Genomic DNA, 136666 nt, shown 5'->3' on the forward strand with positions numbered 1-136666 from the left:
TCGGCAGTGCATTTCTGAGGGGTCACGCCTATTTAGCACGGCCCAGGGAGGATTATGGCGGCGCCCAAAGAGCCGCGTGTGAAAAGGTTCATAGCGCAGCCTCCCTGCTATGGATGGGATTGACGTAAGGCCTCCAGGTGGCGTGGGATTTTTGACCGATCATCCGAATAGTGGGTGCTATCTATCGACGGGGAACAACAGCTAGCGCGACATCGCCGCGTCGCTTTGACGCGCACACCGAGGCATGCTGCTTTTGCGGCGGCTGCTTGCGTCACGCGCCCATGCGTCCCTTCTCTGGTCGCCGGCGTCGTGGGCGGCCGGCCGCCGCCACTGTCACGGACGCGAGCTGACGCACAAGCAATGGCGCGGCCCCCGTTCGCGCATCATAGGCGCCGAGTACAGGGAGGCCTACCAGTCGGCGAGCGAGGAGCCCGACGCCTTCTGGCCCGACGTGGCTAAGAACCTCGTGTGGGATCGCAAGTGGATACGTGTCATCGACGACTACAACAGGCCGTTCACCAAGTGGTGAGATGGCTACAGGACGCCCTATAGACGATTTTACGTAAGGCATATGCGGGCCGCCCCCTTGGGCTGTTAAACGAATGTTTTATTATTTTAAGTGCATGGCACTTTAGGGGCCCGGCTTGTCGTCCATCCAGTGTCTCCTGTCGCATGGTCACGCAGTTGTCAATAGAGGCCTAAAACAAGGCTAACAACGATCAAAACCTGTGCAAAATAAACTAACAAGGTCTAAAATAATATAAAATACAGAAATAACCAAGAATCAATCGCAATAATTTACTTCATATCGCGAAAAACGCTTCTCAAACACCTGGCTGATACCCGCGCCGCACAAGAGAATGCGCCACCGCCTCAGCAAGGGCGCGATTGCCGAGGGAATCGCTGGGTTGCCCGTGCTAAGCACTTCCTCGGGTTTAACGGTAGCGGATGTGCACTAAGCGTGGGATTCAGAACTACACCGAGACCTACAGAAGAACTACATTAGCGCTACATTAACCGCAGAATTAGCGCTCGATTTTTTTTTTGCATATTGCGACGTGAATAACGTCATGAAACGTCGAATGCACCAACCCGACCGTTTTCATGCGTGTGCTTCTACCGTATAGCACTGTTCGTTTAGTTGTTAAAAATACAAAACGACAAGGTTAACAGCTTAATATGGCGACACCAAAGCCCACCCGTAAATATCCTATATCAGGGACCTCAAACTTACCTCAGCTAGCGGGCCACAGTCACGAAATTTAGACCCGCAAGGGCCGGAAGGTGAAAAGGGTCGGAACGAGGGGTGGGGAGGTGGGGGTTTTGGACCAAACCTCATTCTAGCGCTGCCATTGTAAAAGGCATTTCCCATATCTCATATATGGATCATTTGTGAAGGGCATTTGGCATCAGGCTTCAAGCACATATCGATACCGATATCCAGAAGGACTGAAACCTGGACGCCGATAGCAAAGTCACAAAACTTTATTCCTTGTGAAGCACGAAATAACTGCTAGAGCTCTAGACATGCTGGTTTGATGCCTGGCCCGCTTAGGTGCGACGAGAGAAGAAATGCCCGCATTAACTTCTTGTGTGGAGACAATCCTCATGGTCGGTCCCAGGAGTTAGTCAGTCAGTCTCGACCACAGAACTGACTTGATCACCTTTAGCAAGGACAACAGGTGTTCGCACAGGCAGGTACTTCCAAATATGGCGTTGACCCTAGCGGCCTGTTGACGTAGTGCCGGGAAGCATGCATCGTCAAGGAACTCGTAGAAGTGTGGCACACCCATACAAGTCCTGTGCGGGGCGGGCCGCTAGCGAAGAGTTCGCAGGCCGCGTGTTTGAGATCCCTAGTCTATACTGTCCGCCTCTCTGTCTGTCTACATGCTGTCTGACTTATGGGAACGAGAGCCAAAACTCTATGTTCATGATGACGATAGCGCAACTAGACCGGACACTAAGGAAGAACACAGGACGGACCGCCTTAACTGACAATTTTTATTGGCAAAAAAAAAGTTATTAAATGAATGTACGGGCTTTGCAGGCAAAGAGAGAAAAATCCAGCGAATTGACAATTATGTACAAAACTGTAATAGATACCACGTTTATTTTCAGCACGCATGTCACAACTTTGCAATTTATAAACATAGGTTACATAAAAACAAAAACAAACCTCTTTCAACGCGACTTTTGGTGTGGAACATTCTTAGCCAACTCACGAACATCTAGTGAGGAAATTATCGCAGGTCAAAAAAGAACCAACTGCTTCGTTTGAGATGAACAAAAGAACTAAATTTATTTCGACAGGGATGCTCGTTGCCAAGCGATGATGATGATGATGATGATGTCTGCTGCCTCTTCCCTTTGGAGCGGGAGATCAACAGTCTATGCCGGATCGGGCAAGGGGGAAAAAGACAAAGCGAAGGTCAAGTTAAGAAGAAAATTTTAAAGGTGGGAGGAGAAAGGGGAGTTCGCGATAGTACAAGGTTGCCAGTTGGCGAAAAGAAAGAGGCTGAACTTGGCAGTTTCTTCATCTAGACCAAGGCTGTTCACCAGATGCGGAAATTCGTGGAGGTGTTCAACAGGCAGTTGAGAACGCAAGTTTGATTTGGTGAACTTCATTCTCGAGAAAGTCTGTTCGCAGACATATGTTCTGCCGAACACTGTCATCATGGCTGCTGCTAGTTTTTTCGAACTCGAAAACTTTGAGTCTGTGAGGTGGGCGTAAAACCTCACGGTGTCTTTCGCACCAAATGCGTATTTGAGCTCATCGTCTGTGTACAAACCAGCCAGTTCAAACTGGTATATATTCCCACCTTAAAAGGATTCTGAAAGAATCGGCTGCTACTCCAATGTTATTGAAAATTAGAGAATTTAACTACGAACTCCCTCTTTAAGGTTGTGTCACGAAAAAAAAAAAGAGCCCTCAAAATCCCCTTCCTTCACTCTTTAAATCCCGTAATATTTGACAGAGTTTTGCTGTGGGAAGCGGGGTGCTCTTATCTCCCACAAAACTTTTGCAGCAGGGGAAGTGACAAAGATTAGACTCACTAACCTGGGGTTGGAAAAGGTTGAGCTTCAGCTCAAAAGCACTAACGTCTGCGAGCATGCCGCACGCGAGTTTTCCTTTTCCTTGGATGATGGTCTTTCCCTGACCTATAGTATTTCCACAAATAACCTTTCTTCCACCTTTTGTGGACCTGCGCAAAGAAAAGAAGTGAAGACGTTAGCTGGCTAAGTGTGGGGACGGGGGACAATGCCAACTGGAAGCGATCTTTCTTTGTTCCTGGCTAACTCCATTTGAGGCCGAACTGCCATGTCGGCCCCATCAAATATGAAGTGAGAAGTGGATGGGGGGGGGGGGGGGGGTGTTCTGACGTCGTGCTGGGGGCCGCATAATCCGCAGTGTAGATGATAACATAGAAATGCATACTCGCTCAACCCCCTCTATCCCTTCTATAACTTTAGGATAGAGAAGTGACCACCTCGATGGGCAGCACCACATGGTATTGAGGTCTCCAGATGTAGGGAGAGCTCAAGGTGTCTTGGGGTGAAAACTCTCCCCCATAGCTCTTTCGCAATAACATGCTCGCTCCCTCGCTCGCTCATTCATTCATTCATTCATTCATTCATTCATTCATTCATTCATTCATTCATTCATTCATTCATTCATTCATTCGGTCAATCATTCAATAATTAATTAATTAATTCATTCATTCATTCATTCATTCATTCATTCATTCATTCATTCATTCATTCATGCCACACTCTCTTATTCTCACTAGATTACACGCGTAGTCAGCTAACGTTCCTTTTCGCCGCCCGCTGCGGTCAGATTCCTTCTTGTACACCATTTGTTTAATTTCAGGGTCGTGGTAGTGAGGTAGAAACATGATGTGGCAACTATAGGTTGGCCGCGGTGACTACAATGAATTAACAGGTACGATTGCACAGCCACCCAGCGACGTAGCGCTGAGACCATGTGTCTTCATTAGCTCACTGGCGCAGACAACTGATCAGCCCGGTTGTGATCGCATGACGTCACAGACCGGTTTCGACGCCCTCTCTGCAGGTTCCCAGGTGGTGAGATTAGCGTCTGCTACAACGCCGTCGACCGTCACGTGGAGGCCGGGAAAGGAGACAACGTAGCCATAATATACGACAGCCCCGTGACCAACGTGATAGCCAAGATCACCTACAAGGAGCTCAAGGATCAGGTGCGCATGAACTCGGTAACTGATCGCAGTGAATGCACGTGTCATCCCCACTGTCAGCGACGCCGACAATTGCAAGGAACCCATTGCAAAAATGCCGTAGCTTAACGCGGTTTAAACCAAGCTTGTCGAGCGATAGCAGCAACTACCGTGGAAAGCACGCGCCGGCGCCCCCGCTCGGCAAACAGGGGCACGCGTATTCTCGGCGCGGTAGTCACATGACACAGAGAGAGAGAGAGAATAAACATTTTATTATTATTGAATTTACAGAAGACCATCGTTGGGTGGGGCCCTCAGTCCAGGGCTCCATTGCCTTGCGTGACCCTGCGAGCCCGCTGGACCAGCTGCTGCTGTTCCTGCCGGCGAAAGCTGAGCAGTGAAGACTCCCAAGAGGAAGGGGTGGGATTGGGGATGGGATTAACGCCCCGTGGGCCAGGGCATTCCCACGTGGAGTGGTACAGTGTTGGTACGGATCCACAGAAGGGGCAGTAGGAGGGGTATTGGGTTGGATGAAAGAGATTTAGCATGTAGAGGCAAGGAAATGAGTTAGTCTGCAGTTGCCGCCAAGCGACAGCATCTGCTCTGTTAAGTGAACGATGAGGAGGAGGATATGTGTAACGGCTCTGTCGGTAGTACTCCAGCGTCGCGTTGTAGTTTAGTGGTTCTGTCGGTGCGTCGTCTGGGTTGGACAGCTCTTCCGATGGTGCCCGGCCAGTCAAACGTCGGGCAACCGCATGAACGCGTTCATTACCATGGAGAGAGGCATGTCCAGGAGTCCAGACGATAGGCACCGGAGGTAGTGCGGACGGCGAGACAGAAGACAGGATATTGTGTGTATGTGCAGTTACAAGTCCTTGAGTGAAGGCACGGCAAGCAGCCTGCGAGTCTGTCACTATGGTGACAGGGGCGTCATGTGACAATGTCGTGGCGTGGACAATGGCCAGTGCGAGAGCACTCTCCTCAGCCGAACCACTGTCCGTAGTGCGAAGTGTGGCAGACGCCACAAGGGCGTCTGTGTCGTCTATCACGGCTAAACACATGGCGGGTTTTTCTAGGTAGCGTGCCGCATCAGTGTAGAGGACCTGTAAATCTGTGGTGCTATCACCAAAGACGCGTGTCATGGCCTGAACTCGGGCACATCGACGACCGGCGTGGTGGCGGGGATGCATGTTGCGAGGAATCGGAGCCACTTTAATTAGAGCGCGAAGAGTAGGAACGAGCTTATGTTGCGGTACCTGCGTGGGTTTTCCAGGAATGGGGTACCCAAGACGAGAAAGAATGGCGCAGCCCTGACGGGTCTGCGTTAGCCATTGAAGCTGACTGTTGTGGTGTAGGGATGGTAAAATCGATGAACGATTAATCGATTAAATGTCTACAATTAATCGATTAATGGTCATCGATTTCCACCTTTCGATTAATCGAATTAATCGATTAAAACTATTCGATTAATCGATTACGGCACCCCCCACTCCCGTCCCCCAACCTCGCCCCTTGGCCGGAGCGCATGACTGCGAGGCGCGCTATCCTGAGACGCAGATGCCGTGCACCATGCCGTGCACATAGCCTCTCTTTCACTGCTTTCACTGCAGCGCATAGTTCTGCGCTAGCAAAACGAGCCCGGAGCTGACGAAGGATATGAACTCGCCCTGATCTCCGTCGCGTGAGGCGTCCAATTTCAAGCACTCCCCAATGCTTCAAGCCCTGGCAGGTGGCGGCTCCACCCCATAGAGGCAGAAATGAACTTGCCCGATTCTCTCCGGCTCACAGTGTACTGCTGCTACCAGAGAACACTGCCTTCACCTCCTCTCCCTTAAGCTGGTTGAGCGTCGCCTGAGTATATGCGGGGCTTGCGTTGCTTGCGTGTTATATTGTGTAATTATTACACATTGGTGGTTACACTGCTACCTTTGCGATGTCGTAATGCCTGGCAATCGGAAGAGGAGCGCAGCGTGGTCGTTGTTCGCTGAAGATGAGAAAACGAAGGCTGCAAGGTGTAATAAATGTGGCAAGCACTTCTCGAAGCCAGCACTTGAAGCACGAAAGTTGCTGCCATTAGTTGAGCGAAAATGTAGCGCAGGAATGCGCACTCGCAAATTGTGAAAAGGGTCTTATAGACCCTTTATGTAATCCGCAACTTTACGCGTCAGGTTACCGTACATCTATAGCATCCAGTGCATTACTATTGTAGAAGTGACCTTGTAGCATTTAGTAATACTGTATGGTCGCATATTTAGGGAGAAATAGAGCTTTCAGCTAGAGGCCCCCGTCTTCTCCTGTGACAAGAAAGGACAGCCGCGAAATTTATGTTGTAATGTCTGACACACTAGATAGCGCTCACAGTTCAGGCTGCACGCACGATTGAAAAGGTGCGAGTGGTGCCGTGTTATGGCAACGATCAGTTGAAACCTGCGGAGTATACTGGCGCAGCTGCTGTTTATTCTAGCCGGGAGGCAGAAACTCATGTCACTCTATTTCCCTCAGTTGCCTGTACAGATGGTCTGCTTGAGGCCGGTATGTTTCTGTGTAATCTCTGCATGGGTGACCTCAAGGAAAAGATCGCGTCAGTCCGCAATTATAGTATTATGTAGGGCTTCCACAATATCTAACCGACAAACCGAGAAAAGATGCCGTGCTTACGAGAGCGAGCGTCTTATTTAATTCCTCTTCCTCCTCGTCTCTCTTTTACCTTTCTCGGGATCTCCTCACCCTCTGCCACACTGCATGTTTCAGCTGCGACTTTCCAATCAGTGTGGTCCCCGAACGCGCCTCCGGTTTTGATGAGCTCGAGTAGGCAGGCTTTGAGAAAATATGACCTGCTGCCGAATAGTCCAGGGATGTGGCTACAGATGCTTGAAACCGCGACATCAACCAACGACGACGGGCCCCTTGTGTCCAGTGTGCGAAAGTGGGAATTTTCGCAAAGTGGACACAAGGGGCCCGTCGTCGACACTTTCGAACGTCGGAATTTTCGATCGTCAGCGCGTCTGATAAAAAAATTTGGGTCCATATCAAACACGAACGATGCCTCTCAAACGAAGAGATATCGGTTTTAAGGCACCCATAAAAAATGTCGATTAATCGATTAAAACATTCCACTGAAATCAATTAATCGATTAAAGGCCAAGTAGATTAAAGATTAACGATTAATCGATTAAAAATTTTAATCGACCATCCCTATTGCGGTGGGCCTCAAGCTGTTCGGTTACGGTTGTGGACACCGAGTTGAAGGAGGCGTTGTGTAGATGCGTGTGGAGGCAAGCCGAGGGCCGCCTTCACCGCCGTTCGTATAAAGACGTCCATCTTTTTGGTTTGAGCAAGTGTGAGATTATGATAGGGAATGTGATAGGTGTGCCGACTAACTATGAGTGCTTGTTCTAAGTGGAGGACATCCTTCTCACAGAGGCCTCTCCTGCGATTGGTGATGCGGCGGATCATGTGTGTAATTCTGTGTTATCTGCTGAGTCATAAGGTGTGTAGTGTGCAAGTCCTTGCCATCAGACTGAATGTGGAGGCCTAAAATACGGAGTAGAGGTACCTGAGGGATAGGACGGCCATCCAGAAACAGTAAAATATTAGGAGAATCGTCGGTTTTGCGGCGCCGCTTGTGTACCAATAACAACTCCGACTTTTCCACTGAGCATGTAAGGCTGCCGGTAGCAGCATAATCTTGTACAACAGACACAGCTTCCTGGAGAGCGTCCTGAATGGTTCCGTCTGATCCTTTGGTTGCCCAAATGGTAATATCATCTGCACAGATGGCATGCTGGATGTTGGAAATTTGTTGTAATAATGGAGGGAGTTTAGCCATAGCCACGTTGAACAAGGTGGGCGAAAGGACTGAGCCCTGTGGTGTTCCTCTGCCCGAGAGACTAATGACGTCCGACCGGAGGTCTCCAATCCCAATAGTGGCCGTGCGGTCAGAAAGAAAGGCCCTAACATAATTGTAGATACGAGCGCCGCACTGAGAGGAAGCGAGATTGTCAAGAATCAGGTCGTGGGAGACGTTGTCAAAAGCGCCCTTGAGATCCAGGGCCAGAACTGTGCGGACCTGGTTTGAACTGGGGCTATTCAACACGTCCTCCTCAAGCTGCAGTAAAACGTCCTGTGTAGAAATACCAGGACGGTAGCCGAAGAGCGTATCCGGAAAAAAGTGGGTGTCTTCGAGAAAAGGCTGGAGTCAGGAGAGGACAACGCGTTCAAAGAGTTTAGCTACACATGAAGTTAAGGATATAGGTCGAAGATTCTGGAGGGATGGCGGCTTGCCAGGCTTTGGAATAAGTATGATTTCTGCGTGTCGCCAGTCCTGTGGTAGCGTGCCGTCATTCCAATGTTCGTTGTAAAAGGTGGTTAAATGCTCGATGGCCTGGTCATCTAAATTACGCAGAAGTGTGTACGTAATCCCGTCAGCCCCGGGTGCTGTGTTACGCTTAATGCTTAGCAAGGCTGCCCTAACTTCTGCTTCTGTAATGTTGTCATCCACATGACAGGAGTTGAGGTCTCGAGATGCGCGCGCCCGCCGGCTCTCGCCGACCTGCGGAGAAGGGTGCGTGTGAGAGAACGAACAGGCACTGCGCATGTCCATTGCTATGACGACGCATGTGCTAGGAGGATGAAAAGGAAATTGACCTTGGCTGAGCTTGAATGTCAAACGCACGCACAAGGACGTTTTCTGGGTTCGTACCGGGAGGCAGTGGCGTAGCCAGGGGGTGGTACACCGGGCACGTGCCCCTCCCGAAATTTTTTTCGGCCATAGGCCTCCCAAGCTCGGCCAGGGGGCGCTGCGGCGCACGCGTTTCGCCGCCTTTCTAGCGAAAACCGGTCGCTCCCCTCTCCGCGCCTGCCTTTTGACTGCGCTGTCTCCGCACGTTCAGGCACCCTGCACGCGCTGTTCTCTGCTCGCCGTGCACGTGCAGCTTCACGTGTCGCTTGCTCTGAAGGTTTAGAAAGATCCCAGAGATGGAAAAAAACGTTTTAACGGTGGGAATCTTACCAGAGGAGGACGGTTGATCGACCACCTTTTCGGGACCGAGCAGGTCGTCAAGGGCGATGCTGTTTGTGCGAGCGCTACGTGCGTGCAGATGCTGAACGGGCACATTTCTTTGACATGAGTAGGGAGGTGACTGCGCGAGTTCTGTAATTATGTTACCGGTAAAACGCACATTCGTTGCGGCAGTCGTGTATACTCGGAGCTGTCGGCAACCAACCAGCACGCTTTCGAGTGCGTTTTCTATTGATAACTTTTCAATTGCTTAGATGCCAAGTTTGTCGTGCGGCTTTAAATTTATTATGAGCTCAGTGTGAAGAGCATAAATTTACATCTGCCCTGTTGAGTCACTGGCTGCATCGCAATGCGCAGTGTTCAGTTTCGTGGGAGTTTCACTTTTGCCGAGGTTTGCATCGAATGATAACAACGTCGGATCGCAAGTTTAATGTCGCCTTGGATTTTTTTAGAGCTCCCTTTGACAGCATAATGATATACGCAAACAAAAAATAAATAAATATTTCATGCCCACTTCGACGATGCATGTTTCTTGCAGAGGCGTGTTTCATTTCGAATAATATCGACGCCTCATCACGCACCGTGTTCGCTTATTCGAATGTCGCTTTGGTTGTTTCGACAGCTCGCTTGGTCAGCATCATATTATACAGGGGCGTAGCCAGGGGGGGGGGGGGTTCAAACCCTCCCCGAAAATTTTCAATTTTGCTTGCGTATATGTACACGCACACATACAAACGCACGCACAAACATACATAAAGTATGGTTGGACCCCCCCCCCCCCCGAAAAAATTTCTGGCTACGCCCCTGATACTATACAATACCCACTGGGATCGCGCATGTGTATGATTATGCCGAGATTTGTGCCCAATAATAAGCGCATCTGAATTCGCGAAGCCATCGAAAATTTAATTGCCACCTTGGTTCTTTTTTCAGCTCGTTTCCAAAGCGGCATGCAAGGCTTTTTATTACGTGGCGAACGCATGACATTAATACGAGGCACGCCGTGGTGGATTAATTCGGATTAATTTCGGCCACCTGGGTTTCTTTAACGTGTACGTAAATCTAAGTACGCCGGTGTTAGTGCATTTCGCTCCCATCGAAATGCAGCTGCTGTATGCGTGAATCGAACCCATGACCACGATTTTAGCAGCGCAACACTTCAGCCTTCTAAGCAATCGCGGCGTGTCGCATGCAAGGCCAATATAAACGCTCAGTGCAAACATACAGCTTAATTCTGTTTACAGGGAGCCGCGACGGGAAATGTACCGCAATCAGCTGAATTAAACACTTAGTACTCACGGTACGTTATTTAAACTGTGGTGTAATAAGCCCAAATGCTCCGCTGCTGTAACATTACAAATGGTTGACTCGGAAAGCCAGCGCGCAATCTCGAAACGTACAGCGGCTGTCTATTTGTTGTAACTTCGGTTCACAAACGCACTTCCCTTTCAAATGAGCACGATCATCGCGTTTCTCCCCGTTAATAGTTCGTAATACTGTGTACGACAAAAACTGCTTCAAGGTGACAAGACCGCGAAAGCATCGCGGCGAACTGCCATAATCCACTCTTGACGCCTCTGCTCCTCGGACTGCTTGCATTGGAAACGGTAGAACATGACAGGAAGTTTTCGGCTCTTCGACATTTTTAAACTTTTGTGACAGTTCACAATGCAGCAGGACTGCGTGCCTGCTTTCGAGTACGACGAAGGAACGGCACCCATAGCGTGAAAAATGCGTGATAAAAGCCCCGGGGAGCACGTTCTCCGCGCGCGCGATGGGAAAACCAAGCAAGAGCGACCCGTCCCAGCTACCGGAGTTTTCCCCTCTCTCCGCTGGGGCGGCGGACGGCGCTGCGCAAACTTGAGCGTTGGAGGCCTATGGGACACGGAGCACAAAATGACGCTCGACCACACTTGCCTGCCCGGTCCCCACGTCAGATCAAGGACGTGCCCCCACCGAAACAAATTCATGCCTACGCTACAGCTGGGAGGAGTAGAGCTATCGGTCTAAAACACCACAAGAAGGTTAACACACACAGCAAGGTAAGGACTCGAACAAGCACTGCTCGTGTCCTTGCTCTCAGCGCTTGTTCGTGACTTTACTTTCCTGTGTATTTGCACCTCCGTTTTTGCGTTTGTATATGGAATGAATCTGTAATAACTGGCCCAGCTTACGGAAATTCCGCAAAGAACATTGGTTCCTGTTGTTGACTTTCGCCAGCTGAAATCTTTAGCACTCGAATGGGCCGAAGATGGCGGAACGTTTCTGCGAAAAGCCCGGATTCTCAATGCTTGTCCCTGAGTAGCAATACTACTCTGCTGCTTATATTTGCTGTATATACATGCGGAGGGTCATATCAACCTGTGAGATTAGGATTTGTTTCTAGACTTGTTATTTACTTATCTTTCACTTCATGCATACGAGCTTAACAAGACGGCATCTCACATGGAAGGAGACAGAACGAAAGCGATCACTTAAACCATGTCAGTTGTCAGGCGGTATTCTGATGTTGGTATATAGAAGAAAGAACAAAACAAAAACAAGTGCCTGGTGTTCGGTAAAACATAGGAACAATGTGTCGATCATACTGAGAAATGTATCAATGATTACACCCTTGTCTCTTTTACTTCAAAAAACGCCAGGCCTGCGCGGAAAGCGCAGCACAGTCACAGCGAAAGCTCGAAGAGCGGCATTTCTATAGAGCTTGTTATAAACTCTCTTGTGGCTACTAATACACGTACACTGGCAACGTACCCACTACGCCACAAATAATTTTTGTGAAATTGGGAAGCACCCACCACGACATTGCTCGTCATTCTGCGGAGAAGCAAGGTACCATCTGTAAGGCGTTATGAGCAGTTTCTTGATACGACGGCTGATGACGATGAAGAATTATGACTGAGCCTTTTGTAATGGGTTGGAAGCTTTAAAGGACCCACTAGTTACTTAATGTTAGCGACGCCCGGTCGTGATATCACTCTCTCACCACGTTTTATAACATAAGCTAACGTGAGAAAGAGATAGAGAGAGGGAATTAACTTTACGAGACCCCGAGGAAATGGATCGTGGGAGCCTTATGGTCTTCCTTGGCAACCAATGGAAGTGCACTTGCGAGGAACCCACTACGCTATATATCATAATTTTTGTGAAGTAGGGAAGCAGCCACTATGCAATTTTTCGTCATTCTGCGGAGAACCCTGGTACCTGCTACACACATGTCAGGCATTATGTGCTCTTTGTTGATGCTGTGGCTGATGACGATGAAGAATTATGGCATAGCCTTTTGTAATGGGTTCGAAGCATTCAACAACCCACTCGTTGCGCAATTCGCATTGTGTGACGCCTGGTTAAAGAATTCGCGTTTTGTGACATTTGGTGGTTATTTTACTCTTCTACCACGCTACATTACATATGTTAATGTGGTTCCTTCCCTACATGAAGCCTGTATAGGGTCTTTTTGCAAACCTGAGGAAGGATACTCTGAGGAAGGATACTGGGCTCCCACGCAGAGGGCCCAATTTTCGAACCTCGTTCCATCCTGGAAATTTTTTCTTATTTCGTTTTTTTTTCCTATTTCGAGCGATAGTGGTTACGGACACCGGCGGCGGCGGACAGCTACGGCGCCAAAAACGGCCCTTGCTGTGATCTCATAACAGCTTTCGCTGTAAAAAAGAAGCCCACCGACAGCTACATTACCATTCTATTAACAAATAAATCAGTTGAAGATAGCGCCTGTCCTTTCTTCTTCCTATTGTCAACTGCTGATGCACGAATCCTGAGATCAGGCATGCTCTAGGCTTCCTCGGGGGGGGGGGGGGGGGGGGATACTTAGCGAATCAAGCGAATCAAGCGAATAAAGGCGCTTCCGTTCCGGCAGGTTTCCCGCCTGGCGGGCGTTTTGAAGAAATGGGGAATCCGCAAGGGCGACCGCGTGATCATCTACATGCCCATGATCCCGGAGACCATCTACGCCATGCTGGCCTGCTCGCGCATCGGTGCCATACACTCGCTCGTCTTCGGAGGGTTCGCCGCCAAGGAGCTCGCCGTTCGCATCAACCATGCGCAGGCAAGTGCCGTGTGTATACTGTATACACGAATTACATCGCATACGCTAAAGCCCATGAATGGCGTTATACAATGCCGAAAGCACATGGTACGAAAGCGGTATTCCTAAAAATTCATGAGCCATTCCACCCTGTGAAGGTAGGTGACCAGCGAAGCTGTGTAGCCCACGGCTCATATGTATCCATTTCTTAACTCACGCATCGAAACATGAAACAGGGACAACAACGTGGTAAACCGGCTATGCAGGATGCACGCAGGGTCGCAGATGTACTGATCAATTTTCTTTAATTATTCACATTCAATTTTACAGTTATGACATACCGTGTCGAGAGATATTTGAGCTCCAATAGGTACTAGAAAAAAGCATTGTGACGTCGACTACAGCCAGCACCGTTCAGTACTCGAAGGCGTTGCAGAAGTAAGTAGGTAGCAACACGCAAAAAAAGCAATAACCAAACAAAAGAATGTAAAGCGACTGCTGAGAGTGTAAATAACATTAAACTGCAGCGTTAGGTAAAAGTATATCAGTCAGTAGGGCAACAGAGAAGGGTAGGTATTTTTATTCATTCGATGTATTTGGAATAAAAAAAATCGTCGCTATACATTTTGAAGTCGGGTTAACTTCTGTTTTGTCCTGTTTGCGTAGGCAGACGCCTGCTTGTCGGCCAACTTCGGCATCGAGCCGAAAAGAACGGTGCCCTACAAGTCGATCCTGGACGAAGCCATCAACTTGTCCGCCTACAAGCCGAAGAAGTGTCTCATCTTCCTACGGCCGGGACAGGCAAGGCGCGCAATATGCGATCGCGCAAATAATTTAGCAAAGCGTTTAGTTTAGCAGCGGAGCTGTTTAACCCTCTGTAGGTTCGCTTACATTTTTGACACGATGATATAAAAGCCGGCTGTGGTATATTCATATAAACTACAAAGAAACAGTATAAAACAAACTTCATGAAAATCAAGCCAGTATTTTACTGAAAAAAAAAAAGTGTGACACATTTATCCCGCTGACTCATGAGAGCGTTTTCAAAAGTGGGAAAACATTGTCCCACTGATTCATGAAGGCACCATCTTGCGATTGCATAACCGGGTATTTGGGATGAAACGGCCGAAACAAGTGGCGCATAGGAGCACTTTTTAAGTTGTCCAGAGGAACGTTGTATGCACCTCATTTCCAGCAGTAGAACACCGCCTGCACTGCGCCTCTTGTGAGCCTTCATAGAGATGTATAGTGTGCTTCTGTAAAGCTCACTTTACCGCATACACCAGCAATTTTTTGTCCATTTCCCTGTCATTTAATTAGCTGTTGAAATTGTCGAGTATTGCTGTTGTCCCTGAATATCTGCCAACTTTTCAAGAGATTATGATATCTAGGAAGAAATGTTTACGCACCATTATGCTCACTTACGCTTAACGATGAACGTGGCAGTTTCGCAGGGGATTGTGTTTCGACGCATTTATAGGTCGAGTTACTGCACAGATTTACACGAACACATGATGAGTGGGAGCTAAAATCGCCTCCCTGAAAAACCAAGGAAAGACAAGAATTATCCGGCATTTTGAATGGTAAGTCCCTTCTATATGAACGAGAGGAAGATTCAGAAGCTTCCGGAAAAAAAAAAAAAAAAACGTTGAAGAAATTCCAACGGCATCGTAGCACTACTGCCACCCTTCAAATGATGAAATTGTGTCTCTTCCTATTAAGATTCGATCGTGCGCCTTAAACGCGAGAACGTTAGCTATTAGCCCCGAGAAGTTGGGCTGGCGCCGCCTGGCGGGAGGCCCGGTTGACGTCACGGCACGGACTCTTCGACGCCCGCTGTGGCGCGCCTACAAAAGGTGCGCTCGCTTCGTACCCTGTTGCGCCGTTTGCGGTTAAGTCTCAAGCTTCTGATGAATGACGAAAACAGCATCGATAATACTCGCAGGAAAACAACAAAAAGTTATACTTTTTTTTTTTGCAGTACAATCGCCAACGGTGCCCACGCTCCGTCGTACACACTTTGATCAGGTTTGTTGTTGTGTCGCGCTGCTAACCTCGAGGATGGGATCGATTCTCGGCCACGGCAGCCGCATTCCGACGGTGGTGAACGGCAAGAAGATGCATGTACTTAGATATAGCAGCACGCTAAGGAATGCCAGGCGGCTAGAATTATTACACAGTGCGCCTTGCCGCCGTAGCTCAGTGTTATAGAGCATCGGACGCGTTATTCGAGGGTCGCAGGTTCGGTCCCTGTGGGCAGCAAGTTATTATTTTTTCGTCCACTTCACTTTCTTCACATTTATATCCTAATTACTACAAATAACATCCCCTGTACTTTCCTTGGCATTATTGTCTGTTAGTTCCCATTATTATTGTGTCTAACAAAGAAAAAACGAGCCCTTTCCTTCATTCGTAATCAAGTCGTGGTTTTGACACGTACGACACCATAGTTACATTATTAGCTTGCGCTGTTCATGGGAGATTCCTTTCCGAGGTATGATGGTTTCACCTCCACAAGTGTTATTTGCATCGAACACATGCGCGTATCTGCAAACAGCGTGTTTGCCGGTGTACCAAGCCCGGCGCACATGTTGCAAAAACACATGCAGTATATCCAGGCTCGTAGAATACCTCGAAAGCGCTTGCCCGAGAATATCGCCGCAGTGGTGTTTGTTTTTCTTGTGTACTCGCTCACTCGTTATGTTGTTTAGTTTCACGTCTTCCTCGAAATAATTTCGGGGCTTCATTTCACTACAAAAACGAGTTGAGGTTAAGTGCGGACACTTCTTATTGCTGTCAAGTTGTGTCTTCGTGCAGCATCGTATCAACGGCGCTGCTACACTCGTAAGCACCAGTTTAGGTAGCCAGCTCGTTAATTATTTTCTTTCCATTTGATCACCCCTGACCATCATCAACCTGTATGTGGACATGACGTGCGAGACCAGTCATCGACGTTTTAATTATTACGTGAGCCACGTCACTGGGAACGCCATAGAAACAGTTCAGAACGCTGGTTTCGACTTTCAGGAGTTTGTTTTGCAAGCGAATGCTATCAACAGTGCTCCCACGTGAATTTAACTTTACCGCTCGTGACACGGCGGTTGATCGGACCAGCAGTTCATGCAAATCAGGGTATACGGCCACATAATTCCAGACGACTGTGGAGAAGAAATGATTGCATAATCCAAGTGTACTAACATCTCAGCATTTATTTCCGAAACCGTTTTGTGTGTGACAGACAGTATTATTTTGTTTATTGTTGTGGATATGTTATGTGATTCTTTATGATAAACAGATTCATCTAAAGTCTCCTGTAGCAGAAAGCGCTACTTTGTCAAATCACCTAGATAATGTGCCGAGGCAGACGTAACTTGTACGACAAACCGCAATGCAGTTAGAGAATTGAAAACGTCCAAATTTTATTTGTAATTCTTCGGGACACGCGTTCTAACCGTGGAGTGTACGCCAAGTTGTAATGAAGTTAGAACCATCAGCGTAAATGTTTCTTTAGCATCGATTTCTTGGAGTACGCGGTGAAAACAACGAATGACTTGCTTCTTACAACGAATATATTCCGTTCGGACGGGAGTTTGCCCATTATAAGCTATATATTACTCAAACTTTCTGCAGCTTACTTAACTTTCGCTAGTAGTGAAAACAACCACCTTCTACCTTGGAATAATTGCATCGCAAGAAAGCAGTAACCACCACCGTATTGAGAAAGCGCGGATGCACGGCGGGCACAGAAAAAGGCGATTCTCGACCGGGAAGCCAGCGATAATCCTTGCCGTGACGTCACACCACCGCGACTGCCGCGCCGCCAGTGTTCGTTCTCGGGGCTAATGGGGGCAACAAAACAACGTTTATTTATTTATTTTATTAGCAAGACAGGGGGAGTACACTATATCGTATTAAAAGAGAAAAAAAAATACAGAAAGTGAGAACATATTTAAAGCGCACACTCATTGTCAATCGCAATTTCTTTCTTTGTCAAACGACGGGTCGTACCGGGCAGAACGTTCCAAGATTCGATAGTCAATAGCCCATAAACATGTCAACTTTTTTTATTATTATTATTTCGCGGTCACTTGCTGTCCAATTTCGAGAGAAACGTCCAGAGGGAAAGGGGATCCACCAGCGTCCCGATGCAAGATATACGTGACAGGAAGTGATTTCTCATGAGTTGACGGCAGTTCACATAGACACTTTCGCGAACACAAAAAATTGACAAGCGCGGAAATCCGGCCTTCAACTACAGCATTCAACTGGCTTTCCGCTTCGCAGACTGCGCTGGCCAATTGAGGTGTAAATTTTAGAAGGGATACAAATCGATTAGTTGAACAACGCGCGTGTCAACGTTCTCCTTTGGTGGTGTTTTTTCTAAAAGGAAGATATCTTTTTGCGCATCTGATTTTCGCCAAGTCAAGAATCGTCAATCACTTGGTGCAGACCATAGGGTTTCTCACAATAATGGTGCAGACTTTTTTTCCTTCCGCTCTCTCTCTATATATATATCTTTCTATCTTTCGTGGTTTAGTGGTTTAAGTTGCGGCTTTGAAGCCTCATTTATTTGATGAGTTCTGTGATGTTCTCTACAAGCGACGCACTGCCGCTCCCGGCAAATAGGCGTGCTCCCTCTCCGGGACTCGCAAGCTCCGGCTTCCGGTCACTCAGCCGCGCGGCCAGAGCGACAAGGCATATTGGGTTACGTTTTCCCCTTCACGAAGGACGCAGCGCACGGACTGCGCCTTCGCGAACAGGCGCCGTTTTGGAAATAACAGCAGTTTGTACCCAGCAGCCGAGCGGTGCGGTTCTTCCCAAGGAATGCCATACAAACCCCGCAACGTAACAAGTTCCTTCGATGTTTTTCAGGTGTGCATGACTTGTATATTTGCGAGAATATGAATGTCCTGTCTCGCAGCGATAAACGCTTAGTTTTGTGTTGCCGATTTCAGAGGCAATGTAATCTGTCTACCAACTATGGGTCTTGTGGCAGAGTGGGTCGAGTGAAAGCTGATACAAGTGGGCATGGACAGGTCTCGTCATGAAAAGGACAGAGAATCGATGGTCACTTAGAGCACCGGAATGGACACGAAGGGATGTGAAGAGCGGCAGAGGACGGCAAAGGGTTCGGAGTGGTGACGAAATTAGGAAATTAGCAGGCATAAATTGGAATCAGCTGGCGGGTGGGTTGGAAATCATTGGGATAGGCCTTCGTCCTTCAGTGGACATAATATAGGATGATGATGATGAAATATATCTTGCGTTGCGACTCCTCGTATCTCGAAGAGACTCTCTTAGAATTGACACATTTGCCCATTGGCACCGGTGGCCCACCCAAGCAAAGGCATATGACGCCCGATTTCGAGAAAGTACGGTGATTTCAGCGCGTAACCCGCCCCGAGCTGTACGCTATTTCATGGCTGCCTGTGCACGAAACGGGACGAATCTTCGCAGGACGACATTTCCATGACTCCCGGTCGTGACGAAGTGTGGCAAGAGGCCGTGGATTTGGCGGAACCCGCCGACTGCGTGCCCATCGAGGCCATGGAACCTCTGTACATTCTCTACACCTCCGGAACCACAGGTCTACCCAAGGTACGCACCATGGGGTATTGTCATCCGAATATGCTATACGGCAGCGTCTCTACATGTAATTAATTAATTATATAAATCAACACACAACCAAATGTGAATAAAGATATGGTTACCTCGTACAACCAATGTTGACACCCTGAAGTGCGACATCAAGGACAAAGAAAAATAAAGGTCATGACCATTTACAAGGGGTCCACTATTTAGTGCATTACAGAGAAACAGGAGGGATGTAATCGATGGAACAATCAAATTATAAATCACTCGGAAAAATATGAACACTGTTATTGGTAGATACGCTTCGCCAGTTTGTTAGTTGTAGACGGTTTTGGTGCAGTACGATAGTTTTGGCTTGCAATAACAGTATATGATGAACAAGCTGGTAAGCGTTGAAAATAGATTTTTGTCTGTGTGTTCGTTTGAATATTTGTTTGTTCGGTCCGCACTCTAAGAAGTGCGCGCCCACGTTCAAGAAAGCGCATGACCACACAGAGCCATCACGTTTCTTTTTTATTGCGATAGCAATTATATGGACAGACTCAGCTGGAAAATGTCCGTCCCCGTCGCCGTCATTCACCGTATATGTATAAGTATGTATATATATAGAAAGGCCACAAAGAAAAATAATTAAGAAATTCTTTCCGACGCGCGGAATCGAACGGGCGACCTCTCGCTTTCCAGCCCGCCGCGTTAGACGTTAGGCCACGACAGCACCGTCTCTCAGCCTGCTAACGGCGAGCTATTTATATACACCACGTAATTCAGCATGCTTTCTTAGTGGCCACATAGATGGCGCGACGTGCGCGCGTATTGGGCGCTTTAAAGATCGTCGCCCCGCCCCTGCGAACGCCGTTGCTGTTCGCTCTACAGGGCGTCGTCGCTTTCGTGCGCTTATCGCTTATCTCAAGGAAAGAAGGGGCGGCCGGTGGGGTGCTTCGCTTCGCTCGCTGCAGCGGCCGCGTTTGCGAAAGGAGCGCGCTGTTCAGCGCTTGTGTTGTCTAGTCTTTCTGTGTCCTCGTCTTTTGCGCTGTTTCAATGTGAACAACTGTGACAATTAGTTCGCGCTCGTCTTGTGTGTGCCTGTTCGTTTGTTTCGTGCGTCCTGCTTTATGTTTGAGCAGTGCGCTTCAAGTGTCGAGCTGTGACGCATTAGTTCGCGCTCGTCCTGTGTGCGTTCTTTTCGTGCGTCCTTTGGGCTCGAGCGATGCGCTGGCAATTTCGAGCTGCTTTCCGTTCTTCGCGTTACATTACAATTTATTGCTATCGCAATCATTGCTTCGCCGTTGCGGCGAAACTGTGACTTTTTTTCGTTTTTCGACGAGACCCATTGTATATTTCAAGAACAGTTTGACGTATCTTCAGCAAAAGCAATATTTATATGAACGATCGAAATGATACTGGACACGTGCTCGTCTTAAAAAAGTGTCGCTATTGAATATAGATCGATAAGAATTTGCCAAACCTTCAATCTTAGTGCAGGTTTTGCATTACGTGAGAAGATAAACCGTAGCGCAAAAGGAACAAGGACGGCACGAGAAAACCGGACTGGCGCTGTAAACACAGAAATGGCGTTTTCATGTCGACCTTGTTCCTCACGTGCTACGGTTTTTATTCTCAAGTCATAAACAAACTCGTCCAATAAAACGTTTTAATTCGCACTACAAGTTGGTGGTGTGTATACATCGACGACCAACAGGTGACTCTCATTCATCTGACCAGTGTATGAGATGATGACGTCCGCGTTGCACGCAGGCCGTGGTCCGTCCAGCGGGCGGCCATGCGGTCAACTTGCTGTACACGCTGGAGAAAGTGTACGGCGTCAAGGACGACGACGTGTGGTGGGCCGCCTCGGACCTCGGCTGGGTGGTCGGACACTCGTACATCTGCTACGCGCCCCTCCTCAAGGGAATCACTACAGTCCTCTACGAGGTAGGAATATGACTCACATTACGCGCTTATCCCGCAGTAACGCTTATGCATGAGCGCACAGTAACACACTGCAGTCGCCGGCATTAACTTTCCGTACTATACTCGCGGAACTGATGTTAGCATATAAACTCTTACCATTACAATTTCATCCTTGAGAACTGTGCACGATGGACAAGTGAACGTGTACCCTTCCCCCAGCCCGAGATGTCAACTCGTCCTGCTATATCTGACCAAACAAATTTAAGTAGTCTGCCAACTTAACCTTTCACCATCGAGTCGACACACTGTCGCACACAGATATCGGGGCCCAAGTCGCTCGTTGCAAATGGACGTTTCGGACGAAGAGAGAGTGTTTAACGGTAAATCGCTCACTGCCTGATTTTTCAAGCACGCGCGACTGCCGTTGCAATCCCATACTGAACCAGTCGCGGCGCAGAAGCAGGGCGTCCGTACGTGCGTACGTATACTGCGTGCATGTATGTATGTACGTACAGTCGGCGTCAAAAGTTTAAAGACCATGACTAGGTCGGAGAAAACTTTGAATTTCTCGACAATTTGTGAATGTGCTCGGTTGAACTGCACTGTACACGTTGTTAGTGACTTTTAGAATAGGCCGGAAATCCAAATTCAAGGCTGCCTGCCGAAGCAGCGGAAATATTCGGCTTTTTCTTGTGTCTCGTGCTCTCTAAACTTTTGACTATGTATGTATGTATGTATGTATGTATGTATGTATGTGTGTATGTATGTATGTATGTATGTATGTATGTATGTATGTATGTATGTATGTATGTATGTATGTATGTATGTATGTATGTATGTATGTATGTATGTATGTATGTATGTATGTATGTATGTATGTATGTATGTGTGTGTGTATGTATGTATGTGTGTGTGTGTGTGTGTATGTATGTATGTAATGTTTGGGTGCAGGGCAAGCCCGTGGGCACTCCGGATGCGAGCAGCTTCTTCCGTGTGGTCAGCGAGCACGGCGTGTGCGGCATGTTCACCGCGCCCACGGCCATGAGGGTCATCCGCAAGGAGGTGCGCGCGCGACGCTCGTTCAGTCGTGACCGCTTCAATCTGTGCCCTTCATTGCTTGCACGCAGGACCCTGAAGGACAGCTGGGAAAGAAGTTTCCTGGAAAAAAGTACGTATATGCGTGCACTGCCGATTTTCTCTTTCTCTTTCACTTTCTACCGTCGTATAGTGCTCAGAGAACAGCTCAGCTGCTATGCATAATAAGCGCTACAATTGCGGATTGCCCTGTAGGTATCCATAACCGAATAATGAATTAACCATACGTGTTAAATTAAAATTAACAAGATGGTCATCACCATGTACACGCAATCAGGAATTGTAGCTAGCGAGACTAGAAGTTTCCAAAAGGTTGTGTTTAAGACAGAAAAAAAAGGCGTTGAAGATAAAAACCAGATGCTTGAGAAATGAAAGTGTTAATAATTGCTGGGTTTGCGCGCCGTAATGAACAGCTCCCGATGAATGTTTGCCATCCGGGGCTCTTTATAACGCGCATCCAAATCTCAGCACGTGAGCGTTTGCGCACTTCTTCTCCATCGAAATTCGAACATTGTGGCCGTGACTCGAACCCTCGGCATTCGTCGCAGATTGCCATAGCAACGCACTGGACCACCCTAACTGGTGGGAAGTGGTGCTAAAACTGCATTCATACTCACGTATGGTATCCAAGGTTTTTTTTTTTGTTTTTTTTTAACGACAAAGACCCCACGAAGAAGACGGCAGGTCACTTTAAGTTCTATTTGTCGTGAGCGGCGTCTTTAGTTTTCGATATTACACAATGAAAGAGGAAATTGCCATACGCTTGTTTGTAGAACAAAACTGCGGGAAAGGGTATACGAATTTCGCGGAAAGCGAACCTTAGGTTGTCAAAAGATTCGTCCTTGTCCGGTATTCGAGCCAGGGACCAAGGCCTTCTTGGGGCGGTCGCTCTACCAATTGAGCTAACCAGGAGGTAAGCAGTTGGCAGCGCGAGGGTGAATTAGTTGACAACTCATAAGAATTGTTGGGGTTTTACGTCCCTAAACCACGATATGATCATGAGGGACGCCGTAGTGGAGGGCTTCGGAAATTTTGACCATCTGGTGTAGAGCACTGCACGGGCCTGATTTTCCGGCCCTGGCCCGCTTTATGAAGCCCGGACCCAGCCCGGGCCCGTGGTACCAAGCCCGGGCATACATGGCCGAACCCAGCCCGAGCCCGGCCCGGGCCCGTGGTTCCAAGCCCAGGCCCAGCCCGGGCCCAGGCGTTCATTACTAAACTTATCCAGGTCGCGCGTGTTCACGACCAGGCCCGGGCCCGCCAGAGGATGTTAGTTGTTGATGATGATTATTAATGATGCCTTGCGCTTTGTAGCGGGCGACTGGATGGAAAATCTGGTGTGTACATGCATTGAAATGTTGCTTTGCCCACGGCGATAGCTCAGCGTTTGAGCTGTTTCGCAGTCAAGTCCTAGGACGCGGGTGCGATTCCCGCAGCCACGGCGGCCGCATTTTGATGAGGGCGAAATGCATACAGCGTAAAATAAACGCACCAGTATAGATATATACCCTTAGCATTAGCATTATAATAATGTAATAGTATCGAGCGTAATCGCAATAATGGTAACGGGGAAATTGCTTGTATATCGGTTTTTTGTATAATTCATTTTTCCTCACGCGGAAGCCATGTTCGTTTTTGTGGTTTTCCTATTTTCTTTGCTAAGCTTTACTAAGAGCCTGCTCTTTTCACGTGTCACTTCAGCTTGGCACAGAATGCCTTAGACCATGCAATGTATAACCTTCGCGTGTGCTCGAAGGTCCGACTTAGGCCTTTTAATGAGCGGACCCTAGTCCGGCCCGGCCCGCAACCTCAAGCCCGGGCCCGGCCCAGGCCCACACTTTCAAGCCCGAGCCCAGCCCGGGCCCGCCGGAAAACGCTTCGGACGGCCGGGCCGGGCCCGTGCAGTGCTCTAATGTGGTGTTCTTTAATGTGCACCTAAATCTAAGTACACGGGCCTCCCGCATTTCGCTTCCATCGAAATGCGGCCTCCGCGGCCTGGATTCGATCCAGCGACCTTCGGGTCCGCAGTCGAGCACCATAATCACTAGACCACAGTGGCGGGCACAGTTGACAACTCGAAGCAAATTCACAATGAATCGGTTATGACAAATGCTGCAGGACGGATTTACAGTATTCCATCATGTTGCATGCGCGCAAGACAGGCTTCCACCAAATCTTGGACTTTCCAGCGTAGTTTCTTACTTCTACGTGCTAGCAATGTTATCGCGTTCCTATATAGAGAGATTAATGAGAACTAACAGACAATAACGCCAAGGAAAGTATAGGGGGTGTTATCTGTAGTATTTAGAATATAAATGTGAAGAAAGTAAAGTGGACGAAAAGATGACATGCCGCCGGCAGGGACCGGACTTGCCGCCCTGCCGGCGGCAAGTCATCTTTTCGTCCACTTTACTTTCTTCACATTTATATTCTAAATACTACAGATAACACCCCCTGTACTTTCCTTCGCGTTATTGTCTGTTAGTTCTCATTAATATTGTGTCTAACAAAAGATAAACGAGCCCTTGAAAAATCTTCTACTTTCCTTCATTCATAGCGAGGGTCTCGTCCTGGCAGACTTAATGCCTTCAGGTGGTATGCGAGGGATTATTGGTCAGCTGCCAGCTCGTAAAAAGATCACGTGCTACGTGACGCCAACAGGCAAAAAAGAGTGTTCCACACTCGCCGCCATGGCTGCGATTGGCGCTGACTAACACTCCTTAGTTTAAAACAACATATATACCCCATAAAGTGGACGGGAGGATGACCGCCGCCGTAGCTCAGTGGTAGAGCATCGGACGCGTTATTCGAAGGTCGCAGGTTCGGTCCCTGCCGGCGGCAAGTCATCTTTTCGTCCACTTTACTTTCTTCACATTTATATTATAAATACTACAGATAACACCCCCTATACTTTCCTTGGCGTTATTGTCTGTTAGTTCTCATTAATATTGTGTCTAACAAAAGATAAACGAGCCCTTGAAAAATCTTCTACTTTCCTTCATATATAGAGAGATGTCATGGCTGCGGTGCCACGATCGTTGGGCAGGCGTAGTTGGTAGTGGTGTGCGGAGGTCGGTTTTTTGGATGTGGGAAGGGTGCTGGTGGTTTTGCGTCAAACAAGCTGGGACACTCGATCAGGCTGAGACACCTGTTCCTGGCCGGCGAGCGGTGCGACCAGGAGACCCTCCGGTGGGCCGAGCATGCTTTCGGAGTCCCCACGCTCGACAACTGGTGGCAGACCGGTGAGTGTACACAAGCACAGCATACCATTCGTTACCTGTTTCAACACGAGTGATGGGAAAAATCATAATCACGCTATGACGTCATCATATAGAGTCACATGATAACGCCATCACATGAGATCGTCGCTTGGCCAAAGGTGGGCCTATCCAACACCTCCTAGACAGGTTTGGCCTATCACGGAGGCAGCGCCGAATCAGGTGACGTGCTGAAAGCTTGCACTTCCTCCGATCCCGGGGGCAGTGCAAAACCACGTTAGGCGCAGAAAGCTTTCGGAGGGTGGGGGGGGGGGATCAGTACATTCGCTGAGAAGCAAAAGATGGCTTTCGCCTTCGAGTAGTCTTAGGCGATTGCATAGTAGACCCTGTGAGTTTTTTGTTCAGTCGGATATATTGCATTGTGAACGCGGTAAAATGGTGCACATTATGCCCGTTTATGCGATACAGAATAACTCGAGAGGCATGATCAATGACAGCAGCATTGCTGGCGACGACATCTCGAGGTGCCTCTTTTTACTTTTTTTTCCTTTTTTTTTCAACCAGGGAACATCGTAAACGCATCTGTGCTTTGCGAAGCTCTCGTAGCAGGAAATGAAATCGTCTCAGAGCTACTTGGCGTTGGTACCCTAACGACCAATAAAAGAAACAAGTTGTAGCCGAGATTTTAGATTATTGAGTTGCTGTGTCGGGAGGCCAAAGTTGATGTCTTCGTGTGACATGTAACCATTTTAGATATTATTTATTTTTTGCATGTGATATATATTCTGCGGGACAGCAGCAGCACCCGTGGTTAGCCAAGTCCTGAAGGGTTTGCCACTAAGCTTCCCTTCAAAATGTGCCCATTTATAAAAGTTGCCATCTCAGAGCATAGCACAAGGAAGGAAGGAGAGAGGGGAAAGACTAGGAGGTTAACCAATTCTGCATTAAGGTTACGCTTACCTACGCTGGAGAAAGATCGGGGAGTTCGAAAGAGTTTAATGAGTGAGACAAGGAGCACATACGCAACTTCAAAAGTCGCTCACTTTTGTACGGTACGCGACATAACTAGTCAATCGCGATAAACACAATAGAGCTGTGCACGGGCCGTATTTCCGAGCCCGAGCCCGGCCCGGGCCCGCTGACTTTGTCGAAGGCCCGCCCGAGCCCGACGGCAAAGGGCTGGGAGCCCGCCCGGCCCGGCCCGGCTTTTTGAACGACATTTGAACGAGCAGGTAATGCATTTCTATATAGAGCGATTTTTTCACAGAATGAAGGCAATTTTTTTTATTGTCCTTTTACCGGGCTTGGCTGGCAGAGGAAAAACGGAACGCGAGACAGCCGGCGAGTCACATCCACTCATCTTGCGTGCTGCCAGAGTTCGCGTAGGCACGCGAAAGCGACGAGCGACGAAACGGGCCGTTCGCGCGATGTATCGCGTGCTCGAAATCGCGCGATCGCTCGGTTTTTTCACATTTGGAAACCATCGCTCATCACCCGTAAGGCACAAAACACCCGAACTGGATGTACTACATCAGCGACGTACTAAGCAATGTACTAAGCACATCAGCTGTACACCAACAAATAACGTAATAATTATCCACGTGCATATAAAAAGTACTGCGAGACAACGGTAAACGTTTTACGTACCAACATACAACAAATATTTTATTTGCATTACATACCTGCGACAGCGCGGCACTTAGACGGCCTCATGCCAGCAACAATGGAGTTCGCTCGCCAAAGCCGTCACGAGTATGGGGTATGCCCATGCAAGCGTCAGCTTGCACGAAGGCGATCTACATCGGGTCGCTCGTCGCTGTCGCATGCATTTTCACTCATATCGGATTTGGCCTTAAAGCTATCGCGAACAGTCGGGTGGCGCCGTCACTAGCTCAGGTGGTGTTACTTCCCTGTTTGTCGGAGTGCAACAGAGGCAGTGCTTTACCTGCTCCCCTTTTGTTTAAAGCAGCGAATGGAAAGGAAAAGCGGTAAAGGGCGGTCGCGGAAAAGGCGCTGCATGCGTGCTGGAAAACAATTCCCGCTCATTCTCTATATTTCGGGCTTGAGTCGGACTTTGCGCCGGGCCCGAGCCCAGCCCGATAAAACTCCAAGTAGCCCGAGCCCGGCCCAAACCCGAGGTGAAAATACGTCGGCCCGCCCGAGCCCGACCCGCGGCGGGTCGGGCTCGGGCTTTCGGGCTACCCGGAGCCCGTGCACACCTCTAAAACACAATCAGTCGATAGCCCCTTGCAGGAGCCTGTCGTCTTCAAAAATTCGTCGCTCTCAATTGCGATTACTTCTGAGGAGGACTTCTGAAGTGGTTTCTACTGACATCGCTCTATGGTCAAGGCGAGCTCGGGCAATTGCTAGTGACTGTCCCTGGGCATGATAGCGATGACAGTCGCATACATGATGTGTTGTAGTGCAGTAAAAGCACACAGCTGTGCAGAGTTCACTAGGCAAGACGCGCACGAGACCTTACAAATCTGCTCGTATCTGCTGCTTGAAGAGGGTCTCTAAAGGCCCGAACCCACGTACGTGTTGCAGCGCGTCAACGCGTACGTGTGTTCGGGTCTTAAAGCTCCCAGTGCAGAGTGCTGAACCGTTCGTGAGAGCTAGCTTCGCCACAATGGTAGTCTTTATAAGGTGAAGCCTGCTTCGAAAATTGGCTCCGCTTTACGGGAGCTGGTTTGTTATGTTAGAAAGGCATATCAGTCTCAGTACATGCGTTTATACTCGAAAATAAAACTCCTCGCTTCATTTCTTCGTCCTTTTCTGATGCGGTATTCGCGGTCTGAGAGCAATACGTTGCTCTTCAAGTTAAAGCAATAGAGGATGGACGCGTGTAGCATGAACACTATTTATGCGAAGACATATGCTGCGAGATGGCAAGAATTTCTTTATTTCTTTCGTTTATTCTCCCCCATAACCACTATGCAGAAACTGGTTCTCCTGTGACTGCTACGTGCGTGGGACTGGGCAACACAACGCAAGTTCCAGACGAAGCGACGGGTCTACCCGTTCCCGGATGGAACGGTGCGGCTCAAAAATGCATTCCGCTCATATTTTGCAGTTCCAGACTCTGCAGAAAAAGCTACAAGCTACATAAAGTATAGTCATGAGTCATGATCACGAGAACAGCTCCTTTATCTTACACTGATAATTATTCTAGGCTTGTGGAATGGAGAGATAACGTATGAGAATCAGCGGCGCACAGCCGGCTTTCGGGGAGAGTGGAGATTGGGGGAGGGGCAGGGTGGAGGGAGGAAGGCAGGGAGGTTAACTAGATGCTAGTCCGATCTAGGGACCGTAATGCTGGTATGTGCTACAGTGTACTTGGGTGGGGAAATAGGCGTGCCAAAATGCTTTCTTGACGTAAAACGGGGCGAACGCGACAATGACACAGAATACGAACCACAGGACGACTTGCTTCCTTGTCTTCTTTTTCGCGCCTTTTTATGACGTGACTCAAGAGTGGCGCAAGGATTTTTTTACTGGGGGGGGGGGGGGGGGGGGGGGGGGGGGATTACTGCTTTGTGTTTTGGCTAAAACACGGCGGGCTAGTTGGTTTGCATCCATGAAGAGTGAGGAAGCACAACTATAGACAGGGATGTAAAAAAAAAAAAAACAAGGACACAGCGCTTAGACTATATATTTGCTCATGGGGGGCAAGGGCGGAGTATTCGAAAATTTTTTGGGGGCCCGTGCCTCCCTCGCCCCTCCCCCCCCCCCCTCATTCCCCCCTGGCGCAACTCCTGCCACAATTCAAAACCAATTCTCACCCAACTTTCCATAGTACTGACTCTGCTTTCAATTGGCTGTCCACGTGCACAAGGCGGAAAGCTGATGTGGCAAGCTGAATTTCCATAGCGTTCGTATGTCGTCTCGTTTCTTCTGTTCGCGTCTTTCTTTTTTTTTCTGCGCTATACGATTCATCATAATTATTTCAAGCTGCAGAGCCGTGCGCGACGTCTGCCCCCCCCCCCCCCCCCTACTTCCCCCACCCCACAAAAAAAAAAAAAAAATCATGCTGCCGTCACGCTTGCCGTGCCTGAGTTCTCGTGATGACATGACTGGCTCGGCCACCTCCACATAAATGGGTGAATGCGGACGAGTAAGCCATCCATTAACACGAGACCGGCCTACTGATGCGTCACGACCACGCACAGCAGGAGCATCCAAAGGAACCACGTTCACGGAAATACCGGTGTACCTGCAGGGCGAACATATACGATACGTGCGGCGCGCCATCATTAGGCTAGCTTCATGCACACGATCTCACCCTTAGGCCACAGCCTAGTCACGTGACGATTCGCGACGATAGAGGAAGAACGTGAGCTTGGGCATGATGGCATTCCATATTAACACCTATCGAGCACGGAAGGGACAAGACACAGAGGTACGACGCGGAGACGGGGAGGAAGGAACTGCTTGTAACATGCAACCAAAATGAAACGGTGGTGCATGTCATATTTGCTGAAAACGTTTTCGGTGCTGGTCTGTGTACACTTTCGTCAACAACAACGTGACGCGTCCTGTTGTACTGACGAACCGAAGCTTCTTTATCCGAAAACAGGAAGGGCAGTGTTCTCATACGCTTGACCTTTTCCTTGATGACGTTGTTCGCCTCCATAATTTCTCTGTCTGCATACGTAAGGTGAAAAACGCCGAAAATGTTGTTTTCAATCACTTGCTGGAGAGCTCCCCGCTTGTTATTCTGTCTACCTCACTTTGATCCCATCTTATAAAGAAAGCGCCCCGTAAAGAAAGCAATTCATGTAATTCTGTATCGCAACCAAGACGCCGCGCTCACGAAGTTTAGGCTTAGGCGTTGAGTCGTTAACGGCACTAATTTGTTACGATATTGAGGGCAGTGTTTCCTTATATAGTTATTTCTCAATCCCCCTCTTTTATTTTTCTCTTGCCACTGCAGTGAAGGTTTTGTTGGAAGATGGCCTGGAAGCGGCTCCGAACCAGCTGGGTAACGTGGCCATCAGGTAAACCCATTTTGTAGACCACGACAAGGTCACATTTAATGCGGTGTGTGTGCTTCGAATTCACTTTTTTTTTCATAAAGATTTCGTTACGTCTATGACACTTTATATATTGCAGAACGTTGAAAGCATGCTGCTGATTTCACTTCTTGCGTGCATGCATTAAATGATTGCCTATCCATTCCAACATACCATACCATCAGCACTGTATAATAAGCATTTCTATTCCTTGTTGTTATTGCTGTGTTGCTAATATACTATACTATTATTGTATAATAAGGTAACAATTTTTTAACAGCGAAGCGGTTATAGCTGGCCGTAAAATGTCAATGGTCCCCAGAAAACTATCATCATCAACGGGTGTGTGCCACAGCAATTGGGCAAATCCCCCTGCTCACCATTTGTCCACTAAAAGTGAAGAAGGCAACAGTTAGCCTACGAAGTTGCTGCGAAGCGACGGCGGCGAACCATAAAAAGATAAAAAGGCAGATAAACATAGACAGAGAGAGAAGGAAAGAGAGCGAGAGAGAAAAAGTATATAGAAATAAAGAGAGGCGAAAAAGAAATAGAAAGAATAGAGCAAGACATAAATGGAAAGAAAGAAAATAAAGATAGAAAGAGCGAGAAAGATAGATACGAAAAGCAGATGAAAGAAACAGAAAGAGAAAGAAGATAGAAATAAATAAAGGTAAACAAGGGAGCCCCCCCCCCCCCCCCCCCACTGCACTCTCTTCAGGCTTGGCACCACTATAGTGCGAAGCCATACTTCTTTTTATCGTCTTTTCACCTCCATGTAATACTTGATCTCTTATTCATTCTCGTGTGTACCACTCCCCTCTGTAGTACCCTCGGGTCTTTAGGGCACTAATAAATAAACAAATAAAAAATAACGGGCAATTGGTGCGGGCTCATCACGCTGAACATTTTAACATTCTCGTGGGTGTATGAATTGTGTGGGTTTCAAGGGTTGGTGGTCGATATTTTTGTTGCGTTGGCTACACTGGCCTAGCCGAGCCAGTTTCGCGTGGCTCCTCAAGAGCCGTGCTGCGCATGCGCGAGTATCAGTGATGTCACACAGCTGGCGCATCGGAGCCGGCGCCTCCCGTGCACTCCGCCGCTGCAGCCGCGCGCGACTCGCTGCCGCCGGTCTGCGCTTTCCAGAGGAGTGACGTCGTAGCCTTGGCAGACGTAGAGTTACTGTATATGCTACCTTTAGGTAGCAGAGTTGCGCCAAGGTACGCCATCTTGGGCTCCGAAGTCTTACGGGAAAGCCACTCACCAACCGCGTAGGAGCCGCGCTCGCGCGACAGAGCAACAGTGTTGATTTATTTTTTGCTTTCTTTCTGTTTTTTATTATGCTTAGAGCAAAACTCAATTAACAAGCTCAACGCTTACAAGCCTTGATTTTACACTTACGTTCCTAGTATGTAATCATGAAATAAAACGCATCGTGTGACGAACACATACACCGGCGATATGAAATAGCAGAAGTGTGGTTCGTCACACATTTGCCTCGTCTCCTTTTCCGTTGTTTTTCCCATTTGCAGATATGAAATGATTTTGCACTTTCGATCGCGATCGAGCCAGTTAGGGACGGAATTTCTCTGTCGTGTTTGGCTGTTTTACGTTAACTGTGGAAGGAATCCAACTGTAATCTAGTTTTCAGTTGAATCGGATCGATAGCGACCGAAAGTGGTCGTGCGACACCCGTATTATGCGCGCATGCTTACAATCACGGCCCGCGGCAACGACAGGGTCGCGTGCCCTGTCGCGTGCAACATTCCTTTCGCGCAAGGTTTGAAAGCTGAATTAAATTCACGTAAATCATCGCTATATCAACACCCACTGCACAGCATGCAATTACTAAGCAATTACACAGGGACAAAGCGCAGCTGGTGCTTTGTACTTCACAATTTATAATGCACACGGACAAGGAAACAGATCTTCATAAGGCTTTTATTGCACTCGTCACATTCTAAAACAATGAACGCAAGCAAATGTACAAAAAAGTAGTAATAGTGCGTCGTGCGGGGATACAGGCGAGAATTCTCAGTTTCTTTCTGTTTACTTTTTTTTTAACACATTCACCCTCCTCTAGGTGGCACCACCGTCCCAGCTTGGGCACGTAAACTCTATTCCGCAAAACTAAAACACGCTGTCCACAACGAACGTTTGCGGCACGGTAACAATATTCCCTCAACCCCCGCTATCACGCTAACGCTAAACTATAACTGTCTAATAACAACAGCGCCGATGTCAACCGCCCTTGAGCGGCCAGAATCTGCGTAGTGTCGGCGTCGCCTGCGAAGTGTTGGCAGTGTTGGCTTCTCCGCAGCGCAAAGGAGCCACCTATTACCACGTGACGGCGCTCGGCGAATAGCGTTGCTGGAATCATCGAAGGCAGAGCGAGCGGCGTCCGGAAAACAGTGGCGCAACTCTGCTACCTAAAGGTAGCATAACTCTATAGGCAGACGTATTGGCGACGGCGCTCCGCTGGACCGCTGGAGCCGCTTGATAGCGCCTCTGACTCAGGGTTGCCACTGACTTTAGGGTAAATGTCGCCAAACGACAAGCAAAAAGTCGCCAAAAGTCGCCATTTTTTTTACAGATTTCGCCAAAAAAGTCGCCATTCTAGTTATATGCGGCATAACTAGTAATAAATATTTCCACTCACGTATAGCACCGTAGAATACAGTACTATCCAAGACCCTTAAATAATAATGACGTTTCTCAATGCCACTCGTATCGCCCGCTTCACCATGGCAGTTCATGGTGCTGCTTTCCCGACTAGCCGCAAGATGTGCGTGGTGGCGCAAGGGTGAATGAATGAAACGCTCATGATATCCCATCCCTGTCCGCTCGTTTCAAGGGTAAAAGTGTGCTAAACCTTAAGCGAAAACCGCGAAAGCGTTGTTTGTAGACAGCTTTACGTACCCTCATGTGAATTAAAATGATTAAAAGGTTTATTGAAGGTAATTCGAGAGAATTCTTACAGGAACCGATCATTAGTGAGTCTTTCACCTTTTCAGTGTGAACTAATATGATACCGGACGCCACCGACCTTTTCATATAGTCACTTATAATATCTACACGTGTCAATCCAATGCGTTATTAATGAACAGATAGACAATGTAAAATGTTATATACCAATTGTTCTCATTGCACACGCTCACCGAGAACAGTGGAAAATGCCTCAATAAATATTTGTTTATTGCACAAATAGCCGCGTATCCGCCTCTCTTCGCTATTCCAAAGCTGTCTTTATGAGCTGAGTTGGGGGTACTGCAACAGTGAATAAGTCGCCAAGCTATTTAGAACAGTTGGAGCTCTGGCGGAACAAATGGTCGGAGCACGGGGCCAACCCGTCGTCTAGCTCCTTCAGAAGCGGAACATTAGAGAAGCTTAAAGCACCTATAGCCATAAACTTATATTCATACACTGCCCCCTCGCGGTTTGCAAGGCAGTCCGCTGACCTAAATTTTGCTGGAATGTCGCTTGGGGACGTTCCAGTACCTCGAGATACACACGAGCTACGGGACGGACATACCGAATGACACTTAATGCGCACATTCTACCAGGGGTCTAAAACCAAGAAAAATACAGAGAATGTTGCCGCTCATTCGTTGGGAAGACACTGGGCTCAGGATGCATAACTCAGTGGAGACCTAAGCCGAAAATCGCCAAAAATTCGCCATGTCGCCATTCATAATTTTAGGTCGCCATGGGCCTCTCAAATTCGCCAATTTGGCGAAAGGTAGCCACCATTGGCAACCCTGCTCTGACTGGCGTTTGCTAGAGTCACTGTATATGATACCTTTAGGTAGCAGAGTTGCGCATAGGTCCGGCTAGCAACCACAGCTATGCGGTGAAGTCGCACTTCAATTTTGCAGGCGACATTCCTACCGTGTCGCCGATTAACCTGTCTGACGTGTCGAAGACCGGCGATAAACATTGGCTGTCGATTGGTAGTGTTAATTCAATTCGCTGCAGCGGCGGCGCCGAGAAATAAAAAAATTGGCCCAAGCGGCAGCTTCTCCGCAATGCATGGTTGCTAGCGACGTTGGAAGACGGATGCACAACTCTGCTACCTAAAGGTAGCATATACAGTAACTCTAGCCTTTGCCAGTGTGGTATAGCCATGGAGAAGGAGAGCGCAAATGCTGCTCAACGGCGCAGAAGAGCGGAGAAGCTTAACTCATCGAATCCCGAAGTAGTTGCCTGGCAAAATAAATATACATGTGCCACATGATACGTATACAGTGTGTGTGTCATCGGAGCAGCAGTAAGCATGATAATCAAGCTAATCCTAGACAATCAGGAAAGCTAAGAACAATCAGCTAAACCTTTGCTAACGCTACGTTATCCTGGCATAGCCGAGCTAAGCCACTGCAACATTTTTTTTTATCCAGACAAATGAAGTTTTCCTTTTTTTAGGGCGTTTTTCTTTGTGGTAATAATAGCAAATGACAGATGCGGCACGTTACACGGAAAGTGCGTGAAATTAACTTGATTATCGATAGCGCTTTTGAACACTCGTGTCCGATATCTCGGTGCGTTTGTTTCACGTTCTCGAAAGTACGCGACTTCTCGCATCGCATGTGCGGCTCGAGTTCCCTACCCTGCACAATACAAATGTTATAGCCTTATACATGGGGCAATTCAACATTTTAGGTGTGTGAAACAGTGCAAAAAAAGGGATGGGAGACGTAGCCGCGCACGGCAGAGAGTCGGATGGAGTGACCAAATCAGAAAGTTCGCAGACATAAAATAGGCATAAAATAGGCATAAAATACAGCGTGTGTTTTTGCCCTCGTCTGCTTTCGCGCCCTGATGTTTGTATAAGTATATATGACCGACTAGCTCAAACCAAAGCTTTGCTAGATAACATACAAATAGATCGCACATGACAGAGTAAATTGGAGCTCACTGGGAGAGGCCTTCGTCCTGTAGTGGGCATAAAAAATAGGCTGAAAATGATGATGACGATGCTATACAGATGCAGCTATTTAACTGCTACTGATGGAGCGTGTGGCGCAACTGCGTTATGCAGCTAAACCAATAAGCTGAGAACGCGGTAACAAATCTAAATAAATAAACACAAACGCACAAACGAGTGAGAATTCGTAACCATGGCCCTGCAAAAGGAGCTTTAATTCTAAACGTGTGACTGTTCGTGGTACTTAATTGTGATGTCTTGGAAATGCCGCTCTCGGAACAAATGGACACAGTCACGCCGTTGTACAACGAACACGTGGTCATAAATTAGTAGCTTTTACATAATGAAGAGCTCGCCAGTCGAATCTAACAAATAACTGCAATAACATGCCAAAGAACCCCATATAATGCCAATAAAACACAAAAAGAACATAACACATACAATCTACCGCGAATGCGACGTCGCCGACGTTCGACTCACCACAAGAGTACGTGGGAACGAGCCGTGGTATCGCACCCACGGACCTCCCCGACATTCGACCGTCGCCGACCACGCCAAGCCGCATAAGAGGAAGCGCTTCAAGCGCTTCTCTTATGCGGCTTCTCTTAGCTCCTCATCACTCCGCGTAACCTCGCTCCCGCCGACGTGCGAGTACCACTACCCTACACCTAAGTCAAGGATTAGGTTAGCCTCTAGATTTTTTAAGGCGAAAGCCTTCGATGCCTCGACAAACCCGAAAACTGATCGTCGCATTCAGCACGAGTGATGCAAACATTTATCACGTCATGACGTCATCACATCACATCGTCGCTCGGTCAAAGGTGGGCCGATCACGGAGGCAATGCAAAACCGGATGAGGTGTAGAAAACTGTCATTGTCTTCGATCCTGGGGGCAATGCAAAAGCACGTTATGCAGAAAGCTTTCGGTGAGGGGCGGGGGAGGATCAAAACTTCGACTGAGACGTAAAAGTAGAAGATGGCTTTCGCCTTACAGTCGTGCTAAGTGAATGCATATGGGACCCTTGTGAGTTCTGTTACTCGACTTGACTGCCTTGCAATTTACGTGATGCAGCCATGTGAGCTTGCGAGCCATATGAGAATTCCTAGGATGGTACCGGTTTCGAAGTATGCGCCGCCAAACTTGAGGTGAATATAAGCTATGGTGCATATACAGTACATATACAAGCGCCGTCTTTTCGCACTGGAGTACAGACGTAAATCGAACGCCAATACTTCGTCTCGCACTTTGGGAATGGATTTTAGAAACTGGTCTCATATCTTGAAAAATAATTCCACGTGGCGTTGTGCAATTTGTTGCGTTACTAATTACGTTAAGGAATCTTGTTCGCATAATCTGCAATATTTTAAAATAGCTAGACGTTAGACATCTCAACTTATATCAATATATCTGCTTTAATTGGGTTGGGTTAGGTTAGGTTAGGTTGCCACGCCATAACATTACGGAGCAGGTTACTAGAAGTGCTCACACGAAGTCGACAAAAAGTTTTTTTTTTTTGATCTCATAATAAATTACTTATCCTCTTCCGTTTCTTGAACTTTCCGTTTTGTTTTCTCTATCTGTTTCGGTTAAATTGTTTTGTAGGTTGTAACCACTCCTGCATGGGACTAATGAAGTCCTGCGGTATCTGTAAATCCCTTTAAAAAATATACGGCATTCAATTAAATGTCAACAGGTATTCTAGAGAACGCAACCAGAAGTCGAACAGGAACATAACAAAATATCCCGAGTAACTTTTGTAAGAGAATGAATTAATGAGTGAAATTCTGCTAATAAGTTGAATACGTCTTTTAAGTTCTTACGCAATAGACGTCTGCCACATCGTTAAATCTGGCCGAGGCGTGTGCGCCATTCGGGACAAAAAATTCTTAGAAGTTTTTACAGGGCGCCGTAAAGACTAACAAACGTGGTATATTTCCGTGGCTGATGTGAACTTGTGGTTTACGCTTCTCCCGTAGATTACCGATGCCACCGGGATCCCTATCGACTCTCTTCAGAGCGGACGACGTATTCGTTGTCAAGTACTTCGAAAAATACCCGGTGAGGTTTACAACAATGCGGGCGTGGAGTTGGTTTTCATTTACATATACCGAATTAAGAGCGCGTATATGCCAGGTCTCTATATCGGCACACGTCTCTGACAGGGCTACTACGACACTATGGACACCGGCATGTTACATAAGAACGGCTACGTCAGCATCTTTTCGAGGAGTGATGACGTCATCAACGTCGCCGGCCATCGACTGTCGACGTCACAGATTGAGGAGGTAGGAGTCTCGCATACGTCTGGCTAGCTATATTTCACGAGTGTAAGCAGGAGAGAGCGCGCGAATTATTACCCTAAACTACATTAGCCAGTAAAGCCCGCCCTTATATAGAGTGAGGGTCACGCACTTAATGCTGAATCAACACGAATTAAAGAGTTTGCTACTGCGACTGCTTAGTATACATTAAAAAAAAAAAAACATTATACACATTAATAGTTCGCAGCATTGTACAACTAGTCACGATGAAAAAAAATGTGCAGAGGTATTAATAGAAGTGGCATGGATGCATAAGTTGACCGAAAATGCTATGTTCATGGCGAGCACATTCGTAATTATAATTTAACATACCGGCAATACAGTTTCACAAGTACACTTTAAGGGCATCTCTGAACAGTTCTGATGTTGGGAGTTCCACAAAACTGGCCGGAAGGACAGTGAATCTCCACATTTGAAAACGCAAGAAAGAAAAATCAAAATTCGTGAGTGCCTCATGCAGTGCGAGAGAAAAGAAAATGTCCGTATATGTAGTTCAACAAAAGTTGATGAACCACCGTCTTTATGTCCTGTCTTTTGGACTGGACTAACATTAGGTGCACCATTAAATACCGCTAGGAGCTAAGAAAAACTTCTGTTGTTATGCGGGCGCAACGGAATCGAAATTCACTAATCGATTAGCAGACACGAATAAGCCTATAATGAGCTTGAAATTTTTGCGCTTTCCACGCATGAACGCGCCTTGGTGCACGTGACGACGCGAAGGCCATCATGAAGCACGACGGCGTAGCAGAGTGCGCGGTCGTCGGCGTTCCGGACCCGATCAAAGGAGAGGTTCCGCTCGCCCTCTTCGTTCTCAAAGACGGTAAAACATGGCGCCCAACTCTGCATGCTATTCTGCATGAAAGAGGAAAAGAAGACTAGGAGGGGGCGTCACGTGACAACCTTGAAGCCTATAGTCGGATACAACTGCGACCAATGAGCGAGCACTCCATACTGACGTCATAAGCCAGACGGCCGGCAACCCCGCCTCCAGAGAACAATGCCGAGTGCATGAACGGGACTATTTTTTAAGTCGCGGAGGCGATCGGCTGCCACGCTTCGGTCATCTGGGCGGGGCCACTCCAGACTTGTTAAAGGGGCACTAGAGAGAAAAAAACATTTTTTTTTTTTCGTATTAGTAAATTATACTCTTTCACAATTCCAAAATCACGACGCTTGCCGCGAGAAGACGCTTGGTAAGCGAGAAAACGTGCAAAAGAAAGACGCGGGTGGCGACGCCACCTTGAAGTTTCCGCGCCAAACGTCGTGACGTCATAGATTTTGCCGGCATCTGCAAGGTCCTACGTAGTTCCTAATATAATCAGTCAGAATGTAGTACATGGTCCTCTGAGGTGGCCGAAGACTTAATATACCATGTTTCAAAAAATTTCGTTGAGCCAATGTCGCAAAAATACAAAAAGCACACTTTGAAATGCGTGACGTCACTTGCGGCGATTTCGGCGCGATATTTAACAATGAAACTTTGACCTTGATTGTCTTCTCTATTATTAAATTAATGGTGGTGAAATTAACGTCATTAGAGTTTTCATAGAACAGTTTTATAGATATAAACCGATTCATTGTTTCACTTTAGTGTCCCTTTAAGTTGTATCCAACTATAGTCACAGAAATATGTAGGGGAGAAATAGGCCATAGTCACGTGGTAGGCGAGCTCTATTATTGATTGGCTCACAGTTTGGTGGCGTCTGCTGCGGGGCCTATATAATCCTACACCTAAGAGGCACCGCACGTTGGGCCCCGAAGAGGGGATGAGGTGACGTCGGAGAGGATTGGCTCGCCGAGGCCAGCGGTATCACGTGACGTTCCCTCCCAACTTATTCCATTCCTCCATGCTAATCTGTAATTCACAGAAGGCTGTTACGCATGTGTCTATATGCTGCAGATGAAAAAAAGTACGGAGGTGACGACTTAGCACATTTGTATATAGTGTGGGAAATCTCAACATATTTCACTTTCTACAAACGTTAACTAATCATCTGTCAAGATGAGAAAATAGGTCTAGAATAGCGGTTGGAAACAGAAAATAGGAAAGAAACACAGGGAATAAATGGTGGCGGGAACAACCCAGGCGTACTACATAGCTTTACGAGATAAAGCCGAAACAGATAGTGGGATCGAAATCATAACGTACCGAAGTAGTAGCGCAGTATAGTAGTTCGCGTATAAGCTGAGTGACCATTTTTGACATATAAGCTGAATCTCGACTCAAAGCCCATGCAGTCAGAAATCGTCACTGTACATTAGTACGGTTCGGCTGCGTTAATTCGTGCGAGTTAATTTATGCCACTCTTCTATGTTCCATCAACTACATATATATCGCCCAGCAAAAAGTGGTCGTGGTTAAGTTGTTTTTGAAATTGCGCGGCGCCGTTCTGGAAAACGAAAACAAAAACAGAAAACAATTTTTTTTACAGCAGTACTAAATCTACATTTATAGTATTCCGGTTTTGCAACGTTTGTTACTCGTAAAAACCACAACTGCAAAAGGTTTCCAGTGTACAAGTTTTAACTATAAAATTTCTGGGGTTTTACGAGCGAAAACCACGACGCGACTATGAGGCATGACGTATACAGAGGGGGGGGGGGGGTCAACATACTTTCAACATAATTCAATATAACCTGTGGCGTAGCCAGTAATATTTTTCGGGGGGTTTCGCCATACTCTATGTATCTTCGTGCACAGGGCCGTACCCAGGAATTTTTTTCGGGGGGTGTTTGTCTGTAGAACAGCCAACTTTCGCAACTCGGGGTCACTGTGAAGGCATGCAAATATTTGAGTATCACCCGAAAATTTAAACAATAAAAAAATTTCGGGGGGTGTAAGAACCTCCTGAACCCCCCTTCCCTCCTTTGCTATGTCCCTGTTCGTGCATGCAGTTTTATTTCTGCGTGTATGTATACAAATGCAAAATTGAAAATTCCCGGAGGGGTAGGGGGGGCTTGACCTCATGACTACGCCAGCGATTTCGACCACCTGATGTTTCCTTAACATTCACCAACGAACGGTACGCAGGCGTTGTTGCATTACGTATCGACCCTCTGATCATGGATGCGCCCCTTTAGTTGTCCGGATTGTGTTTTTTTTCCTCGACTCCGGTTTGTTCGAGTCGAGAATGCATCGCAGAGCGATTAGCTGTTGTGAAAGTTGGTCTGCACAACGAAATTTCTCAAATGCCGTGTTCAATTAACAGTTACGTGCAATGTATTCATGGGACCGCCGGCCCGGTAATATGAGACCATTTCTTGCGGGGTTTATCCAGAATTTCGATTTTGCGGGGGGGGGGGGATGAGCGCCTTTCTGAGAGAAGAGGGGGTGGGGGGGAGGGGGCGTCCCAGGAACTTACACGCACAATCTCCGCACTGTAAGGGATGGACTTCAATGACATTTGCCGGCAGGCTAGTTGGTGATACATAGTTCAAAGGTAAAAACAGCACAAAGGAAACGAAACACAAGGAAGACACGGGACAGAGTGCTGACTTCAACTGACGGTTTACTCTTGGGTGAGCTTGCCAATTTATCGAAAACCATCAAAATCAGACAAGATATCACCCAAAAAAACGGAACAAAAAAAAATGAAGCCCTTACCGCAAACACGTGCGCCACTGCGTGCGTCATCCTCTCCAGAACATAAAATTCACGCTCAGCGCGATGAGAAAAATTCAAGTTCTCTTTTTTTTTTGTTAATAGGATCGAAGGAGCGCTTACGCACAAGGATCCTGCCTTGTCAATTTCGCGGTCCTCAATATTGTGTCCGTCATACTGTATTGCCACATGATTTCCCACAACCGCGCAGGAGTTCAGGTGGTTTTTTTCCGTGCCCCAAAAACTGTCTCGGATATGCAAGGCAGTAAACGCTGCTGAACCTGTACCCTAGATGCACGACAAAACACCGCTCACGATTCGTGGAATGCGTGGATGAAGTGTTATACTCCGTTCTGCTGACCTGTGGGAAAAGATATATCGGCCGGACGGGCAGGTGCCTGAATGAGAGGCTAAAAGGTAGGGGTTTGCGAATAGTGAATTTTGGAACCGAATCGAATACGAATCGAATAGTGACGACACCGAATCGAATATGAATACTAATCGAATACTTTTCGAATAGTTTTCAAATAGTAAGACAACCATTCTCAAAACGGTCCTAGAACTCCGCCGCGTTTTTTTTTCTTTGTTTGAAAGAAATATTCACGAACTTTCACCAAAGAGCGTTGCGCTTACTTTTAACTGACTCAAAATACCACAGCTATGAAATCTGAGGTAAGCTCGTATACAGCAGCGACCAGGGCCTTCGAAATATTTCTAACTGTATGTTGAAATAAAGCAGTGACGGCAGATACTTTGTCGCCTGCTTTTAAATAAAACTGAGACATAAAATCTAAACAATTTTGAACCGAAGACTACGCATACAGCTAAGGCGGTAATGAAACACATAAACCTGCCATCGCAACCTGGTCCCCGGCACTGAAGGCATGTAGACATCGGTGTTGAAAGCTGTATCTGCAAGAACAATTTACGCAAACACAACCCTTGCATCTATTGCTATTCATGAAGCTGAATGCAGGTGCACCTTCAGTTCTTACAAGATGACGACAGGAACTGATTAATGCGATGCAGAGGCAGCATAGTAAAAACTGAGCGAGTATGGAGCTTTCATGAAAAAAACACCTTCATCCGGTAATCAATATAGCGTCGGTAGTTTCGTAAATGCTTGGGCTGCATGCATACTGGTAATTTAGTGATTAAAAGAAGAAAAATGGCCTTTAACTATTCCAAAGTTTCATTGTTTTTGGGGTTCTCCCGTCGGCGCTAATTATTCGAAAACTATTCGAAAAATATTCGGTATTTCGAGTATGTACTATTCGATTCGAGTACCGAATCGAATAGAATGCTATTCGATTCGTTATTCGAAATTTTCGAATATTCGCACACCCCTACTAAAAGGGCATCAACATAACCTGACGAGATTGCTGTCAGGGCATTTGGCTATACACTGCTGGGATTGTGGCTGTAACCCTTTCTTCGAGCAGACTTCTGTTGTGCGCAGATGGCGGGATAAGACAGCACGCGAAATAATTGAGGCTCGCGAAATTGACAAGGCAGGATCCTTGTGCGTAAGCGCTCCTTCGATCCTATTAACAAAAAAAGAAACTTGAATTTTTGTCATGACGCCCCGCCACGGTGGTCTAGTAGTTATGGCGCTCGACTGCTGACCCGAAGGTCGCGGGATCGAATCCCGGCCGCGGCGGCTGCATTTTCGATGGAGGCGAAAATGTTTGAGGCCCGTGTACTTAGATTTAGGTGCACGTTAAAGAACCCCAGGTGGTCGAAATTTCCGGAGGCCTTCACTACGGCGTTTCTCATAATCATATCGTGGTTTTGCGACGTTAAACCCCAGATATTATTATTATTATTATTGAATTTTTATCATCACGTTGGGGGTGAACTTTATGTTCTGGAGAACGTGACGCAGTGGCGCACGAGTTTGTGGTAGGGGCTTCGTATTTTTTCTTGTTTCGTATTTTTGCGCGATATCTTGTCTGATTTTGACGGTTTTCGATAAATAGGCAAGCTCACCGAAGAATAAACTGTTAGTTGAAGTCAGCACTCTGTCCCGTGTCTTCCTTGTGTTTCGTTTCGTTTGTGCTGTTTTTTCCTTTGAAGTAAGGGATGGGTTTTACACAAACGAAACTTTCAGCGCGTTTCAAATCATCGCCCGTTTTCCAACTTTATATATATTTTTTGTAAACTCACTTCTACAATTTCAAACATTTTACAGTTTACTCCAGCTCCTTTCATTCCAGGCCTCGCAAAATGCCGCTTGCCGTCTGACGAGGTGGCCGAGTGGTTAAGGCGTTGGACTGCTAATCCAATGGGCTCTGCCCGCGTGGGTTCGAATCCCATCCTCGTCGTAATGTTGTCTTTTCTTTTTTTTAAGTGTACCCGGGACGTCATTTCGCGACAGTACATATTTTGTTACATAACATGAACGCCGACTGAAAAAAAAAAAGACCGATACAAGACTCGCGAAAGACGCAAAATATGAAGGAACCAAGCGTGCAGGGAGAGCATGGACCTTCAAAATGGCGCAAACTTCAATTCAGGTTGTGTGCCAGTGTTTTGACGCTCCATTCGACTTGCGCCACAGCGGCCATGTTATGTAAATCGCACCAACTTGCCTAAGAATCAGTTTTATTGAAAGATACACATTCAGCTCGCACCCGAAAGCTTTCAATATTGCGTGTGTATAATATACACACACACACACATACAAGCGCGCACACAAACATATACCAAGTGTGTTTAACCCCTCCTCCCTCATCCGCCCCCCTAAAAAAAATTTCTAGCTACGCCCGTGGCGTTCAGTCTTTACTCCAGTCTCCGGTAACATGGACTATTTTGCTAAAAGTCTGCGGCATTTCCTCCTCAGAGGCGGATGCACACAAGTCTGCACCAATGGGCGCGCACTTTAGACTGACGTCACGAGTCGGACGGCCCATGACCCCGCCTTCGGAGAGCATAGCATTGCCGAGTGCATGAGTGGGACTATTTCTTTAGTCGCGGAGGCGATCGGCTGCCGCGCTTCGGTCGTCAGCCAGGGCGGGGCCTCTCCTACCTTCTTAATATAGTTGACTAAGCGTAACGGCTGCAAAGCGCGGAATACAACCAACCCCTATACATAGCCTTCATAGATTACGAGAAGGCATTTGATTCGGTGGAGACATCAGCAGTCATGCAGGCACTGCGGAATCAAGGCATCGACGAAGCCTATATAAACATAGTGGAAGAAATCTACAGCGGATCCACAGCCACTATAGTCCTCCATAAAGAAAGCGACAGAATCCCAATAAAGAAGGGCGTACGGCAGGGAGACACGATCTCTCCAATGTTATTCACCGCATGTTTACAGGAAGTTTTCAGGGCCCTAGATTGGGAAGAGTTAGGGATAAGAGTTAATGGAGAGTATCTCAGTAACCTACGATTCGCTGATGACATTGCATTGATGAGTAACGCGGGAGACGAATTACAGCTCATGATTACTGAACTGGATACGGAAAGTAGAAGAGTAGGTCTGAAAATTAATATGCATAAAACTAAAGTAATGTGGAACAATCTTGGCAGAGAACAGCGCTTTGCGATAGGTGGCGAGACACTGGAAGTTGTAAAGGAGTACGTCTACTTAGGACAGGTAGTAACCGCGGAGCCGAACCATAAGAGTGAAATAACTAGAAGAATAAGGATGGGTTGGGGCTCGTTCGGCAAGCATTATCAAATCATGAATGGTAATCTACCACTATCCCTCAAGAGGAAGGTATATAACAGCTGCATCTTACCGGTACTTACCTACGGAGCAGAAACCTGGAGACTTACGAAGAGGGTTCAACTTAAATTGAGGACGACGCAGCGAGCGATGGAAAGGAAAATGATAGGTGTAACCTTAAGAGACAGGAAGAGAGCAGAGTGGGTCAGGGAACAAACGGGGGTTAAGGACATCATAGCTGAAATCAAGAAGAAGAAATGGATATGGGCCGGGCACGTAGCACGTCGGCAGGATAACCGGTGGTCATTAAGGGTAACTGACTGGATTCCAAGAGATGGCAAACGCGTGAGGGGGAGACAGAAAATTAGGTGGGTAGATGAGATTAAGAAGTTTGCCGGTATAACGTGGCAACAGAAAGCACAGGACCGGGTTGATTGGCGGAACATGGGAGAGGCCTTTGCCCTGCAGTGGGCGTAGACAGGCTGATGATGATGATGATGATGATGAACGGCTGCAAAGACAAAAGAAAAAAAAGCACTGACTGTCTTTTTTACAGAACGTACCATATCTACACTCTAAGAAAAAAGCGAGTATTTGGGGAGTATTTCTGCTACACAACAACACTGTTAGCAAAAATAAGCCGAGATGGGAGTAAATGGCTTGTCCTCTAGCGCACGCCCTGATGGGGGTTTTAAAAACACCGTCCGGACGGAGTAAAAAATTTACTCCCCAACAGGACGGGGTTTTTAGATGGACAGAGGGGAGTTTTTGTTTACATCCATAGGGGAGCTTTTCCAGGTAAGTATGGGAGTAAATTTTTATAACCATCAAAAAGAAAAAAAATGCTTTTCGCTCTTTAATTAAATTAGCATCGAAACACGCAAACTGGATCACACGTACACAAACATGCACACAACGTTCGCAAAGTAATACAACACTCACACTGACAATAACTCACCACCAGCGCTTCACAACCAAACTTTGGTCACCGAGTATATATAGGCACCACATCTTGACCTCCAATGTGGCTCAGATGGGACACTTCTTTCTCCGAAATTAAGCAACAAACATTCATGGCGTACGTGTAAATTTGTGATGAGCTTATAGATACCACTGAGGCACACCTATCTTTTACTATAAACCCGCCTAACATTCAACGCCTTCTTAATTAGCGAATTTTGATTATCAGCTGGCACTCTGTCGCATGGGATGTATCCGCCTTAGCAGTACTGTGCGTGAGTCTGTAAAATGCACATAATCGTACACGAACCACGAGCGGCCGTGCACGAACGCTTCAGCGGCACACATTCACGAGCAACACCGGCGAAGAAATGCGTCGCCCCGCCGGTATATACCGCGTTGTGGCCGACGGCGTCGCTAGGCCTCTCCCAGGAGTACGGTACGGCTATACGATGAACGACAGCTCGCGATCACAAAATACTTGCTGCTGTACAGTTTTCGTCGCCGTTTTTTTTTACACACACACTACCGCTATCCGAGTCCGCTGTCCGCGTTAAGCTACGGAGCGATGCACTTACAACGAACGAGACGGCTCGTAGTCGCGGTTCCTGTTGCTCGCAGTACATCGGCGGTCGCACGTTGGTTCAATCTGTCTCGTATCGGCGCTCGCCTTCTCGCTAGACGTTTGACAGCGGTGGTTGCATGGCGCAAAAGAGACAATTTAAGCTTATTCATTCCAGCAGCTTTTATTTTCTGTGAAACATATTCTTTGCTTCACCGGTGGCCGGTGCGAGCTCGTAGAACTCACCACGGCGACCGGTGTGGCGGTGCGAGTTCGCTACGTCGCCGGCTTGGTACCGACGACGTAGCGAAGCCTTCTTACCGCTTAGAAGTTGCAGCCGGTGAAACATCGTTTCGGTGACACTCCGAGAAGCAAGCGTTGCCGGTGGTCGGAGCGAGCGCGTCGCCGGCGCAGCTCTCACACCGGCCGCCGGCCGGCTTGATGCCGACGACGTAGCGAAGCCTACTTCTTACTGCTTCGAAGTTTTAGCCGGTGAAACTCCAGAAACAACCCGCTGACGATCGCAACAGCTTACTTTTGTTACCGACGAAATTATTCTTCGCACTTCTTCGTAACTCGGCACGTTGAAGCGAGGTATCCGTGGCGTGTCGGAGGCTTGCACTCGTGTGCATGGGCATTGCCGCTTGACGGGAGAATAAACACGGGACAGCCAGCTCGATGTGTTCGCGGTCGGACGCTGGCGCGAGTTGAACTTGTCTCTGACCAGAACGTTTCGGTGGAGAAAATAGTCCTACACGTCTACACAAACCAACCGGCCGTTGCAAATCCTCGCTGCACTGATAACTTCGTTGTCTGTCGACAAATGCTCACACGGCGACCCACACAAGGCACTGGAGCTTCACACCGGCGTGCTACACGCACATTCACACACGCACGCACGTCACGACCAAAAATGGTTTTTAAAACTCCCATAGGGAGTTTTTAACCACGGCACGCACGTCACGACCAAAAATACTTTTTAAACCTCCCATAGGGAGTTTCTAACCACGTGACCTAAAACTCCGTGGGGAGTTTAACAAGGTCATGTCGTTCATAAACTCCCTCATTAAGCACGGGGCGTTTTTCGACGACATGTGCCGACTTCACTCCGCTACCACGGAGTAAATGATTGAGGCATGGGGGTTTTGGGGGCTCATGTGCTGGAAAAGCTCCCATCTCGGCTAATTTTTGTTTACAGTGAATAATCGTCATCTGGCTTGCTCGCGTTTCCTTTCTTGAAAACCCGGCTCTCGTCACTTTCCTATCAAGAATGCTATGTCACGCTGATAACGCCCGCGCCGTTCGTGACCGGGAAGTGCCGGGACCGCGGTGATAACGCGAGGAAAGTACGCGAGGTGGATGACGATTATCGTTGTGCAGCAGAAATACTCCCCAAATACTCGATTTTTTTCTTAGAGTGTACGTTTATATATTATTCCAGTTCTTCAACGTTTCTTACATGTAAAAATCACAGCTGCAAAAGGTTTACGGTGTAAAGATTTTTATACTCTAGATATTCTGTGGTTTTACGAGCGAAAACCACGGTGCGACTATATAAGGCTCTACGTATAGTTGGGAAGGGGCCAGACAGGCAGAAAACGAACATTGAGGGTCCTTACGGGCGACTCGGAAAGCCCCACTACGGGGGAGGAGCCGCCGCGGGCTGCGCCAACGTCGGGACGAGCGTAGCTGAGCGTCGAGGTCGGAGCTCTCAAGTGCCTCTCCCACTCTTCTTCCGTGGTGAAGTGATCGTGGTCCCGTAACGAGGGACACCGCCAGAGCTTGTGCTCTAAAGTGCAGACGGAATTTCCGCAGTCCGGACAATCGGACTCGAACGTGTCCGCGTACATGCTCACCCTGGCTAGGCTGCGAATGGCACCCAGTCTGCAGCGTACGAAGGGTGGAAGACTGAGGATGGAAAGCTTGACCCTCCTGTCGAGCTTATAGTGCTTTGTAACCTCGCTGAGCGTGTGGATCGTTGAACGTGTGGAGCGTTACGAATCGGTTTTGTTTCGGAGATTTCCTTTCTAGACTCACTTGGCGCCACTTGGTGTTCTAAATAAATCTTAATCAGGGCAATTCATGGTGCAACCGTGATCAGAAGGTCCATACGTAATGCCAGGAGGGATGTGCAGCGTTCGTTGGTGAATGTTAAACACCAGGTGGCAGGCCCGTAGCCAGGGGCCTCGTAATTTTGGTGAAGTAGGCTTTTTTACCAAACATAAATAATGAAAATAGGCGTTTTTGTCAAATAGTCAAGGTTTTCAGCAAGTGGGCCCCCCCGAAAAAAATTCCTGGCTAAGGACCTGCCAGGTGGTCAAAATTATTCCGGAGTCCCCCTCAGTAGGCAACGAACCGTACACTGGCGTTCTCGCATTACGTACGGACCTTATTTTGATCATGGTTGCACCACTAATTGCTTCGATTAAGATTTAGTTGGCACACTGCTTATTACGGGCCCAACTGGCAGCAAGTGAGTCTTGGGACTACGAAGGTAATCTCCGCATCGAAATCGACTGGTAATGACCCGCATCGATGAAGTTTTTTTTTTAGAAAACTTTTATGCATGGGACCACTGGCCCGGCAATGTGAGGCACTTCTCGTTCCAGGATTCAGAATCCAGAATCTCGATTTTTTTTTACAGCAAAACTTTTATGGTCGAGGTTTGCCGTGTGCCATGGATAGAAAATGATCATCATCATCATGAACAGGCACGCGCTCTCTTCTTCCTCTTCTGCTTCGCTCCCAGAACACGTGCGCCGATTTGTCCGGCGTGGGATGCAATAACTATGGCGGGCGAGAGAACGAGTAGAGAGAGGGAGGAGGAAAGATATAAAAAATAAATAGAAAGAAAGGGAAAAGAGAGAAATTCTTGGCGAAAAAAATTTCTTCGCGAGATTCAAACCCACGATCCCAAGCCGAGCGTCGTAACCACTCAGCTATCCGGGCACGCTAACAGACTGTAGCATAGCCTTGTGTAGTATAGTATAGCAAGAGGGTGGACACGCGAATTGAGGAAGAGGGAAAGGAGGAGGGGAGAGAGTAATTAATAGCATAGAAAGAAAGAGCTCCTTTTATTCCAGGTCTCGCAAAATGCCACTTATCGTTGGACGAGGTGGCCGAGTGGTTAAGGTGTTGGACTGCTAATCCAATGGGCTCTGCCAGCGTGCGCTCGAATCCCATCCTTGTCGTAAAGTTGCCTGTATTTTTCTTTTCTTTCTTTTTTAAAATGAGGTATCCGGAATGTCATTTCGCGACAGTACATATTTTTGTTACATAACCTGGTAGGTCGGCAAACTCACTCATGAGTCGACTCACCGGTCTCACTCAGACTCAGATCGGGCCGTGAGTGTGAGTCTGAGTGAGTCCGGTTGAGAAAAAGTTTAGTGAGTCTGAGTCCGAGTGAGTCCGGTTGAGCAAAATTTTGGTGAGTCTGAGTCCGAGTGAGCCCTCAGAGGAAAATATAATTCTTGAGTGTTCTCAGTGAGCTCCAATTTTTTTGCCGACCTATGCATAACGTGGACACCGATTGAAAAAATAAAAAGTAAAGAAGAAGTCTTTACAAGACGGAAACACTCCGAAAATTTGCAACGTTCAAAATGGCGCAAATTAAAATTAGGCTTTTGTGCGAGTGCTTTGACTTGTCACTCGACTGGTGCGCCAAAGATCATGTTATATAATTATAAACCACACCCCAACTTGCCTAAGAATAATTTTTATTGAAAGATATGAGTTCAGCTATCCCCAGTAAATTTCCAATTTTGGATCTGTGTATATACACGCACACATACAGACGAACACGTGAACATACATAAAGCAGGGTTAACTCCCCCCCCCCCCCCCCCCCCTTGTCCACCCGGAAAAAATTTCTGGCTACGGCGCTGCATACGGTCCCTTCTCCTGTCTCGGGTAACAGGAGCTATTTTTGCTTTTAGTTCACTAACGTAATGACTGCAAAGCCAAACAAAAAGAAAAGTACAGAAGATCCCAAAAGACCAGAAAAAGAGCAAAAAGGTGGGGGGGGGGGGGGGTTACATACATGAACCATGTATGCTGTCGACATCTGTTTATTTCCCCTCCCCGGTCGAATTGCCAAGCGTGCATGCGCAGATGGTGGCAACAGCGAGAAAAAAAAACAAACAAAAAAAAACTAGTGGAACGTTTAACACGTGGCGATCGATGTCACTTTCTTTCTTTTCTTTGTGTCTGCGGAAGCTCCGATGTGTTCAGAATACCGCGCGCTCTGAGCGTTAACACCGTTGTACGTTGCTCGAAAAACGAATACAGAAAGAACGAGACGCGTAACAATAATTAATATTTACATTCTTTATCGTTTGGAATGAACCGCTCAAGCGCAAGTACAGCGTCGGTTGCCAGGAAGTCGTCAGTCCTAGGGAGTTCTGCATGGGGCCGACGTGTCTTTCGGCATCTCGGGTCATCGCGCTCAATCACGTCGTTTTAATCAAGTTTCGCGAATACAAACCGCACTGCGGCACATTTAGGTCGCATATTATGTAGGACCAAAAGCTACACAATCTTGCAAAAGCAGCCGCGCTGCCTCCTGTTGGAATTATTGCAGCGAAGGGTACAGTCCGCTTCCTCCCCAGCGAGTACCTAGCCACAATTCCCGACGAGATACCTATGACCTATGGTGCGATCTTGTACGCATTCCAAATAAACACGGAGGCGTGGCGTTACATCCAGCCGCACGCGAATGGCCCATGTGAACGGCGACAGTCGTCACGGCCCTGCATTGACCAATCGTGTGCGGTCACGTGCGGCTGGATGTAATGCCACGCCTCCTGTAGCCATGTTCTGCGAGGCAGCCCAACCTCGATGTCGTACGGTGAAGCCAGCCTCTCGGCAATGATACCAAGTGGGACACGAAAACGATGGTCCGAAGTTTGGATGTTTTACGCAAGAGCTAGTACTAGGCTCACAAAAAGTTTATAGGACAGGCAGAACTTAAAAGAAATAAAAAATAAAGGCACACATCTTTTTCGACGAGGATGGGATTCGAACCCACGCGGGCAGAGCCCATTGGATTAGCAGTCCAACGCCTTAACCACTCGGCCACCTCGTCCGGTGATGCGCCGCGGCATTATTGATGACAATCTGCGTGACGTCAGCAACCGGTATGTATGAACAGGTCGTGGTATGAACTACAGGAGTATGAACAGTGACTTGAAGCATGGTACAACTTCAGTACTACACGTACTCTACTGCGTATCATGGATATATGTTTTCTTGCTTTTCTACGCAGACCAATGACGTACGAGTTCTCAGTCGGGTCGCGAGCTAACGTTTAGCGCAGGTGGGGATTAGGGGCGGCTTGAGGATTGTTTTACTGGGGGAGAGGGGGGGGGGGCGCAACCGCGACAAGTGAGATCCCCAGGGGGAGGGGGGACGTGGCAGGGAGACGAGGAAGTTATGCGTTGTGTTTTGACTGTGTGTGCTCTTGAAGACACGGGGCGAGGGGGGGGCTACCGCTTCCTTTTCCCTCCACCTTGCAGCGGATCTCAATTAACAGGTACGGCGACACCATGCTTCAAGACCCCGCACTAGCTTGCCGTGATGTCACAGATTTTCAAGGCGCCCGGTAAAAACAAGGATTACATTGTGTTCTGAAGGTGCAGTGACGTGACATGGGGATGTTTCGGGAAATTTCATTGAGTCAAGATGACTAATACACCGAAAAAAAAAACCAAAAAACCATGTCGAAATCCGTGACGTCACACTGACGTATCAACAACATTCCGGCGCGAAATTAAAACCATTTCGTTTTCTATGAACCTACGATTATGATCGCGATATTAATAACGTTCTTAAAAAATTACACCTCATTCTAAATTTATTTATGATTTCTCTTTTGGTGTCTCTGCAATACTCGTGTTTGTAATTTTTGTTTTGTTTCGAAATAATATGATAATAAACAGATTTATTCGGAAGCCCGCATCCGTAGTAATTAGGCAAGATGGCTTTGACACGTGTACACCGGTGCGATCAAATACAGAACGTACAGTGGGGATGGAAAAAAAAAAACGCGAATTAACAAAGTGGCACCTCATTCTCTGATGCTTCGCATTTCTTTTCAAGCAGTTGTAGCTTGGATGGTAATAAAAAGGCACTAGAGTCATCAATGATACAATAAAAAAAAAACATTCTAGCATATTTTTATTGCCTCCAAGGCCAGAGCGTGATGAAAACAGCGCACCGCGCTGTTCGCTTTTCTATCCACCCCCCCTGTACGTGCAGTTCTTTCAATTATTCCAACCTCGTAGTCTTTACGTCTTTGGCCGTTTACGAGGGGAGAGTTAACTCTTGTTGCTCTTCCAAGCATATGCGGCCGAGCACTTACATTCTTCCGAATATTCATAAAAGGTATTCTAAAAAAGAGAAAGCGCTGGTTCTGTAGTCGGATAAATGTCCGGCGAGGCCCCGCCTAGACGACCGATCGCCTCCGTGACGAAAAATATAGTCCCGCTCATGCACTCGGCAAATGTTCTCCGAAGGCAAATGTTCACCGACTGTCCGGCTCGTGACGTCAGTCTAGAGTGCACGCCCAATTGGTGCAGGCTTGTATGCATCCGCCTTTGAGGAGGAAATGCCGCGGACTTCTAAAGTTGTATCCGACATACGTCGGCAAAAAATGCCGAGGTCACCCAGACTCACTCCTGAAATATATTTTGCTCTTAGGGCTCACTCGGACTCAGACTCACCAAAATTTTCCTTGACTCAACTCAGGCTCACTAAAATTTTTCTCAACCGGACTCAAACTCACCAACATATTATTCAGCCAGTCTCACAGCTGGATCTGAGTCAGTCGACTAATGAGTCCGTACGCGCATATTTAGCTGTTTCGACCACGTGTCAACGCTCTTTATCTCACAACCTTTTGATCTCGTACTTTTAGATACGCTTTATCAGTGGTTGAAATACAGTAAGGACTTTTTATTTAAAGAGATGACTCACGAGATATTATCAAGAACTTCCCGTGAGAGATTGCGCGAGGGGGGAGGTCGAAGCTCCATGTCCGCCCGTAACTCGCGCCTCTGATCAATAAATATGAACACTAGTGCGTTGATGTATGTGTGGGTAGACGTCAGTATAAACGCGAGCCGACATAAGGCTGATAGTTACGCTGATGTTGAGTAGTTATCACCATGCATAGGTCGGCACGAGAATGTGGAATTCACTCAGAAAATATATTTTGCCCTTAGGGCTCATTCGGACCCAGACTCACCAGTTTTCCTCAACCGGACTCACTCACTAAAACTTATTTTAGGCCGGACTCACTCGGACTCAAACTCACCAAAGTAATAATCAGCCGGACTCGCAGTCAGACCCACGGCTCGGAATCGATTCACGAGTGTTTGTCTACATATGCGTACACGTGATATCGGAGCCCGGCTTAAGATAAGGGTTTATCAACTATCAGGATAATTAATGGAAATTGACTGAGTTATTTGAAAGGGGGAATAAGGGGCCACAACTCTAGCAGACCAGTCGTTGCGGCACCTGACGGAGCGATCTCAACCACGCGCTTCTTTCTGTGTGGTTTCCGAGATCCTCATGCACTCGACAATGTTCTCGGAAGGCGGAATCACCGCGGCCATCCGGCTCACGACGTGTTTGGAGTGCGCGCTCATTGGTGCGGACTTGTGTGCATCCTCATATGAGTATGAAATGCCGCGGACTTCTTGTGTCGACGAATGACTTTGGTCGTAGCGGAATCCGCCTTTTTTCACGATACCACGACGCATGCGCCCTTCCCCTAGTGGAAAAGTCGGGAAACACCTCTTGATCTCGGAGGCCTTCGTTCTGGCAATACCAGTTGTCCCGACCCAAACCAAAAAAAGGCAGAGGGCAGCGCAGGAAAATGTGAAAGGCGGATTCCGGATAAAAATGTTTCAAGGACGCTTTCAGGTTAGCACTTTCACATATTCATGCCACCCCACCTTGATGAAATGTCGCAAGCACGTACTATAACCCATTGATAGCTGTGGGTCAATTCGACCTGTACAGACAAATCGGAGTCACTGGAGAAGGTCCGCAAGGAAGTGATCGAGAAGGTGCGGAACGATGTCGGGCCCGTGGCAGCCTTCAGCCTCTGCACCCGAGTGCCCGCACTTCCCAAGACTCGCTCGGGCAAGATACCCAGGAAGACCATCTCGGACCTGGCCCGAGGGAAAGCCGTCAAGGTGTGTACTTACTTGTCTCTGGCAGCCCGCGGGTAGCCAGATGTAGCCAGAAGTGGTAAATCGAATAGGCCCCATGCATCACAATGAAAGAAGCGGCTCGTTTCTCGGTTAGAGACGGCCTAATGAAGAAAATAGACAAAGAAGCCAAGGAATCGTAAGCATCGGGGACATTATATGTAGTGTTGCAGCGAAACTATTTTAGTCGACCCTGTGCGAGCGTTTGCTGGTCACGTGACCTGGCGGGCGACAGCGAGGCTCAGAGCGAAAGGGCTGCGCCTCGCCGAGTGTGGCTCGCTCGGAGGGGAGAATGCGAGGAGCGTCGCATTTCGCTCAAATGGGCACAGGCTGTGGAAGGCTGAGAAAGCACTTAAACCTAATAACAGGGGGACAATCCAGGGCAACCCACGCCCTCCATAACCGTCGGCTCGCACAAAATAGCTTAACCTAAAGTAACGAAGGAATAACAATGATGTAACAAAGAAAATGATTAGAAAAGACTCGCGAACTAAGACAGGAAATGCAACACCCGACGAAAAGGGGGCGACAGCTTTGCTGTCCAATGGTTTTCAGTGTGGAAATGGCTGGACTATTATTTAACTATAGTGTGGCAATTATCACAAATGGGACGACAATAAATAGATGGTTGTCGGTTAGATTCCGACCGGCGGCAAGTTTTTATTCAATTTCTAATTCCTTTCCGCCGTCATACAAATAATGTGCCCTATACTTTCCTTAGCTTCAGTGTCTATTGTCTTCATTAGGTACAATTTTACACAGATGTTTATTGTGCCATCTTCAAGTGAAAGCTCCACGAAGCTAGCAGACGCCCCATAGTCAACTGGTTTACGCAGTCCATGCATCTTGAGCAGCGATGTTAAGCGCGAAAATGAGAAGACAGTGAAAAAAATCAGCACCACTTTCCTTTAAAATGCAATAGTCATCATCTTGTCACGAAGTTGTAGTCCAAGATGCCCGAGCTCGCAATTTCTCCAGTTCAGTGCCAGCCAGTGCATGTGATCTCCACAATCATAGGCGTGCGCAGGGTTCCCCATCGGGGGGAGGGGCAAAGGTTCATCGCAGCGCCCCCCCACTCCCCCCCTCTTAGTTGACTAGAAGGGTCAATGTACAGACCAGATTTTGCCCCCCCCCCCCCTTAGGTGATTAGGGGGGGTGGCCGACCCCCCCTGCCCCCACTGTGCGCACGCCTATGTCCACAATACATGCTAATATGATAATTCACTGTGTGACCTTGAATAATAATTGTTCAGGTTTAACGTCCCAAAACTACGATACGATTATGAGAGACACTGTAGTGGAGGGCTTTGGAAATTTCAACCGCCTGGTGTTCAACGTGCACCTAAATCGATGTACACGAGCCCCAAGCATTTTCGCCTCCATTGAAAATGCGGCCGGGATTCGATCCTGCGGCCTTTGGGTCAGCAGTCGGGCACCTTAACCACCGTGGCAGGTATGTGTGATCTTGAAGATTTCCTTTCTTCGTAGCAAAAAGCTACAGTTAGCAAGTAGAACAGTTTAGCTTCGCCTTCAAGAGTGGAACGCGAGTGTAGCTGGGCTCCGTTCACATTCACCTCCTCTTTCACTTGCAACGTGTGCTTCTGGGTGGACACCTCAACTGTGCCACAAGGAAAGGAACGTCAGTGCGCGAAGCATTGGCCATTTTAAACTATCCTAGAATGCCTATTGCAAGCACAGTTGCAAAGTTCTCATTACACCACAATTCATCATTCTGCATATTAGCGAAGTTATCCACTACACGTCCGTAGGCCAATATGTGCACCTACAGCTGCACACACTGTTGATGCTGTGGCTGACAGAGAATTTCCTGCTCAAGCACGAATGAGGTTTATTCAGAGACTAGCAGTTTTCCCTGGCAAGTGCTTCAAGCTTCTGCAGACAAGTAAAAGCCCATTTTAGTTATACATCACTAGCTTTATATAGCCCATGATGTCACATGACGATAGAAAAGTAAGAACACTGTTCTTGAAATTATGCGCACCCGCACGCAGAACCTTCTGACACAGCATGTAAACCACAATTTTCATTGTGCCACACTTCTGAATGCGCTCCCAGTTGAGCAGATTTGCAGACACCAATTGTGCATCAAATTTACAGGACACGCACAGCATCGTATTGGTCAGCTTGGACGTTGCGCAGCTTTTTTGTTTTACAAAATTGCTTGTCATAAATAGGCCCTTGAATATCCAGATCTGCTCTTCACAGGCATTGAGCAATGAAACTATGCCAGATTTTTTACTGCACTGGCAATCATGGCACATTTCGTGTCAAAAGTGGCCAAAATTAAGATAGCAAAGCTCTCACTAGCAGACCAGGTTAGTGCGAGACCTCTTAAGATAGCCTTCTTTTAGATGTGAAGCATCTTATAGCGGAGTTCAATCCGGTGGTGGTGGTGGTGGTGTGCGGCGTGACCACTCTTACTGCGCATGCCCTCTCCACTTCCGTCCTCCCCCACCCATCTCTCCCCTTTGCCTCTCTCCCCTCCACTCCCCCTCCGAAACGCGGGTTCTACATGCCGAAACGCTGCTTCGCATCGCCTCAGGTCCTCTTTAGCGGGAGATGGTGTGATCTTTTTTTCTTGCAGATTCCAGTCACAATTGAGGATCCTCTGGTGTACAAGGCGATAAAGGCGGCACTCTGCGAACTCGGATATGCAAAGGACGCACCCGATCCAAAATGAGCAAGGCTACATAGTGATATGTAGTAGACCGCAAATTAAAAAATATATAAATTAAAAATTTGAAGCTTGTTCACTATAAATTTGAATGACATGCATCTAACAACTCTCTTCCCTATGAATATGACACACATGAAAAAGATGTGGGAATCTCACAATGATCACATATATGTATGTAACTGTCAGCAACACACTACCCCACACATTAGAAAAATTTTTTTATTTATAAATAACTTCATACTTTCTTAGTGTAGATCCTAGTCCCAATCTTTGCAAAGTTTATGCAAAACTAACACACTCCCGGCATTTTTCAAACTGGCATTGGAGACCACTTTATAATACGTACTCCCGGCATTTTTCAAACTGGCATTGGAGACCACTTTATAATACGTAGTTAAAGTAACACTAACTACGTATTCATAACAATGCTGCATCACGAAGGCAAGTCAATATGCCAGTAGGATATTCTCCAGTAGAAACTGACGTTTCTTTGTAAACAAAGATGAAATGAGAAAATGCCACTTTTGAGCTGGGAGATTAAATACAGAAATTGCCACAATAAAGATTTTATCATTTACACATTACATGAACGCACTACAAGGGCACATTTTTACAACAAAGCCACGCAGTGTTGGGCTTAATTAAAAACACTTTATTCAGATATCGTACAAATTAGCCGCCCCTTTTGAGCTCGGAAGCGTTACATGTTTTGCCGCAGACTGTCTTACACCAAGGAAGTGTCCCTCGTTTACGGCGTCGGCAAACACCACCGACCAACCGATGGGCATTTTCTGCGTATCTGTCCCCACAGGCCGATGATCGTGACGATCGGCCTCGCATTTTCAAGCACCACACAACCTAGAAAAGGCTGGTCATTCACTCACAGTTCCTTTGCCTCTTCCACCCCTCCTCCCCCCGAGTCTTATCCCAACCCACTATCAGCCCAGACGCAGTTTAAGCGGACAGGATTTATTAACAAGGCACATGACGACGTGCCTTCGCTAAACGACCAGCCAACCGCTGAAGCCACGAGAACACTGCAATGCACAGCATCAGCCACCATGAAGATGAGAGATACTTTTTGGACATCCTAAGTGAATGTAAATGCAAACTTCAAACAAGGAAAGCACACACAAGGACAGAAATTGCCTTTTAAGCAATGCTGCTGCACAACTTACAATATTTACACTTCACGTTACACTAATGAACACGAGCCTTCCCAAACAGTACAACCACGACAAGAAAACAGTTATTCTCGGCAGTGGCTGCACAAGTGTGAAAGCTGCACATGTCACTTCCTCTTTGAAACCACGAAGGGAGTGAGAAAAGTCCTAAAAAATATACATACAAACTCCGGTGCGATTTCACAAGAAATTAAAAAGCGCGGCATGGTTTTAATAACACTAACCTCGAGTAACAGCGTGTCAGTGCCACGAAAGTTCTGCAGGGACACACGTGTTACCCTAACACACAAAAAAAATTGTTTAGTTGCATGCGGTGGCGGCTCGATAGTTTAGGGCTGCGGCAAACTCATGCAAACTAAGACTGTCTTGCGAAAAGCATCGCCAATGGTCAATAACCCCGCCGCAGAGTATCCATTCACAGCCGGCGAGCAGCCACAGGGGGACAAGTCACCTTCGTATTGCAGCCAACAGGCAGCACTGAATGGCCCATGGAACATAAAAATAAAGGGTAGATGCAGAAAGATAAAGCCAGCTGTACAGATGTGGTGTTGGCTGTGCTGCTGCCTAGGCCTTCCTTCTTTCCTAACACCTGAAAACTGGATGAGAGGTGACAGGAGGGTGGGAGAGGCAATGTATATGTGCATGGACATCAACAACGGGGAGGGGGAAAAAAAAGATGAAAAACCATGGGGGGGGGGGGGGGGGGGGGGGGGGGGGGGCAGGAGCCGACAATGGTGGATGCTGACAGCTACGCACATGCGATGCTGGTGAGGGGAGGAGGGGGAGAAGGAGAGATGTGTGAGGATGTGTGGCCCCAGCATCCCGAGCTGCTCACGAGTATATCCGTCCCCGCCAGCCTCGGCCGCCGCCCCGGAACCTGTTGAAGCCGCCCCGGCCACGGTTTGCGGGCACTGCGAGTTGGGTGGGAGTTGTAGTGAGATGAGAAAGCGAGCACCTTCGCTGCTGTTGGCTGTCTTGACAGCAGAACTAGACGAGCTTTCATGTCGTGCAACACTGTAAAACGTAACTAATTACCGTTGAAACCCTTCGTAAGAGACACTGACGTAACAGACTTAACTCTGACGTAACAGAATTGGGTACAAGAGACACAACAGTGCCTACACCAAAATGAGGGGGTTGATCAGAAAATGAGAACGTGGTACCCTGTTTTTTTTAAGAGACCCCTCACAAATGGGACAACTGCTTCTCGGTGCATGCCTCTTATAAAGGAGTTCATCCTATAAAGGAGTTCAACTGTACTACGTGCTTACAGCCTGAGGCATTCCAACAGTTCTTTCGCAACTGCTGCAACCAAAGCACTTACGTTGCAGTAATTTGGCAGAATGGGCAGATGGTACTTGTGCACACTTATAAAGAATCTCAACTCACTCAAACTTGTGGGCACTCATTCACGCTTACATCGATGTTAAACACTGACTAGCGTTTCTATTCACCTCCATTCACGTTTACTGGCGCCCAGTAACGTACACACTCACGTCTATCCCCAACTTTCATCATCGCTCACTAATGCCCCGGCTCATGGGTGAGCATGCTGACCTACGACGTAAAAATGCTGCAAATCAGCTAGTGTGGCACAGATCTGCTATTGAGAGCCGACACAACAGCTCCGCTTCATTAGGAGCAAGTGAAAGAACCGTGAATGCAGACTTCCAGATTAGAAACGAAACGGATGCAGTTCTAGAAGAATTTGGTCACAGCGCAAGGACTGCGACACCAGTCTGGAACAGATGAAGCGCTGACTATCAACCACTTCGCTTCGTCTATCTCAGTCTGTCTGTTCTGTTCCTTGCGCTGTTACCCAATTTTCCTCGTATGCACCAACCAGCCCAAGTTAACACCTTATTGGATGCGCTTCCCAACCAGTACAGAAAGTGAAGCCGCATAGTAAAGGCCTAAATGATTGTCCCTTGCACTGTGGTCGCTATGAATCGCAACACGCAATACTCACGCTGGAAGCCTTGTACTTTGGTGCTGTACTTCCCACTGGGAGGACTGTACAGCTCCCGCTCGTTCTTGGACGGGGCGACTATCCTCTTTGTGCCTTTGTTCGTGTCCTCAGGAAAAGAGATCCGCCGCTTCTCTCCCTTTGCCCTGGGCGGTGAAGAAAGCATGCGGCATGAGAATGACAAGCTCACCTTCTGTCACGTGGCAAAACAGAACCTTCACCAAGTTTTCACACACGTGTTGTTTAGAGTGCACAAAACAAGCTTTAGTATTGAGATCCACTTTGCCACCTCTCAGGTATGTCTCTGAAGGTTTGTCAGTGGGTCGCCATCACACTACCTCAAGTGGAATGAGCTGAAGCTTAGCAGAAGAAGCATTACCAAGCATTGTAAGGAGGTTATAGGGATTTGAGTTTGCTGTAGCGTAGCAGCAAGGAAGCACATGTTATGTTGCACAATGCAGTTACATAATTCTGCAGTGTAACTCAACTATTGAGCATTAGATTATTGAAGTGTCCTCTCATCGTGTCACCCCCATCATACCACTGTATTCACGGTGGGACCTGTATTCGCCTATAAATATTTGCTGCATGCATGAAATTCTTATAGATGCAACAAAAAATCCCTGCTTGAAACTTTTCAGATGTACAGTAAAAGCTCGTTAATTCGACTCTCGTTAATTCGGAAAATCGGTTAATTCGGACACGTCATCTGGTCCCTGTAAATATATGCATCACTCTATGAGAATGGGCGCTCGTTATTTCGGACAGATTTGACCGCAAATCGGATAATTCGGCGACTTTCGGGCTGCTGGCGAGGCTCGAAAACGAAAAAAGAACCATTTGGAACAAAAGTGAAGCTCAAACGCAGCATCACCATGGACATCAATTATCGGCTTGGCTTGACTTGAGACTGGTTGAACGCCTTTTCTTCGCGCGTGTAGCGCGTGATAGCGTGTGGGCAGTGTGGGGCGTGTGGGTTTGGTGCGGTGTCATTTTTGTTGCTTTGTTCCCGTTGGTGTGCTGCATCGTTGAACGCCGTTTTATCGAGGAACAACTCAGTACGGCTCCTTTAGCTTGATCGTTGCTGATGCTTTTGTGCTGACTTCTCGTGTGAACGCACTCTCCGCCGATGACAACGCCGGTGAAGCGGCCCAAGTACGAGGCCAAGGACTTCACCACCAAAGTAGAAATTTTGCGTGCCCTGAAAAATGGGCTCTCTCGGCAAGAAGTAGCTCCTGTGCCATGACGTCGGCAAACAATACGACGTGAGTCTCCTGAGCGCAGTTAGCATTCTTTGCGTATGTGTGGTAGAACACGCCTGCGCACGCCATTGCCAACTGTTTCAGGCACAGTGGCTTTGTTGTACTGGACTCCAGCGATGCCGCAGTGGCCGAAGTGTCGCCGAACGACGGTGCCGATCGCGGGCAGGATTTCGGAAGTGTTATGCCTGATGCAGTGACACTCGACGATTATATCGGCATTGATGGCGTTGCCACTGCCGGCTCTCTGACTGATGAGCAAATCGTCAAGGAAGTGATGCATGACGACGAATCCGTGAACGAAGAGCCTGAAGAGCAGCAGCCACACTATGAGCCACACAGGCCCCCTCGTACTGTGAAGGAAGCCGCGGAGGCCCTCGTCGTCCTTAAAGAATTTTGTTTTGGCACTGCAGAGAGCATGCGAGCTGCTGAGCACCTTCAAGGGCTCAGAAAAATTGTGTCCACGCGAATTTCTGCTCGAAAATAGAGACGCATCCGCGATTACCATGTAAAGTAAAGGTATGCTGAAAAAACTCTTGCATTTATTGTGTTTATTTCGGCCATTCGATAATTCGGACATTCGGTTAATTCAAACATTTTTTCCGGTCCCTAGAAATCCGAATTAACGAGCTTTTACTGTATTTACTTAATGGCTATGAAAGGCCATTTGTTTAAATTAACCACCCAATGGAAGAATTCGGAGACGTACAAAGGTAAAAAAATGCTGCTTACCCTGCTGCCTGGACTGTCTGAGCATTGTCAGCACCAATCTTCTCCTACAAGAGAAACGAACAAAAATTTTCAGTGAAGAACCGTAAAAGGTTTATCGTAGGCCACATAATTATGTTACAGTAGACTTGTCATAAGCAACCTGAAGAGACCAGGAAATTATGTTTCATTTAACCACAGTTCCATCAACTGAAAGATAAACAAAGCTGCAGAATCGAAGTACTAAAAAGCCAACCCTATTGCAGGCAGTTCCATTTAATAAGAGATTTCCGCTTACTGAGAGTCTGATTTACTTATAAAAAGGATCTAACTGTCACACTTTTTCTTTTCAACGTGGGTGCACCATCAAATGCAAATGAATAATTTCTAGGGTTTTTTTTACACGCCAAGACCACGACCCGAGTATGGGGTGTGCCACAGTGGAAGTCACCAGACTAATTTTGACTCCCTGGGGTTCCCTAACATGCCCGTAAACATAGGTAGTATAGAGGTATTATTTTAGTTTTCGCGTGTCATGGCCCCTTTAAAGGGCCAGTGCAGAAACCCGAGGTCCGAAATTTACGATGCAGAGATAACTGCACACTTGTCTAATACGAACACACATTCGCAAATACACTCAAACCTCGTTATAACGAACACGGATATAACGAATTATCGGTTATAACGAAGTAAATGAAGAATAGTTTTGTCATAGCTACAGTGTTAAAAATAAACGTTTATAACGAATTTTCGGATATAACGAAGTTATTTTCGTGGCAGATGAGACTTTGTTATAATGAGGTTTGAGTGTACTAAGTGCTGTACGAAGGAAGCTACAGGAGACAGAACGAACAACCCTTTCGTGGCCGCTTCAGCTGGTTGCGCCTTCTCACTGGACCTCCCACTTTTCTGCCTCTTGAAGAGGGGCAGGCATAGGCAGCTGTCGCGACTATGCCCACTTCAGCAACATAGTAGCACGACGACAGCTATTTACATCGTCGACGTACAGCCAATGACCGAGCACTTCTTCTACATGTTACTCGTGTCAAGCACTCGCAAGCAGCATGGCAAGGCATCAACATGATAAAATAAGAATAAACACAATGTGTGCGACTATTGCGCAGCCAAATGCGCATCACCGCAGGGCGAAGGCACAGTTTTATAATGCAGAGCACCAATCAGCAGCAAGCTCAGTGGTACCGTATTTACTCGAATCTAACGCGCACCTTTTTTCCGGGAAAACGAGTCCAAAAATCGCATGCGCGTTAGAATCGAGTACCGAAAAAAAGAAAGAACCTCGGTTATCGTATTGCCATCGACATTTCAAAATGGCCGCCTCCTACGCGCCTTGGCCATTTCTGCCATTTTTTCAGTTGTACGTGGTACGTGTGCTGAGGAGATTGTCACCCCGTTCTGCGTTCGCATCGACGGCATGGAAGTGCCGACTCCAAATACTCGACGAGTGTACCACGATGCCGCATTCAAAATAATAGTTATTACATGTGCAGAGAGATGGACGGAAATCGGGCCGCATCGCGGTCGTTCGGAGTTCCCGAAACGTGCGCGCGAGACTGGCGCATACAGAAGCAGAAGATTTTTTACAGCAAAGCTTCACGAAAAGGTTTCAGTGGACCAAAGCAGGGCCGGTTTCCCGAAATCGAAGAGTGTTGACAGCGACAAGGAGTTGTCCGACAGCGACGAGGACTGATCCGTTACGCGACTCGTATCGCCGCCGTAGTGGTGACAGTTTTAGTGGCAAGGCCCACTTTTTGACTTTGTGTTTTACTTTTTTGAAACTTTAGTTCTTTAAAACCCAAATACTTGTTCTTCTGAATGTGCGAAGTTTGACTCCTACGGAATTTTTTTGTTTTTCTCTCACGAAAAATGGGTGCGCGTTACAATCGATGCATTATTTTTTTTTTTTGGTCGCGGAAAACGGGTGCGCATTACAATCGAGGGCGCGGTAGAATCGAGTAAATACGGTAAGTCACGTTGCCCGTGGGCCACATTATGTCATTTACTAGCAGGCAAGAGGACTAGTCGGGCGCTAGAGATGGGCACGGGAATTGTTTTTCAAACAGAACGCCTGCGCCGTGCCGTGCTATTCACTAAATGTGATCACCACGGCCGTTAGTAAGAATAAGAAAGCTTGTTAGGGTGGTGTAAAAAAAAATCCCGGGGCCTGCTTACTGGCCCTTTTATGTGCTTCTCCATTTACCAAGATTGTACCACGTGTCTTTGCCTACATTTAGGTCTGGGGTACTAGTCATGAGTAACAACGCAGAAGTCACTGCACCTTCAAAAGTTATCAACCAAGAATACTGTCCCAGCAATGTTAAAAGAGCAGCTCCCAACCAATACTAACAAACGAATAAGACACTGGGGACGTACATTTGTGGTGGCAGGCTTCCATGAAAGTGTGATTGACGACTTGAAGGAGGGCGGTACATGAAACAGATCCCGGATGAGAGCATTGATGTTGGACGTGGTCTTCAAGGCTGCTGCCTTCAACTTGTTCTGCACAGAGGGAAGCGAAAGGGCAAATAAAACAGATCAGACTCAATGCAGACTTGTGCAACGTGCCTCAACTGCTGTTTTATTGGCACAACAACCATTTATCACTTTTCCTTCAGGTCCATGCGGACTTGGCAGAGTCGGTGAACATGCAGCGCTGTTAAGTTTTCAAGTAGTACAACAAGCAGAAATTGCATTATGAATGGCATATTTAGTTGGGATTTAAATTTCTCTAAAACCAAAGTGCATCTGCCAAGCAAAACACCTGTTCTCAAAGCAATATTTTGGGCTCTGAATCATTCAGGCATCGCAGTGGCTACCTTTGAGTACAAATTTAAGGCCAGTGACTGTAAACCTGTCCTCTGTCAGGCTTTCGTTCAGCAGCCACATAATGCCCCAGGTGAAATGTGGTGGGCATCAACCACGTTCGCAAAAGCAAGAGCTCCAGACTGAAGGATAAAAATATAACTCCAATTTTCTCCTCTTTGGGACCGTTTAAAAACACAAAAGCAGGAGTGCCCATTTTTCCACATTGACGAAGAAAAATCTTCCAACTTGAAACAGTCACTCGTACTTATTTGAGCTGCGCAGATGAAATGCCCACCCTCATACCTCCTCTGTCTTCAGCTCGGAAGGTTTTTTCCCTTGAAGCGCCAAGCGAAGCTTTTTTATGTACACCTGAACACCACGTGCAAGGTACTGCAACCTGAAACAATTTGAAAGGACACACGGTCAGATGCTAGTGGGTTTCATGCACAATGTGCACATTAGTGCAAGATGGATAGCAATACTGTAAAGATTTATCTCCAATGAAGAAAGAATAACAAAAATATCCCTATTCATGGCACCAAACAAGATTGCCCACTGTAACAATCTATGCAACACATGCAAATAAAATCAATGTCCCTCATATCGAAAGCCTCGGGAAACGTGATATGAAACTATACAAAGTGGCACTGGCAGTTAGAGGGAAAGGAGGCGGCATCAGAGACTCACGCGAAATTTACGCAAGAGCAGCACTAAAGGTTAAAAAAAAGACGGTGGCCTTGCGTAATGGAGCAAGATTTGACTGACCAAAATACGAGTTAGCGTGACAAGCGGTGATGTCATTTTATGCACAACGGCGCAACTATTGCAGCCTTTGTGATGATTAAAGGCTCCTGTGACGTAACCCAGTCAGTATGGTTCAGGTCTCACCCAGTGATGTGATTTTTTTTCTAGCCATTCTGCCTTCCCTAGCCTCAGTTGTCACAATAAGCAACATGCACAATAGGGTTGTGGTTTGTCACACATGAATTTAACGAATCCGTTAAATTTACGATTGGTTGTATGGAAGGTAGTTCCCTTAGCCATCTTCACTTGCATAGAGCAGTAATCAAGTAATGAAGTGGGTTAGTTATTACAGCAGCAGAAATATGTAGGCCAGGGCCCACTCACCTTTTGCTAGCAGCCTGGCTCGCACATGACATATTTAAAATTTTTTTTTTATTATCTGTTCATGAGCTACACAGACGTGAGTGGCCTCAAGCCTTTTTTTCATGAGGCACCACACGCAATCACAATGTATTGAAAGTTAAAACATAACCGCGGAACAAAAACTATATAAAGTCGCCGACCGTTAATTCGGACTCGGTGGGAACCGCCGAAAAGTCTGAATAATCGGAGTCCGAAAAGAAGGATTCATCAGAAAAAAGCACTTTTATTGGCCCAGCGGCCGGGAAAAACTTGCCAGTGCGCGTCTGTACGCATGTACGCTTACGCGTGACCAAATCGGCCTGTACAGTGAAATCTCGGTGCAACGAACTTCAGGGGACCACGGAAAAATGTTCGTTATTCTGAAAGGTCGTTATAGTGAAAGCCCAAAAATTTACCATAACAATAGAATTTCAGTAACGCCAACGTCCTACCTTTGCAACGGTACGTCCTTGAACTCGTCTCTCACAACAATGCACACGTGAACGTCAGACAAGGCACGTTTATTTGAAATAGTCCGTGATCGTTTTTTGACGGGCGCAGCACAGACTCTGCGTCACGAACGATTCTAGACCGTCCGCATTTTTATGCGCCGCTTCGGTCGCTGTTCCACTTTTTTTTATGAATATGCGGAGTTTCCTCAAGTAGTCCAACGCATCTGTGGCCGACACGGGCTTGTCGCGATCTTCAGGTGCTACCGTGACATCGTCGTCCATGTCATCGCTACAATCCTTTAAAGGGACACTAAAGGCAAATATTAAGTCGACGTTGATTGTTGAAATAGCGGTCCAGAAACCTCGTAGTGCTGCTTTTGTGCCAAGGAAGTGCTTATTTTGAAATAATATCACGTTTTTAGTGGTCCGTATCGCGTTAGCGCGCTTCAAATCTCCCGCCTGAAAATACGACTCTCATACGTCACTGCTGCCATGCCCAACGTTGCCCGCTTTTACTGCGCGGCCGCCGACACTAGTAGCAGCCGAGCGGAAGTAGCGGGACCCACAGTAGCAACAACGGCGCTGCGGCAAAGACTTGCTCGGTTGGGCACATTCAAAACCTTCACCAAGTTGCGGTTGGTCTCGTAATCCTCAGTGCGAAAGTGCTGCGAGCACACACGCAGAGGTTTTGACTGTTTAGCACACTGGCGCAATGGCATGACACTAAGCCACTTCGAGCGTAAGGATTCATTCTGCAGCACCCAGTGAAAAGACACACCGGTTTCCTTGCTGCAGCACTGGCGTTGTGCACCATTCGGGCATCCGGCAATATCACACGCATGCGGCATTTTGTCGAACTTTCTGTCAGAGCGACTTTCAGGAGCGCGCAAAACACGCACGGCAGTACGCGATCCCGAAACTACCACTGAGACGGGCGAGGCGCAGTTCGGCGAAAACGGAACCTTTGAACCACGCGCGCCGTTCCCCATGGGAACGCCACGGAGGTTTTGTTTTCCATGAATCAAGCGGAAACGAACAAACAGCATTTTATTACGTTTTTCGATGCTCGGAATGTTCTTATTTTACTGCTGCTAGTTTGATTACTAGTGATTTATTGTGGACCGACTTCCATACGTCATCAGGATCACTTCAAAAATGCCCCACTCGTGGCGCTCATCATGTGATATATTTAGCTTAATTTCTCGGTAAGTAGGGCACTGCTGATGATAATATTGCCGTTTTAGATGTTGTCATGCATTGGGCTTTCACTCTGACATAAATTGTTATTTGCCTTTAGTGTCCCTTTAAGGCCCAACTGCATGCACGCGAGTTTTGAGCGACGGCCGACAGGATTTGCTGTCGCGGAGGGCCATCCATCGCCATCGCTTGTCGCGTTGCAGGTTTCTGGAAAGCCAGAAAACATCGCTTGTCGCCCGGAAGTGAGCATGACGATATCCGGCAACATGGCAGCATGTCTGACCCTCGCTTCGGTTGCAATTTGCTAGTGATGCTTCTGACGGCGCACATGGAACGGGCAGCGTTGGAGCAATTTCAGCAGATCAGGCCTCGCACGAGCAGGACACAAAGCTCGGGATGCAGATCAGGCCTAGCCACAGAAACATCTGAGAACGCAAACCCTCACACGCCAAAAGGAAACGACGTTGGTCTAGTTGATGTTGCAGCGCTTCTGTAATCTGTTGTACTCTCTTTGTCCGAATTAGGATCCACGTCGTACTCGTATGCGCTGTCATTCACCTCAAACACCGCACAGAGCCGATTCCAATCTTGGCTTGGCTTGGCCTGCTGTTTGGCCGTGGTAGCCGTTCAATGGATACTTGACTGGCTAAAGCCAAAAGACAGCCGTTACGTGTAGCCAACAAACATAGCCATCGAGATCAGTAACTTCTACGTGGATTTTTGACACCGGCACGATCTCCAGTTATAGCCAGTGCAACATTTCAGTGCTGGCAACCTAGCAAAAATATTGTAAACATTGCTGACAGCTTATCATGGCATTCAACATCGCACTCGATCAGCCAGCCGGAGTCCAAAAAATCGAACTGTGCACTGTGGGGCATCCGAATTTTCGGTCGTGAGTTTACATTACTTCAATGGGACGAGTGCCGGTGCCACGAAGGTGTCCAAATAAACGAGCATGTTCGAATTTTCAGCGTCCGAATAAATGCTCGGCGACTATACTGCAGAAATAGCGTCTATATTTCAGTCATTATGGAGATCAGTATAGATATGTTTTCCAAATCCTTATGTCAAATGCCCTTCAGCAATGACCCATATAATATGAGATATGAGAAAGGTACAGTAGAGCCCTGCTGATACGTTTTTGAAGGGACCGTAGGAAATGAACGTAAGAGATGGGAAACGCAAGAGCCGAAAAACGGGAAAAAACGACAAAATATTTAGTGGTACAGAATTTTATTTCAATGCTTACGCATGAAAAAACGGTGCAACGTTGCCTGGTGCTTTTACTCATGTCCGAGCAGCACGAAAAGTTTTTTGAGCACCTGCAGTCTCACATCATTTTCATAAATCTAGTGCCACCACGGCCAACACCTGACAAGCGATCACTTACGGCGATACCTTCGCGAGATTGTCGCCCGGTTGCGTCGGCGCCTCCGAGCGATACTGTAGAACCATTGGCATAGTGTCGGACCACCGTAGATTGCAGTAAACGGTCGAACGCCTAGCGAAAGTAGAACTACCCCCGAAAGCGGCTCCGCCACTCAGCCACGGTCCAGTCGACGGATAGAAACGCGAAGCTGGGGACGGCGTCATCCACAGAAATCTAATCAACGTACGTGATTTTTTTTAGCACCAAAAGTTGTAGGCGTGAAAGAACTAAGCACACGCAAGCACGACCAGAGCGGCGAGTCCAACCGCGAACCGCGCACACGACCACGTGAACTTTTAACGAGCTTGAACTCCTCCAGTAAATAATACGCCAATGCGATGGCAGAAGTAAATGCCAATCTTGAAGGCCTTGCTTTCGCAAGCAATTACGTCATAGACGCCATCTTTGCAATACAAATCTCAAAGGCTATGCTTTTGTTATAAGTAAATGCCAATCTCGAAGGCCTTGCTTTCGTGAGCAATTACGCCATAGACGCCATCTCTGCAGTGCGGATCTCGAAGGCTATGCTTTTGTTTGTGTCAACCGAAAGTACCTGTCGCTTGCGCCTCTCATGCGGCTAATGTTACGGTCAAACCAGGCCAAGCTGCGTGAAAAGTCACCATGGCCGCTCTCTTCGGTACTCACTCGGTCGGCTCGGAGCGCACTTCGTGACGTATCACACGGGAACGGTCCCACAGTTACGACGTAACAGCGGGGTTCCCAATACATTGTACCCTATGGGAGCTGTGCTGGGACCGGCGGAAAACGACGTAATAGCCAGGAAAACGCAACAGAAAGGAACGTAACAGCGGGGTTCTACTGTATTTCAAATGGCAATGTTAGCCAACCCTTTCCCGTTCCCAGCTCTTGCGGGAGACTAAATTTCGTGTTTGCGGCCCGCTAGCTGAAGAGACTGAGACCCCTGGTGTAGGCTAGGTTACGGATACTTTCTTGTTGCCAAGTCTGTGTGACCTACCTGAGTTTGAAGTCCCGGAGCCGCTCGGCTGATTCCTCGCTAGTGAGGAACTGGGGGTTGCGTTTTGCCAGCTGGTGGAAGCTGTACATGAGGCACTCCACGTGGCTCAGCTGAAGCTCGGGCTCAGGCTGCTGCTCCGACGAGTTCTCAGACTCTTCCCCAGCCGGAGGCAGTGGCATGAGCTCCTGTTCAGGAACAACATACAAGAAGGACAGCCAGTGAGCAGCGATACAGACTGACTATGACTATGGGCCTGCTCTTGAGGAAGAATAAAATGCACTTGAACCACTTTATAAGAGACACTGATGTAACAGACAAATGGGTATAAAATACACGAGTGTGCCTACATCAAAACAGGGGTTGTTCAGAAAACGAGAATGTGGTACCCTGCTTATAAGAGAAACATCATATCAGGGACAAGAACTACTTCCCGGTGCGTGTCTCTTATACAGGGGCTCAGCTGTACTTCTGAACACAGTTAAATGTTGGATGATGTGAATTTCCAAAGATCACACGAAATGTTTACATCACCTGAAATTTGAATCATGAAAAAGTGCAAAGATCAAGAAAAAACGACTATTTGGGGCAGAAAGATTGCTACTACTCGTGTGCATTTTCTTAATTCCCAAATTGTGAACGATCACCCCCTGAGTCATAAAAATTCGAGCATGTGACCTCACTAATGTTTTCGCATGCCTGAGCTGGTGGGACAATGTTGGGCCTGATAAGATCCTTTAGTTGCATTCTGAAGGCTCATTCACCACTGCGACTGACAACCAAGTTTAGTCGTAAAGCAACTAGTTACCAATGGCCGCTTTGGTCGCGAAGTGACTGCTTTGGGTCAGTCGCCCGCTGCAGTTGCAAACCTCTAAACCAATCAGATGCACAAGAACAGGACATCAGCTTATTTTACGGGGCAATGACAATGCGAGGAGTCGTCAATTCTGTGTGGCGACAGGCATATGTCACTCGCAGGCTTTAACATCTGTCGCCCAGAGTCGCTTTTTGGTCACCAGTCGCAAATGGTAACGTGGTATATGTCGCTCGCAGGTATTAACATCGATCGCCTAGAGTTTTTTTTGGTCGCCAGTCATGAATGGTCACGCAACCGGCGCTGGTCGCAGGTGTGAATGAACCTTCATAGCATGAGACTCTTACGAGCGGCATCCTCGAAAAGCCTGCATATCAGTTGTTGTGGATGTACTCACCAGAAGCTTCTCAAACACCAGCTTGAGGCACGCCTCGAGATCCTCGGCCGAGAGGTTCGCGGCAAAGGGCACCATTTCAGCCAACAATTTGAGCAGCTCCAAGGTCTCGGCCTCCAACAAGGGCTGGCCAGGGAGTGCTTGTTGGCACAGGTGGGTGACAAATTTGGAGGACGACACGTACGGCTGCACAAAAGAAATGATTTCAAGACAGGTTAGCATAGTACTTTGACAATGCCTTATTAGAATAAGCCAGTCCCTCCCCCTAGCCCCTACAGAGCTTGGCACATTGGTATCGCGGGTCAAGGACTCTGTTTGCTATTGCCAAGCAGTGCAATTTACCACCTTAAAAAAAAAAAGAATTAAAGGGGTGTGCAAATATTCAAACTTTCGAATATTTTTGTAACAGTGTTTGCTATTCGATTCAATTTGCACAGAAATTTTACTACACTCAGACCTCAATATAACGAACACGGATATAACGAATTATCGGTTATAACGAAGTAAACGAAAAATAGCCTTGTCATAGATAGTGTTACAAATATAAGTCTACAATGAATTTTTGGATATAACGAAGTTATTTTCATTTCAGATGAGACTTTGTTATAGCGAGGTTTGAGTGTATTTGAAATATTCGAACTCCTGGAAAATAAATATGACGGTTTCACTCGCATATAATACAGTATAGCCTCATTACAACAGACCTTCAGAGTGAAGAGGATTTTGGTCTGTTGTAAAGAAAGTATGTAAAATCCAAGTACTGTTACAACAGACTTTTATGTAAACACTGATTCGGTCTGTTATAACCGGAGAGAATTAAGGGGGGATGCTACACTTTTCAAAAACTTTTTTATTTTCCAGAGTACCTTGGTGAAATTTGTACAGTTAATGTAGTTTTTACTGCTGATTTCAAAAATGTAATTATTTTTTTCCTGAGACAAATAGTTTTCAAGGTATCTCGAACTACTACTTCATCAATTAAGGCCTAATTAGCTAATTTACCACACCTTGCATAGCAATGTACAACCCACAGAATCCGTTCAGGATGTTCATACTGTGTCGTAATGTATATATGATTGTTCTAAGCCATTTCGAAGCAAAGTTGTGGGATGTTGAACCTGACGTGAAAAATGCCCTCATTGACATTTTAAACAAAAGCTCCATGTAGAAAATTTTCTGAAAAAATTATTGGAACCAAACTTACTTTATGACACATCCCATCGATTTATCTTTGAAGCAAAAAAAAAAAATCATAGTGATAACCCAAGTAGAACAAGAGATATTGCTCCTCCATAATGGGAAGCGCATGAAAATTGTTGTTTTGAGAAATCGAGATAAAACGTAGGCACACATTTTTATTACAGAAGATATGACCAAACCACCTCAAAATGCACCAGAAGCATAGTCCGAATGCATCCTACGCTCATGCCTCCTCTTGACTAGCTTCTGGAGTTCCAGTGAGGCTGTTCTTTTCTTTGTGGAGCTGATGCTGCGCCGGTGGTCTTTTTCTCTGGCCCTCCTGGAGCCAGTGCCTGTCGCATTCATGTCCATTTCGTCCAGAATCGCTGTTGCTGAGTGCAGATTGCCTGTGTTGAAGCGCAGCACTGTTTCTGCTACGGCGGCTTCAACAGCGAACAGGGATGCATGATGCTCTTTGGCGGCCAAACTCCAGATCACCGAGTGCAGGCTCTCATTGGAGTTCTGCGTCTTGCCTCGCTGGCACCTCTCAAGCAAGGCCTTTTGGGAAAGCCGGGTATAAACTGGCAGCAGTGCCTCGGCCACCTCCTTCGGTAGATTGTAGGCGTGCTTCGGGTCAGGCTGTCCCTTCGCTTTTGCAGCATTGTGCCGACACCACGAACTTTCACCAGCTGGGCACAAACTGTGGTCCGAGCATTCATCAGTGGAGGTGACGTGGCGGTACGTGGCCATCACAGCCTTTTGCATCTCCCCCACGTCACCTTCATGTGATTTCAGTGCTCTGCCATAATATGTGCTCAGCCTGGTAATCAGCTCACCTGTCAGCCTGCCTTTCCCGCCAAGGCCTCTTTTTCCCTCAGACTTCTGCTTCTGCAGCAGGTTACGCAAAGCGGTGCCCATCCGTTTTTGCACGTGATTAGTGCAGTCTTCTTTCTGGACTTCCACATAACCATACACTTTGGCCTCTTGTAAGGCCGAAAACGTCCTACTGTCGCCATCACACAGCACAGTTGTGTAGCGCAGGCCATGGCGTTCAAGCGACCTCTGGAAAAGAATAAGGGCCGCTTCCACTTCCATCTGCCCCGCTTTGCTGTTCGTGTTTTTTTGGCATTTGTGGTTTGCCCTCCACTCTTCGTAGCCATCGCTACTAGGCTTTGGGCCCACCTCGCAGCCGAGGCAAAAGTTAGACAGAACGACGTAGTCCAACACAGAGCCACTAAACAGTTCAATCACAGAGCCGACGCCGATGTGAGAAGAGTGGCCTCGCGTCATCCACGTGCCGTCGTAGCTTACGGCAATATTTCTCCCGTGGCCAAAGCACAAGTCATCGTAGATCGCCGTGACTTCGTTCGCGCAATCGCTCATAGCGGACTCCGCCGCTCGCGTTGCAGCGGGTGCCAACGTATTCTTCAAATGCCGCTGGTATGTTTTGTGGTGCATACCGCGGTGCGAGATGCCCATTGTCGCGAAAATGTCATTCATTTTCGTTTGACCGTTGCCGGTAGCCACCATTGCCCTCGCCGCAAGGAGGTTTATTTGAAACGCACTGCACGTTTTTGTGTTGTCCGCGCGCGGCGAAGTCCATTTATTAGCGATCACGCCGCACGTTTCGCAGTGCACTGATACCTTGACGGCAAGTCCGTAGTCACGATCCCCTCTGACGATCGTAGCCGGTCCGTGGCAGACTTTACAGCACACGACGCCCATTATCGAGTTCAACACATCGAGGTGCATAACTAAGTAAGGGGCGGCGTGGTCCGAGTCGAGCGTCGATGCCTCGCTGCAACTCTCGGTGAAGGAATCGATTTTCCGCGCTGTTGCCGGCGCCGATGAAAGCCGCTCGAGCGTTTCTTTCTCACGGGCACGATTTTCTTCGACTTCGGCCTCTGTCAACACCTTGGCGTCGACTCGTAGTCGTCCGGAGTCCGCTGCAGCACTGGTTCTGCCGTCATCGCTGTCGGAGGCAACGCGCTCAGTCGCACCGCTGCTGAACGGCCGTGGAGCGTCAACGCATTGTTCCTCGGAGTCGACCAAGGGCTCTGACGACTTCGCAGCCTTCCTCCCGCGACCCTTACGTTTCCGCCGACCAAATGCATGCACGGTGCGATACTTCTTTGCGCTTCCAGGCATGGCGATACGATCAACACTGGCAGACTGCGTTATCCGATTCCGAGGCGTCACAGCGGTAACCCTTTCAAAATGGCGTCGGGCCGCGCACGCAGCGGGCTTGCAGCCAACCGGAAAGCGCTATTCTGGTCACGTGCGCAGTTTAGCCAATGGCAATGAGCGCTGCCGTTCGTCTTTGAGGCCCTGTATTTCGAGCCGAGCAGACACGCAAGGTTGCTTACCGAATAAAAAAAACAGCTGAAAACGCGCTCTTTCAAACAAGACTAAAATGGCGCTGATCGAGAGCCTAGTTTCCGAGTATCGAAGAGCCGAAACCAGCGCCGTTTTCCCTCAATTTAAAGGGCCAGACGCACGGTTTCAGTTTTTTAAAGTCGGATAATGATAAAAGTTGGTGGTTTTCAGCTACGAAAATTTGTAAATAGGTGCGCAATGATGTTGGGAACAAGAATAGAAGGTCTGCGAAAACTCGATTTTTTTGGCCAATTTTCGGTCCCGAAGTGCCGCGTCCCCCCTTAAGGGTCAAAAACGCAGTCAAAGAATGGAAGCTACACAGGAGTGCTGTAAAAAAATTTGTTGTGCCTTCCAAGGTGGCAAGAATTCGAAAATCACACAAAAAAAAAAACATAACAGAACAGCATTTTCCAAACAATTATAGCTCCGCAACGGGGCAACCGGGCACCACCATTCTGGGCTCATCAGAAAGAGCATTTCTCTGTATTCAAATTCCCCGCTTCAGCTAGCTCCTCCATTCAGAAACAAGTGTACAAAGAGCAAACACGTTTGACATTCGTTTCGAGGCCTCCAATTGGCTGCTTCTGCCATGTTGCTCCAGCACGTGTCGCCATTGGACCGATGCTCGCTTCGGGAAAGCGTGTCTGCTGCTTGCGTGTCGCGAGGTCACAGCTGTCGAAAATTGTGCTACTTAGTGACGTGTTCGCACTCGTTCTGTGTTTACGGGTCGACAATCATTTAGAATATAATTACGCTTTACTTTGGCAGCATCAAGCGGAAGCTCAATCGTCAGATTACAATATCGTGCTGCACTTGTCACAAACATCACAGTCGCGCGTCTTGGACCCGTCGCACCCGCGGTTAAGGGTTCTACTCATCGGCACTTCGTACCTCGTGACGAAGACCATCTAGGGACAACCCTTTGTACTCATGATCGAGCATGACATCCTCTGAAACATCAGGCACCGCGGCCACGCACATTGCAACAGAGCTTTCTGCTCAAAGTCGTGGCTAGGCCTAACTACGCTCATGGCACCCATGTATGAGACGAATCCGAACTTTGCAGGCAAGAACAGCAAAGAAGCCGCTATGTGCTCCGTCGCAAGCAACGAATCACATTGCCCACTGGCTCCTCGGAACCGCAGATGGGCATTATGTGCACTTTGTTGATGTGACGGTTGATGACGAAGAATTATGGCTGAGCCCTTTGTAATGAGTTGGAAGCTTTAAACAACCCACCACCGTAGAATTCCGAGCAAGCGCCCCCACCTGTACAAGCCCCCCCCCCCCCCCGCCACTTCGCGACAAAGCGTCCAGGCAACAGTGGCCTGCGACATCCAGTTGACAAAAAAAAGTTTCCGTAGACTTTTGTTCTTTTTTTTCGTGGTCTTGCTGGCTGCCATGAATCCAATCCAAACCTATCCAATCCTGCTTTGCACTGCAGCCTGATTGCTCCGTGCCAATTGTTGCTTTGTGTTTGCGGTGAGAGGTCAGTGACCTGCACAGCGGACTTCAAGCAGAATGCTGCGACCTGTTTCTTGCAACTGACTCGGAGGAGTCTTTCGATGGTTTTGAGAGTGATTAAAAGCTACAACAAATCCTGGGCCTAAATAAAGTTCACTGTACAGTGGAACCCCGTTCATACGTTTTTCAGCGGACCGGGGAAAAAAAACGTAACAGCCGGGAAAACACAAGAGTGAGGAAAGCTCCGAAAATGAATGAAAACAGGGCCGCTTTGACTTCAAACAATTTATTTCAGCAAGGTGAGCCTAAGACTTAAAAAAATCAAGTATGGTAGACTGCCGATTCTTTCACTCGCTGGCAAGCACCACGCGTCTTTCAATAACCTGAAAGGCTGCACTGCTGTCGGCGTCGCTTTCATGTGCGACGTACCTGCGAAGGAGGTCCACGGCCGTGACGGCTTCTCCAAAGCTTGGATCGGCTAACTCCGCTGCCAACTCCCCAGGATCTTGTGGCTCGTGCTCGTCGTCGTCATCGCAGTCACCGTCTTCACTTGCGACCGAGTTCGCAACGATCTCTGCGATGCTCTGGCATTCTGACGTCACGACGGCCGCATCCACGGCGACGAGGTCGTCGTATGTCACTCCCGTGGCACCCAGCGCATTCATAGCGTCTGTAAGCTCTCGCTCACAAGAGGCTGCTTCCGGTTCATCAGCTTCGATAGAAGACTCCACTTCGCCGTCCACACGGAAGCCACACCTCGTGAAGCAGTGCTGTGCAGCTGAAGCGACGTAGTGCATGGCGTTGAGCACAGAAATTGTAGTAGGCTGCTGTCCGCGATCAATGCGCGCGAGACAGCGCATCACGATGCTTTTTGTACGAATGCTTCAGGTTTTTGATCACGCCGGCATCCAACGGCTGCAAGTGGCTTGTAGTGTTCGGCGGGAAAAATACAAGCTTGACGTTCCGTAGAAACGGCAAATCTTTCGGGTGGGCAGCACAATTGTCCAGGAAAAGGAGAACACTCCTGCACTGCGCACCCATCTTGTTGTCGAAGTATCGGAGAAACTCTTCAAACAAAGCACAGGTCATCCATGCACGACGGTTGCTCCTGTAGTGGCATGGCAGCAGACGTGTGTTCTTGAAGCACCGTGGGTTCCGATACTTGCCGATCACCCACGGCTTCAGTTTGTCCGAGCCATCCATGTTGCAGCAAAGGAGCACCGTCAGACGGTCTTTGCTGCATTTGCCTCCGTGGCACGCTTCGCCCTTCAGGCTTAACGACTTCGATGGCTGGACCCGAAAGAAGAGGCCCGTTTCGTCGGCGTTATAAATGTTACGAGGCTCGTACCCCTCAATTATAGTAGACAGTGTGGACTTCCAATCGTCGACCGTTTCCACGTTCACACTTGCCGCTTCTCCGCTTACAGTCTTGTAGGCGATGCCGTGCCTCTTCCTGAAACGGTCGATCCAGCCATTTGAAGCCCCAAAGCCGGTGATGCCTAGTCTGTCGGCTATCTCCATCGCCTTCTCGCGTAAAATGCTGCCGTCGAAGTTAATACCGGCAGCGCGAGCTTGTTTGAACCAGGTGAGAAGAGCCTCGTCGAGGTTCCCGTACTTGGCGCCACGAGCCTGCTTGGCTTTCGGGCCGAAGAGCGCGGCATTCCCTTCGATCTCTGCACGCTTCGAGATGATGGTGTTTAGCGTTGACGGTGGTAGTCCAAGGTCTTTTGCAATGTCGACCCTTTTCCGCGCTGGCTGCGTGTCGACTGCGTTGAGTACGTCCAGCTTTTCCTTGAGGGAAAGCGCCTTGCGCTTGCGCGACGCCATCAAGGCACGACGATGATCGCGGTGACAAGTTCAACGGTGGTATTCGAGAGGCTTAATACACAACGGCGATTGAAGACAAGTCACGAGACCGTTCCAAACGTGCGGCGGTACTTTTATATGAAGGCTGACTGTTACGCACTTCCGGTATTCCATAGTGAAACTTCCGTTGTAAGCACAGTGATGATGGTGATAGCACTTTTCGCGGATTGCCATCTAGTGGCGGCTTTTCCAACTCTCGCTTGCGCTCCTTGCAGCCAGTTCGGTAGCCAAGCCAGGCCAAGACTGTCAAAAAGTCAAATCAAAATGGCGGTGCCCGGGCGGGTTCGGCCAAAGAGTTTCTTACAGTTACCTAGAGGGAAAACTAGCGCTTTGAGCTGTTGTGTGCATGGAAATGCTGGGATATGTGAGACTTGGCTCGCTTTCGCATCGTTCGCGAAAAGCCTGGACACCTCGAAGACGTGTCTGGCTTCAGCGCCTTCCTTGCGTCAAAATAGTCGATTTCGTAGTAGTAGTAGTACTGAAGAAACACATAGTAAGCCATTTCTTTTTTTTATCACTGCACAAAAACGAGTTTTATTTAAGTTTGAGAACTTCTGCGTCGATGCACTATGTTATGAAGTGAAACACGTAACGAACGGCCGCTAATCTTGGAAGGCAGACAATGCCAGCGTTCACTCTGCGACTGTTTGTCGTCTGTTTTGTTTTTTCGCCGTTTAGTTATGCCGTACAGGTCAGTGGACTTTTATTCTAAAATATAACACGCGTGAATAAGATCCGTTTATAGAAGTTCTGTTTTAAAGAAGCTTTATTTGCGCAGTCGTATCCGCATTTTAGCCAAAGCCTTGCTCAACACCAGCCAACACAAGCACCGCGATTCCATCGCGGCAACGGCGCCCCTTAAATTCGCATAGACGGTGGCGCCAGGTTTCCCTTTAGGTATTATTGTGAGAAATTCTATGGGTTCGGCGTCCCAGGTTGCGACGCATCATGCGGGAACGGGCCCACAGTTGCGACGTAACAGCGGGGTTCGCAATACATGGGATCCTATGGGAGCTATGCCGGGACCGATGAAAAACAACGTAACAGCCAGGAAAACGTAGCAGTGAGGAACGTAACAGCGGGGTTCCCCTGTAATCAAATTTTAACCCATGCGCACTGCGTTTTTTTTTTTCTGGCGCGAAAATTTTGATGCCATCTTGAATTTCGGTGCCGTTCCGAGATAGCCCCCCCCGCACTTTGCTGGCAATTTCGACTTCATTGGGGGGGGGGGGTCCCTTGCTCGGAATTTTACGGAATTTACGTAATTCATATTGTGTGACGCCCAGTCGTTATTTAACTCTCCCACCACGCTTTATAACATATGTTAATGTGAGAAAGAGAGAGAGAAAGAGTGAATTAATTATATTGAGACCCTGAGGAAATGGATCATGGGAGCCTTAAGGGTTTCCTTGGCAACCAATAGAAGTGCACTTGCGAGGAACCCACTACACTATAAATCATCAATTTTCGTGAAGTAGGGAAGCAGCCTCTATGCAATTTTTCGTCATTCTGCGAAGAACCGTGGTACCCACTAAAGACCTGTAATGCATTATGTGCACTTTGTTGATGCCGTGGCTGATGACGAAGAATAATGGCAGAGCCCTTTGTAATGGGTTGGAAGCATTCAACAACCCACTCGTTGCGCAATTTGCATTGTGCGACGCCTGGTTACAGAATTCGCATTGTTTGACGTCTGGTTGTTAGTTTACTCTTCTACCAGACTACATTACATATGTTAATGTGGTTCCTTCCCGACATGAAGCCTGCATAGGGTCTTTTTGCACAGCAGCTTCAAGCACCGGCATGGCTCTGAGGTAGAATACTGGGCTCCCACGCAGAGGGCCCAGGTTCGAACCTCGTTCCATCCCAGATATTTTTTTCTGGGATGGAACGATGGAAAGCTGCAAGGACTGCAGCTTTCCATCCCAATATTCGGCGACAACGGAATCGTCGACGGCGCCGCTTTCTCCACACATCTTCTTGAACTTCAAGTCATTGCGGCTCTTGAAATTGCGAAGCCATCCATCGCTGAACTTGAAGTCCTTCACGTTCATCTGAAGCGCGAAAACCTCCGCCTTCTGCTTCAGGATGTCGCCTGACACCGGGATTTTCTTAGCGTTCATGGCACTGAGCCACACGAGGAGCGCTTCCTTGAGCTGCGGGTAAACACCCCGACTTGCATTCTTCTTTCCAGCCACGGTTGATTTGGCTTGGCAGCCACTTCCAAGATCTTTGCCTTGTTTTTGATGAAGTCCGAAACAGTTTGCTTCGCAATTCCGAACTCCCTCCCCACCTCTGTCTGCGACCGACCGCTTTGGACTTGTTCAATGATGGCGGCTTTCTTCTCCATTGTGAGCCTATAAGGGGGCTTTGTGCGCTTCGAAGGCGCGGACGAAGACGAAGGAGCAGTCTGTGCCATCGCTGTAAACGGCGAATCCGCTCGACGAAAAGCGCAGCACGAAAAAGCTAGGAACTCGGGGGATGCTGAAGGTCGGGAAACGTGATCACTGAAGATAGCGCGCAGCAGCAAACGATCAACCGCAGACACGACCGCAGAGCTGGCAGAGCTGACAAAACAACACGTGAACGAACACAGTGAGGTTTGGCTGGGTAAAGCTATGGCTGGCAACGGATTGACATGTGCGGTTTCGAGGTTACGGCAGCCGCGGCGCGGTGCGGCTGGCCACACCTGCGATGCGAGTATGGTGGGTTCGAGGATATGAAAACAACCAAAATGGCGGCGTCGGTGGTGACTTTGGGTCGGCGGTTAACAGTAAAAAGTCCGGGAAATCGGATGACGAAGGCTATAAGCGTCCGGAATTTCAGACTTTTTATTACATTGACTCTATGGGGAACTTGACGGTGCCACAGATGAGTCAGAGAAATCAGGCATGTCCGGAATTTCAGGTGTCCGGGAAATCGGACGTCGACTGTACTTAGATTTAGGTGCACGTTAAAACCCCAGGTGGTCGAAATTTCCGGAGCCCTTCACTACCACGATAATCATATCGTGGTTTTGGGACGTTAAACCCCAGATATTATTATTACTAGGGTCGGGTGTTGCCACCCCCTCCTCTCACTGCCCCTTGCATCCCCTAGCCAGGGGCCCGGAAGACGTTGAATGCGACAGCATGGAAGTCCTGCTCACCGAGAAGTAGGGCAGGGCCTGTCGTATGCACTGGACGAGCTTTGCAAGGGCCTCTGCCCGCGACGTTCCATCGCCTGCTCCCGCTGCCTCCCCGAGTGGCTTGCCCAGGTCTGCCTGTTCTGCGGCCAGATCCACGAGCGCCTGTTGCCCCGGGATCGTCTTGGCAAACTTCAGCCCCGACAGCAGCTGCATCAGGCTCGTGAACTCTTGGCCCGTCACATCCTGCATCACCTGAATGCGCAGCAAGGAATGAGGTGCACATTCACCGAGGGGGTCAAACTTGTCATATGCACTTTTCACATACAAGATGAAAAGAAAGACACTAGGAGTGAACAGTACTATATACTATAAAACATCCAATTACACTTCCAGGCTCGACTAGTGGAGTTGCATAGAAGCATGCGGCTTTCATTAACAACAAACACTCAGCATGGCAGAGAATCATTTAATTAAAGGAGTACTGACATGAATTTTAAAAATTTTCGGATTGTTGCTCTAAATGAAAATACTTGTGTCGAGAAACCTAAAACGAGTGTTGTGGTGCCCTGGAATGCATCGTATATATTTTAATTACCGCTACCTGAAAAAGACACTTTCGGTTTCGATATCGAGGGGGCGGCTTCTCAGTGACGTTTCATATCAGTGTGACGTCACGGGGATACAGAAACTCGCGACGTACTAGCGGCAAATCAGTCATCTGCTCGTGGTGCACATAAACAACGATAAGTGAACTGTCGTCCAGTGACCCTGACAGTGCTTTCTGCGATTTAGGCTGCATGCAGGACGCAGAACTCGCCAAATCGGGGGAACTGTCTTGACTCGTCGGAAAAATGTCCATTGCAGTGTGGCTGGCTTGCAGATGGTCAGCGACGAAAACTTCAAAGTCAAATTAAAATGTTTTATACGTGTTCCCGGACACCGGTGTGTGGACAGCGTTGACACCGCATACCAAGGAAACTGAAAATGTCCCTTTTGCGATGTCTCAAAATCGTGTCAGTACTCCTTTAAGTGGAGACGTGGGTCTTGAAAAGTGTTTTTTTTTAATAGTTGGGCGAATGGAACGAAATTTAAAACATTTATTCATTTTTTTCTGCAGATTCCAAATTTGTGAGCCGATTTTTAACCCTTTCAGGCCCAGTGATTCCAATTGGAATCATCAATTTTCTAGGTCACTCAGCAATCACCTGGTAAAGGTAAAGCACTGTTCTTCCTCAACAGCTGATATTTCGCATCTGCTCTACATATGGTGCCAACCTGGTTGTCACTAATCCCGTTAATGGGGACGGCAATCGCCGGGCGGATTCTAAGGGCTGGCGTCACGGCCCTCCGAAAACGCACCACGAAAGCGCGGACAATTTAGAGTTGGTCCTTTGGTGCGCCAGCGAACGCCGGTTGTGGTCCAAAGACCGAGTCAGAGCCGAGAGTCGATAACACAAACGAAAACGAAATATATTAAGGCAATACAAATAATACAAGCACATGCACACTTGGCTGGTACCAGTTACAACTTCACAATATAATTCAGATGGTGTTTACACAACGGGAGCTAAACAAACAGATCACACGCTACGAATGCAATCGCATGCATTACAACTATTCAACGACAGTTAAAGTCCTGAATAGATAATGGCGTATCCAGTCCACAATACTTGGACGGTAATCGAATGCTCTCTTCAAGGAAACACTCACGCCAGCTCCAGCGTTGATCGTCGTAGCTCAACCGTCGTCGTGACTTGTCACGGCTCACACGGCGTCGTCATCCAATTCTTCCAAATTGACGATCGGCCGACCGCACACCATCATAAACACGTCTTCTTTGGCTAACGGAGCCACACTTCGCATAACTTCACCATCACCGGGCCGACTGACTCGCTCACTCCTTCGCTGACTGTCTCACTGACTTTCTGACCCTCGTAGTTTGCACGCTTTTATCCCTTCTTCCCCGGTTTCTAGAAGCGTCGGGAGATTTCTTCGGCGTGCAGTACAGCTAAGGCTAGAGAAAGAACGAGAGCTTTCTCGTATGTTCGAATCGCGGCGGCATCGCTCGCGGATGCGTCACCATTTCCCTCTAGAAAGATCCAGGCTTTGCCGGGCGTTTGATCGCGTCGTCTGCGCCTGGCTCGATTGGGTGAGGAGGATGCGGCGCGCCGGCGTCTTTTGGTGCTTGTTTTTTCGTCTTTTGCGCTTCTTGGGCGAGCGGTTCGCGCCGTTCTGTCTCGTAGCCAGCTGAAAGCGGCCTCGCGCGCGCTTTATTACGCGCTGATTTGTGACACTGGTACACACAACAAAGCGAGGTCACGTGTGAACAAAGAAATTGCAGAGATAGGGCATTTATTTTAGTTTCGCGTCGAAAATTGGAATGTTGGCTATTGGGCATTACGCTATCTCATCTATCTAACTGTTTAAGTAATAAATTAAGTAAAAATAATGGACATATTAATTAGGTATAAACAAATTAGTTGAGACATTAATTACTTTTCATTGAAAAGTGTGAGCGAAGATTTTTTTTCATTCTTTTGGACTACCATGATCATGCACATCTCAAAATTTAGAAACCGGTTGCTTACATTTAAAATTAGTTTGGGACTGAAAGGGTTAACAGCAGCATTATAACAAAAGATATATTATTTATACGTTTTCCAGCACAATTCTTACGGAGATTTTTGGCAACTTCTCTTCGTCAAACACAAAAGCAAAGTATGCAGCAAGATTGCCGGAAAGCTGGTCTAGCCAATGATGCTGTTTATTTTCTTTTAACCCTTTCAGCCCTGGATTTTTTATTTTGGCCGGAGACATTTTTTGTGCGTTTTCCTAATAGTCAGGACCTCAGAAGACCAAAAACGAAAAATTGAGCCAGTGGCGCAAATATTTATGGATTAATTAGCATGGAATCAAGTTAGGTCATCAGGGCTCAGTGGTTGTGAAATTAGGAAAATGGCTTATTTATTTATGCTACTCACTAGAGTACACAAAATGTGAACCACGTCTCATTTTTCAGTGTGATACTCCTTCAAACGGCTTCTGTACGACGTCCCGAAAACGGCGCTTAGCCGCCTCACCTGACTCGCCTCGGCGTCACCCATGACTTCGGTCAAGCTTTTTCTTCTTTGTGGCTCCCAGCTCCGCAAATATGTCGCAACTTTGGAGTCAATCACAGCGGGGATCACTGAAGAAGTATTTCCCCGAGAATGAGCAGTTTTGGTTACATTTCCGAGGTGCTAGGGGAACTTTTGTGCGGTGTCGTCAATTGACGACGCCAGGGCCGAAAGGGTTAATGTTGTTTACCACATTATAATTCTTGATAATCATAAGGTGTATGAAGCAAAAATTTTTCACTCATATTTGCATCTGTTTATTTTGCATTCAAAGTTCGATGAAAACAATCAAATTAGCATCATCGGCTGGACCAGCTCTCTGGCAGTCTTGCCACATACTTTGTTTTTATGTTTGACAAAGCAAAGTTGCCAAAAAGCACCGTAAGAAGTATGCTCTCAGAAATTGCACATCTTTTGTTCTAATGCATATAATACAAATCTACTTGAAGATTTGGAATCTGCAGGAAAAACTGGATAAATGTATTAAATTTCATTCAGTTAACCCAAGTAATAAACAAATTTTTTCAAGACCCACGTCTCCCCTTAAAGGTAAACATAGAAGTGGGGGGGAGGTACCACATCGAAACTTTAACACGGAAACTTGAAACGTTATACAGTAATACCTCATTAACTCGAAGTAGTAAAAACCGGAAAAAATTTCAAGCTAAGCAGATTTTCGAGATAAGCAAAGTTGCGCAAATTCCACTGAGAAGTCCAGTTCTATCTAAAAACGTTATCACTACTGACCAGTTTCAAATGCCTAACTGGCTCTTTGTAAAGGTTTTAAAGAAAAATAATGACATACCTGAGCTATCATGCACCTATGTTTTTCGGCACTGCCTCTTTATTTAGTGCAGAAAGACCGAGTAAGGCTGGTCTACTTCACAGTAACACTTGCACCTACCATAGCTTTCTCGAGTTGCTTAACGCACCGCATGTGCCGATCGTCCCAGCCACTGCGCTCAACTTTATTTTGCATCAAGCAAAGCACGTTTGTTGTTTCGACTGATGTCGTCACCCCTTGAGTAGCTGCGTCAACACTGCAGCTATCACCGTGCGTGATGCCACGTTGTTTCGCTTAAGAAAATGGTCAAACCAGCCGACGATGCAGTTGAGATCGGTGTAGCCTACCGCTAAGCCCAGAGAATTGGCCTTCTCTGTCAATGTTGTGACTGGAGGGCTAGCTCTTCTCGCATGACGCAGCCACACAATCGGCGCCGTTTCGACATCCGGAAACTTCCAGCCTCGAATCCGCTTCCTTGATTAGGGCTACCTTTCTTTGCAGCATCAGTGACTTGCTTTGCTTTGGTGCCGTTATCCTTACCACACCGCATGGCCAACGAAAAAACCGCGTGACGTGCCTTGCATAAATAAAACAATACATACTGAAATCGCATCGATGACGGTAAACAAAACTAGTGTATGAACCGTGCTATTTTGCAAGGCCTGCCTCTGTGCATGTCTATAGTGTCACGTGACATGACACAGGGTTGCTTGACAAAGTTATGCCGCTAGGTTCCGACTTCACATTCGGGAACGGTGCCCGCTTTGACATAAGCGTGGTAGCCTCGCGCGAACCTTGTGAAACGGCTCGGCGGCGATGTTTTTGTTCCACTCTCAGTCAAGATTTCGATATATTCGAAAGGGACAACGAAAATACTTCGAGATAAAGGGCAATAAATACATTGCACCTATGAGAAATCGTTTGGTACTGCAGAAAATTTCGACTTAGCAGATTTTTCGAGATAAGAGAGTTCAAGTTAACGAGGTATTACTGTACACTATAGATGGCAGTGCCTCAGTGAAGCTAGTAAATAACACACACACGTGCCATCATATTGTGCAGTTATTCTGTAGAGCTGGGGTGTGAAGGCAGAGGTGAAAGAATATGCATTCCTGCACACCAGCATTCATTCTCAGGACACGATAAGAAGGAAACCCCCCCCCCCTTTTTTTCCGGCACACACATCCAGTGAGAACGAAAGTAAAACGTTGCTTAAGATTTCGCGTAAAGGAAGCCAGCACAACATGCCTTGCAGCACTCCTGAAAGAGGAACTCCTCGACCTCCTTGGTGAGTACATCGGCACCCATGGAAGGCAGCTTTGTGCAGAGAAACTTGATGGCTCGCTCCCTCACCAGATCCTCGCCACCCACTACCTGAGAGAACACACCGCCAAGGGTGCCCCGGGCATCCAGCTTCACCAGGGTCACCAGCGAGTGCTGAATCACCACCAACTCCGTGTGGTCCTCGGTCAGCAACAGCTGAGCCAGCACGTCGGCGATCTTTGGCACGTACTCCTTGCTGTCCTTGCAGAAACTCGGCAGGTCCTTGATGGCCTGCTTCCGGATCTGCACGTTCCAAAATTCTCTGTGAAATCATGCTTCTCAATTGGGAAATGTGGCCAAGCGGGATGGAACACTGATGCACCAGTTCATACGGCATAATGTGCGGCATAGTGCAAATAAAGACTACAATGCAACAAAATGTCAGGAACATGGCGCCATGTCTGTTCTTCCACTGCCTAGTTGTGTTATGTTAGTAAAAGAGAGCATTGTAACAGCCTTTTTTTTTTTCAAAAGTAAGCAAAGCCCTTTCGTGTGTTAATCGAACAACCTGAAAAAGAATAAAGAAACACTGCTACATTTGCACTAGTTTCAAAAGTATATTCTAAAAGAATTGATTGTTGGGCTAGTTGGTCATGCATAACCTGGCTGAGACATATTAGCGCAAAAAAAACCGACGAACACAGAGTGCGTCTTCATCTTCTTTCTCATGTTCGTGTTTTTTTGTGCCAGTTTCAAAAGTGTGAACTGATTCTTGTGGAACGGCAGTTGGAAACTGAGTGAAGAATGTGTGGCAGCTGTGCTGACAAGACCAGTGAAACAAAAGTGCCTCCACCACGTACGAGAGGGTACCCAAAAGTAACCGGACTGGAGATGCACTGGGCGGAGCTACCGTGGTATGCAATCCTCCCACTAGGCCAGCATCGTGCCATGCCTTTTGAGTTCACTGCGTCCGGTGGATTCTCCCAGGAAGCCTTTCTATGGGTAGAGTGTTTTTGTGAAAGCAGTTTCGCACACTCGGTGCTGTTTGTAATGGCCTTTTTAACTCTTTCGTTACCACATGAAAATGGCCATTTTTTATAGGTCTGAGGAAGAAATTTATTGCTAGTATAAATAATGCTCTAGGTAACATTGCAGCGCACCAAATTGTGCATAATGAATTGCTCTTTATAGATAACACAAGTTTCAAAACAAAAAAGATGTTACGAAACTTATAAAAAATCTGAAATCTACCACTTTTGCAGAAACTTGAGAAAAACAGTACAAACAAAACACAATATCTACAAAAATATTATGAACAAACAAAATTCAAAATTTACATTTTGAAGGGAAATGATTTAGGAATATTCTAAAAGAAAAATAAACAATCTGCATAAAGCCATTTTTCACACAGATCAAAAATACTGCAGACCGAAAACTGCTTCACCGCTCGTGCCATGTGGTGAAGCAGTTTCTAGATTTCGTGAAGCACAGGTGGACGCCACAGGTTTCACAAAGAACGTTCTTTTTTTTTTTTTTCAACTTTGCGTTCCTCATAGCACTTGCGGCAGTTTTTCCTCTTCGGCATCTTTTTGCGGTGGTGCTGCACTTTTTTTGGCATACGTCGGCATCTTTTTCGGCATACGTCGGAAGGCCCAAGATATGCATCCAAGCATATTTGTTGGTATTTTCGCAGATGGTCCTGATGACCTCTGCTGTGAAAAACAGGAAAAAAAAATCGCGCGCCGTCGTGAAACGTTTTGGGCTGCTCCGGTGTGCCGGGCCGAGATGCGCGCCGGGCGGCCTTCTTGGTGAAAATCGAAGCTTTCTGGCTGCCGGCGGCAGCACATCCTGCCCAAGCGCTGTGCGTATCCTGCAGATAACCAGGACATCTCAAACGTCGTGCACCGAGATCGGCAGATAAGCGCTTCCGACGGACGAGACCGCTCAAGGCCGAAAACGAAACTTGCCGGTACACAGCTGAGGATGGCCCGGGCTGGCTCGAAGCATCGTCGCTGTCAGCGCTTGCAGATGAGCTGGTGTCGTCTTCGGACTCATAGCTCGACTCAGCTTCACTAAATTCGTAAGCGGGTTGAGCACGCTTTCGAGCGGAACGTTTTTCCCGCGACGCCGCCCCGCGGGTTGACAACGCCATGGGAGCGGCCGAGAGATTGCCGTGCGCGCCGACGCTAACGCCCGATGCGCCCCTCTCGCGTAGATAAAGAGAAACGAAACCAAAACTGCTGCAAACTGGCTAAAAAGGCCAGATCAACAAGTTAGAGACGCGACGGACCTTCAGAAACGAGCTGTATTTGAATAATATTGCTCAAACTCGGAAGCAAAGCTCGCTAGTGAGTGTCAGGTGTCGTTTTCATGTAATTATCACAGCCAAATTTATTACCTCGCAAAACTGACGACACAATTTGATAATTGACTTCTTAGGAATCGTTTGATACCAAAATGTTGATAATAACGGAGCACAAACATGAGCAGCGCATTTTTTTCCCGAGTGTGGCAGCCACGCCCCCTTTTCCAGTAACACATGCGCATTCGTTCGCAAAAAACTCCGTCAAAAATCGCAACTTCGTCAGAGCGGGAAAATTTAAACGGATTGCAGAAGAGCTGTCCCAGAACTAAACGCGAGATGCTGCAGCATGCACGGGAAAAATTTTTAACGCGTCGAAATCGGCAGCTTTTTTCGTCGATCACCGGTGATCGATTTGAATAGGCGTGGTAACGAAAGAGTTAAGAGAACTGCGTGCGGATTTGAAATTTTGTTTCGTGGTGGTAAGGACAGCACTGTGCCTGGTCGCGAGCAGCAATCTTGGAGCGAAAGTCTGGGTCGCTTTGGAGCTGTTCTTTCAAAGCATGGCCTGTTTTCACTTGCCCAACTCTTTTCTCGTTCGTCAAAATTTGATACAGAGATTTCTCAACGCCCCTTCTGATCCCTAAATCTTCTATTAAGTTTGCTAAACCTAGCTCCAATCTATACAGGATAACTTATACAACTGTTTAGTGGTCGGTCGTTGGTCTTCGAGCCCAAGTGCAGAAAATTCTTTGATATTTTTGTCCGCTTGTGAAGTTGACGGACGTCCAGAATAAAGTTTCTCATGAAGTGACATTTCCCCCCTTTTCAAAGAGAATGTTATTCATACACTTATGCTTTTGCCATTGCAGCAGCGTCTTTGTAAACAGTGTTTATATCACAACAGTTGCTGAGTTAGTTTGCCAGAGCGCAAAAGAAAATTTCACAGCCGCCTGCTGTTCACTACAATCGGCCATCAGGAGGGGGGGAAAAAATCAGCCATCGTGAGGGAGGGGCCGTAACAGAAAAAAAAAAGAAAGAAAAAAGCAGAGCGTGCGAAGCTGCTTTCAGGAAAAAACTTGCTGTACCCAGAGCTTCCTAAGAGAATCTAACAGAGGCAATGAACTCGAAAGGTGTGGCATGATGCTCACCTAGTGGGAGAATTGCGTACTATGCTAGCTTTGCCCACAGCAGCACCAGTATGGTCCTCGTGTCAACATGATTTGCCATGCAGGGTGATGCCATGGGCATTGTTGACGCAAGCTACACTGATGTTTGCCTCCATTCCACCTGCTTAATGGTCAAAACATCATGTGAACAGAGTATGAGCTTCAGAAGCAGAACCGGCAGACAACTATGCAACATGAGGGCACAGGAATGAGACGCCCTACACTAATATAATATTTTCGACCCCCAGCAACACGCTAAAAGTAATGTGGTTAGTTCATTCAGAGAGTGAAAGAGAAATGAAGAAACAGAATTTCACTTAACAATGAAATGGGATGTAATCATTTCAATTATCAGTGGTTGGCTACTAATGATGAAGCTATAAGCAAGAGTATGACATCACTGTATTAGTACACTGACGTCCTTGTTGAATTACAAGTTTGTCATACACTTGCTTAACTTTCCCCTACTAAAGCTCTTTTCGTTGTCTGAAGAAAATATTCCTTAGATGTGTTCAAGCATTGTTGTATCACCCCAGCTTGACTTGACTGCTTTTACTATCCCTTTCCAAAACACGGTCCCCACAAAATGTTTTGCGTCACGGAAGACCGATCTCAAAAGGTGATGGCCAGCTGCTGTGGTGCTTCCCAACATTCTGTGTCATTACCAATTAGCAGCAAAAGCAGTGTTTCTACAATATTTTTTCCTCTGTGTTTCAGTTTAAGGCACACTTATATTGACAGAATCAAGTGTAAAAATTACTGTGCCATTCTTTGAAGACAGATGCAGCGAAATAACCAAAGCATAACCCATTTGGAACATTTCTAAAGGCACGAGCGAAAACAACAACCGCCACGATCATTTTTAACAAACTAAAGTCGGGTACAACTTATGTAGTCTGGAGAGCCCCTGCCCAGATGACCAAACCATGCCAGCGAATCGCCTCCGCGACTAGGGAAATAATCCCACTAATGCACTCGGCAATGTTCTCCAAAAGCAGGGTCACCGCTGTCCGGCTCATGACACCATTCTGGAGTGCGCGCCCATTGGTGCAGGCTCGTGTGCACCAATGAGGACCTTGAGGAAATGCCACGGGCGTCTAACGTTGTACCAGGCTAAAGTAGCCACATGCAAATGCAGACTGGGACATTAACATTAACAGTGTTCGGCACTTAAAACTGAAGGATCCCACTGTCAGCTTGCAGCGCATATCCCTTTCGGACCCCGTGACCAGTGTACTGGACATTAAAAAAAAAAAAAAAAAAAAAAAAAAAAAAAAGAGAGCAGAAAAGCAAGCAAAGCCGCAATCGAAGCCGAAACCACTTTAACAGCTTGTGTAAGAGACGCAAAATATCTTTTTGAATGCAGTTCCTCCTTCAGCCCCATTTTCTTATGGGGGCGCACCAGAGTAACGGCGTCAATCAAGAGGAAACGCGCGTGCATGGTGTGCTCAAGCGTACAAAATTATTTGAGGAGTTATCTTCGCGCAATTCAAGTAACTTAAATCGTGCGAGCTGATTTACGCCCTGAAACAATGTTGCGAAAAGGTAGCTTTTGTGATCGCAAGTTTGCTCGCAATGCGAGATTGTATTGATGTCCAGTGCACTGGACACCGGGATGCAATTGGCGTGCATTGTGCTAAACATGGAAGAGAGAAAAGAAACTAGGAAGGACGTCACGTGACAATCTTGAAAACCCAGCCGTAAAGACTGAACCAGGAGCACGCTGCGAATTCTACCAAGAGCCTGGAGCACGAGGAGGCAGCGGCGTTGGAGGAGGTTGGCTTGTGGACGCTCAGCACGTTCCTTCTTAGCTTTTTACCCCTTCGTGGTGCTGAACGGTATGCGCGACAGTTAACAATAGAATTTTTTCTTCTTTTTGTCAAGTCAAAACAAACCATTTTTGTGTTTTAAAAGACAATTAATTTTCTGACGGGAACAACAGCAACATTTTTTCAAGGAAGAAAGCAGAATGTGTGTACGCATAAGTGGAACAAATGAATCCTAGTGTCCAGCATACTGGACATGATTCTCCCGTGAAAACCATTGTACCTACAGTCTCTTATTTTTTTGCATGCTTTTCAATAGCCTCTTAGCTAGAAAAGACCACTGAAAAATTTTGTTCTACCCAACGAACTTCAGTAATACGTTCTGGCAGGCTAGTTGGTTCATTGCGATAAACTTTCTTAAACTGCGCGAGAAGACGAGGACACAAGTAAAGAAACATTCAGAACACCACGAGCGCAGTTCGTGGTGTTCTGAATGTTTCTTTGTGTCCTCGTCTTCTCGCGCAGTTTAAGAAAAGTCTACACTACGAAAAATTCAGGACGGAAAGGGATATGCCACTGCATATCTGAAATCCTCTGTTGGGTGGGTCCGTTTTCTAGGTCAGATATCTTTCCGTCTTGTCCTCTGCTGGTTACACTGTAAAAATAAGAAAACCATAGTTTTTTTTTTTTTACTCCTGCACACTCCTATCATTGGGGCGCTGCAGTCAAAGCCTAGAGACCTTATACGGGCCCTGCAAGACTTTTTGAACATGGTCCGAAAATGCCCCCGATTGGTAGTGGAGGCTCCCACGAACATGTGAGCCAAACATTATAGCACACCACGCGGCATGAATTTTACAATTAAATTTTAAAGTCAGCAAAAAATCGCTAGCTCTTCTCTTGACATATGATGCCATATGCCCAAAATCAACTGCCTCCCATACCCGTTGCCATTTCTTTAAAAGCACATGGGCCGGGCCATTAGTTGATATGAGCATCGTGAGCTGCATAGTCACCACGGCTGCTGTGGCTACCTCAAGGTGCTCGCACTACGCTTGCGATCACACTGAAAGTGAGCCGCACATTCAAAGAAAGCAATTAAAGAATCCCGAAACAGCCTCAAGGTGTCGCCCCGCAGAGAAAAAAATCGGCTGCTCGTGCGCTCTACACAGACGTGTCCGCGGCTGTACAGATTGCGATGAGTGCACATTGCAGTCAGTGTCATTAAATATTTACGTCAAATGCAAAAAAAAGAAAAAAAAAGAAGAGCACTAAAGTACAATCTATAGACTAAAATTAAACCCATTTTTACTTGGCAGCAACACAAGCCATGCACCTGTTTTGTCTGTCCTCCATCACAATTGCAGGACAGCTAAAGTTGACAGTGAATTGACCTTGCGCAAGACGAGTAATATAATACTCGTACAGATTTCCTTTTGGTTTCACAGCAGCTTCTACAACACTAAAAGTGACAGAAGGAAAGCTATGATTTTTCAAGGGCTCGTTTATCTTTGTTAGACACAACATTAATGAGAAGTAACAGACAATAACGCCAAGGAAAGTACAGGGGGTGTTATCTGTAGTATTTAGAATGTAAATGTGAAGAAAGTAAAGTGGACGAAAAGATGACTTGCCGCCGGCAGGGACCGAACCTGCGACCTTCGAATAACGCGTCCGATGCTCTACCACTGAGCTACGGCGGCGGTCATCCTCCCGTCCACTTTCTGGGGTATATATGTTGATTAAACCTAGGAGTGTTAGTCAGCGCCAATCGCAGCCATGGCGGCGAGTGTGGAACACTCTTTTTTTTTTTTTTTGTGACAGTGTCATATAATACAGCACTCCTTGCAACTTTTTATTTCTTTTTTTTAGATTATGGAGTGTCTAGTGTTACGTCTAGACATACATATAAGAGCCGTTGCAGTTATGTCTGGACCTAAGAATAACGAGTCTTAAAGTTCCGTCCAGCGGGACAACAATACAAATGCAGCCCGTGAGACCTACCGAACTGATTGGTCCTAGTAGCACAGCGGGCTAACGTGTCGTGCTCGGAACTGCAAAGACGTTGGTTCGAACCTCGCTGCCGTCCTGTTTTTTCTTCTTTTTTATTCTTTTTCTTCTTTAGTGCTCCACGGGTGCCGCAATATTTTTTTCTTTAAGGACATCGCCTTGGTGCCAGCGGCGGACGATCCAGCCCATGTCGTTGACGCTTCGTACTCTTGCTGTAGTGACACGAGCCACTCGAGCAAAACAGAGGGAGCGACGACGGCGCACCGCGTCCCAGTGACACGAGCCAACCACTGAGACTGGCAAGATAATTACTTAACTCAAGTGCGCATTGTGAAGCACACGGTGGACGTAACTTTAGCAGCTGATTATCGTTACGGCTGGACGTAACTACACCTTGTGAAAGAGCTACGTCTAGACGTAACGATAGGAGCCGTTGCAGTTACATCTGGGCAGGGTTCTGTTTGGTGTCGCAGAAGTCTGTTGCCAGACTGAGAAGCGCGACGCGGCTCGTGGGTTACGTGCGCCCCAGTGAGACGGGCACACCACGGACGCTGGCAAAATACTGAGAAGGGCGAAGCGGCTCGTGGGTACAGTGTTCTGTACTCGTGGGTTACGTCTGGACGTGACGATAGCAGTGGCTACAGTTACGTCTGGAAGTAACGATAGCGGTGACTACAGTTACGTCTGGACGTAACCCTAGCCACACCGTTATTTTATTTCTCACCGCCTTCCTACCAAAACCGCAAACGCATACGCCACGCAACACGATCATTTCACGAGTCAGTAGTGGCCTGACCACGCCAATTAAGAGATTCGGTGCACCGTGTTATATGCCGTTTAGCGAAATGATTAGGAAACGGGCGGCGCCAAAACAAAACATCGGGACGAGAAGTTAGTCGGATCACACCAAAGGTAAAATGCCTGAAAAAAAAAAAAATAATTTGTGCGCGTGGTTTTACTCGGTTTTCGTACAAGTCCGGGAGGCAACGAAACGACAAACCACTTACGGCAACGTCGGCATCTTCGCACAAATCCAGCTGGGCGTCAATGGCCTTCTCGGACAAATGTGGAAAGCTCTTGAAGAAGCGGGCGATGAATTGAGATGCCAGGCGCTTTTCGCTCGGCGTACCCTTGACGGATTCCAATATGTCTAAGTAGTCAGTCTCGTGCTGCAACACAAGGCAAGAAAAGCCGAGTAAGAAAGCTGAAAGGTTCAGCTTGACATCATCTCCATCGAAATGAACGAGACGGGCGAACGGACACCAATGCACGTCAGCTTAGAATGTCAGCAAAAGAAACACGCGCAGGCATCGAGTTCGTTTCTCACAACATGTGCGCGACGCTTCGAATCGATGCCGCGCACGAATTATCAGCGACAGTTGACGGCCAGATCATGGAAATGCCGGCGTTTGAGTAGGTAGGCCTAGTAAATGCAGGGGTGCATTGGATCCACCATTCACGGCTAGACTGGTCTCACCTCAGAAACTTTGTCCCCGGCTGACGCCAGAACGTCGTATTTCTTGTACAGAAGGTCCACTTTATCCATTTTCGTCGGCTGTAACGCAAAATGTCGGAGAAAGAGAGCAAAAAAGTCACATTAAAACCGCGAAACGTGTTTAGCGCGATCAAGTGTAGACCGCTTCGCTAAACAACATGGCCGCATATTTCGAGCGACGAAATCGTTGATGCAAATCGCAGCTAATAACGCTACCAAGTTGAAACATTTGAAACGTTCGAAAAGTGATAAAAAGTAGAACTATTTTAAATAGTTTTACACCTGCTAGCACCTCTCAAAGCCTTGCTCATTAAATAACCTAGCACAATTATTTTTCTCCTAAACTGCGGCGCGTATGAAACGAAAAGAAAATTTAGCGTTGAAGAGGTGTCGGCCCCTGGTGAATGGTGGCGCAAATACAATAGATTTGGCGCGTGCACCGCGCCCCGCAGGAAAGTTGTTCAATGTGTGGTGGATGACGGACGAAGCAACTAACATTGTTTTTATTTCTTCGCCTTAGTAATACTGGCGCAAGATACTATCGTTCGTGGTATCGCGCGCAGCATCGCGTGTGACGTGCACAAATTTCCATATGGAAATTGATATATCAGCAGCTTTTGCTTGAGGGTCGTCAGTATTCGTATGATGCGGAAGTGTGCGAATTTCGGACGTCTAGTACGACAATTCAGCTTACGTTTTATAAGAAAAAATTGATTATTGGAGGAGTATTTCCGATATTTCTGCCATGCAACTATAGTCGTTATCTAAATCGCGTTAATTCTTACCACGGTACCGGCACTTACCGGTCAAGAACGGCGTGCTATCAGCGTGACATAGCATTCTTGATAGGATATTGGCGAGGCCCGAGAGCTGAGTTTTCAAGGAAGGAAACGCGAGCAAGCCAGATGACGATTATCGTTCCGCGGCTCGATTTTTTTCTTGAAGTGTAGGAGGATGCATTATTTTGGTATGGTTGAGCCAAATGGGCGAGTTGCTATATGCATGGCTATGCTTGCTCTATTTTTCTTTCCTGTCCTTGTTTATTTCCATTTCTTTTTTCTCTCTCTCTTTCTCGCTCTTTCTTTCGCTTTCAGTCTGTCTCTCTCTCTATTTCTCGCTTCCTCTTTCTTTCTATCTCCTTCTCTCTCTTTCTTTGATTCTCGCTCTTTCTTTCCCTCTTTCTTCCCTTTCTGTCTCTCTATTAAACGTAAAAAACATTACGTAAAACACATTAAACGTAAAAAATCAGCCTTGTTAAGAATAACCCGTAAACAGAACATTTCATATTTTGCCTACCCTATTGGCGACACGCTACTAACTTCCCTCAAACAGCATAAGTATCTTGGATTCGTTATTTCTAGTGATCTTAGATGGGAGGCACATCTTAACTACGTTACATCTTCAGCCTTAAAAAGATTATTTTTCCTTAAAAGACGACTGCGATCCGCACCACCTCAAACAAAACTCTTAGCCTATAAAACCTTCATTCGACCTGCAATAGAATACGCTAACTTAGTCTGGTTCCCTGCCACAAATAACTTAACTAAAAAGCTAGGAAGTGTACAAAGAAAGGCGGTTAGGTTTATATACAACAAATACAGTTTGCTCGATTTACCCACTGAATTAATCGCAAGAGCTGGGCTACTAACATTACGAAATCACGCCTAAAAATGCTCTTCCAACTTATTCATAAACAGCTAAACATCGACAGCTCTACGTTCATATTCATTTCGGAAACCAGACAGTCTCGCCACAAACACCCATGGCCGTACCCAGGAATTTTTTTCGGGGGGTGTTTCTGCGTAGAACGGCTAACTTTGGCAACTGGTGGTCGCTGCAAAGGCGTGCAAGTATTGTAGTATCACCCGAAAAGTTACAGCATGAAAAAATTTCGGGGGGTGTCAGAACCCCCTCAACCCCTCCTTAGTTACGGCCCTGCAAACACCCATTAACTTTACAGGAATACCATTTTAACAGCAACTGCTTCAGGTATTCTTTCTTCCCACAGTCAATTAGAGGATGGAATAGATTACCCGGCTGTATAACCAATAGTAATGACTTGAATACTTTTTTGACATTGCTTGATAACCATATTCGTGCCACCCATAGCTAAATTGATGTTGTTGTTGTTTTTTCTCTCCTCTACTTGTAAAAATTCTTGAGTGCCTTTTGATTATGATAATTGTATCGGTGCCATACGCAGTGAGCTTTTTTTCATGTTTATTAGTGACATTTTTTGCATGTTATTGAAACGGTCCACTATGTACGAAATCTGAGTTCTAAATGTTTTTCACCACATTGCTTATGCTCCCATAAAATCCATGTGATATCGTATAAGATTTGTAATCACACATTTTCACTTTTTCAATGTAAGTGTATCTCTTGTATCTTTTGGTTGCCCTCCTGCAAAAGTCCCCATTGGGACTGACAGTATGTAAAAATAAATAAATAAAAATAAATAAATAAATTTCTCTCTTTGTCTTTCTTTCTATGCTATGTTTTACTCTCTCCCCTCCTCATTTTCCTCCTTCTCACCCTCACTTCTCTTTCACACCCCCTTTCTATACTATACCATAGAACAAGGCTATGCTAAGCTCTGCTAGCGTGCCTGGATAGCCGAGTGGTTACAGCACTCACCTTCGGATGGTGGGTACGCATGTTCGAATCTCGCCAAGAAATATTTTTCGCCAAGAATCTCTCTATTCCTCCTTTCTATCAGCTTACTGCTCTCTTTCTTTCTCTCTGTACCCGTGGTACCCGTTCTCTAGCCCACCAGGCTTATTGCGTGGCCTCCGCGATTGGCACCGGCAATGCGCGCGTTGCCGGTGCCAATCGCGGAGACCGCGGTTATTGCATCCCACGCCGGCAAAATCGGCGCATGTGTTCTGAGAGCGAAGCAGAGGATGAAAATAGCACGCGCCGGTTCATGATGATGATAACTTTCTGTTTACGACGCACGGCGGACCTCGAGCACCCCCTTGAAAAAGAATCTCTGGCTACGTCATTAGGTAAATATTGGGTCGTCTACGTATTGGGTATTACACCCAACGTGACGTCAAAGTAGATATGCCCAGATACACTAGATGCATGATAACCGTCCCTCCGATACCCATCTCGCCCACCATCAGGGCAGACGGGAAAGCAAAGCACGCGATATACAACAGAAATTTGGTTACAGCATAGACACCGTATTCGTAGACGCAGCAAGATGCAGACGCAAGCGCGCCTACACAGCCGAGGTGATAAATTACGAGAGAAAATGTGTGACGAGCGCTACGCAACATGCAGAAACAGCAAAGGAAATAGCTATTGCATCATCCACAGCACAAACACAAGCGTATGTAATCACCAGTGATTCACAGGCGACGATACGAAACATCGATCGCAAGCGGTCGAATCTCCCCAGAGGCACTATGAATCCTAAAACTAAGTAATAACCAAGAAGCGCCCATCTCATCTGGACACCCGCTAACACACAATTAGAAGGTAGCAATGAGTCGGCGCGCCGCATGGTTCGAGAGCTTACAGACCGAGCCTCAGTTAGCCCCGCCTCTGGGATTACCGACGAGTTGGAAGATAGGACGAGCGCATTTCACGAAATTACAGTGCAGCATAGATTGCAGAGGCGTATATTTCCACCATGTCACCCAAAATTAAGCAAGAAATAGTCCGTCGAATGGCGGCAGTTGGAAGCCCGATCGTACCCTAGTCCATCTCTCATGCACATAATAGATGACACCCAGATTTATACCCGAGACACAAGTGCAGACGTTGCGATTCTAGAGCCACCTTCATAGTAAAAAACAGCGCGAAAACACGAGGACGAGACAGATGAAACGGGACCAGCGCTGCACCCGTTTCATCTGTCTCGTCCTCGTGTTTTCGCGCTGTTTTTTACTATGATTGTGTACCAACAAGATCAAGTTCGCACGCTTCTAGAGCCACCCTTGAGCATATCATATGGGGATGTCCAGGTATAATAAACAATGACCGTGATGCAGCCTCAAACAGCGACAGCGCGCGCTGGGAGTCTGCTTTGCTCAGCTCAGACCTTAAGCACCGACTCCGGACCGTCCAGCAAGCCGGGGAAGCCGCCAAGGGCCAGCAACCCTTGACCGAAGCGTAGGCGGGGTCCAGGCCCATCCCACCTATTCACAAGACACTTAATAAAGTTCTTTGATCTGATTTATGCCCCTGGTTACTGTTACTATATGGCAGCAGCCCCACATTAAAGAACAATTTAAATAGTTAGTGGAATTCCTAAATTTTTTACCAAAACTTCGAAGTACGTTTTTCTTTGAGTTTGGAAACGGAGATAGCTTAGAGAATGGTGGATGCTTTAAAGGAACCCTGACACAAAATTTGGGAACTCGAGATGCTTGTGTTGTTTGCTAGCTCTGCATGCGTGGACACTTCTGACCGATTATGAGTGACGAACGTTGCCTTTAAGATATTTTAATTGGGTTTTAAAGCAAGCGTGAGTGCTCATCTGACTTTTCTGCACCTCGCGACATCGCCACTAGTATGACGGAGACAGTGGCCCCGTGTGACATTTCACGAGTAAAACGAGTATCGTCGACGTCAGACAATATTTGAGAGGCACGCACAATACCCCGACTGGCACCCGGAGAGGTCTATTGTTCGTCACCCCTCTCGCTCTGTTGTCGGGCTGCTCTGAACGTAGTGCTGGCTGCTTCGGCCAGGAATGCTTTTTTTTTCTGGGTAGGGGGGAGAGGGGCGGGGGGCACGTACTTAACCGAAGCACCCACATCGTTTCATTCTTTACCGTGCGCAGGGCCCTGATTTGAAAACTGCACTTTCAACGACACGAAAACTTGAGTGCACGTGATCTTAGGCGCTTCCCTGCTGTGAGGCTCTAGCGTCTCATGGTAGTTAAAGTCTTTAATGGTAGTTAGGTGGGCGTTTTGAACTGACGCGCAGTTGTACTCAATTAGCGACGCTAGCATTAATTATACGATGCGTTAGAGCATTTACGATTCAAATCCGGGATTACCAGACACAAAGCTACAAATTGCCGCAGACAAGTCGCATACAGAACTTCCGCTATCAGGGGCCCTTTAAGGTTAGTAACAGCTAGGACATAAAGGGGATGGCACCAGACCAGACCTGTTAATTTAAAAATTCAGTGGTGGAGTACGGCATCGTAATTTTGTGATGGATACTTCCACTTTACGCATGGGACACCATTTATTATCCTATGCAAAATGGAAGTGCGAAAATTCTGGATTCGGTATTTGAACCTTTCATGAAATTCAAGTAGAAAAAAAATTCTGAAACTAGCCACTGTAACATAAGCTGTAAGTGACATAACGGACAAAATTGAACCATCAATAGATATTCGCGCGAGTGATCGAGTCAGCCACAAATATACCACAGTGTAACAATAATATCTGGGGTTTCACGTCCCAAAACCACGATATGATTATGAGACGCCGTAGTGGAGAGCTCCGAAAATTTCGACCACGTGGGGTTCTTTAACGTGCACCTAAATCTGAGTACACGGGTCTCAAACATTTCCGCCTCCATCGAAAACGCAGCCACCGAGGCCGGGATTCGATCCCGCGACCTTCGGGTCAGCAGTCGACCACCGTGGCGGGGCTATACCACAGTGTCGTGGCACCCATAGTAATCGCACTAGACGAATATTTACAGGGATTAATGATTTGAATGCTCCTAGTTGAGCTGTCTCTGAAGAAGAAGCAAGTGATGAACATAGGGATAATGAATCAGTCACAATAACCGCTGTCGAAGAATTTCTTCACACATGGGTGCCAGGGGCGTAGCCAAGGGGGGGGGGTTGGGGGGGGTTCAAACCCCCCCCGAAATTTTTCAGTTTTGCTTGCGCATATATACACGCACACATACAAACGCACGCACGAACATACATAAAGTATGGTTGAACCCCCCCCGAAAAAAATTTCTGGCTACGCCCCTGATGGGTGCATATTTTGGGAGGCGTGATGAATATGAACAGGATAATTACTGAGAGAAAATACTCACACCGGCTTTCTTATCACTCATAGATGCATCAGTTGCGATCATATTATTAAGGTGAAAGTCTTAAATGCCTCATCAAACGCAAAAACTGACCGGCGCCCCGCATCGCCGGCATCAACAAGAGTGATGTAAAAAATCATTATCACGTGATGACGTCACCATATGACGTCATAATGACGTCACAGATCGCCAATGTCTGTCGTTATCATGACCATAGGCGTGCGCAGGGTTCCCCATCAGGGGGGGCGAAGGTTCATCGCAGCGCCCCCACCCTACTAAGTCAATGTACGGGGCAGATTTTGCTCCCCCCCTTAGGTGAATAGGGGGGGCGGCCGCCCCCCCCTCTGCTCCCCTCTCCTGTGCGCACGCCTATGGTCATGACGTCATTGTGACGTCACATGATCACATCATCGCTTGGTCAAAGGTGTGCCGATCCAGAAAGGCAGCGCAAAAGCAGGTGACGTGCGTATACGATCCTGGAGGCAGTGCAAAACCCCGTTAGGTGCAAAAAGCTTTCGGTGGGTGGCGGGGTAGAATCAACACATCGATTGAGAAGAAAAAGTGATGGCTTTCGTCTTCGAGTCGTCTTAGGTGAATGCATAATGGACCCTGTGAATTTGAAAGGCGAAGTATTTCTTAGCGAACCTCAGGCACTTTGGGCGTTTCTATCTACGTATCTATCTATCCGCCTACGTCTGGTCGTCTCCATAACTTGTAATATACCAAAATTGACAGAGCAGGGGATCAGTGTATGACGATCACGATTCACTGGTCATGACATGAATAACGCAAAATACATGTCGCGTACGTCATGAAACCCTTTCTCTCAGTCACGTGTGGCACATACCCGCATACCAGAGTTCATGTTATGCGGGTATGTGCCACAGGTGATACAAAGTCTCAACCAACACAGTAACCGCGAACACACACTTACACACAAGGAAAGTGATCATAATAATAATTGCTGGGGCAGAAGTGTAGGTTTTATGTCCCAAAACCACGATATGATTGAGAGACGCCGTGGCGAAGGGCTCCGGAATTCTGGTATTCTTTAACGTGCACCAAGATCGCACAGTACACGGGCATCTAGCATTTTGCCTCCATCGAAATACGACCGCCGTGGCCGGGATCGAACCCGCGACCTTCGGGTCAGCAGCCGAACACCGTAATTGCTACACCACAGCGGCGAACGCAAGGAAAGGGAGGAAGCTGTCGACAGAACACCCCTGGAAGACGCTCAACTACCATGCACTCCTTCACGTGGTCCGCAACGTGGACCACGTTGATAACGCAAAAACCGGGGTCAATGTTTCCTACAATAAATCTGCCGAGCGAACCAGGCCTCTCATAATTATCGGTGACTTCAACATTCATTATCGGTGACTTCAACACTGTTTTATCAAGACCCAACAACGCCTGGTCTTTATACGGCGTGAAAGGCGGCTAGATTGTGCAGGGCATCAAAAGACTTCACTGCCACGTCCAGAACAGGAGGCGTCATAGATCATTTCATCGTAAGAGGCATCCAGGATTTCTTGTCCTGCTCGATGTCCAGAGCGCGTTCGATGGCCTCCCACATGTGGCCATTGAGAATGCACTGGACGCCATGGGCATAGAGGGCTGCCTCCGACGCTTCATCTCCGGGTTCCTGACAGGGCGGACTCTTCGAGTACGGGTTGGCCGGTCCACCAGCAGCCCCAGGAGCGTGATGACTGGAGTACCGCAAGGATCTGTCCTCAGCCCACTGCTCTTCAACCTGGTCCTGGCGGCCCTTCCAGCAGCCATCCCGGTAGACAGCACGCACTCCGCACAGTGCTCAATCTATGCCGACGACGTGGCTCTGTGGGCATGTGGGCCGAGACGCCACCTACCAGCCATCCGGCATTCCCTCCAACACTCCTTGAACGCGGTGGCCTCCTTCTTCAGAGGCATCGGGCTTCAGGTGTCCCCCACAAAGACTGTGGCCTTGATGGTCCACCCGAGAGCAGCTGCCAGGGGGAGCGTGCAGAAGCTGGTCCTCAACGGCCGACCCATCCCATGGAGTAAGGAGGTGACTTACCTGGTGCTCCGGATAGACCACCGCCTGACCTGGATCCCTGCTGTCAAGGCGGCTGTCACCAAGGCGGCGCGGGTCCAGTCCATGGTCAGCAGGCCCCTGCTGCGTGGAAGGGGCTGCCCTCGGAAGCTGGCCCTACAGCTGTGTCACGGCACTGCCACAGCTGTCATCCAGTATGCTCTGCCCTTGGTCCAGCTCTCGTGGCGCCGAAAAGAACAGCTGGAGAAACAGCATCGCTCGGCCATCAGGGCGTTCCTGGGGCTCCCACGCTGTTCTCCAGTGGCTGCCACACTGGCAGAGGCACAGACATCGCCAGTATCCGTGCTGATGCTGCGTCAGGCCCTGCAGCATGTCGACCGGCTGCACCGAACGCCAGACGGAGAGGCTCTGCTGCGGCGCATCAGGGACCGGCCGACTTCCCGCATGGGGAGCATCTGGGCACTCTACCAAGAACTGGTTCCACAGCCCCCCACTCCAGTCCAGCCTCCACCTCCACATCGGCCGCCGCCAGACATCAGCCTGCGCCTGGGGAAGCTGACAAAGAGACGCACTCCAGCCAGTCAACTCCAGCAGGCCGCAGTGGAGAAGATTCACGAGCAGCTGAGTGGCCACCTGTTGCTGTACACGGATGGCTCCGTCTACAAGAGTCCTCCTTCTGCTGCCGCTGCCTGCACGGTTCCCGAGTTGGGGGTAAGGCTTCAGTGCCGCCTTCCGTTCCCAGCGAGCTCAACAGCAGCCGAACTGGTAGGACTCAATCTCGCAGCAGACCATCTTGCCGCCAGCCTCCCTACACAGCCAGTGGCCATCGTCACGGACTCCCGCACAGCTCTACAGGCCCTGCTGCAGCCCGATCGAGCCGGCGTCACGGTGATCCTGCTCCTCGCCAAACTCCAGGCCCTCAAGGACTGCGGGGTCAGACTGTCCATGCACTGGCTTCCTTCCCACGTTGGAATAGCCGGCAACGAAGAAGCAGACGCCGCTGCCAAGGACGCGCACCGGATCGACATTCCAGTCACAACTGCTGTAGCGGCCTCTGACTTCTCCCGTCAACGGCTGCTGCACCTGCTCAAGGCGGCCCACCCGGACCAACGAATGGCAAGTTCGTTGGTCCGGGTCCCCCGGCCACTACAGGAGACCGGATTCCAGTGGCGAGAGCTGAGGCTGCTGCTGCGGCTCCGAACCGGAAGCGCGTGGCCTGCTGCACGCAAGTACAGCAAGGGCCGCTGTTCCTCGCCGGACTGCAGCAGATGTGGGTCCCCTGAGACGCTGGAGCACATTCTGTGCTTCTGCCCAGCCCTGGATGGCCCGCGCGACACCATGAAGAGGTCCTAACGCATGCAGGGCCTACCCCACTCCACCGTTGACGATCTCCTGTTCCCGTCTGGATACCAGTCCACCGCCCTGCGAGCTTTTCTGAAGTTTGCGGATGATGCCGGTCTAGAGACCTTGTGAGCCCTGTACCTCAACAGTCCTCCTGCCCCCCACGTCTACTCTGCTGGAACTATGACGACCTGCTGCTGAACCTTCTACCTTCTTCCTTCATCTTTACCCCCACTTCCCCATCCCACAGGCACTGAGCCGTGCCCCCAACTGGGAGACAGAAATAAGTGTCTTATTCTTCCTTCAACAATCACTATATATATAGTCCAGCTGCTGGCGCTCACTGATCAGGGTGATGATGACCTTGTTCAAGAACTGTCAAGAACCCCTTCTACGCATACAGCTTCGTGAAACGTGCGTGCGTTCTCCGTGAAAACGGACAAGTATAAGTATAACAACTGTAACGCAACTGTAACAACTGCAACGGTGACTGTAACGTACGTGCAGTGCGCCTGCGCGTGCTACTCGGCTGTTCCTGAATGAAGCTGAGTTTTGAGCAACGTTTGTTTTGAGTTAACGCCTGTCCTGTGCGGGACGGTTTTTTTTTTTTTTTGCAGGTCGAAGCACTGTGCCATTTTTCGTCATTCTACGGAGAGCACTGGTACCTGCTAAACGCATGTAAGGTATTATGCGCACTTTGTTGATGCTGTGCCTGATGACGATGAAGAATTATGGCAGAGCCCTTTGTAATGGGTTGGAAGCATTCAATAACCTACTCGTTGCGCAATTCGCATTGTGTGACGCCTGGTTACAGAATTCGCGTTGTGCGACGCTTGGTGCTTATTTTACTCTTCTACCACGCTATATTGCATATGCTGATGTGGTTCCTTCCCGACATGAAGCCTGTATAGGACCTTTTTGCAAAGCAGTTTCAAGCACCGGCATGGCTCAGAGGTTGAATACTGGGCTCCCACGCAGAGGGCCCAGGTTCGAACCTCGTTCCACCCTGGAATTTTTTTCTTATTTCGAGCGATACTGGTTACGGACACCGGCGGCGGCGGCAGCGGCGGCGGACAACTACGGCGCCAAAAACAGCCGGTGAAATGATCTCATAACAGCTTTCAATGTAAAAAATTTCGGCGAAGGTGGGGGGGGGGGGGGCGATGTGCCGCCCCCTCGTTACGCCACTGACTGGTACTAGTAGTCAAATACTAGTAGCTAGTGTGAATAGTCAGCTAGTCAGGTACCTAGCTCAAAAGCGTTAGAAACACAACTGAGACCCACAGTACCCAAATGGGTATCCTGAACTTGTGAAGTCTGTATGACTGCGCGCAACAAAACCATAAGACCGAAATGACTTCAAATATGTTGTTTCGGGCGTCTATATATATAGTTAAAGGAATGTACTATAGATGTTGTCGTTTAGCCAACAACTAAGAAAGAACGCTTTTATTTACCACGAGGACGCAGCCGAGCGCTCGTGCAGCGCGCAGCCATCTTTGTTTACTCGTTTTTCGAAGATGACTGGACACACGGCGCGACTTCTCGGGCCTTAGGGAAAGCAACATATGTATATTGTGGCAAGGCGAATTTGAACACGCGAATGCCGAATTGTCGCGATATGTAGCCTTTATAACAATGGTACCCGTTTGGGTACTCCGGGACCGAGGAAGATAAGCACCGATTTTGCTATGGGAAACACCGGCGCACACTCCATGCTTGCAGATACACTACCAAAGTTGAAGTTAGCCTAGCGCATATTTGGTTAACAGAAGCTGCCTCGCAAAGTGCGAATACAACAAATTGCGGGGTACGCGCCGCGACCAACCATATCCGAACAACTTGTGGTTTAATTAGCATCCTGCAGGGCATGAACAGTTCAATTCTGCTATTGTTGTCTCGTCAGTCAACTTGACGTAGACTTCTTTTTGATCTTTGCTAAGTCCGGAAGGCTGGAGCACGAATGCGATAACGTGAACGCCGTCGTCAGAGCAGCACGCAGAAGATACGACATTGAAATCAGTGATGTGGCCCGCCGCAACAACTTTGTCGCCATCGACGATAAACGTGACACAGACCCCGAGAAGACTCTGAATTGTGCTCAGAGGCAAGGGTACTGTGACACAAAATTGCAAATGTTAGCCTCACAGCAGGTTGAAAAGCGACAAGCGCACGACAAGCGGCGCTGCGGTCGCATTAAACAAATGTTTTTTCGCATCGCTACTCAAAAAAGGGGGTCGTAACAGCCGGCTGTTGTTCAAAACGCGAGTACTTTCTCTCTGCTGATGTGAGCACTATAGGCTATAGGAAGAAAGAAAAGAAAAGAAAAGAAAGAAAGAAAGAAAGAAAGAAAGAAAGAAAGAAAGAAAGAAAGAAAGAAAGAAAGAAAGAAAGAAAAATTAAGGCAGCTTCTTACTAGTGGTGCCAAGCCTGAAGGAAGTGCGGAGCTGGACAGCCTTCTTTGTTTCTCTTCGCTTCTCTCTTTCTTTCCTATAGTCTCTTTCTTTCTTTTTCTCTTTTCCGGTTTCTTTCTGTCTTGTCTTCTCTCTTTATTTCTATTTTTCTTCTCTTTTTTTTTCCGTACGGTACTTACGGTACTTACGCAGCACTCTGCAGGGTGGAATTGTCGGTTAGATGGCAACAATACTATGGTTCTTTGCGCTTGATTTTTGTGTGTTATTTGAGAGTCTCATACAATAACACAGATCGAGTTTAAAGAATTTTTCTGATTCCTTTGCAGCGATGAAAGATCGGCTTGCGAATCGCAAAGAATGATGCCATCCTGCGCATGTTCTACTGCATGGCGTTATAAAGCACAACGCACATAGAATTGCATACGTACAGCCCTGCAATGGTAGAAGATGTCACTCGGGATATTTTAAATAGTTGCTCTGGCACTGGACGTGGTTTGACAAAAGATAAAGTAGAGAAATTTTTGTGACACGAATTGTCTGTAGCTTCACCTGGATGTACTGCGGATATAATGTGTAAATCTACACTCTAAGAAAAAAGAGAGTCAAAAGAGGGTCATGGAACCGTGACTCTCTTCGGGTGTCCATCTGACCCCTTTTGGAAGGTACAGGCAGAGAAAAAGAGTTAGCATATTGAAAGGAGTCACAGGACTCTCCTGAAGCGCGTTTCGATTGGCTTCGGTATACGGAAGAGCCGCCGTATACGCCATACATATCGCGCGCTTGCCCTTTGGCGCCCTTGTGTCGCTTTGCTCGCCGACGCAGACGGGGTTGGCGCCGGGGTGGCGCGCCGCTCTCCTCTCTCGGTCGTCTCAATCTCTGTCTCCTCGTCTATTGGAATGCGTTGCGTGGTTGCGTTGGTTGCGCGTCTTCGGTGGCGTTGACGCCGGCTCCGTGCACGAAGTGACGCTTGGAGGGCGGAATATTCATGGAGCTGCGGATACCAACAACGGGCGCCAGTTAACGGTGAGTGTACTGCTTTCGTAGGTACTAATTATGCAGCTTTAGCTGGGCGTACGCAGCAGCCTTGCTGAAGTTATCTGCCAGCCATTTCCAACAGCAGCCTGCGTCCGCGGGGATGTTGCGGATGCCCAACTAAAGCTGTCAGTTAACGAGTTACCACCGTTATGCGCGTTGCTGTACAAGCTCCCATAAAGTGAGCTATGCGAACAATTATCGAGGGTCATTTCTTGCTGATCGTACGTTGTGTCTGCACTACTGAAGGTGCAAGATGTCGTTTTGAGATGCACTTTAGTCTACTTCATAATAACATTTCCATCGACCTTGAGTGTGCAGCGTGCTTCCGCGCGTGGGAACGTGAAAAAAAAAAAAAAAGCCTGTGTACAGAACGCTCAGACGCACTATATATATAATGGTTCTTGTTGGCTTAAAGACGGTAGTTTGAGGTGCAGGTATAGTACGGTGGCTTCCAGAACGTACGCGGTAGTCATTCAAGTTGGACACGCCTCGCCGGTAAAGTGAAAAAGCTCTAGACTTTCGACGGCGCGCGTTGTTGCGGCCGCCGCCGTGCACTCTTTTTCCTCGTTTCTGTTTGCTGTTTTCGTGGTTTGCATACACTGCGATGACGTTGGGCGTTATAACAGAATCGAGTGACTGTACGTGATTGTGGGAGTTATGTGCGCTAATTCTAGCATATTACATGTCTGATCTCAACTTAGACGGCGTACGCACGCGCTGGGTGTCGATCGGGCCCTCGTAGCCGCATCTGTTTATCTGAGTATTTAAGGATGGATTACGTTTGTAAAACATGCGGTCAATAACCGCTCACGGCATGCCCCTAACTGCCGGAGGATGTGCTTTGTTGTTTTGTTGTTAGCCTTTATTATGTCTGTGTGAACCACTTATTGTGTAGGTTTTGCAAACCTTTGCTGCAGTTTCATTTTCTCATCATAATATCACGTTCTGCTTTTCAGATACCGTTTTTCATGGTGCTCACGCTGGACAGGAGCGACAACCTAGCAAGCCACAAGTCTGATGCCTCAAGCCGTCACCACTTCGATTTATTCTTAATCATAAGGAATAAATATGGAAACATGATGGCGATTTCTGCTGTTTATTTAGCACCATATGACACTGTGCACATCACAGTCACACATTTTTAGTTGGCTATACTCGTAGAAGCATGTAAATGAGGAATACCCAAACTTCTTAATTGGAAATCACAGACCACCTTTTTGCGCTTTCCATATAACTTTGCTGGAAAATATGTGTTGTTTTGACGAGTTTTATTAAAATAATGCTAAAACTGAAATATTCTTTTTTTGCAGTCGCTGGGCAGAACGGCAAGTATTGGACTTGTTTAAAATGAATACTCCACCATTTTCAACAGTAGTCGCGCAAAAGTAGGGCAAGGGTCAAATGAGTAGCTTAAAGCACTTGTGGAGTCGCTTGATGCGTCGGTGTGGGTCCCTTGACCCCCCTAGGAGCGTTACCGGCAAGAGTCGTCTGACTCCCTATAAGTGGTAACGTGATCCTCCCGATGAAAGTCTTTCCACTCTTCCTAGAGGGTCAGGGGACTCTCCTAGAGCGAGCCGACCCTGACCCACCAAGAGAGTCACCGCGACTATTTAAAGAGAGTCCTATACGTGGCAAGTCAGAACTCTCCGAAAAGAGTCACGCATACTCTTTTTTTTCTTAGAGTGTAGAACAGTGCCAGTTGGTTTGCTGCTATAATGATCAAGTCTTTGTTAGATATTATACGCGCGATCTACAATCCAATTTTTCTTCGTTCAAGCCTGTCAGGAGGCTGATAAGTATCCACCTTGAATGATTCAAAGCTCGTTAATGATGCTTTGTGTTCTTGAACAATGTCGGGAATCTAGTATTTGCCTCTTTCAGCAAGTGCGTGGTTCAATCGATGCTTCTCGCGTTGCGTTAAAATGCGGTTTACGCGCCGACAGTTTCGGACGTTTCGTGTGACTGAAAATGAATGACGAGCTTCAGTGATTGCCAGAGAACTCTATATATGTTGCTTGCGGAACTCCTAGACATCGGCTCAGCCCTCTTGCCAGTAAACGTTGAAGACGCTTCCCGGAAGTTGGCGATAAGCCATGCAGAATAAATGCCGAATAAGCAGTTTTCTCTTGTATGGGTGCGTTATGAGCTTGTAGTAGTGAAAAGACTGGTCATACCCCCCCCCCCCCCTAATGTGACAGTGAGTTGGCGAGGTACGTTCATAACTCTGTTGGCCTGCTTTTCTATCACAACCTGGCCCCCGGGGGGGGGGGGGGGGGGGCTTCGCACATTTAAAGGATGATCGCGAAAACGCCCTTTACGCGTTTTCCAGCGGGCCTGCACTGCTTGGCTGTAGGTATTGCATATAGCGCTGATCTGTTGCTGCAGTGTAGTATTGCGCGGATGTGCGATGCTCGTGAGAACTGTCCGTCAAGAATAACGCCAGCGAATTTGTTCACGAACAACAACGCTCGTTCTTCCAGCGTAAGTTTCATTTTATCCTGCTGTCGTCCAGTTAGCGGTAGTGCAACTGTCGTTGCGTATGTATCTTCTGACGGCGGAGCTGCTTAAGCGGACCGTTAGTACGTGCAGAGAACTATATGATCATCATGAACCGGGACGCGTTCTCTTCATCCTCTTCTTCATCTTCTGCTTCGCTTCCAGAAGATGTGCGCCGACTTGTCCGGCGTGGTATCCAATAACTCTTATGGGCGAGAGAACGAGTACAGAGAGAGGGAGAGAGAAAAAGAGTAAGATAGAGAGAAAGAGAGAAAGATATAGAAAGAAACAGACACAAAAAAGAGAGAAAAAATGGAGAGCAAGATAGAAAGAGAAAGATAGAGAATCAATGAAAGAGAGAGAGAAAGAAAGAGGAAGCGAGAAATAAAGAGAGAGAGAGAAAGAGAAGAAAGATAAAAAAAATAGAGAAAATAGGTAGAAAAATAAATAAACAGAGGCAAAAAAGAGATAGAAAAACGGAAAGAAAGAGAGGAAAAAAAAAGAAAAATAAAGATAAACAAGCCAGACCGCGCAGCTCCGCACTTCCTTCAGGCTTTTCACCTCTATTGCGAAGCTGCCTCAATTTTATTGCGATAGCAATTATATGGACAGTCTCGATGGGTCTTTGCCGTCGCCGTCTCCGTCGCCGCCATGTCCCTCTCGTATGAAGTCCAAATTGATAAGATCCCCCCGCGCATCGTATGTTCTACCGCGGGTTAAAGCGCGCGAGCGGGGGCGACGAACGCGGCCGAAGCATAGATCAAACGAGCCGGCCCATTTCAGTCGCTCGGAGGATGCATGCGATAACATCACCCCGCTTGGGAGGCATGTCGTCGAAGCAGACAGGAAACGCCACGCCCTTCTTTAACGAGCATGAAAAAATGCATGCACCCTCCGTGGCACGGAGGGTGCATTCGCTTGGAGGGGAAGGGGTGGATGTTGTCGCGCGGGCAGCAACTTTGAAGTTTGAATCTAAGGGTGCGGTCGCGATCGCTGGCGCGCGCGCTATCTAGACCACCATCACAGCGGGCGGCTAGTATACCTTCTACGTGCTGCGCTTTCAACGCGAAGTGACTTCGGAGTGCATCTCTCCTTGGAGCGGCCGTATTCTCTTACACGAGCGTTTTGTAGTTACGCGAGATCGGATACAAAACAGTTAGCTGCCAGCCTCACTTAGTATAACACTACAATTTCTTGCGATCGCATTCATTACTTCGCCCTTGCGGTGAAACTGTGACTTTTTTAACAGTGGGGTGTGTCCAGATAAGATCGAACACGAGGTCCCGGTCACCATTACCGATTTTGATGAAACTTACTGTAGGCCTAGGCATTACACCCAGAGAAATGGTTTCGAAGTTCATTTCGTGAAAAAAAGCTTTGTTCGCCTGAAGAAAATATATAAATTTCGGCCGCAAAAAACACTTTTCCGCCAATTTCGCGATGTCTGAATATTGAGCTCACCTATGGGGAAAAAACTGCACTTCTTGGTCACAATATTTATTCCCATCAAAGAACAAGTGAAATACAATCTTATGAGTCTATTATTTTTCTTATCTGTCGAAGCACTTTTGAAGAAAAACATCACAAGCATGGCAAATCGCACAAAATACCTGTCAGGAATTTATTCCTGCAAACAAGTTGAACTGAGAATAATAAAACTCGGTACATATCAACTTTGATATTTGTACACTCTTTAGGAATATTTTTAGTAGTTTTATCGCGCTCCGTTTTACTTCAGAATTGGGCTGCAACGTAAGTGGTTTACCAAAAACGCCGAACTTTAAAAATAGTTTTCTCAAAAGGCAATTTTCAATTAAAAAAAAAATCCCCCTTATTGAAGTCAAGGACGCCATCTACCATTCAGTGCAAAAAAAAAAAAGTTGCATTATTGTTGTTGCTAACAAGTTATATATATACAATGCGTCACATGTGACCAAAGTCAGCCTGTAGTGGCCACGCCGTTTCGTTATGTGCTGAAAATCGGATATAAGTTGTTCAATTAATTGTACGTGACATAATCACAAAGCATCAGCTCCACAAAAACAACTGAGCAGTCAGGTGTCATGGTTCAGCAAGCTTTGTCTTGCGATCAGCCGCTTGACAAACCCGCAGCAGCGGCGACTGCGATGCTCCGGGCGCTCACATTACATGAGTGCCGCTTCGACGGCGGACGAGCTCCGTTTGCGCGCCAAACTAGGCTCAGAGGACAAATGAAATAAGGAATTCACCACTGTGAAAGGTAAAGGCTGTTAAATGCCATCAAGATTCATATTGTACAACGAAAACTCTGCCGGCAGTCTTGCAGTGAGCCCCTTGAGCATACAGCACGCGTGCATTTTCTTCCCTGCTGTTATGCCCGAAACCGCAAAATATCGTGATAAACCCGCGACTTGCGTTGAATATCATATCGGCGGGCGCACAACAATACAGTATTATAAAGGCGGTGCTTTAATAAAGCAAAGGACTTCTACACGCTTCTGTTGACAGCCGGCTGACACAAGTGTTCTGGCACGAGATTAAGAACAACTGTACTTTGAGTTGTTCGGCCATCGTAAGCACGCATGACACCTTTCTTTAGATGACAGTGGCTTGCTTCTGTGCCATATGTCGCTGATAGAGTGAACCTAATTATCTATAGGCCATCAGAAGAGAGGAAGCAACACATAGGCGCACTACTGGAGGCGCTCACTGCGAAATTGCCGGCAGAGTTTTCGTTGTGCATGTGATATGGCTTTTGTTGGCATTTAACAGCCTTTACCTTTCACAGTGGTGCATTCCTCATTTCATTTCTCCTGTGCGCAAAAGGAGCTCGTCCGCAGTAGAAGTGGCACTCATGCAATGTGAGCGCTCGCACCATCGAGCGGCCGCTGCGGGTTTGTCAAGCGGCTGATCGCAAGACAAAGCTTGCTGAACCATGTCACCTGGCTGCGCAGTTGTTTTTGTGGAGCTAATGCTTTGTGATTACGTCACGTACAATTATTTGAACAACTTATATCCGATTTTCAGCACATAACGAAACGGCATGGCCACTAGGCTGACTTGGGTAGATGTGACGCATTGTAACTTGTTAGCAACAACAATAATGCAACGTTTTTTTTTTTTTTTGCAATGAATGGTAGAGGCGTCCTTGACTTCAATCAGGGGGATTTAAAAAAAAAATTGAAAATGGCCTTTTTGAGAAAACTATTTTTAAAGTTCGGCGTTGTTGGTAAACCACTTACGTTGCAGCCCAATTCTGAAGTAAAACGGAGCGCGATAAAACTACTAAAAATATTCTTAAAGAGTGCACGAATATCAAAGCTGATATGTACCGAGTTTTATTATTCTCAGTTCAACTTGTTTGCAGGAATGAATTCCTGACAGGTAATTTGTGCGATTTGCCATGTTTGTGATGTTTTTCTTCAAAAGCGCTTCGACAGGTAAGAAAATAATAGAATCATAATATTGTATTTCACTTGTTCTTTGATGGGAATAAATATGGTGACCAAGAAGTGCACTGTTTTTTCCCCATTGGTGAGCGGAAAATTCAGACATCGCGAAATTGGCGGAAATGTGTTTTTTGCTGCCAAAATTTATATATTTTCTTCAGGCGAACAATTTTTTTTTCACGAAATGAGCTTCGAAACCGCTGTTTTGGGTGTAATTCCAGTAAATTTCGTCAAAATCGGGAATGTTTACCGGGACCTCGTGTTCGGTCTCATCTTCATGGAGCTGTTCAGACTTTGCGCAACTCCGTGCCGCATCGACAAGCAACTACAATCATCATGAATGGCCTCTACCTAACGCACAGCTACGCCTGGCGCGTGCAACGCAATACCTCGGCCGTAGCGCGCTCTTTTCGTACCTTTTCATCTTCTGCTTCGCTCGCCGGACACCAGTGCCCCGCGCGCGCTCTCCCGCTGAGCCGATTCGTCCGGCGTAAGATGCAGTAACTCGAATGGGCGAGAGAATGAGCAAAGAGAGAGAGAGAGAAAGGCAGGGAGAAAGGAAGAGGTAATTAGAGAGAAAGAGAGGGAAGAGAGAGAAAAGAGCAGTACTGCAAGTCGGCCTATCTTTGTGGATTCGCGCGAGCACACGGAGACAAAGAAGAGATACAAAAAGCCGAAAAGACACAAAGAGGGAAAAGAGGTAGAAAGACAGAGAAAGAAAGAGACACATGAAGACAGAAGGAAGAGAAAGCAAGCCAGAAAGAGAAAGAAAGTGAGGAAAACGAAGAAAGAGAGAGAAAGAAATACATCGCGCAGTACAGCAAAGGGAGGGAAAGCGAAGTGAGGGAGGGGGGGAAAGAAAGGAGGAGGGGAGAAGGTAAAGCGTGGCATCGCCTTGTATAGTATAGCAAGGGGATGGGAGAGGTAAGTGAGGAGGAGGGAAAGGGGAAGTGAGGAGGATGCGCGAGGGTAAGGAGGAGGCGCTCATATGCTATGCTGGACAAAACATAACTCTGTCCAGTACAGCATAGCAGTGGGTAGAAAATAGGAGCGAGGGTGAGCAGGGGTGATCTGAGGGTTAGCAGGAAGGGGGAGGAGAGAGGGCAACGTAGAAAAAGATAAAGAAAAAAAAACTGGGCAGAAAGAAGATGGTGATGAAATGAAGAAAGAACTCGATCTGCTTTCGCCAGGTGACGGCGCTTGCTTGCCAGCTCGTCTGTTTACTCGTATGTCACAGGCGCGGAACTGGCTTTGATTTTTTTTTTCATGACATTTGCAGTTACGTCAGGAACATCGTGTAGCGTTGTTTGGATGTCTTGCATGCGTGATCCAGAGGCCCTTATGCAGATGTCATCAACGTACAATGAATGCCGCAAGATATAGACGGTAGCTATCTTGTTAACGTTGCCATTACACAACTGAATAGAAGCCAGGAAGGGGCGCTTTGGGCTTGTTGGTACGTAACGTAAGCGGAACAGTGCAGAATTAGACAACTACGAAAAAAAAAACAAGCAGACACAAGCGCTTCTGTCGTCTTGTTTATTCCGTCCCTGTCTAAGTTTTCGCTAATTGCACATATGAATAGAGGCGTGCTCTTAAAATTACACTACCTTACGGAACGCCCTGCGTGACGGCATGGTAGTTTCCTTGTCCTTTAATTGTTTTCACAAGTATCTCCTTTCACTTAAGAAATTTGAAATCCATCGCAGCAATCGACCCCTTACAGGTCAAGCTCTTAATATATATAGCAAGCCCGTGTATGTGACTTGCAGTGCCAATGTCCTGTGAAGGTAAATGAATTTACTGCAACTGTATATAGCATTTCCACGCATGCGTTTGGGCTCGACGCATAAGTGACGATGTCTAACACTGCGTCCGCTGTATATACGTTGCCTTTGTAGAAAGCCTGTCATGTAGTTCGATCTCTTTTCGGGCCCATATACAGTCGAAATGTGCAATACATGTTAAAGCGTTTAATATTCCAAAGAGAGTCACTTTGCTGACGTAGAAAATGTCTTGTGGCTGTATACGCGCCGGTAACTTCTACCTATTTCGTATGCAGGAAGATAAAAAGTCGCCCTCGAGACGCCATTTGATCGGATGCATATCTGTGTTGTAATATAGATATGAGCGACAATCTGGAAGCGACACTACATATAGGAGTTGCCTGAAACCTGTGCACTTGCTTGACGTGTGAGCAGCTTTGCTTCTACAGGCAGCGTCTTGTGGATATTACTGCTTGAACAGTCACAAAAGATGTGACGAGCCACCAAGGAAGATGGCTAACACCTGGATAGAAAAGAATGCAACACATCTGAGACAACTGATAAATGCGCAAAGCTTCAGGAAAATACTGGAAAATATTGCAGAATTGCCGCCTAGAGCTGGCAGCTACGCAACCAAGGGGCGCCAACTAAACCAAGTCTGCTAAATGGTCTTCTGGCATCATGCATGATGGTAAAAAGAGAACACGGTATTTACTGGCCTGGAGTACGAATCACTCTGATTCAAACAGCTCTCGAGGGCTCCAAGGTAAGCTGGTACACATTCATTTATTCGATGTGATTATCGTCTGAGGAGTTGCTGAAGGGCGATACCAACCGCATAGAAGTAAGCGTTTATGTATCTTCGTGACCTTCAGGGCCCGAATTCACGAAACGTATTAATCAAAACAATGTTCGTAAGATAATAATTCAGCGTACCATGATACTAGACACATCATTGGCGAAGCCTGCCGGACAATGTCAAAAAACCTTTGCGCACGGCTTTGAGAAATCGGGCCCAGATATATACGCTGAGAGCGACAACCTAAATCTACAGGAGCATGAGAACAACTGCCTAGCCCAAATAGTATTTGCATAAATGCGCTACCTAGTTACGTGCGTTCACTTATTGCTGTGTCCTCGTGCGCTTTTGAGCGTTTTAGACGAGCTAATTTAGCCTTAACGAAATATGCTTTGTGCTGCTCTTTCGAGGGTGAAAACATGAACCCCCTGGCAAACTTTATGGAAGATACTAATATCAGTACTCAACGAGAGATATTTTAGATGAAAACAATCAGCCCACTTTTCCATTCCGATAAATGTAGCATATTTAAAAAAAATATCCGCGACACCCAACATAAACGTCACCCTTTAGCTCGATTACCCCACGTGGTATAATGTAGTTCCGCAAAAAATGGAAGTCAATAACTATAATGTACTAATACGCATCCAAGATAATTAAAATATATGTATATTCATGTTGTCGTCCCTGAGTCTGCAGAACATAGCCACCTAAAATTGAATCTGGGGATGGCACAGATTTCGAGGTATGCGCCATAACAAATGCACTGTTGCTGCGGTTACCTTTCTTAAAGTTCATAATGTCTTTTCAAGCATCGAAGAACAAAAGCAGCTATAACGCCCATGTATTTCTTGGTAAATATAAGGAATGTATATCACGAAGCTAGTGCCTACATCAAAATTTATTGAAATGGGTTCCGCATTGCCGACTCATGGTCTAGAATTGGTAAATTGCAATGCATCCCCCAAAGTATTCAATCCAAATAATCTGTGATTACTTATTAGCTGATGTTCTGGAACCACGGTTCAACATAATATATAAATAAACTAGGCGTAGAGTTGAGATTGCATTTCATATTTACGAAATGAGCGACGCTCAGCTTTCGAGCAGACGGTCGCGTGCTTATCGTGAGACACACAGAAGCATTGTCTCATATAGTAGAGAAGAAACACGCTTTATTGAATACACAGATCACAGTCACGCACAACGTCGGTGGAGCAGGTGCGCAGAAAGCAGCAACTAGTATGTACAAGAGCCATAGAGGTAGGCAACGCAAATCATTCACAATTAATCGTCAAGACTGTCTGTGTTTCACGGCAGTGATCGTCCACGAAATGTAAGTTAGTGCTCGGTCAGAACATCTGATGTCGATGGAGAGGTGATTGAAGGCATCGTGCAAGGAGTGGCAGCCTGCGAGATCACTGCAAATGGGAGAAGGGAGAAAGCTGTAGGTCTCACGGCCGAGTACTATCTCTGAACTTGCTGATGTCCGCACCCTCTTCGTACGCCGGGATTCAAAGCGCTCGAGTGGCCGGCGCAGGTGGCCGCTTTGGTTCGGAGCTGTCCAGTTTTCAAGCAGCAGCGCTTGACGCCACAGCAGGGTCGTGGCTTGAATTGCCATGTCTCGATAGAGGGACCACCGGTCGGGCAGCCCTAGCGGTCATGTGGTCGCCGAGGGACCCAGAAGCGAGGACGCATGACGGCCGGCATGGAATCACCCGGTATGGGGAGCCGAACTTGCGGTCACTGCAGTCGTAGAGATCCTCTTCCGAGACCGGACGCGAGGCGCCGCCGTCCACGAAGACTTCAATTGAATCGGATGAGCGTGATGCTTTCAGGATTCGTCTGTCCAACGGCAGCTGAGCCTGCGCACGCGGCCTGTATACAAGAGAAAGGAATGATTTGTCAGTGTTCTTCGTGCGTTTTTAGGGCACACATTTACGTATACAAACAACGCTATACTATCCTTAAACTATAAGACATCAGAAACCTCGTCATGACACGGTATTGTGGGAGATACTGTCCTTATCAATTACGATGTAGATGTAAAGTGTGCTTATGTTGTTGGCGGTCGCTGTACGTCATTTCCGTTACGGCAATTCCATAATGCTCAAGGGACTTGCGTACATTGCTATGTCCGGTTGGCTTCCAATCCTAGTCTTAAGCAGCTCTCGTTGAAACTACTGGTCAAGTTAAGGATGCGACGACGAGAGCATTAGACATAGGCCACTAGATAAGTATACAGTAATGGTGAAAGTTCCTTTTGTCTGTGGAGAAATTCCTCGCATTAAAAAAGAAAACATCCAGCATATGCGATGTACCCTGGTCGAATCTCCGTGTAGCGAAAGCTCTCCGCAGCTCAATCTGTCCGTCAGTGCTCCGATGAGCGCTATGTCACGTGACTTCCTGGGATTATTCCACCCCCTTTCTCTAACAGGGCGTGATGACAACATATATAGCGTCGACAACATTTTGGTACCTAACCTGTATCAAAGTTCTCAGCTTGGCTATACCGAAAATGAAGCGGAACCGGAAGCTAGTTAAGATGATCGGAGGTGGACATCGAAAGTGAAAATATTTCCGGAAGTGTGTTAAAGGGACACTAAAGTGAAACAATGAATCAGTTTAGATTGATAATTTACACCTTCAAAACTAGACCGCCGTTAATTTCACCGTCATAGGTTCATTAATAGAAAAGAAAATCAAGGTCAAAGTTTCATTTTTAAATTTCGCGCTGAAATATCCATAGGTGACGTCACATATTTCAAAGTGCTTTTTCCGTATTTTGGCGACATTAGCTCAACGACATTTCCTTAAACTTGCTGTGTTAAGTCTTTGGCACTCTCAGAGGACATTGTACGTCATTATTACCTACAAAGAACTACGTAGGTCCCTGTAGACGCCGTCTAAATCCATGATGCCACGGCGATTGGTGTGGGAACTTAAAGGTGGCGTTGCAACCCGCATTTACTTTTCGCTTGTTTTCTCGCTTACCGATCGTCTTCTCGCGGCAAGCGTGGTGATTGTGGTATGGCGAAGGAGTAGTTTACTAATACGAGAAAAATCGTTTTTCTCTCTAGTGTCCCTTTAATAGAAAAAAAAATCCCGCCATCTCCCCGTAAATGGAACCCTGAGTAGTATGCGAAGCAGCCATGAGCATAGGCGTATCTACCGGGGGGCAACTGGAACTTTTTTTTTTACAAAATACTGCAGGCCATGTGGCCCATGCAGGAGGGGCAGGGTACAACATAAATGCACGTAGAATGCACAATTGAGTATTATAAACAAGTCAGGTAAAGATAAAAACAACTCTAAATAAAAAATAATTAGGAAATAGTGAGGAAGTAATTCTGTATTGATTCAGTCGAGTCCAGATATCAGGTTCCATTCTTCTATGGTGCGGGGAAAAAAGAATATTTAAAGAGTTTAGATCTGGCAACATAAGGGCAGAGTGTGAGGGAATGGGAATGACGGGTTTTCCTAGTCTCAGAAAGGGTTATGTAAAGACTGGGATCTATAAAAAATTTACGATTTAACAAAGAATGGAGGAACTTCAGTCGGGATATTTTACGCCTCATTTGAAGTGTGTGAAAACCGTTAGATTGTATAAGATCAGTTACAGAATCCTCGCGGCTGTGTTTAGAAAAAAATGAATCGCATGGCTTTTATCTGTATTCTTTCAAGAGAATTAATATTGGTTTTGGTGAAAGGATCCCAAATAATGCAGGCGTATTCTAATTTGGGTCTGATAAAAGTGGTATAGGCTAAAGCTTTCACGTCATGGGATGCATGGATGCATAAGCTGGACTACTCCATTTCAACAAAGGAAAAAAAGTCCTCTCAGCAACAATGGCCACCAAAAGCTTGATCATACATACCTCTTCATCCATAAGTCGGTCTCCATCTCCTGGCGCGATCGCTGGAAGTCCAGGTTCTTCTCGTGACGCTTGTCCATTTCTGCCAGCAAAGCGATCGTTTCGTCCTGCTGTTCGCTAAGCACGTCAGCCCAGGCCATCTCCACGTCGCCTCCTCCAAAGGTGGTTGCGTTGCCCAGCGTCTGTAGTGAATCGTCATTAGTTTTTAGAAGAATCTCGGGACAGAAAATTCATCCTTGCTAAACAAACTGGCATCAAACTATGGGGGAAGAAATGCGATATTTGTTCCGCTTTAAAGAATAGTCGAAATATTTTTTTTTTCTGAAATAGATTGTGCCTCCAGAAGCCCCGCGACGTTGTCGCTGCCTTGTTGTGTTTGCGAACACGTTACAAAAAAACAGAATAAATGGTGGTGCCGATCACCTACCGCGTAAATTACATACGTGGCATTGCGGCCTCACGAGATGTACACATTTCTGTGCTTAGATTTCTCTATGGTTGAAATGCAAGGAGCACTGGTGTAACTGTGATAGCGCACGTGGTGGTCAGAATTAATCGCTATCCTTAAGTGACTTCTTGGCCCGATCAGTGATAGCTCAATCAAAGATTAATTACTCAACCACACTTCGTTTTAGACATAGTAAGATGACTCTAGACTTAAGATACAGTAGCGAAACATCGCAACAAAGCTTTGAAAACAGCGTGACACGCAAAATTTTCCCTCAGCTTCGTTGACCCAACGATATGGCAGATATATACATTAGTCTGAGGAGATGCTTGTACGAAACTTTATGTGATGTAATTCTGGTCAAAAACATTAACAGAATACTCATTGCTCTTGTAAATCCGTGGTGCTTACCTTCATTGACATAGGCCTCGTGTTTGCTTCCATAGTTCACCGCGAAGAGAAGGCCAGCAGCTCTGGGAGATTCTAAGTCGTCTACTCTTCTCGAACTATAGCACTGCACGTTGCTGCACTGTCGTCCAAGACTGACGAGGAAATTGAGCTTACACCCACCCGAGCTATGACGCACGTACTATCGGGCCAATCAGCGCCTCTCTGTGGCCGTAGACGGCAGTGGTGCCACACGCAAGCCACCTTCCCTATTTCCCCCCTACTCGAAGAATAAACTACTCGAGAGTCTGCACGCCGAACGATCACAAAGGGAAACACAGACAACAATGATGTACGGACGTGCTTTCGCGTGACTAATCCGTGCCAACTTTTCCGATTCGGAAAAACTGGCTTTTGTTGATGGCTTTCATGTTCAAGGTTGTAAAGTGTTCGAGAGTCAGTTAACTCCGTGTGTGGGGTCAGCTAGTTAGTCACTGTGCAGGTTTTTTTTCTGCTGTGCTCACAATGGCCGCAGAAAGCAGTGTTACCACCACTTCCACATTCCTCCTCTCCCCCAATCCCCGACTCCTTTTCTTTAGAAAAGAAACAACAGGAAACACAAATATTTCTTCGTCACGCTTTCACGTGACTAATCCTTTATGTGCCAAGATTCTCAGTTTGGCGAAACGGGCTTTCATTTGAGCTTTTCTTGCTCGCCGTGGTGGAATGGTCTGAACTGCCGAAAGCTGCCAGGTGGGGGCAGCTATATTTTCAGGTCTTCTTCCCTGCATTCCCTACGCGAAGGACCAAGGGGTGTAACCGTGCAAGTAGTGGTTATCCCTTAAGACCTTGTCCTTTGTGTTTGAAGTACAGCCCCGAATGCGTGAACGGTGCAAAACCGAGCACATTCTCGCGCCCTAGCGCACATACCACGTTGCCAGTAAAAGGAATGCCTAAAGTCCCTAGATTTTTCCCTGTTCTTTCTTAAGTACCGACAACCATTGAAGCGCCGGCGACGAATCTCATTGGCTCATTTTCCAACACCTGGTGAAACGCGTCCCCCATTCACTAATGACAGGTGGTTGACGGGAGGAGAAAGGCTCGTCGCGGTAGCATATTGTCCGCTGAAAGATGCGTGGCTAATGTACTTAGATGCACATGGCTTTGTAAATCTTCCAAGTTAGGAAGAAAATGGCGTCGGACGCCAGCTGCGCGTGAGAGAGGGCCGTGAAGGGAGGCAGTTGTCGGTACTTAAGTAAAAACGAAAAATCTAGGGACTTTAGGAATGCCCAGTGATCATATGCGTGCTGAATCTTAAGTTTGTGACTCCGATGACGCGGCTGACCTTGTGCGATACTGAGAGGCGTTAGACGGGCACACTCTTTCTAAAACAGGTACTGAAAAAAAAAATCACACCATCTCCCGCTAAAGGGGACCATGAGGCGATGCGAAGCAGTGTTTCGGCATGTAGAGCCCGCGTTTCAGAGGGGGAGTGGTGAGGGGGAAAAAGGAGAGGGGAAACCGAAGGGGAGGAGAGAGGGGGAAAGGGGAGGGAGAGGGAAGAGGGGAAGTGGAGAGGGTCCGCGTGCGCAGTAAGGGTGGTCACGCCGCACACCACCACCGGATTGGACTCCGCTATAAGATGCTTCACATTTAGAAAACCTTGACGTGCGAATCAACATGGCAGCGTGTACTGCATGCACTTCCACATTTTAGTGTTTTTTTCTCATCTTTCCTTGACGGGGCATCAAGTGATCTAACCTATGCAGTTCATAAAAAGCTTGATGGTAAGCTTCAGACATCGAGAAGAAAAATATTCACCAAAACGCAATTTTACATGAATTTTAGTCTCACCTCACGTTCATTGCACTAAGACTCCCGGAAATGTAAATGCGCAGTAATGAAGTATATGAAATATATTGTGTGTTTATGTGGTTGGGAAATAAATGTTGCAAACATTGGTGATTTGCTTCGCCTTGGTGAAATCCCAATAAGCTAACGTGTTCGAAGCTGTGTGTTGTATTGTAGGACACTCCAGAAATAAACTGAAAGACAAAATAATATTACTGTTTACAGCCTTTTGTTAATATTTGAAGAGTAAAAAATTCGGCAGATCCCACGCGTTGCGGGAATCGGTTTCGTGCGAAGCAGTCAGCGAGTACTTCTATGCTGTATTTTCTGGCTTTGAGCGAAGCTTTACGAGGCGGATCGACGTGTTTTAAGTGTAGTAGCTGTGTGCACATCGCGCGCTTACCAGGCACGTCGACAACACTGGCGTTTAAAGGATAACTTACGGTGCGACGTAACGGCACCCTCACGTAACAGTACATACGTCAGTATTTTTGAAACTAAGTGTACTTTATTGTGCAATCATGTGAATATCACACGTAACTTTCGTTAATGTATTCCACCTGGGTGGAGCAACACTTCAATATAGCTTGATGAATCATAGTAATACAAATGTAATCTTTATTAGACTGCTATAGAAGCGGAGCCAACACTGGGACCACGGATGTTAATCTGATATGACGCCTGTATCGTATAGAGTACACATGTAGTGTTCATTGCTTTCTTGTAAAATTATATAGCCAACACCAGAAACACAACTGACGTTGCGCCGAAGTTACGCCTGCATAGGCTATTTTTCCAAACCAGTTTATAGACCTGACGTGACTCTGTGGTAATATACCTGATTGCCACGCAGAATGTTAGGGTTCGATTTCTGCTGGGATACTAAATTTTATTTTTTCCATTCGTCGTGTCAGTGCTGCCGATGTCGGTTTTAAAGACGATAGTCTTTCTTGGGGAACTCAAACGCAGAAATTTTGGTCTGTCTGTCTGTCTTTCTGTTTGTCGGCACGTCCCTCGATTCAGCCACTCGGCCAAAGTTGAACCACTTGCCCAAGGGCCAGCCGTCTTGAACTGGTACGGCTGTTCATACTTGTGAACGTTGTCGATCAAAAAGTAAATATCATGCATATCTGAGGTGCAACATCACTAGGTAAGTATTAGGTGGCGTGTTCCTTTAATAGAAAATGCATACATACGTAATTTTAAGGACCCTAGTTTCTTAAGCTGCGCTGAAAATGCATAAGAATGGAAGCTTGAGCGAGTTGGTATGCGTTCATCTTTGTTGAAACAGCGCTCACTAGACGACGACGAAGTAAAAGAAGGCACAGGACAGGCGCTGCCTGTCGTGTGCCTTCTTTTACTTCGTCGTCGTCTAGTGAGCGCTGTTTCAACAAAGCTGAAAATGCGACTGCGCTGAAATTTGCCTTCCTCCGTGCCCTTCGCACGAGCTCATTGTTGTGTTTCGGTTTCGGTTCTGTATTGCACTGTACGAATGCCATGGATTGGTGTTGAAAAACTTTAGTTTTGAGAAGGCCAAGAACGCGAAAAAAAATATTTAAAAAATGAGAAATCTGCGTTGTGGGCGGCCTTCAGGCTGCCGGTTGTGGGCGCCGCTCTGGCGTTCCTGTTTTACCCAGGCGACGTGTAAATAAAAGAGTGTGTGGAGAGTACTCGTTGAGTGCGGATGTTTCTCTGCTTCAGCGCTTCGCGCCAAACCGCGTTTTCGGGCTGGCTGGCGTCCCCACCGGTCGCGTTGGTCACCGCCGGTCTTCGCCTGCTGCTGCGCCGGGACTACCAGTACCAGCACGCAACACAGCACTCATGTTTCCCGACGTATTGCCAGATGGCGTCCATATCTCACACAGCGCCTCTTCTATCGTCTTTACACGACATTTGCAGCGAAGCACGCAGATACGCGGCCAATTTTTTCTTAACGCTCTCGCATTTAAATTACCAATGTCTGTTCTCGCCGTTGCTGGGTAGATATAAACTGTTAATCACCTGTGGCGCGTATACCAGTACACCGCGGTCCTTGGTAAACTGGTATGTACCACACGTGTCTGGAGGAAAGAGTTTGACGACGTACGCGACAGGATTTTCACGTTATTAATGTTATGACCCGACAGGCATATTCGTCAAATCATCTTACCCTCTCATTTTGGTCTACACGAAGTTAAGGCGGCGATAATGAGAGCACCCAGACGTAGGCGGATAGATAGATAGATAGATAGATAGATAGATAGATAGATAGATAGATAGATAGATAGATAGATAGATAGATAGATAGATAGATAGATAGATAGATAGATAGATAGATAGATAGATAGATAGATAGATAGAAACGCTAAAACTGCCAAAGGTACGCTAAGAAATGCTTCGCATTTAAAAAAGCGCCATGTGGCGTAGACAGGGTGTTTGCACCTTGGCTTCCTCCTTAAAGTGACCCTGCCACACTCTTCTAATTAACCATCGAATGGCTTCAGGAAAGGAGTTTATTGCCTCACGAATCGACCGTCTAAAAAGTTGTGAGAATCCGTCATGTACGAGCGGAGTTACCGAGATTTGCCGCACGCTGGAACGCTTTCTCTCGTCTCGACGAGAGCGCTGAAAGCTAAGCAGGGAGGGATGGCACGGGGTGAAGAAGTTAAGTCACGCGCGTCATGACCTGGAGCACGTTTTCTTTTCTCTTCGCAACGCCCGGCTTACGTTCAGTGTGATCGCGCGCGCGGGCATGTGACGGCATCTCGCGGCGATCGAGATAACTCAAGTCAGCCAATGGCCGTTCATTTGTATATATATATATATATATATATATATATATATATATATATATATATATATATATATATATATATATATATATATATATATATATATATATATAGCATCATTTGCAGAAAGGAGATGGTACAATTTCTAACTGACTTTTAGAATTAGTTGTAAATTGCAGGCCGTGTGTCGGTGTGTGCTACGCTTTAATGTGAGGCTCGCGCGTTCTCCGAAGCCTCCAATACCGATCGGCAGCGTTTTCCGGCAATGCTGAAAAAAGTGTTCCAGGACCCCTTCAAGATCCATCCGTCGCAGACACCAGCTCCTCAAGCGGTACTCACCTCGCATCATGTATAGCAGATATATAATTTTTAGGAAACCACGCGACTACGGTGGCGTGTCGTCGCCCCATAAATATTCGAGGCAGTGACAGCGATGGACAGAATGGTTCAAGTATACGAATAATAGTAATTATTACTATTACTATCACTGAGCGAGTCCAAAGAGAACTCCTAGACATTTAAAACCATAGCTTAGCTAGACCTGACTCAGGACCACGTTCTAAGCCCGCTAGATTATTGTCATTGCGACCTCTCCACTGCCGACGAAATCGCTCTGGTCTGCTATTTATTTGCAAGCTTGTATTCCGCCCTGAACTGCTCAAATCTGTGCATTTTCGAATTCAGTAGGATAACCAGAGAGCGCAGACCGCTTGCTGTACCAGCCATGGCTCCGCCAACGCTCAACCGCGCACATGATACAAAATCTTTGTAATCCTTACTTTCTTGGTCATGATTATTCGTAGCTCGCAGTCGTTGTTTTTTTTTATGAGCTCTGTACTGTTTTGCCATAGCGTTGCACATTATACATATCCTGTCCTCCTTTTGCCTTTCAGGCTACCTTGCACATTCGTGTGTACGCAAGGTAGCTTTTATTAAAACCGGCGTTCTGTATTTCTCCCGTGATGTTATTGTATTTTTGCCATGTTGTCCTGACTCTGTTTGCACACTCTTGCTCTGTTTTGTTTTGAAGTTTGCCCTCTAGGCTGTCTTGATTGTATTGTTTGTTATTAGTATTCTTTTTCACAAGGACCTTACGGTTGTCACTGGGCACGTTAAAGGAGTCATGAACCACCCCTGAGACTTGCTGAGAAAACACATCCTGCGCATAGTAGAGACCAGTGTTGCGGAATGGGCACCTGCATTCCATTGCAATTCCATTCTGGGGAATTATAACTTGCCTCAATTCGATTCCTTTCAATTCCTCAGAATGAAAAAAACTTAGCCCATTCCCACTACGGGAATGGCCGGGCAGTTCAATTCCACTGCTGTAATTCCTCAACATAGGAAAGGCATCTTGATAGTTTTATCGAGTTAAGGATGAACGCCCCATCAGTGTGATGCCATCAGAGGCATTAAGAACTGCAAAAGTACGCAAAACACGTTACCAAGGCGAGGGATAGTAGCTTGGGGTCATATCTTGTGCAGTACAACCATCCTACTAATTCCCATAGGTGCAGCTCTCCCGCTACCTATAGTATTTGCATAGTCACCATGCTTGAACGAATGGTGATCATTTAATATTGTTTAAGCTTAAATGTGTTAGTGTTAAAATGAAGGGGGGGGGGGATATAAGGCCGCCGTAGTTCCGTACGACGGATACGAGCGGAATAGAGCCGCGGTTACGCGAAGAATCTAGAAGACAAACTTCGCAGCAACACAGTCTATATAAGGACAGAATTGTAGTAGGCGTGTTGCTTATAAATGTACCGTGCTTGTAATCAGCCAAGCCATGTAAAAAATACCCCTTTACTGTTACATTCGAAACTCTGACTTACTATAATGTCTGATATTTCAAAAACAGCGCGTAGAGGAAAACGTGCTTTATTTTCGGAAAAAGCCGTAATTCCACTCCCATTCCATTCCTCCAAGCGTTGTCCCCATTCCATTCCGGGGTCGCGAAAATGTGGAATGATTCCGGAGTCATTCCAATTCCGGAGTGGCAACTCCGCAACACTGGCAGACACTGCTATGAACAGCTCAGCCAAATCTTGCAGTCGTGCGCTGCAAGGAGAGTTTAGAAGCGGAGCGCGTGGTTGCAATTTTCTCGGGCGCCCTCGTTCCATACAGAGGCCTGCGCTCACTCTCTCGGCGCTGCCGGCGCCTCATGTTTGACGCCGAACAACAGATGTTACGCTATTGGCCAATAGCGGACGTAACTCAACAGCGGCGTTTGGATCAGATGCGCGTCTTTCCACGGGGTGCCGCCACGTGCCGGCGCCGCGCTCCATAGTCTGCCCCACAGTGAGCCACACTCGCGCACATGAATTGCAACGGGAGAGAGCGATTGCGTTTCATCGCGCGCGCTCAAGGTCATGAACCGATCTGGCGTAGCTTGTTTAGCCCGTGCCATCCCTCCCTGCGTAGCTTCCAGCGCGCTCGCTGGGACGCGAGACGAGAAAGAGCGCTTGACGAGCGCGACAAAGCCCTTTAACTCCGCTTGTTCTTCACAGATTCGAGAAGGCAATGAACTTCGATACTGAGGTCTTTCGAAGATTTCTTGGATAAGTGGCTTATGACCTCTTTAAATAAATGATTGGTCATGAGTGGTAAATGAGTGGTCACAGGTTACTGACAAACCAAATGTTGTTGACCAGGTTGATCGGTTTACGGAGCTTGTACTGAGCAGCATGCGTAATTTTATTCCCCAATATACACCTAAACAACGTAAATATCCCCACTGGTTCTCATCTGAACTTATCAGTGCACTGAAGCATAAAGATCACGCACACAGGAAATCTAAATGTTCTCCATTCGGCGAGTGGAAGGAAGAGTTCAGCTTCTTTCGAACTCTCTCTAACGCCTATATAAACGGGATCATAGTTCGTATATTCAATTCTTAGAAAAAAAACGCCCATGACCGGCCGGCTGAGTTTTGGAAGTATGTACGTAAATGGTCCAGCAAAAGCGGAGAGTCCTTCAGACTACTGGACTCAAATGGGGTAGAAGTGCATGCCGTCGCTGACTGTTTTGCCACGCATTTCTCATCTGTTTATAAGGCCTCAGACTCTAGCACTGATATCAGACAACAGCCCAAGGCAGTTAGCTCATCCAGTGCTTTGCCGCTGGATGAAAATCTTATCAGCGAATGCATTAAGCGCTTAAAACCATCCTTATCATGTGGCCCAGATGGCATCCCCTCCGCCATACTAAAAGCTTATGGTAGTATATTTGTCCCAGTACTGACTACGATATTTCATAACTGCCTGGACACTTCCACATTTCCTAGCATGTGGAAAACTGCTCGTGTTTTCCCAGTATTTAAGTCGGGCTCTAAAACAGATGTTTCTAATTATCGCCCGATTTCTCTACTATGTGCCACATCAAAGATCTTCGAACTGGCTCTTCACAAAATATTGTCTTTTAGTGTGAAAAACTCATTGATTCCAAATCAACATGGTTTTCTTGCTGGCCGCTCAACTACCACAAATCTTGCTAGTTTCGTGACGCAGATCTCCACACCTATTTCTCAGAGAGGACAGGTTGACGTAATATACTGTGACCTGAGCAAGGCTTTTGACGTAGTCAGCCACACACTGATTATGGTTAAACTTGCACACTTTGACGTTGACTTGTCGATTGTGAATCTCTTGCACAGCTATCTGCTCAATAGATCTTGTTATGTTGCCGTAAATGGCCAAACCTCTTCTTTGTATAATGTGACTAGTGGGGTCCCTCAAGGGTCGGTATTAGGCCCACTCCTATTTTTAATTTACGTTAATGATGTTTATTTTGCCATTCGTAATTCTTCTTTCCTCTTGTATACCGATGACATCAAGATATTTAAGCAAATTCATTCAGTTAACGACTGTCGCTTGCTGCAGTCAGATTTGTGTTCTTTTTCCGAATGGTGCCACGGCAATAACGTTTCTCTGAATACCTCAAAGACAAAATTCATGTCTATCACTCGCAAAACATCTAGCGTGTCATTTCAATACTCTGTCAATTCTGTGTCGTTATGCAAGGTTTATGAAATCAGTGATCTTGGTGTTGTTGTTGACAGCGCGTTAAACTTTTCTTCTCACGTTAAGCGTGCTGCTATGCGGGGCCTTCGTTCTCTCGGATGTGTTTGTAGAATATCTCTAGAATTCAGGTCTCCCATGGCCCTACATAAATTGTACACGGCAATATGTCTTTCACAACTTGAGTATGCGTCCGTGATATGGAATGGCATTGCTCAATCCAGCGGTAACACCATTGAACGAGTCCAGAAAAAATTCCTCAGCATATATAACCATCGCTTTGCTAAAAATGACTCTGGATCTCGTTCAAATACTGCTGAATCATTATCACTGCCATCACTTAACTGCCGACGAAATCGTTCTGATCTCTTATTTCTTTACAAGCTAGTCCACGGTATCATATCCTGCCCTGTACTTCTCAACTGTGTTAATTTTCGAATTCCGCGTAAGTTAACCAGAGAGAACAGACCGTTTCATGTACCCGCCTGCTTCTTCCAACACTCTACCGTTCACAGAATACAAAGATTTTATAATAATAATTTTCTTGATCTTGACGTTTTTCATAGTCCACAATCACTGTTTTTATCCGAGCTTTGCACTGTTTTGACATAGTATGGCACAATGTACGAAGTCTTCCCTTCTCCGTCTTTCCGCATAGTTGTGTATATGCAATCTAATTTTTTATTCCCCTTCAATATTTCTCATGTCTTATTTTACTCCCCCCCTTTTGTGTTCATTCTCTCTTTGTCTACGTGTTTTTGCTCTTTTAAATGCGAAGCATTTCTTAGCGAACCTCTGGCACTTTGAGCGTTTCTATCTACGTATCTATCTACCTATCCATTATATATCTAGCCGCCTACGTCTGGGTGCTCTCATGATCACCTCCTTAACTTGGTCTAGACCAAAATTTGCATGGGAGGGTAAGAGGATTTGACGAATATGACTGCCGGGTCATGACATGAATAACGTTAAAATCTTGTCGCGTACGTCGTCAAACCCTCTCCACTAGGCACGTGTGGCACATACCCGCTTACCACGGGCCGCGGTGTACGGCTATGCGCCACAGGTGATTGACAGTTTATATCTACCCAGGAACGGCGAGAACAGACATTGTTAACTTAAATGCTAGAGCGTTACGGAAAACCAACATCGGCAGCGTTGACTCAACGAATGGAAAGAATGAAAATTAGGATCCCAGCAGGAGTCGAACCCAAGCATTCTGGGTGGTAATGAGGTATTCTACCACTGAGCCACGCCAGGTCTATAAATTGGTTTGTAAAAACAGCCTACGCAGGCGTAATATCGGTGCAACGTCAATTGTGGTTGTGGTGCTGGCTATCTAATTTTACAAGAAAGCAATAAACACTACATGATACTCCTACTATGTGTACTCCTACGATACAGGCGTCATATCAGATTAACATCTGTAGTTCCAGTGTTGGTTCCGCTTTTATAGCAGTCTAATAAACATTACGTTTGTATTCCTATGATTGATTCAGCAAGCTATACTGAAGCATTGCTCGACCCCGGAGGAATGCATTAACGAAAGTTACATATGATATCCACAGCACAGCACCGTAAAGTGCACTTAGTCCGCCAGAACGACGCAGTGTCCTCTTCATTTCTTACGAGGCTGGGCGATGGCCTCATGCTGACCGAGGATGATGCCAGATTGATTGACAGCCGCTTTGTAGACTAGGCTACGTAGACCACATACGCCCAGGTAGTCTACAAATATGACAAACACAATCCACTGATGTTGGTCTACGTAGCACTATCCAGGCCTACCAGCCTCGACGGCCTATACCTCACCAGCGCGAAGGGTCGCTTCAGGTTCCGACATGTCGCCGGCTCTGTCGACAGACAATCTGTCGACGAAATGACCGAGGCATCCACGAATTCCAACAGCTCTACTATACCACATACTTCACTACACATGGACCCCTCGTCGCCACTATCACGACCGGATCCTATAACAAGTCATGACCAGCTGCTGGTGCTCACTGATCACGGTGATGATGCCCTTGTTCAAGAACTGTCAAGAACTTCTTGCACACATGCACACGGGCTCGTGCAACGTGCGTGCGTTCTCGGGACACGTACTCTACATATCAGCTTACCGCTTCTGGTGTTGGTCATACCCACGTTGCCATTGGCAGCGTTACCCAACCGTAAACAACTGGTTATATAACACATATGCGGATCTTCAACATATATAAGTGTGCGTATAAAATTTATACAAATCTTTAGCGCCATTTTGTAACGTGTCGCTCAGCAAAAAAGTTACGCCACAGTCACCTACCCGCCGTATGCTGCGCATAACATCGACTCCCACGGTACGTGGGATCTGCCGATTTTTTTTTATTTCTGAAGACTGTCCGTATTGTATTGTTTATTTTTATTGTTTTTTTTTTGCGTGCGCCTTCACAAAGACCTCACGGTTGTTCCTGGGCACATTAAATAAATGATTGATTGATTATTATTATTATTATTATTATTATTATTATTATTATTATTATTATTATTATTATTATTATTATTATTATTATTATTATTATTATTATTATTATTATTCATCTAAACGGATTGAATACAGTGAGCGAAAGAACATGGACGGGGCAGTAACGTGCACGGAGGTTTTGTTTTCGAAATTCCTTAGTAATGTCAGCAAGTTATAATTCCAATCACAAGTTTAAGAGAGAGTACGTTGAACCTGTTTTGAAGGTCAAGCGTTGACATGCAAATCTTGTTATCAAGAACCTTGGAGAATTCAAGGAACAAGAGCAAACCTTCAATTTCTGATAGTGTCAGGGGCTTAATTTTATACGTTGCTCTGCCAGAACACAAACGCACCCTATTGCAATAAATGGGGTCCACATTTATTTCGTAAATCATTGTCCATGTATTCTTTCGCAAACCGGGTGGTCAGCTTCCGAGATTTCATAGCGATCGGCGCGTGTTGCCTTCGACGCCGCTTGTTCAATGCGAGTCCTCCGGTTTCGCTTTCGATAATAATAATCAATCAATCAAATCAGTCAAACGTTTATTTAACGTGCCCAGGATCAACCGTAAGGTCTTTGTACTGGCGCACGGAAAAAACAAACAAACAAAGGCCAATATTCATAATAAAATATCAGGGATAAAAAACGTTATAAAATTGCACATATACAACCATGCGCATGCAGAAAAAAAATGTCAACAGTGTACAAGGCTACGTAAGTACAGTGCAAAGCTTGGAGCAGAACAACGACTGGGAGCTGTGAAAAACATCGAGCTACAAAAAGTAAGCATTGTAAAGTTCTATCCTGCCAATGGTCGAATGTTCACAGAGGGAGGCGGTTACATGAAAAGGTCTATTTTCTCTGGTCAGCTTACGTGGAATTCGGAAATTAAGTCAGTTGAGCAGTACAGGGCAGGATATGATACCATGCACAAGCTTGTAAAGAAATAACAGATCAGCGCGATTTCGTCGACAGCAAAGTGATGGCAATGATAATAATCCAGCAGCGTTGGAACGAGATCGTGAGTCATTTCTAGCGAAACGATGGTTGTAAATGCTTAGGAATTTTTTCTGGACTCGCCCCATGGCGTTGCTGCTGGAATTAGGAATTCCATTCCAGATCACAGATGCATACTCAAGTTGAGGAAGACATAGCGTGGTGTACAATTTTCGGAAGGGCATATGAGAACGGAATTCTCTAGACATTCTGCAAACACAGCCTAGGGTGCGAAGACCCCGCAAAGCAACACGCCTAGCGTGAGCAGAAAAGTGTAAGGTGCTATCAAAAAGAACACCTAGATCATTGATCTCACATACCTTACACAACGACACATAATTGACAGAATATAAAAATGGCACACTAGATGTTTTTCGAGTGAAACTCATTACCTTAGTTTTTCAAATATTTAGGGAGAGGTTATTGCTCCTGCACCATTCAGAAAAAGAACACAAATCATTTTTCAGCAAGCTACAATCGATAACTGAATGAATTTCCTTAAATATCTTTAAGTCATCGGAATACAAAAGGAAAGAAGGATTCCGAATGACAGAAGAAACATCATTAACATAAATTAAAAAGAGGAGTAGGCCCAGTACGACCTTTGAGGAACCCCACTAGTAGCTTTGTACAAAGAGGACGTTTGGCCATTAACGGCAACATAACATGATCTATCAAGAAGATAGCTATGGAGAAGATTCACAATTGAAGAATCAACATCAAAGTGTACAAGTTTATCCACAAGCAGCGAATGGCTGACAACGTCAAAAGCTTTGCTAAGGTCACAGTAAATAGCGTCAACCGGTCCTCTCTGCGAAATAGGCGTGCAGAATTGCATCATGAAACTTGCAAGATTAGTGACAGTTGAGCGGCCAGCGAGAAACCCATGCTGATTCACAATCAATTAATTTTTTTTACATCAAAAGACAATATTTTGTGAAGAGCAAGCTCAAAGATTTTGGATGCGGCACAAAGAAGGAAAATAGGGCGGTAGTTCGAGACGTCACTTTTACAGCCAGACTTAAATACTGGGAAAACACGAGCAGTTTTCCACATGCTAGGAAAAGTTGAAGCATGCAGACACTTATTAAATATGGTAGTCAACATTGGTACAAGTATACTGCCATAGGGTTTTAGTATGGCAAAGGGGATGCCATCTGGGCCAGCTGAAAAGGATGGTTTCAGGCGCTTAATGCATTCTGAAATGGAATCTTCATCTAGCGACACAGCATCAGCTGTGCCAATTGCCTTAACCTGTCGACCGTTACTAGCTACAGAAGCTGGAGACTTATCAACAGATGATAAATGCATGGCAAAACAGTCAGCAACGGCTTGAACTTCTACTCTATTTGGGTCCAGTATCCTGAAGGACTCGCCACTTTTGCTCGACCGTTCGCGCACATACTTCCGAAACTCAGCCGGCCTGTCAGACGCGCTTTTTTCTAAAAATGAAATATATAGACTGTGATCCCGTTTATAAAGGCGTTCACAAAGAGTACGAAAACGACAGAATTCTTCCTTCAAATGAGTTGATGGAGAACATTTATACTTCCTGTATGCACGATCTTTATGTTTCAGTGCACTTATAAGTTCTGATGAGAACCAGGAGGGATATTTACAATGATTAGGTGTATACTGGGGAATGAACTTGCGCATGCTGGTCAAGCTAAGTTCCATAAACTGATCGACTTCATCATCAACATTGGGTTTGTGAGTTACCAGTGACCAATATGTGGTGGACAAGTCATAGTACAAGCCAACGTAGTAACCTCGCTTGAAGGCAAATCTGGGTGTTTTGTCGATTTTTCTGGGAAAGCTTTGTTTTTCTGGTGAAATACAGAGTGTTAGTTTGAGTGGTGGGTGAAATTTGTCAGGACGAACAAGAGAGATGTGAGAGAGTGATACTTCGACAGGTTGATTATTAGAAGTACACTGATCTAAGACATTACCACAGCAATTGGCAATACTATTGTGCTGCTGTAGGGAATTAAAAGCGAGAAAATCTAACAATACGCTGCATTTGTTCTTTAAGAAATGATGATAATGAGAAAAATTAAGTGTGGCCCAGTCAATTCCAGGTGTGTTAAAATCGCCAAGTACAAGAATTTTGTGCTTCTTTTGTGAAATTACCACATTTTCAATACAAGAGACGATCTGATTAAAAGCAATCGGTGTAACGCTAGGCGATACATAGAAACATCCAATCAACAATTTTTCACATCGCTGAAGACTAATTTCGACCCAAATTGATTCAGAAATTGTTTCTATGTCCTTGCGTCTAACAGATATTAGAGAACTGTCTATAGCCATCAATACACCACCGCCATTTTGTTTAGTTGCACAGAAGTCCCGATCACTGCGGAAGGTGGTGTAGCTCGACGGAAGATAGTCACAGGAAGGAATTTCACTGTAGAGCCACGTTTCAGAAATCGCAATAAGGTCAAAAGAAGACGAAACAACATTAGCAAAGGATTCACGCGTCTTATAATAATAATAATAATAATAATAATAATAATAATAATAATAATAATAATAATAATAATAATAATAATAATAATAATAATAATAATAATAATAATAAAATCAAATCGAATCAAATCAAACGTTTATTTAATGTGCCCAGGAAGGTCTTTGTACTGGCGCACACACACAAAAAACAAAAAAACAAAACAAAAGAACAAAGGAAACATTCATAATAAAATATCAGGGATAAAAAACGTTACAAAATTGCACATATACAACTATAATAATAATAATAATAATAATAATAATAATAATAATAATAATAATAATAATAATAATAATAATAATAATAATAATAATAATAATAATGTTAATAATATATGGGTCTGACGTCCCGAAACCACGATATGATTATGAGGGACGCCATAGTGGAGGGCTCCGGAAATTTCGACCACCTGGGGTTCTTAACGTCCACCTAAATCTAAGTACACGGGCCTCAAACATTCCCGCCTTCATCGAAAATGCAGCCGCCGCGGCCGGGACGTTCAATTATAAGTGATACCGACGTACTTCAGGTAATACAACCGAGGAATTAAGTAATGCGGGTGTCACGTGGTCTTTTTTGTATTTTGCGGACATCTGCAGGAAGCAGATAAACACTAATACTTAATAGACAAAAAGTTAGTGACAGTTTAAACGGATTTTTTGCAGACCAA

General features: G+C 46.9%; 3 protein-coding genes and 3 non-coding genes across 6 annotated transcripts; 4 read left to right on the plus strand and 2 right to left on the minus strand.

The window, feature by feature from the left end:
• The first annotated feature begins 244 nt into the window (after positions 1 to 244).
• On the plus strand, positions 245 to 57050 carry LOC119383569 (acyl-CoA synthetase short-chain family member 3, mitochondrial). The gene is made up of 16 exons (XM_049412910.1): positions 245 to 525; positions 4076 to 4220; positions 13094 to 13286; positions 13932 to 14062; positions 18719 to 18859; positions 20609 to 20785; positions 21716 to 21826; positions 21892 to 21932; positions 24998 to 25101; positions 28018 to 28113; positions 30011 to 30074; positions 36985 to 37066; positions 37171 to 37293; positions 38053 to 38152; positions 54154 to 54329; positions 56950 to 57050. The coding sequence occupies exons 1-16, from the start codon at positions 245 to 247 to the stop codon at positions 57043 to 57045; spliced, it is 2061 nt and encodes a 686-aa protein (XP_049268867.1). The 3' UTR covers positions 57046 to 57050.
• Trnas-gcu (transfer RNA serine (anticodon GCU)) lies at positions 43176 to 43257 on the plus strand. The gene has a single exon. It is a non-coding gene; the product is annotated as a tRNA-Ser (tRNA).
• Trnas-gcu (transfer RNA serine (anticodon GCU)) lies at positions 49238 to 49319 on the plus strand. Its single transcript has one exon. It is a non-coding gene; the product is annotated as a tRNA-Ser (tRNA).
• Trnas-gcu (transfer RNA serine (anticodon GCU)) lies at positions 51130 to 51211 on the minus strand. The gene has a single exon. It is a non-coding gene; the product is annotated as a tRNA-Ser (tRNA).
• Positions 57051 to 59006: 1956 nt separating the features above from the next.
• Positions 59007 to 95482, minus strand: LOC119383570 (apoptosis inhibitor 5). Its single transcript, XM_037651801.2, has 11 exons — positions 95290 to 95482; positions 94820 to 94981; positions 86551 to 86868; positions 81424 to 81654; positions 71394 to 71576; positions 70186 to 70370; positions 65286 to 65379; positions 64551 to 64676; positions 62184 to 62227; positions 60196 to 60338; positions 59007 to 59137 (listed from the first exon to the last, which is right to left on the minus strand). The coding sequence occupies exons 1-11, from the start codon at positions 95356 to 95358 to the stop codon at positions 59058 to 59060; spliced, it is 1635 nt and encodes a 544-aa protein (XP_037507729.1). The 5' UTR covers positions 95359 to 95482; the 3' UTR covers positions 59007 to 59057.
• Positions 95483 to 102931: 7449 nt separating this feature from the next.
• On the plus strand, positions 102932 to 104713 carry LOC119381834 (uncharacterized). The gene has a single exon (XM_037649588.1). The coding sequence runs from the start codon at positions 102932 to 102934 to the stop codon at positions 104711 to 104713; it is 1782 nt and encodes a 593-aa protein (XP_037505516.1).
• The last annotated feature ends 31953 nt before the right edge of the window (positions 104714 to 136666 follow it).

Source organism: Rhipicephalus sanguineus, chromosome 2 (genome assembly GCF_013339695.2).
Source record: "Rhipicephalus sanguineus isolate Rsan-2018 chromosome 2, BIME_Rsan_1.4, whole genome shotgun sequence".
Taxonomy (NCBI): Eukaryota; Metazoa; Arthropoda; class Arachnida; order Ixodida; family Ixodidae; genus Rhipicephalus; species Rhipicephalus sanguineus.

Excerpts from the sequence above, each read along its gene's own strand:
- LOC119381834 (XM_037649588.1), top strand. The coding sequence starts at position 102,932 with ATGGGCATAGAGGGCTGCCTCCGACGCTTCATCTCCGGGTTCCTGACA.
- LOC119383569 (XM_049412910.1), top strand. The coding sequence starts at position 245 with ATGCTGCTTTTGCGGCGGCTGCTTGCGTCACGCGCCCATGCGTCCCTT. Across the intron at positions 21,827-21,891 it reads TGAGGGTCATCCGCAAGGAG|GACCCTGAAGGACAGCTGGG; the intron begins GTGCGCGCGCGA and ends GCTTGCACGCAG. Across the intron at positions 25,102-28,017 it reads CGACAACTGGTGGCAGACCG|AAACTGGTTCTCCTGTGACT; the intron begins GTGAGTGTACAC and ends ACCACTATGCAG.
- LOC119383570 (XM_037651801.2), bottom strand. The coding sequence starts at position 95,358 with ATGGATAAAGTGGACCTTCTGTACAAGAAATACGACGTTCTGGCGTCA. Across the intron at positions 60,339-62,183 it reads CAGACAGTCCAGGCAGCAGG|GGCAAAGGGAGAGAAGCGGC; the intron begins GTAAGCAGCATT and ends TTCACCGCCCAG. Across the intron at positions 59,138-60,195 it reads CAAAGTACAAGGCTTCCAGC|TGCCCGCAAACCGTGGCCGG; the intron begins GTGAGTATTGCG and ends CCCAACTCGCAG.